This window comes from Sorex araneus, chromosome 5, assembly GCF_027595985.1.
Source record: "Sorex araneus isolate mSorAra2 chromosome 5, mSorAra2.pri, whole genome shotgun sequence".
Classification (NCBI taxonomy): domain Eukaryota; kingdom Metazoa; phylum Chordata; class Mammalia; order Eulipotyphla; family Soricidae; genus Sorex; species Sorex araneus.
In genome coordinates this window covers 214,405,789-214,547,704 of record NC_073306.1, presented here as the reverse complement: position 1 = coordinate 214,547,704, position 141,916 = coordinate 214,405,789, and the positions used below count along the sequence as shown (strand labels likewise).

The following is a 141,916-nucleotide window of genomic DNA, read 5'->3' as shown; positions in this document are numbered from 1 at the left end:
CACTTATTACCCATGCACCTGTTGTCAGCACTTGGTTTGATTCCAGATTCTGTTTATTCTAACTTGTGTTTCAGTGAACAGAGGCAGACTGTACAGAGATAGATCTTTGGGGAGACAGATATCTTTTCAAATTATTAGTCTTACTTTTTGGGGGTACATACCAAGGAGTGGTGTTACTATATCATACTTAGTTCTGTATTCAGTTTTGAGACTTCTCTGTAGTGTTTTCCAAAGAGACCGAATAGTTCGTATTTCCGTTAGCAGTACATAGGGGTTCTTCTCGGTATCCCTGTAGGCGCTGTCCTTATCTGCCTTTTGATATTGGCCATTCCCACGGAGTGAGGAGCATCCACTGTAATTAGTGATTTTTAGAGTCTTCTTGGTCATCTATGTCCGCTTTGAAGATATGTCTATTCTGATCTCCAATTTGGCCTGCGGGGGTGTTGATGTTCGATTTTGTAGGCGCTTTCTCCACACTGGGATGACGTGTTTGGCAGTGCCTGCTGGGGGCTCCAGGGCCACCCTCCCACCAACAGTTTCCAGTCTGGGGGGAGGTGTTTGATGAAGCCCGTGGCCCCGGATCTGAACAGGCCTGACTCCAAACGAATGTTTGTGAAAGGGTGAGGCAGCGGGCAGTGCTCGTAGGAGCCCGGGATCCTTTTTTGCCTTTTTCGTTTGTTTCTGGAAGTGCTTCTGGCTTTCCTCGCTCTGTCCCGGGTGCGGTCAGGTGTGGGTTGGAAGCCGCTTCCGGGGACTGGGGTGGGCAGGTGCCAGCCAGGCCCCGCTGCCGAGCTCAGGCTTTAGCTCGGAAGGACAGAATTCTCCTTAGCTCTGGGCTCTCCCGGTGATCCCCCTCGGCGTGCAGCACGGCCTCAGGCCCGGCCGCCCGCCTCGGTTCCCGTCCGGCTGACCTGGCCAGGGCAGGTCTCGCCTGGGGCGGTTCCTCGGGATGGAATCTGAAGGCTGGGAGGCGGCTGCTCTCCCTGTTTCCAGGGCGGGACTGAGTCCTCGGCCTCGCCTTGCCGCGCCCTCCCGCTGCTGGGCTCCGGCTCTCTTACATTCCTGCCTCTGCCCTTGTTTTTCCCAAGGTCGAGACTGGGTTCTCCAGTGAGCCTTTCCAGTGGGGACACGTGCGGGAAACTGCATCTCCCTCAGGTGGGATGTCGTTCCAGTCGTGGTGCCAGAAGAAGGCTTCAGGGTTTCTCCTTACTCACCCATCTTTGCTCCTCCCCCTCCTCCTGTCCATCAGTTTTAGAGAAGCAGAATTCCTTCTTCTTTTTCTGTCTCAGAATTATTTTGGCTATTTGGAATGATTTGAGCTTCTATACAAATTTCAGTAATGTTGTGGAATAATGATGAATAATGGCTGGAGCGATAGCACAGAGGGGAGGGCGTTTGCCTTACACGCAGCCAACACGGGTTCAATTCCTCTGTCCCTCTCAGAGATCCCGGCAAGCTACCGAGAGTATCCCACCCACACGGCAGAGCTGGCAAACTACCCATGGCATATTTGATATGCCAAAAACAGTAATAAGTCTCAGGGCTGGAGCGATAAGCACAGCGGGTAGGGCATTTGCCTTGCACGCGACCGACCCGGGTTCAATTCCCAGCATCCCATATGGTCCCCTGAGCACCGCCAGGAGTAATTCCTGAGTGCATGAGCCAGGAATAACCCCTGTGCATCGCCAGGTGTGACCCAAAAAGGAAAAAAAAAACAGTAATAAGTCTCACAATGGAGATGTTACTGGTGCCCGCTCAAGCAAATCGATGAACAGCGGGGTGACAGTGACAGTGATACAGTGAATGTTGGATTTGTTCTACTTCTTAAAGAGTGCCATTAGTCAAAAGGATATACAGACACCTGTGTCTGTTGCAGCACTTAGCACAATAGCCAAAACAATCCAACGCCCAAATTCAGACGAAAGGATAAAAAATACATACACACACATACACACTAGAATACTAAGCATGCAAGACTGTGAATTGTCTTGCTCGATTTACTCAAGGAAGAAACACAGACACATAAACCTACATTCTTACACACTATGACATAAAATATATTTTTTCTTCTTTCCCTTTAAAAGAAAAGCAGTCTCAAACACTTTCAACATAAAGATATACCACCATGGATGTTTGTAATTCTGTGAGTCAGGCTGGACTGCCTGTTTTATTTACAACTGTGGTATTTTTGCTAAATGGGAATGGGGTCTCCTTGGAACGCTGATCTGTTAGAAGACTGTTCCCCTCTCATCACAGTATTACCTTCAGTAGCCAACAGTTGCAAACCACAAGTACACATAGATAGACAATTTGGTGAAGAAAATGTAATTAATATATGTATATATCGGTACACACACAAATACACACACATATAGGAATACTATGGAAAAATAAAGATGAAATCCTGCTATTTCTATCAATATGTATGGATCTAGAGGGTCTCATACTTAGTAAAAAAGAGTCAGAAGGAGAAAGAGAAAACCTGTATGATTTCACCCAGACGTGCCACACAAAGAAAAAAAAATGAGCGAATGAATCATCGCTATGCTTTTAGACTACAAGACCAAATTGCCAGTTCCCAGGAGGGAAGGGGGAAAAAGCAGCCTGGATGGATAAAAGTATGAAGAACGAACTGGACTTTGAGTGATGAACTTAACATGATCTGTGCCCATGCTGGTTTGTAATTAAGCACACCCGAAATGTGTATGATTATGAAATGCAATATTGTTTCAAGACAAAAATAATTAAGACCAAAACCTTAGCTTTAGAGTGATTAAAAAAAAAAAAGACTGATCAATGACCGGAGAGATAGTGCAGCAGGTGTGGTGCCCGCCTGGCACCCGGCCACCCCGGGCTCGATCCCCGGCATTGCCAGGGGTGATTCCTGAGTGCAGAGCCCGGAGGAACGCCTGAGCATCGCTGGGTGTGGTCCAGAAGCAAACAAACAAAAATACTGGGTTAAAGCTGTCATGTGCCTAAACATGAAAAGCTGAACAAGAAAGCTGAACAGGCCAAGCGAGTGGTTTGCTGACAGGAAATCTGGGTCTGGTCCAGGTAGCACATGAGCCCCTGAAAGGCTGGTAGTGGCCCCACAAACAAACAAACAAACAACTGTCAATTCTCAGAGTGTCTCTTCTTGAGTGATGAATGAACAAGGCAGTGTAATTATTATTTAGGCCGTATGTTATTATTTAGTTTCTCCAAGACCGAACTACCTTTAGAGACATATAAAATTTATATTTCATTTTTATAATATATTTTTACATATATTTTAAACTGAAGTAGAGTGAGATTTTTCTAATTTATGTAGAAAACATATTAGTATGAATAAAATTCTGTCACTGACTTTACTACTCAAAAAAACAAACCAACCGAAAAGCCCCGAAGCCCCTGAGCTCTGCGTTAGCGCAAACATCACCTCTGACTCAGAGTTACAGCCTTTCACCCTCTCTCTGACCTGCACCTCTGTGAACACTTACTGCCGGCAGATGGCAAAGCACTTTGTGTTCTTAGGAGCTGTCCAGGGAGGGACACTCCATGGTGCCTCTCAGGAATTTGTTCAGTACTCGACAACCCTTGCTGACAGGAAACTATTTTTCATATTTAACCCAAATCCCACAAGCTGAAGTTCAGACCCATTTCCTTTGATTTGGTTCTCAGTGGAGATGGAGAACAGCTGGTCAACATCTGCATAATATTCCTCCATGAGCTCACGGTGGGTCACTCCTCAGCCTCTTCTGAGTCATGCTCCCGCGCCTTAGCCTGTCTTCAGAGCACCCATTTGTAGACCCTCAATCATTTTCATTGATGCCTGTGAATCCTAAGTTTTTCACGTTTCTCATAAATAATGTGCAAGATAGTTTAATACTTGCACCCTGGTTTCTCTGCTACATTTATGTGCATAAGATGCTGGTATCACTTCAAATTGACGTCTAAGCAATGCTCTGCGTTTTTGAACCGTCATTGTTTGTGTTCTCTGTGATTGCTATTATTTTTGATTAAGGCACATATTTAAAAATCTAACCTCTCATCGAAGCATTATTGCTTTATTACATTCCATGGATTCATTTGTAAAGTTTCTAATTATGTACAATACTGGAACAAAATATTTTCTAGTGGCAAATATCTTGCTATTTTCATTTGAAATTACCTGTGATTTAAATTTACATGCTCCATATTCCATTAGTGGGATGATGTAGTAAAATAATTAAAAAAGCAAAGAAACTAAAGTTAGCATATTCTTACTATTAGCCTGGTTAGTGGCTTGTGGAAGGGCACATACCTCAAGCGTAGGCGGGTGAGTTTAATCTCAGGCACCACAAATAAAACCTTGATTGTTGTTTCAATGAGATCTTAACAAGGAGACAGGAGTTGTCCCAGAGAGTTCACTGATGACTTTCAAATGTGTAATATTTAATGGGTCAAACACATCCTGGCTTATAGAGACGGAAGTCTGTTGTTTCCTATTGTTGGTATGTTTCTATGTAACATGTCAGATGCTACCACCACATCCTATAGTTGTATTTTGGCGTGTGAGAGACTTTTTTTTTCTCTAAACAACATAATTTAACTATAATTTTATTGGTGACTTGTTTTAGTGGACAGAGACAGAGGTGAGTTGAACCTTTCCTTCCTTCCTCCTGAACACAACAATCACCAAAAATCTACTTCTGAGCCACTCTGAAACCACAAACGTAGGCTAACCATTGTTCAACCCGAGACACTTTCCCTCAGAGACACAAAAGGTTTATTGCTATTAGTTATACTTAGTCACTGCTACAAAATGAGTTTATTTTTCCTCTAGTATAGCCATGTCCCCAACCCTGAAATAGTTTTTCTTAGATAATCTTAAATATTTTAAGAAAACTCCATTTTGAAAATATTCTGGGCAGAATGTTCTGATAATCTTTGTGGCCTATGTATGACAAGCCCGCATGGCAGAGCCTGGCAAGCTCCCCGTGGCGTATTCGATATGCCAAGTACAGTAACAATAGCAGGTCTCATTCCCTGACCCTGAAACGCCTCCAATCATTGGGAAAAACGATTGAGGAGAGGCTGCTAAAATCTCAGGGCTGGGACGAGTGGAGATGTTACTGGCGCCTGCTCGAGTAAATAGATGAACAATGGGATGACAGTGATACAGTGAAATTTAGCATAAACTCCATGAAATATTTCACTTCTATCTAGGTTCTACACTTGAGCCCTGTGTTTTTTTCCCCTAGGAAGTGACATTAACTGGGGAATCTTTGGGAAATACCTGTGTGCACTCTGTTTGGATGTTGGTGTGAACTGTGGGTTTGCTCCTCAGGCGCCATTTTCTCTGCCTTCTTGAGACAGAGCACGTGGCCCGTCCTTCGTTCCTCTTGGCATCTCCCTCCTGTGCTTCCTGACCGTGGCTACGAGCTGTAGCCAACAAAATTCTTACCATAACCACAAAGTACAGTAAGTGCCAAAAGCTTCCTTTAAGTCTGACTAAAACTGCCTGAAATAAAGCCAGATCATAGTTTTCTGGGGTCATGATTTCCATTTCTACAGTAATTTTATTCACGTCAAGACAAAATTATACCTTCCTTTACCAGTTTTGTCATTCAGGTTTGGGAAAAAAACTGTTGGATTGGTCCCACAGGATATTTTTTTCGTTAAACCATGCTACAGTATATTATTCTCTTCTTCCCAAGGAGCTACCAGTTGGTTTTATAATAATCAAATTTAGCTATTTGTAGAGAAGAGTTATTGGACTATTAAATCTACCATTTCTAAGTGAGCCAGACAATAAATTCTTAACTCTATAGCCTTTGAAGAGCTATTTTTCTTTTTAAGTGACAGGTGTTTAGATCACACTTGACCCCAGTGTTTGGAGAGAAGGACGGAGAGGAAAGAAACAGAGGGGGAAGAAGAGGACAGGAGGTAGTGGGCGGGCAGGCACCCGGGCCTCAGTTATACTGATAAGGGTGAGGGGAGGGCCACGTACCCAGAGCACGGACTCAACAGCACTGAAAGCGTGAGGCCTAAGCTACGACCACTAGAACTTTGTAATATACCTTCCCAATGGACAGGCGAGGGTGGGGAGGGAACTCGGGGAGTCTGGTGGGGGAAGTCGACAAGGGGGAAGCCTGGAGTTGGTGGGGGAAGTCGACGGGGGGGGGCTGGAGTTGATATATTATATGCCTAGAACTCAACTCTCAATGACTTTTAACAAAGCTCTTTAACAAAGATAATACCATTGACTTTCTCAGTGACGCGGTTATGTGTTCTCCCTCTGTTTTCCACTAACGATGAGATCTTGTATGACCCTCCCAAAGAAAACCATGTAACCCGCACCATCCTCGATCCACTCTTTCATTTGTTACTGGACATGTGTGTTGCTTCTATACCCTGACAATTTTTGTCCTGCAATGGACATAGGTGTGCACGTGTCTTCTTTAATTCTTGTTTTTGTGTTTTTGGGGTAGATACCATGAAGAGGAATGACTGGCTCGTACGGGAGCTTTATTTCCACTTTTTCAAGAAATCTCCGTCCTGCTTTCCATGAATATTCGACCAGACAATATTCCCACCCAACAGTGAATAACGGTTCCTGCCACCCCTGCCCGCCCGGTGTCCGTGCCAGCACTGGCTGTTTCCTGTCCTTTTGGTGAGTCCTTACTAATGTGACCCACATTCTCGCTGCTGCTTTGGTTCCCACATCCCTGATAGGAGTGGATAAATACATTGCATACGGCGCTGGCCATCTGCGTGTCCCTTGGGGAAAGAGTCCCCAAGAGATTTATACAATAAGAAGAAGAATAGCACCTGAGTAGCAATAGAACATTTCTCACGGAAAATTAAAATTCATGACATCAGGAGACAGAATTGCTTTTCCAGTTCTTGAGTAGGTAGACGGTGTATGACCAAGTAGAAGAGTCCACTTTCTGCCCTGGCACAGTAGGTGGACGAGCAGAGCTGAGACTGGGTCCTGTGTGGACGCCTTTGGCGAAGGGAGCTGCCACTGCAGGTGCCGCAGCTCTGAGAAGTGACAACGTCCAGGGATAACCTGGAAGCACTTGCTGAGGAAGTGAGTGAATCACTGAAGAGCAGTTACAAAATATGATTTTGCTGATGATTGAATGGCTCTTAGCTTAATTTATTTTGCGTTGCTGAGGGTTTCTTTGCTTTGCTCTTATTGCACACTCATCAGATGAACCCTACTTTTGTTCCCTAAAATAAGGAGAGAGAAAAATATTATAAAACAAAAATAGTCATCACTCTTTCTATTCCCACTATAGATTACTCTAAGCTCTGAACGATCCAACATCTTGGAATTCCAAAGGCCCCGTTCCTGCTCGTGCATGCATGCCCTGTCTGACTTGATCCCTACACTGAGAGTATCCTGAGCACTGCAGGGAACAATCCTCAAGCACTGCGCAAGGGGTAGTCCCTAAGCAACACTGGGTGTGGCTCAGGAATCAAACACAAACAAAGCCCCTGTTTCTAGGACCAGACACGAAAATTAGCAGGACAGGAAAATATATAAAATCCTAGTATGGATTTATGGTTCCTAGCTTAAGCCAGGCTGCACTGACAGCAACACTTTAGCTTTTTCCTTTATTTGGCACTTGCAAAGATTTTTACACCCTGGCACAATGTACATAGTAAAAACTGGAATAGCTGAACGGTTACTTCACTTTAGCAATGAAAAGAGGGACAAAAACTTGGCATTAAATCCTTGAACATACTTCGCAGTGTCAGCAGACCAGTCTTAAGGAAAAGCCTGTATGAGAATTAAGGACCGACGAGCTAACGAGCTAACGACAGGGATTAGAGGCTGGAGACTTGGGTTTGAGTCAGGCGGACCCTGCGCTGCACAGGGCGTCCCCCTGACGAGCTGAGACTCCAGCTGACAAAACCAATGATCCATAAAGCAGGGAGAGCTGGCCCCGCGGCCTCTCCTCTGCAGAAGGAAAGCTAACGGCTCTCACGGGTTAAAGGGGATCCCCAAGGGAGCTGTTTGCTTCAGGGTCAGGGTTTCTGCCCCTCCCAGCTCGGTCACTGCTCTTGACCAGACCAGACCCATGTCCTCTCTGGCTGTGCGGTGGAAGTGGGTCTGAAGTAGCTGGTGGGGTCTGGGGGCCGGAGTGACGGTACAGTGGCTAACATTTGCACATAGCCAACCCAGGTTCGATCCCCGGAGTCCCAGGCAATCCCCTGAACCCAGCCAGGAGTAATTTCTGAGAACAGAACCAGGAGAGACCCTTGAGCATCTCCAGGTTTGCTCCTAAACCAATAAAATAAAATAAATAAAGTAGTTCAGAGGGACAGACGGTGACTGGAGCTCCTGAGTTCAACACTACTTTGGCATTTTGCTACAACTGAGACGTGTTCACACAAACACCTTTACTACACAACTGCCATCCATTTTGCTTACTCTGAATAATGTTAATGTTTAATTTACACTTAAGCTCCTTAGTGTCAAGGTCTCCAGTCATATGGACTAGAAATAAAAAGTCGCTGTTGTAGAGATCAACAAATGGGACTACATTAAACTAAAAAGCTTCTGCACCGCAAGAGATACAGTGACCAGAATACAAAGACTATCCACAGAATGGGAAAGGATATTTACACAATACCCATCAGATAAGGGGTTGATATCAATGGTATATAAAGCACTGGTTGAACTCTACAAGAAGAAAACATCCAACCCCATCAAAAAATGGGGTGAAGAAATGAACAGAAATTTTACCAAGGAAGAAATACGAATGGCCAAAAGGCACATGAAAAAGTGCTCTGCATCACTAATCATCAGAGAGATGCAGATCAAAACAACCATGAGATACCACCTCACACCACAGAGACTGTCACACATCCAAAAGAACAAAAGCAACCGCTGTTGGAGAGGATGTGGGGAGAAAGGGACCCTTCTTCACTGCTGGTGGGAATGCCGACTGGTTCAGCCCTTCTGGAAAACAATTTGGACGATTCTCAAAAAATTAGATATTGAATTCCCATTTGACCCAGCAATACCACTGCTGGGAATATATCCCAGAGAGGCAAAAAAGTATAATCGAAATGGCATCTGCACATGTATGTTCATCGCAGCACTGTTTACAATAGCCAGAATCTGGAAAAAACCCGAATGCCCCAAAACGGATGACTGGTTGAGGAAACTTTGGTACATCTATACAATGGAATACTATGCAGCTGTTAGAAAAAAGGAGGTCAAGAATTTTGTAGTTAAGTGGATGGGCATGAAAAGTTTCATGCTGAGTGAAATGAGTCAGAAAGAGAGAGACAGACATAGAAAGATTGCACTCATCTATGGTATATAGAATATCAGAGTGGGAGACTAATACCCAAGAACTGTAGAAATAAGTACCAGGAGGTTGACCCCATGGCTCCGAGGCTGGCCTCACGTTCCGGGGAAAGGGCAACTCAGAGAAGCGATCAATCACCAACTACATTGTAGTCGAAGGCCATGTGGGGGAAGGGAGTTGCGGGCTGAATGAGAGCTAGAGACTGAGCACAGCGGCCACTCAACACCTTTATTGCAAACCACAACAGCTAATTAGAGAGAGAGAACAGAAGGGAATGCCCTGCCACAGTGGCAGGGTGGGTTGGGGGGGGAGATGGGATTGGGGAGGGTGGGAGGGACGCTGGGTTTACGGGTGGTGGAGAATGGGCACTGGTGAAGGGATGGGTTCCCGAACTTTGTATGAGGGAAGTATAAGCACAAAAGTGTATAAATCTGTAACTGTACCCTCACGGTGATTCTCTAATTAAAAATAAATAAATTATTTAAAAAAAAGTCGCTGTTGTTACAATCCCTTCCTGTCATCTTGTTTCATCTTGCTTCAAGGAAGCTCCCTTCTCACCGGCCAAACCTGAACTCTGTCATCCATATTCATGATTCAGAAACTTGCTTTCAGAAAACCACCTCTGCATATCCAGAAACATGGGAGGGAGCACATGGACCAGAAATGTGAGTCTGGTTTGACATTTCCATTTCATAAAGAGACAACATAGCTCTGATGAAAACATAGTTGTGAGATGTTTATGGGTCAGATTGTTATGGTCGTGAGCTTCAAAGACAGAATAAAGACGATTCTGATACTAAGGGCGTTACAAAAGTCAGAACAAAGATTTGAGGGCCAGGAAACACAAAAACAGGTGTTTCTTTAGTTCAAGCTATTGTCTCATCAAAATATTTTCCTGTAGAAAAAAAGCAATGTCTCTAAAGTACGAGGAGAAAAATGATTAACAGGATGTTCTTGTCTTAAATCAAATCACCACCAGAGAGTTAGAAAACTTTCTTTTGTGCTTTCCAAAGCTTTGGTAAGAATATTGTGATTGGAAAAATTCACTTCCAAATTCTTTTATATGTCTGTTTTGCCACATGCCAGAAACGAGGCTTCAGCTATCCCCATGGATACTGAAGTCTGCTTTCAACAGTGTGCCTCTTCCAAGGGAATCTTGGAATGACACAAGAAAAGCGCAGTAAATAAAACACGCACCGTGAGCTCTTCAAATGGAGACAGCATTAGTATAAATCTTTTTTCTTTCTTTTCTCTCTTTTATTTAGTCTAATGGTAATGGGCTGGACTTTACACGTGGCAAAGTGCACAGCTGAATTAATTTATTCCTCAGACATCCGTACAGTCACACTAAATTTTACAGAATTGCATAGAACATTTCCATCACTCTCTATGTAACTTCCCGCTTGATGATCCTAACACAAAATTTGTGAGTGCTACTAACACATCGTACAGGCTCGGTTTTCTCACCCACACCTACGGCCTTCCCGTGGGGCCAGCGCTAAGGAGGTGAGTTGCTGGCCTGGGACTAAGCCCCTGGTTTGGTCCCTGACACTCTGGGTGCCGCAGGAGTGACCCCTGAGCCAGACGCAGACTGTGCGCCCTGTCGGGTGACTTGGGTCCCTCCTCCTCAGCTGCGAGGGGCTTCGGTTCACGGAGTGACCCCATCGCGGCGCTCCCTGGCCTCCCTCTCACCTGTAACTTTTCCCTTGTGCCCCTCACCCCACCCGTCAACCTCTCTCTTCCCCTCAAGGCCCCGTGACTTGTGAAGTCAGATTCTCCAGAGACCTCTGGGTTTGTGTTTGCCCGTGAAACGTTGCTCTGCTCTGTCCGTCCTTGGCGGCCGGCCCGGGGGCGCTGCCCCTCTGGGTGGGCGCGCGGGGGCGGCCGGGGCGCTGCCCCTCTGGGTGGGCGCACGGGGGCGGCCGGGGCGCTGCCCCTCTGGGTGGGCGCGCGGGGGCGGCCGGGGCGCTGGCCCTCTGGGTGGGCGCGGGGGCGGCCGCCGCTCCCGTTACTGGGGAGCTCGTTGGCCCCAGGTGCCTCCAGAGCCGTTTCACTGTTCGGGGCGACCTGCAAAGACCTGAGCGGCCGCGTCAGCGCGAGGGCTGCGCTCGGGTGGGCCTGAGCTGCCCGGGGTCGCGTGCCCGGGGTCGCGTCTGGCGCAGCGGGAGGGGGAGCGGCACCCCGACGCCGGCGGGCTCAGCTATGCCTGGGGGGGGGGGGGTCAGCAGCTTGGCCCTGCCCTGGGGAGGCCCGGACGCTGGGCACGGCCGGCAGCACGCGGGGCTCCGACGGACCCCACAGCCCCGAGCTCGAACCCGAGGTCGTGCCCGGGTGCCGCCCGCGAGCGCCTGACCGGCCCCCGGGGAACGCGGAGCGCGTCAGCGGCGGGTGTCACAGGCCCGTCCCCGGCGCTGTCTGACGTCCGGGGGCCACTCGAGCAGCTGAGACAGTCCGGCTCGCGCAGTACCTGCGGGGAAGCTCCGTCCCGGGGCCTGGGGCACCTGCAGGGGACAGTGATGGGACCCGAGTGTCAGCCCGCCCCGCCTCAGGACGCAGAGCCCCGCCTCAGGACGCAGAGCCCCCGCCTCAGGACGGAGAGGCTCCACCTCAGGACGGAGAAGAGGCTCCTGCCTCAGGACAGAGGAGATGCTCCCTCCTCAGGACAGAGAGGCTCCCACCTCAGGACAGAGAGGCTCCCACCTCAGGACAGAGAGGCTCCCACCTCAGGACAGAGAGGCTCCCACCTCAGGACAGAGGAGATGCTCCCTCCTCAGGACAGAGAGGCTCCCACCTCAGGACGGAGGAGAGGCTCCCGCCTGAGGAGAGGCTTCGGCGGCGCCTCCGACGTCTCGTGCTGCACGTGACTGCGTGCTGAGCGCTGGTGGAGAGGACACGGGGCGACACACTGGGCGCAGCGGTGGCTACTAACGCAGCTGCACCACAGGTCACGTCTGCGACGTGTCCGACACGTCAGGCACTGCACAGCCCAGCTGGGCCAAGCAGGGTTCACGCCGGGTTCGAGGCTTTGGCCTATGGGAAAGCCCGCGGCCTTTCTCTGCAGGGAGGGCCCTGCTGCACGCTGAGGAGCTCGCTGAGGCCCGGTGTCTCCGTCAGCAGAGGCGGCCGCTGGGGGGCTGAGTAAACGCCCTGAGACTCCGACAGTGCCGTGCGCTTGTCTCTGTGCTCGGCTGGTTCTCTGCCGTCTCCTCCCGCGGGATGGGCCCAAGGTGCAGCGACTGGCCCCACACACTGAAGACCCAACAACGAGGGCAGCAGAGGCCCAAAGGCAGCTGGATGCGAGAACTGACCACACAACTGGGCTGGTTAGAGGAGGGGCTCGGAGAGGCGACTGGCGGGGTGAGGGCAGGGGCAGTGGAAGGAGACCTGGGACAGGGGTGGGGAATTGTCCTCTGGATGGCGCTGGGACATTGTATGACTGAAACCCAATCATGGACAACTTTATCTCACGGAGACTTAGAAAGAAAGAAAGAAAGAAAGAAAGAAAGAAAGAAAGAAAGAAAGAAAGAAAGAAAGAAAGAAAGAAAGAAAGAAAGAAAGAAAGAAAGAAAGAAAGAAAGAAAGAAAGAAAGGAGAAAGAAGGAGAGAAAGAAAGAAAGAAAGAAAGAAAGAAAGAAAGAAAGAAAGAAAGAAAAGAGAAAGGAGAGAAAGAAAGAAAGAAAGAAAGAAAGAAAGAAAGAAAGAAAGAAAGAAAGAAAAGAAGAGAGAGAAAGGGAAGGAAGAGAAAGAAAGAAAGAAAGAAAGAAAGAAAGAATGAAAGAAAGAAAGAAAGAAAGAAAGAAAGAAAGAAAGAAAGAAAGAAAGAAAGAAAGAAAGAAAGAAAGAAAGAAAGAAAGAAAGAAAAAGAGAGAGAGATGGGGAGGAAGGGAGAGAGAGGTTGGGGGGGAGGGAGGGAGGGAGGGGAGGAGGGAGGGGCTCTGGGGTCCTTGGGGCCAGATGTGGGCACACAGGTTGTGGGCGGGTGTTGGAATTCTGCTCATAGGAAGCCAACAACATCAGCATTGTGAGTCACAGAAGCCCAGTCAATGAAATAGAAAAGTCAACAGACGCTGCTGTTCTAACCCACTTCCTTCAGACCGTGTATTGTCTTGCTTTGGGAAACACAATTTGCCTCTAGTCAGTCTTGGAGTATGTTGCCCGTGTCTGTGACTGGAAAACTGTGACTCACAGCAGCTGGTCACAGATGCCGGGAGACCTGCCCAAGTGCAGGGACAGGGACAGTGCGGGGACAGGGCTCCTCACCGCCCTCTGCTGTGACCTGCGGCCTCTCTCCCCAGCACCCTTCCCACCCATGTTTTCACCCTCGCCCACCCTCTCCCGTTCAGTCACGCCCATGGGAAGACGAGGGGGAGGACCAAGCACCAAGGGACGTTCTCTCGCCACACGTCCCGTCCCACGGCTAGGTCGCCCAAAGCCCCCCGCCCTCCCCTGCCAGGGACGTGCTGAAGACGGGCTTCCTTCCCCAGAAGGAAGTGCCCAAGCAGCAGTTTTGAATTTTCCTTTGAAACAGAAATGACCTTACTTCGATCCTTTGTAACAGCACAAAAACGCCGCTCACTCACCAAGAATCAAGCTGCCGGAAGTTCAGGTGGGTCTCTGGCTGGAGTCCAGGCTTCCCCGGAGTCGGGGTGGGCTACCTCTGCCCTCCTCTCTGTACTTCATGCCACACCACAGTCACGCCACACCCCAGAGCCACAGCCCAGGTGAAAATGTAACCCCAGCTGTATCACCCAGTTAAAACTTCTGGGTTTCCTCGAACATGTCCAGGTTCTCCGAACACTGAAACCCAGTAGTAGTAGCACCAGGTTGGATGGGATGTAGTGTAGACGGTGCCCAGACCTGACGGACCAAACGACACAGAGGTCTTAACCCGGAACAACATCCCGGTAATCCCTCGCACGAGGACTGAACGTCTCCATGGTGAGACACAACCATCTACACTAATTTTCCTCAAAGGGAATATTTTTTGAGCATTCTGTTAGCAAATGATTGATAATAAGCAATATAGAATAAATTATTGTGGGTCTGCGATGAGGGCAGGTGTGAGGGGTGGCTGGGAAAGTTGTGGAGGGAGGTGTAATGGGGCTGGGGTTGGAATATTAGACGCTTGTAGCAAATCGTCCTGAACAACCATGTAAACCATAGTGTTTGTATAAAGCGTAGGGCAAAAAAAATTAGATATGTAGGCCTTATCTATTTCACGTAGACTCCAAAATATATTAGCACAAAATTTCTTTAAAAGTTTTATTAATAACAGGTGAAACCTGATAATTACCATAATGAGATCCAAATATTAAATAAAATTTGATGCAATATACTTCAGATTCCCGAATTGAAAACTCACACGCATAAATGATAATAGCCATTGTGTGTTGCACTACGTGGTTTCAATTCCCCTGTTGCACAGTTTGAAATCTCTAGCACTCACAAACTGGCTCTCACTGATTTACTTGCTGATCATTCTATTTGTCACTTCTTAAAGTTTTGTTGAGACAAGTAATCTGAGGTAAGTTTGTTATGTGCCTAGGGGCAGGCTGGGGCGGGGAGGGCAGCTGGGGACACCGAGGAGGGGGGTCCCACTGGTGGGTGGGCACCAAACTCTGGGAACAACTTAGAACGAACAACCCTGGGAGTCATGGTGCTCCCAATAAGCAATAAAGAAAGGCCTGTCTACTCCCAGCTTGCTGAGAGATTTTATACTCTTAATTAGTTTTAATGACTAATTAACTTTTCATTTATATTGAATGTTCCACGTCTAATCAGGTGGGGGGGTTGTTTCTTTTAAACATCTGGACTTTTGTTGCAATCTTTTACGTATTAATACAGATATTCAGTAGTATCTGTAATACTTCTAACATAAAGCAAATATTCTTTCTTAGGATAAGATACACCTTAACATTTTTTAAGCCTATTCCTATTTTCCCTTTAAAATTTTTGTAATTCTCTTTACTCTTACTAAATTTTACTTCTAGAGGATTGATCTATTCCAATCCTATTTAAAATTAAAATACATGAATTTAAAATGTATTAGCACCAAATTATTAAAATATTATTTTAAGTTTATATACCAAAAAAGAAAAGGCATATATAAATAAATTGGAAAATATTTATTTTATAAACTTATCATTGATTTATAATTTTGTGGAAATCAGGACTTTAGCTCTGTTTATCTCTGTGTGTAGTTGTCACCATATAAACACACATACACATACACACACACACACACACACACACGCATACAAATCTCTACCATATTTGGGATTTAAAAAAAAAAAAGAAACATATTAAGGAAACAACAAATGGCCAAAGTCATTGGAACTAAACATGTGTCTATAAACGGAGCCTGCGTGGAAAGGGGTGGCTGGGGTGGCCGTCGGACTCGGCTGAGGGGACTGGAAGGGAGGCTGAGGAAAGGTGCGGCCAGCAGCATCGTGAATCCTGGCGCCGCAGTAAAGACGGCCGCAGGCTGAGCTGTCCTGGGCAGGGCACGCAGCACCTGCGGGGGGAGGGTGTAGATGCCTGGTGGTTACTGTTGATGAATGACCGGTGCATCCTCCTCTGCTTCACGCTTCATTGACCCAGAACTGAATCCTGGACAGACACTTCTCAAGCCAGGTCACTACTGGACGTCAAGTTATGTTTCATTTGTAGTAAAGAAATGGTACGAAGTGTTTTATTGGGATATTCATCCGATGCTGCAGGTGATGAGAGTAAGTGCACGGGGTCCTCGTTTTGTCCCTGCGTCCCTTTCCATCCCCTGCTGGGATCCACAGCCGCCCGCAGAGGACACGGAGCACCGGGCGGCCAGCTCTGGTGTGGCCGGCCTGGTATGGTCAGCCTGGTGTGGTCAGCTCTGGTGTGGCCGGCCTGGTGTGGTCAGCTCTAGTGTGGTCAGCCTGGTGTGGTCAGCTCTGATGTGGCCAGCTCTGGTGTGGTCAGCCTGGTGTGGTCAGCTCTGGTGTGGTCAGCTCTGGTGTGGTCAGCTCTGGTGTGGCCAGCCTGGTGTGGTCAGCTCTGGTGTGGCCAGCTCTGGTGTGGTCGGCCTGGTGTGGTCAGCTCTGGTGTGGTCGGCCTGGTGTGGTCAGCGCTGGTGTGGCCGGCCTGGTGTGGTCAGCCTGGTGTGGCCGGCCTGGAGTGGCCAGCCTGGTGTGGTCAGCCTGGTGTGGTCAGCTCTGATGTGGCCAGCTCTGGTGTGGTAGGCCTGGTGTGGTCAGCTCTGGTGTGGTCAGCTCTGGTGTGGTCAGCTCTGGTGTGGCCGGCCTAGTGTGGTCAGCTCTGGTGTGGCCGGCCTGGTGTGGTCAGCTCTGGTGTGGTCAGCCTGGTGTGGTCAGCCTGTGTGGCCAGCCTTGTGGCCGGCTGCTGTGGCCAGCTAAGAAGCCCTGGTGCTCTGGCGCATGCTGGGTGTTGCAGGGCTGCTCGTGTGACCGATGGCTGTTTCTGCAGGGGGACGGACATCTGGGGTGCCCCCAGAGGCGCTACTCCCAGCTCTGTGCTCAGGAGACCCTCCTGATGCTTCTGAGGGACCACGTGGCGCCATGGATACTGATGGGTTTTATAGTTACTTTGGGACCATTCAAATATAAAATCCAAGAAAAGGTCCATTAATAAGTTTCTGCTCTGAGATAATTATACTTTAAGATGTCAGATAATTCTAGTCATATAATTATATATAACTATGCTATTATATAACTTTATATGGATGAAACATCTTTTATGTGCTTAGTCTTAGAAATTAGGCTTAGCTATGTATCTAAACATACATGTGTACGTGTGTATGTATGTGTATATAGGTGACTTATTGCTCTGAGGAGGCTTGGCCTAGTAGTGTGAACCAGGATGAGTCTGAGGAGGCTAGGCTGAGGGAGAGACACTGCTCACTATGAGTGCTCATGACAGCTCCCTCCTCTGCACGCTCCCCCTCAGCTTGGTGGCAGCTTCCATCCAACCCTAACATGGCTGGCCCACTCCGCTCTGGCGGCCCGGTGCCGGCGAGCCCGTGAGGTGGCCTCCTACCTGTGCTTCTCAAACCACGGCCCCAAACAGCGTAAGACATGAAGTGTGCTCCAGCATAACCAACAAAACAGCTGCTCACGGTTCAGGGCATGAAGCAAGAGAGATAGGGCAGGCGCTACGCAATCCCCCAGGGTGTGACCCCCGCACCTCAGATGGGCCCCTGAGCACCACCAGGACTGAGTAGTCAGGGTAAGCCGTGAGCACCGCCTGGTATGCCCTAAAATCCACCCGCCCCCAAATTATTAGCAGGCCTGGAACACAGGGCAATATAGATAATTAAATATCAACCTCACCGTAAGGTAACGATTGACTCAGCCAAGGCATTATGCTCCAGACTAAGAAACGAAACTTGTATTCAAGATACCAAGCAATTGGCTTTGTTTCTAAAGGAACGGTTCCCATCCGTGAATGAAATATATGATTGCTATTTCTTTGCTGGCAGAAGGGGAAGGATGGGGGCACCTTGCCCTGAGCTACAAGACACACAACAGCACAGGTCCGTGTTGTTTTCTTAGAATCAGGAAGCGGATTGGCTCACACTGCTGAGAAGTGCAGGAATGAAGCTGCCTTTAAAAATGAGCGTTGCTGAAGTAAGGGCGTGTTCTAACACCAGGTAAGTTTCACGCGTGTCCCAGTCAGCTTTCTCTCCCAGAGTCTTGACGTTGTTTGCTCTTGTCACCCCCGTGTTCAGAGACTGGACAAGCGGCGAGGCATTCCCGTCTTGTCTCTGGAACAAATCTGTAGCTGGTGAAAGAGTTAAGAGCCTTAGAGATAACGGGCAAATAGAGCTCTTGAGAGGAAATGTGTCTAGAATTGATTATTTTCAAGATAATGTATAGGAATGGGCGATGCAGCTTTGTGATAAAGCACTCGCCTCGCCTGTGTGCCCCCCCCCGCCCCCCGGAACCAAAGCATCAGTCAGCGAGATCTCGGCTATTCCGGCACATTCTTGGTTAGTCATTCAGGGGCTGAAAGGCTGAAAATGAACAGGAGCAAGCAGGATCAAGGAACTAAATCCAAGGGGCAATTTACTCCCATGAGTCAAACCCAGGCATGTGGACACAGGTGTCCACGAGGGTGATCAATCACAAGCCCCTTCTCTGCTCCGAGCCGTAGGTCCAGGACTTGAAAGCGAAGGGGTGGTGCTACGGGAGGGGGAAGCTTTGGGGAAAAGCCGAGACCCACGGGCAGAAGTGAAGGCGGGGTCCACGGCCACAGCCTGACCCTCCCTGCGGACGCCCTGATGAAGAACACTGCGGCCCTCGTCTGCCCTTGAAGTTTCTGTGCCTCGATGTTCTCGTGAGGCCAGAAATTAAGGCTTTGTCTTTACTTCCTCTGACATGAGAGCAGAAACCACTAATTTTTAGTTCTTCTCACGAGAACCTAGTACGCTGCTCCCGGCACAAGAGTTAAGGAATCGATGACTTTGTTTTCAGTACTGATACTTGATTTTCCCTGTTAAGATATTTTAGGACTCTGGTTTTTGGCAGTTTGGGTGATTAGTTGTTTTTAAGGACTACATTTATTTCATTAAGATTTGCATTTATGTTCTTAACAATTCCTTTGATCCTTCAGTATTCGTGGGATGTACCAATTGTAAAATATTCAGTTTTCATTTCTGATATCTGTCACTTTTCTTCTTTCTCTTTTTTCAGTCTCATTAGATTTACTGACCTTCAAAAATATTTTGGTTTTGGGGCCGGAGCGATAGCACAACGGGTAGGGCGTTTGCCTTGCACTCGGCCGACCCAGGTTCAATCCCCGGCATCTCATATGGTCCCCCAAGCACTGCCAGGAGTAATTCCTGAGTACAAAGCCAGGAGTAACCCCTGAGCATCGCTGGGTGTGACCCAAAAAGCAAAAAAAAAAAAAATTTGGTTTTATTGATTTTTCTCTATTGCTTTTATATTTTCAATTTTGTTGATTTCTATTCTTTAACATTCTATTTCAATTTTCTTCATAAGTGGGGTTTATTATGTCCTTATGGTTCCAGACCATGGAGGTGAAAACACAATTATTTACAATTATTTGAAAATTTTCTTTCTTTTAAAATAAAATTAGCATTTAATACTATGAATTTCTCTCTAAAAGCTTTGTTCAAAGCATTTCAAAATATTTTCTAATTCTTCCTAAGAAACTATCCTTTTCTACCCATGGAATAGGAGTGCATTATTTCATTTTTAAGTATTTGTATTTTTCTGTTATTAATTTGTAGTCTAATTCTGTTATGCATGAGAATATAGTTTGCATAAACAAAATTCTTCCATTCAGTGTTTTTGTTTATAGAGGTCTCCCAGCGGGGCTCAGGGGACACCAGGGCTGTCTTTGCATAACTCGGCCTAAATATCTGAGCCTGGTGTTCAGTGCTCAGACCCAAAAATGCAACACTGTTCAGGCTCGGAGAGTCGGGGTCACAAGGTCATCCTGGAGAGCTTGGGGGGCTGTGAGGTACGGGGGACCCAAGTCAGACCTCACTGTTGGACACTGCTTTGAGTTCTCTTCTGGCCCTAAATTAAGTCTTACAAAATTTTTAAAAAATAGTTCCCAGAAATTCCACTTCCTAGTATTTACTCCCAGGACACAAAAACCTTCTTTCAGAAGGACAGATACACACCATTACTTACTGCAGCGCTTAGAACCGTGGCTAGGATACAGAATCTGCCTCAGTGTCCAACGGCAATGAGCAGGTAATGAAGGGGGCGGTATATATACACAGTGGAGTACTACGCAGCTGAAAGGAAGGATGGAACCATGCAGTCTGAGGTAGCTTGGATATTATGTGAAGCAGAATTAGTCGGAAGAAGGAGGATAGATAACGGATGATCTCGCTTGTCTGTGGTATGTCGAGTAACAGGACAAGGCCTGCAAGGCATGGAAAGGGACACGCCTACGTTGTCCTGGTCACTAGATTGTAGAACTGAGGGCGGGGAAGGAAAGAAACCAGGGCAGGGAATCATGCGAAGTAACAAGGCAGGCCAGGGGCCTCAGCACATTGGCAATACAGAGGTGAGGTAGCACTGTACCCGTGTAGCACTGTCGTCCCGTTGCTCATCGATTTGCTCGAGCGGGCACCAGTAACATCTCCATTGTGAGACTTGTTGTTACTGTGTTTGGCATATCGAATACGCCACGGGTAGCTTGCCAGGCTCTGCTGTGAGGGTGGATACTTTCGGTAGCTTGCCGGGCTCTCTGAGAGGGACAGAGGAATTGAACCCAGGTTGGCCGTGTGCAAGGCCAACGCCCCACTGCTGTGCTCTCGCTCTGGCCCAGAGGTGAGATGTGTCCATTTATCTGAACCACAGAAACAACAAAACTAAGAGTTTCCAGTTGAGCGAACTTTAAAATGTGCCTGTTAGGGGGCTGGAGCGATAGCACAGAGGGTAGGGCGTTTGCCTTGCACGGATCCGACCAGCATCCCATATGGTCCCCTGAGCACCGCCGGGGTAATTCCTGAGTGCAGAGCCAGGAGTAACCCCTGTGCATTGCCGGGTGTGACGAAAAAGAAAATAAATAAATAAATAAATAAATAAATAAATAAATAAATAAATAAATAAATAAACAAACAAACAAACAAACAAAATAAAATGTGCCTGTTGGACTAATCTCGCTGCTTCTAATCGGGCTGGGGTCTCTAGAGCTCCCCGGGACGGGGGCGGGCCAGCCCCTCCTGCTCTCCCCGGGCCCAGAGGCCCAGCCCCCACCCCACCCGGCTGCGCAGCTCACGGCTCATCTCAAAGGGACACACTGCTGACTCCCCCATTCCACAGGCTGAGTGGCACCTTGTTCCCCGTCCCGCCGGCCGGCAGGAACACAGCAAACCCAGCAGCACGGGAGGCTCGGCCGGCCCTGCCGGCTCAGTAAGTCTCAGGTGCCGAGTCTAGGAGCACCACAGCGAGATGCGTGTTGTGACAGGCAATGGAAATTAAATTATATTGTGCCTGCTCAGGGGACAGGTTGGGGGGGGGGGGGTCTGGGAAACTGGGGAAAGCGGGGAGGGACCGTCACATGGTGGTGGAGTTGGTAGGAAGCAGGAATACCCGAAACAACTGTGTTCTGAACGGCTTTGTAAATCAGTGTCTAGAGAAGCCTCAGACATTAAGACCTGTGCCCGTCAGGGAGGCGGGCCGAGGGGTGGGGGGGAGGGCGGTGGGGGAGAGTCGCACTGCTGGCGTTTGTGTCGGAACACTGCAGGCCTTAAGCTCCACTAGGAATAACTTTGTAAACCATGGTGACTCATCAAAAAAGTAATAAATAGGGGCTGGATCGATAGCACAGCGGGGAGGCTGTTTGTCTTGCACGCAGCCAACCCGGGTTTGATTCCCAGCATCCCATATGGTTCCCTGAGCACCGCCAGGAGTGATTCCTGAGTGCAGAGCCAGGAGTCAGCCCTGAGCATTGCCGGGTGTGACCCAAAAAGCAAAATAATAATAATAATGATGATGATAATAATAATAATAATGATAAACAAAGCAAAAACATTTTTAAAATAATAATAATAATAATAAAATAATAAAAATAATAATCATCATCATCACTGACCCAGAATCGAAACACTATTTTTGTAAAAAGCTACTTGAACATAATTGAATAATTTCACCATGCATGTTGATAACGAATATACTTAAATTAATAGAATATCTATGAGCAACTGGAAACATATTGAATTGTTCATAACACGAAACAGAATAAGGACAAAAGGAAACCAACATGTTAGTAATTATACCTAGACTCACTCTAGAAGAGCTTATATCCTTCCATTAAAAAATCTTGGAAAACAACATTCTGAGATGATAAGGGATATAATTCTAGGTCAGTTTTAAATTAAAAAGAGGCTCAGTTGCTCAGCTTAAAAATGATGTCTGAGATATTTGTTAATAACGTGGATCACAGTACCATCAGCTTTATTAGCATTGATCCCAAGAGACCAAACTGAAGATCACTGAGCTACGTGTGTACTTTGGCCCAAAGACGGACGCTACACCATTAGCCAGTTTTCCATGCAAATGTTTTTGTGAGATTTGGACACCAGACAAAATAGTCCAATATGTTTCAATTAAAATAAATCATATGGCATCTCTTGAGGAATGATTGTTTGGCAACTACAAATGGAAGTATTGAACACATATGCTAGGAGACAATAGTGTTTTCTTGGCGCTAAGACTATAACTGTTAATACAAAACTACGCTCAGTCTGGACAATGAATTTAGTTATTTCAGGGCTGGAGCGATAGCACTGCGGGTAGGGCGTTTGCCTTGCACGAGGCCGACCCTGGTTCAATTCCTCCGTCCCTCTCGGAGAGCCTGGCAAGCTACCGAGAGTATCCTGCCTGCACGGCAGAGCCTGGCAAGCTACTCGTGGCATATTCGATATGCCAAAAACAGTAGCAACAAGTCTGACAATGGAGACATTACTGGTGCCCATTTGAGCAAATCTATGAGCAATGAGATGATGAGATGACAAGCGACAAGTGATCAGTAGGGACATGGGCTGTATTTTATATATCACGAACGTTATCCTTCAAAACCAAGCCAAACACAGAGTTTTGGCAGGAAGTAAATAACTACTGATGTGGTGGTAACTCAGGCTCAGAACAAACAACCCGTGTTCTAAGTTCAGGCTCAATTTGGGGTATATGTTCAGGGTTTTTAAATTTCCAGATAAAAAATTATAATCGAGGGGCTTGAGCAATAGCATAGCAGGGTGTGCATTTGCCTTGCACACAGCTGACCCGGGTTCGATCCCCAGCATCCCACATGGTCCCCCGAGCACTGCCAGGAGTTATTCCTGAGTGCAGAGCCAGGAGTAACCCTGGGCATCGCTGGGTGTGACACCCCCCAAAAAATCATAATCGCACTGAGTTTCTTGTGGATTTCTGATACGGCACGAGTTAGAGAGACCCCTCCACTTCTCGCCCTGCTTCTCCCGGCCCTCCGCAGGCCCCTGGGCCAGCGTCTTCCCTCAGGAGAACCCGCCCGCGGTGCCCCCTGCACACACAGCCCTCTTCCTCCTCCCCACCCTCGCACTCTGAAGCTTTGCTTCCCTGACAAGAAGATCCCTGTGCGGTCAGGCGCAGGGGCCCCTCCCCGTTCTCCCCCTCCCCCTCTGGCAGCGGCCGCCCCCTGAGAGTCAGCAGGCTTCCTGCCTTTCCGTACTGTCCTGCCACTTCCCTGTGCGTAGTCCACACGAGGAGAAGCCGTCTCTGCTCGGCTTCTTAGCCTCAGCGTTGGTTGGGGCACACTCAGCTGTGCTCAGGGCTCCCTCCTGCTGTGCTCGAGGGACGCCGGGACCCAACCCGGGCTGGCTGCCTGCAAGGCTAGCGCAACAGTGTAGGTCTGGCCCCAACCTCCGAACTTTTTTTTTTTTTTGCTTTTTGGGTCACATCTGGCGATGCTCAGGGGTTACTCCTGGCTCTGCACACAGGAATTACTCCTGGCGGTGCTCGGGGGACCCTATGGGATGCTGGGAATCGAACCCGGGTCGGCCGCATGCAAGGCAAATGCCCTCCCCGCTGTGCATTGCTCCAGCCCCTCCTAACTTATTTTTACCAGCATAAGCCCCTCAGCTTCTACCCGTGTTGCAAAAGGCGTGGCTTCATCTTCTCCATCGCCGAGAGGATTTGATGGAGTGTCTGGTCGACTCTGTGTGCCCCAACCTCTTTATCCAGCGTTAAGCCACGCCTTTCGGGACCAGATCTGTTCTGTCTGACTCAGTGACCGGGCTCTAGACTCTGCCGCTAGGCCACGGGTGCCCACCGTCCCTGGTGGTCTACGCTAGAGAAAATGCTGTCTGGTTTCCAGTTAAGGAGGCGGCTCCTACCTCCCACGCTTCCAGCTCTGCCTCTGCTGGGTCCGTCGGGAGGTCCGTGGCCCAGGGCTCTGGCATCGTGGACTTGGTAGAGACGCACAGCGGGGGCGGGGGTCTGTGCCATATCTGCCGAGTTTCCTAGGGTGAGTTCTAGCCCCTGGACTGGCCAGCGGCCGAGCAGTGGCTTCCCTCTCGGCAGGCACTCCCTGGGGTGCTGGGAAACTCAGTATCCCCAAGGTCCTGCCCCTGATTTCAGTTTGAGCCGCGTGTGTCTTAGCTCCTCCCCTCCCCCTAGGCAGCAGCTGAAGGTCTGATGACTATCCACAGTCCACTAACGCCACGGGCGTGGGGTCATCCTCCACAAAAGGCAGGGTCTGGGGCTGGTCCGACATCCTCCAGTGACACGCCGGTGAGTGCTCTGAGATATAGAGTTGTTTGTCCTGGACCTTAAGGTCTTTCTCTGACGCAGTCTGCTTCTCCTTTTCTTAATGCGGATATCCGAAGAATCTCTTGTGTGTAGTACGCAATAGCACCCTCGGTTACTTTCACTGTGTGCAGGTAAGTGGCTGAGCACCGCTTAGTTTGCTCTGCTCCCAAACTACCATCCATCTCCAGAAATTTTTTTTATCATCCCCGGGGATGGTTTATTTTAGAGTCACACAGGTTTGCGTTTTCTCCAAACGAATCCCCCAAGCTTTTAAATGCTTCACATTTTCTTACAAGAATGTGTATCTGATTTCACCATCTGAATTCAATTTTTACATATGCATGATTTGCCATTTTTGTTTCCTTAATTCTCTACTTGGGAGAAAATAATCCTCCTGGGAATGTGATGTAAAACAGTCCTGATGAACACAATTCTACCTTGTATTAAATTTTCATCCAATGTAAACAGTATGAGAATTCAACACTAGTCACAATACCCAGACACATGAATCAATAATATTTTTCTTTATGAAATTATCTTTCGGGTTTCCATGAAAGTGGTCTAATTTTGTAAAAGCGCATCTGAAAAAATCAAATCAAATGAGATCACCAGTGTTTTGAAGCCAAGAATGTACTCTCTATCTCTCTGGCGAAAATAGACGACTTTCTCCAGGAGAAGAGGGGAGGCGGCCCCTCCAGAGAGCCCACTGGGTCACCGGAGGTCCTGCCACGTCGGTGAGTCCATCAGAGAACGGAAATGGGCAGTGAGGAAGGAGGTCAGGGGCAGACAGACGGGGGTCCCGGGGAGGCCCTTTCCCTCTCACACACGTGCCCAGCAGGGTGGGAGGAGGGGCCGGTGGGGCAGCAAACCGAGGGGCAGTGCACAGCCCCCCGCCCTGTGGGCACCGCAGACCAGATGACGTCAGCACCGTTGGACAACACAGCCCAGGGCAATGTGACCATGGACGTCACCCTTGGAAGTGATGGAGAGGCCACCAGGGCGCTGTCCTAGGCCCAGAGGTCCCCGCTTCTACGGCCGCGGTGGCCAGAAGAGTGCACAGCTGAAGCGGTCACTGAGAGCCAGTGAGTGGATGTGGCTCTGATCGGTGACGTCTGTGTCTGGGGGTGATCTTACCCAGTTCCACAAGGACCCAACTCTAGCCGGCATCTGCTGGAGCAGAGTTCTCGTTCACTTCCAGATGATGGTTGACTTCCAAGCATCATATATAAAACAGTAGGTAACAGAGTTAATGTGTGACCTTATGAGTTTGGAGGAATCCTCCGTACTTTACGTCATTTATATCAGAATAATATTATAATCTTGTTGCTTTGTTTTGCTTTGGGCTTCTCCCAGCAACTCTCAGGGGTTACTCCCAAGCTCTGCATTCTGGAATAGCTTCTGGCGGACTCGGGGGACCCTGTGGGATGCTGGGGATTAAACCTCCACTGGTCTCGTGCAAGGGAGTGCTCTACCCATTGTACTATCTCTCTGGCCCCCGCAAACATTACAATCTTACTGAAACAGCTGTAGAGCCAGTGAGGTTGTCTTGATTCTGAATCTAATTTAGGGACTGGTATGTAGAGATTAGGAATCCATAGAAAATGCGGATTATAATATGACAGAGTTTCAGAGACTGAGAAATGAGGGCTGGGGAGACGACTCGGGCTGGTGCAAGCTTTGTGAGCAGGAACCCAGCTTGATCCCAGCATCGCGCGGCCCAAACAGCACAGGAATCTGCTGCCAGGCATGGGTACGGGGCGGGTGGAGGGGAGCTCCTGAGCACTATAAGGAGGGTCAGAAGAGAAAGAAAGGTGATGGAATAAAGCGGAGTCGCAGACCAGCGCCCCTCCGCGGGCCTGAGTGAGGCTGACTGAGGCGGCAGGGATGTGGGCGAAGCTGGCAGCGATGCAGAGCAGGGCAGTGGGCTCAGAGGCCACCCTGGCGGCTCCTCAGCCCAGGACCCCCGTGTCCCGGCCCTCGCCCGCTGTCTCAAGGCCCCTTCGCTTGTGGCTTCCCCACTCTGGAGAGGGCCTTGCTTTCTCTCAGACACACGTTCCTCTTTGTCCTCGCTGCGTCTTTTTCAGTTCAACACTACCTTGCCCCGGGACTGGCGTGATAGCACAGTGGGGAGGGCGCTTGCCTGCATGTGGCATCCCGGGGGTCCCCTGAGCACTGCTAGGAGAAATTCCTGAGTGCGGAGCCAGGAGTGACCACTGAGCATTGCTAAGCATGGCGCAAAAACAAAACGAAAGGTAAAACTGTCTACACACACACACACACACACACACACACACACACACACACAGAGTTCTCCCGGCACCAATCTGAAAGTATGAAGGCCTAAACCCCGTGAAGATGCAGAAATGAAAGCATTCAGAGTCAGCTCAGCTCAGGTGGCCTCCTCGGAGCGGGAAAAGACTGAGGAGAATCTGGAAGAAGACTACCAAGGCGTCTGCGACTAACCCTGGCCACAAACCTCTACCTACATGGAAAGATCCACGCAGGGCAGTTCAGGGGGAATCAAATCTAGGAAACCACTTTGCAAAGGCAAGCAGAGTGCAGTCCCCACGCCGATCCACCTGCTCCTCAGCGCTCACCCTCTGGAGAAGCGCTCTCTCTCATTCTTTCTCTCTCTCTCTCTCTTTCTCTCTCTGTCTCTGTCTCTCTGTGTCTCTGTCTCTCTGTGTTTCTCTCTTCCCTCTCCTTTCTCTCTCCTCTCTCTCTTCTTTCTCTCTTCCCTCTCTCTTCCCTCTCACTCTCTCTTCCCTCTCTCTTCTCTCCTCTCTCTCTCTTCTCTCTCTCTTCCCTCTCTCCTCCCTCTCTCTCACTATCTCCCTTTATCTCTCTTCCTTTATCTCCCTCCACCTCACATTCCCCAAATAAAAATAATTTACTTTATTATTTGTCTCTTAATATTCTTTACATACGTGTATATGTATACGTTATTGAATGCATACATACACTGAATCAAGTGCGAGAGACCGTCACAAAGCTGTTCATGAGGGGGTTTCAACCTGGCAGTGTGCCAACACCGGCTCCTCTCAGCAGGCCTTCAGAGCTGACCGGGCTTGGGCTGGTTATTCCGAGTCTCACCTGCCGAGTGGCGGCAGTCAGGTGCCGGGAGACCTTCTCTCCAAAGATTCTCTGGGCTGTCATGAGTTCTTAGAACATCTGCTCCAGTTTCCTGAACTGGCTTTCCTGGAACTTGGGAGTATTCCCTCATTCCTCGCACTATCCGAGTTCTTCTCATTGGCTCACTAAGAAGCTTTCCCTGCATCCTTGATCCCCGTGAGGAGTGAAGCCTGAGTCTTCTCTCGGAATTCGGGGCTCAGCCAGAGCTGCCTCCCTATCCTGGAGACAGGACGAGGGTGTCGTTACAGCGCACCTGGCCTGGGGCCACCCTCGGCTCAAGCTCAGGACCCTCCTCTTCCCTGAGGCGCCCCCGCCCCTGCCCTCGGGCCTTAGCCTGCGAGTCTGTCGATTCCCCGCGTGCGTCTTTGAACTAATCATTTTTCCTAGAAAATAGTTTGATGTTTGTTTGGTTACTCAAATGGCCTGAGAAGAATCCAGAGACGCGCAGGGAAGTTTCTCCCGCCCTTAGGCACAGCACACGGGGTGGGAGCGTGTGTCGGCGGGCTGGGAGGGGGGAGCCGTTGGTCCTGACTCCAGCCCACCCAGGAGACGTCGGCGTCGCCAGCTTCCATAGTCACATGAAGCTATTCCTCTCGTAAACCTCCTCCTACAGACCCACTTCCCGCTGGTCCTGTTTCCCTCAAGAATCCTTATAACACAATAGCAAATACTCCTGGAGAAGTATTGATCTCCCTGCTTCTCCCTCCCGAGAGACTCGTGAGGACCGGATCATCCGCTGGACGCCATCGCCTTTACTCGTGAAACTTCAGCTACTATTTACGGACAAAGCTTGCCAGGAATAGCCCTCTCTTGAAAAGAAAATCAGCATTTTTTTCTGTACACGATTACTTCTATTTTATTTTCTCCTCTACTTGACTGGCTACAAGACTGTGGGATCAAGCGAGCGCTCACGGATGCTCTTGTTGCCATGGCCGGCAGGACCAGTTCTCAGTGAGTCGACAGGAAGCGTTTAAGATCCTCCTGGGCGCGAGCACGGGGCAGTTGGGAGTCCGAGCCTCGGGCTTCCTGGTGCCTGCTGGGCGCAGTAGCCACTAGGGGCATGTACTTCCTATGGCAGATCAGAGAAGCACATGGGAAGTCCACACACTAAGTGAAATAAAGAGAGAAGGAAGAAGAGACTCACGGACGATCTCGCACATGTGTGGAATATGAATAAGGAATCGGTAGAAGAAAAGGGTTGGTAGAAAACAGCTAAACTAACTCCTAGGCTTCACACAGCGTGCATGGGTGGTGTTGCCCGGGAGGGGGGAGTGAGAAGGGGTAGAGGGTCTCTAGGGGGGGAGCAGGTGCTGGAAGTGTGGGGGAGAGGTCAGACCCAGGAGCAGATAGAGGTGTGGGGCTGTATTCCAGAAATTGCATGATTTGATAATCTCATAAAAATCAACGTAGAAAAAAAGAAACACTGGAGCCACGAGTGAAATCCAAACATGGTGACAGCCTGGGGTTCTTCTGTCTCCAAGCACTGGTCAGCGTCCGGGTCAGACTCCATCACAGTGCACCAACATGTCCAATTCATACTACTATGAAGTCAAATGAATAATGCCACAGCTTCCCTTTCTCCTAAAAGCTTTTGGACCTTCTCTGGTCTGGATTCCCGCCGGGCGGAAGGAAGTCTCTGTGGAAGCCAGCTGCGCCCGGAGAAGGAAAGCTACCCTAGAGGCGGGATGGGAGCTGGGCGCACCAGCTCTGCCCCGTCCACCACGTTAGTTGGCCAACCCAAACTTTCAGAATTAGTCTCGTTCTGCCTGTTCTCCACGAAGTTATTGCTTCTTCAGCTATATAAATTGGCTATTTTGTTCATTCACGAATTTCTCTCTTTCATGACTCTCCATGCTCATGAAATTAAACATCTTTTATAATTTACTTTAAAAAAACTTTCTCCCTACTGGGAGCCCAGACCACGGGGTGGCCGGGACGCTTGCAGCACGCCAGCACCAGGAACAGACGCCTGCGCCAGGCTTGCCGCTGGCACATCCGAAGGCACTGAGCGAGTGCCTGGTCCTCTGGTGCTTTCTCTTCACAACCCTTCGCACATCCATTTATTCAGGGGCAGTCAACAGACCCAACGGAGGAGAGGGGTCCTGGGAAAATTCCCTGACATGTTTCAAAGCTGGAGGACAGAGGAAGCCACACGGTCAAGTCCTACGACAAGTGGGGGAGGTACAAGCTGACTAGTAAGAACCCACACGCAGCGGAGAGAGTGAGTCTGGAGCAGAGGCATGACGTGCATGCCATGGAGGAAGAGAGCCTTGTGAGTCAATAAAAAATGAATACTCCGGGGGCTGGAGCAATAGCACAGCAGGTAGGGAGTTTGCCTTGCACACGGCTGACCCGAGTTCGATTCCCAGCATCCCATATGGTTCCCTGAGCACTGCCTGGAGTGATTTCTGAGTGCAGAGCCAGGAGTAACCCCTGTGCATCGCCAGGTGTGACCCAAAAAGCAAAAAAAAAAAAAAATACTCCGATGGAGAAATACTCCATGAGCTCTAGAAGCTTGCAGAATTACCCAATCATGAAAAACTTTGTAAATGTGTATCTCACGGTGATTCAATTTTTTAGAAAGTTTACAAAATTAATATGTGATAAATGATACAGAATTTCGAATGTATCCACAATCAAAAATTTGCTCATTCAGCTGGAGGTTCGTGCCTGGCATGTGGCCAATCCCCTTTTAGTCCTCAGCACCCACGGCTAATCCTGAGTATCACTGGGTGACGCCCGGAGGCCCCCACACTGCTGGGTGCTGAGGGCAGCCCCACTTCTGCAAGGCCCCGGCTCTGAGCAGCCAGCCCTGTCGGCTCTAGAACTGGCAGGAGGGGCTCCTGCTCCCCCTAGGAACGGCTTGAGCCACCCTCCGACTAAAGCAACCCACAGAGATGCAGAGGAGAGTTACGGATCAGCTGGTAGGGCCGAGGCGAAGAACACTACAAGCACGAAGCAATAATACAGAAGCCATGATAATACATACTGCCCGGGTGGCCCCCAAACAAACAGCAGCAACAACGAAACCGCGGATGAAGAGAATGGTATAGAAAACAAGGAAGAGAAAGGCAAGTCGATTAACTCTTTCTGGGTTCCACTGTGGGTCTCTTATTTGTTTGGGCTTTTACGCACTCTTTATGTAGGTTGTGAACTTTGGCCTCTACGACGCTTCCATCAGGAATGTGTTTACTAAATCCCATGAAACTGCAACAGAAAGAAAATTTGAGCAGCGTAGCTGAAGAAGAGCATCGCCAAGCAGTTCTCCTGCAGAGGAGCTGAGGTGGTCAGTTTGGCGCTCACCGAAACGGGTGACCCCCTCGTGGGCACCAGGGCAGCAGCTTCTGATCAGAGCTGGGGGCTCTGCGGGGTGAAACCCAGCGAAGGCCCATCCCCTCCTTCCACCCCCGGGTTCTCTCTGGCTAGACTGTCCCTCCCCGTCTGGACATTGTCCTTCCAAATGTCCCTGTTCCTCTCTGTAGGGCTAAGAACTGGCCTCCCAAGGGTGCCCAGAGGACCTTGCTGATACGGCATCACTTCGGCACGTGGACTATTTTGAGCTGACACCAATCAAGGTTCTGCTGGTTCAGAAAAAAGCTTTGGATGTCCCAAACATGACTGGGAAAATAGAGCTGGAGCTGGGATCCAGAATTAGGATTGTTTCAAGAAATAACACTTGTACGAAGAAACTGCTCTCTATGGCAAACACCTGATTGCAGCATATCTGGCTCTTGTCATCTTACCCCCTAGAGAACCCCTCTCCTCTCTCGGACCCCAGGAAGCCCCACCCTCAGCTCGGGAGGGAGGCCTTCCTTCCACCTTCACTTCCGCGTGCGTTTCCACGTGGAGTATCTGTAATGTATGTGCACTAGGTTTGTTCTTCGTCCTGCCGAGCTCCTGGTGTTGGTAGGATTCCCTGGCAGACCTGAGAAGCCCCTGCTGCCCCTTCCCTCAGCCAACACCCGCCCCCCCCCCACCCAGCTAGAGAAAAGAGACACTTAGGTCCGGGAGTGACTGGGAACTCCTAAGTGGGCACCTCCCCAAGTGCCCTTGTCAATAAGTAATAGAGAAAAGGCCGAGCGGCCTCGGAGGTGGGGAGAAACCTCAAGCAATCTGGCAGCCATCGATAAGAAGGAGAAACGGGGACAAGGAGTCCAGAACATACCAGGCATAGAGAAAAACACTGTCAGAGGAAATGACTAAGGGAATCAAGATAAGATGCTGGGTGAGGTCGGCCCATGCTATTCAGTTCGGCGGTTTGGGGGCTGGGAAGAGATGTGGGGGAGGGGCCCTTCTCATTGCTCAGGCCTGTGGGGGGGTAGTTCCTGGGACTGCTCTGGGGGGATCAACCCCAGACTTCCAAGAGGCTAAGCAGGAACATTCTCCTCGGAGCTGGCTCTCGGTCCCTACTACTTTCAATTTAATTAATCTAACTGTGTCTGCAGCTTTAGAAAATAATATTTGAGGATATTTATAGCAGCCTTTACATTTCAAGTCCATCAGTCTAATAAAACAATAGCGCAGTTAGGGGTTCTAAACTCTGGACGGATGTTACAGGACACATCTTACTTAGCAGCAGACCGGCAAACTTGGGCAAGTCTCCTAATTACCCAAAGCTTTAATTTTCACACCTATGCAGTGGGTCTAATTAATAACATTTGCACAGAGATCTGTGTCCCTTGGACAGCCCCGTGACTGTCACACTTAGAAAATATTTGCGTGTGGAAATTTTCAATTTTCTCTATTTCCATTTTGATGAAAATCATTTTCTAAAACCAAATATTTACAAGAAAATGCTAAAATATTCCCTGCATGGTCTTGGTTTCCCCGAGAATTCTCCCTGTGGAATTCTCTGTAAGATGGAGGCATCCAGGAGATGAGCCCTCCTGCCGCTGCCGAGATGTGATCCCGGGGGCCACACGTGTGTGTGGCCTCTCCGCAGCTGCACGAGTGTGAATCCAGACCCAGCTAAACCACTTTCGACATGAGCAGCTACTTGCAGAATGTCTCCAGCTTGAGAACCAAGCCGCGACCCCATGCCCGCCCAGGAGGGGAAAGGTATTTCTCTCTCTCGCCTGTCCCTTCCCAGGGGTGAAGGGCGTGGGGGACGCCATATTATGACGACCACAGATGGGGTTTACAAGCTTGCAATGATCCAATATCCAGAAGAAATCTCCCTGGACTTAGTTGCTAAAGTACAGAAATCCAAAACCTCATTTCTCTTCACAACAGGTCTGACTCTAGTGGGGTGCTCCTAACAATAATAGTGAGGTTTGTGTTGAAATATTGAATGTAACCAAAGTAAATAGAAAGTAAAGTGAAATTTATCAGTTACAAGGCGGGGGTGAGGGGGTGCAGGGGGGCGGGATGGGAGGTGTATTGTGGTTTTTTTTTTTTTCGGTGGTGGGATATGGGCACTGGTGAAGGGATGGTTGTTTCATCATTGTATGACTGAGACTTAAGCCTGAAAGCATTGTAATTTTCCACATGGTGATTCAATAAAATAAAATTCTTATTAAAAAAAAAAAGATGGAGGCATCCACTTGGGGGAGTGCGTGCTGGCCCAGGGTGGGCAGCAAGGGGCCCGCTGCTCTCTGTGCCCACCTTGAACAAACCCCCTCTTTGTTTCTTCCTTTAATAGCCATCGAATTATATTCTGAGGGGAAGGAAAGCAGTGAAGGCTTATGCTATAATATTACATACACTATGATCTATGGGCTGGAGCAATAGCACAGCGGTTGGGCATTCGCCTTTCACACAGCTGACCCGGGTTCGATTCCTCCGCCCCTCTCAGAGAGCCCAGCAAGCTACTGAGAGTATCGAGCCCACACGGCAGAGCCTGGCAAGCTACCCGTGCGTATAGGATATGCCAAAAACAGTAACAATGAGTCTCTCAATGAGAGACGTTACTGGTGCCCGCTCGAGCAAATCGATGAGCAACAGGATGACAGTGACAGTGACAGTGACAGTGGTGATCTATAGTCTCAAAAAGCCCTTTAGATTTCACTATTTCCACATTTTGCTATTCCCAGTGAGGGTCAGAGAGGTTAATTTACTCAAATGTGCATAATTTGTAAATAATAGTTAAGACCCACTTAGTCAGAATTCCAATCTCATTCATTTCTAACTCTATCATGTCCCTTGATAGTTTCAAGCAGCCTTCAACATTCAAAAACTCATGAGAACATGTTACTGTGCATGGTCATGTCATACATTTCCTACAAAGAGTGTTTTGTTTAGGGGGCTGGAGCGATAGCACAGCGGGTAGGGCGTTTGCCTTGCACGCGGCCGACCCGGGTTCGATATCCCAGCATCCCATATGGTCCCCTGAGCACCGCCAGGGGTAATTCCTGAGTGAAGAGCCAGGAGTAACCCCTGTGCATCGCCGGGTGTGACCCAAAAACAAAACAAAAACAAACAAACAAACAAACAAAAAAAGAGTGTTTTGTTTAGCAGCATGATTTGCAATACCATTAAATTACATTTTAAAAACAGAAAAGAAAGATGATTACAGCAGCCAAGGAAGAGACTGGAATCTCCAAAATGAGTTGGAGGAAGTCTCTAGAAAACTTCAGAAGATGGGAAAAAGTCTAAAATGGGCTGCACACCCGAGAATGATGGAGTGAGATAATATATATATGTATACATATACACATATGTATATGTGAATTATTGGAGGACCTGAATATCAGGAAGGATAATTTAATGAAGAACGAGCAGTGAAAGAAATCACAGTTCAGAATATCCCAGAGTTCTGGAGCTATAGCACAGCGGGGAGGGCGTTTGCCTTGCCCACGGCCTGCCCAGGTTTGATTCCCAGTATCCCATATGGTCCCCTGAGCACCGCCAGGGGTGATTCCTGAGTGCAGAGCCAGGAGTAACCCCTGTGCATTGCCAGGTGTGGCCCAAAAAGCAAGAAAACAGCAGAATTTCCCAGAGTTGTGGCACACAGGTGACCAAACAGGGGCTGCCCCAAGGGTCCCAGCAAAAACAGACTCAACAGGGAAAACTCCAAGACACACTTGCTTGGAATGACCAAAAAACACAAAAGCTGAGCACTGAAAGCTTCGCGGGGAAGAACGGAACTTACATAGCGAAGAAGAGCCCCGGAGATTCTCAGACGAGCCGGGAGCGAGGAGGGCACAGCACAGAAACCCAAGGAAGTGGCGCTGTGGGGTTCCTCGACCCTGCGGGAGCCCGCTCGGGTTCCCAGGGCAGCACCAGCTTCCTGAACAGGGAACAGCTCCGGGGATTCACGGCCTGGACACCAGTTGTTCAGCGTTTCGTCAAATTATAGAAAACTGAGTCATTTTAACAAATCACTGTCTGTATCACTGTATCACTGTCATCCTGTTATTCGACTTATTCGAGCGGGCGCCAGTAACATCTCCATTCGTCCCAGCCCTGAGGTTTTAGCCCAATAAATTTATGTCACATAGTGAAGCAAGCATTGAGATAGAAGAGAGAAGTGGTCACACAAAGGAATCGAGTATTGCTCCTTAACCAAGTCACTCTCGTGGACCCTTAGCCATTGTTCCTATTTTACTCCGTGACCGGCAGGCGTCCTTGTGAAGGGGTTACAAGAAATTACGTATACAGTGATCAAATAACTCTGCTAACTAAAAAGTAAACTTCTAAACTAAATGTCATATTTTACTATAACAAACAAAAACTCATAGCTGAACAATAGCTCAGCATGTCTGAAAAGAGACTTTCTCTGCACCCACTATACAATTCTTGACCACTGGTTCAAATTTTGAAGAACTTAATTTTTGCTTCCACATGCTTGGGCTGAGCCTCAATCATGAGCAGCCGTGCAACAAATCACCATAAAGGGAAACATATATCACTGTATCACTGTCATCCCCTTGATCATCGATTTTCTCGAGTGGGCACCAGTAATGTCTCCATTCGTCCTAGCCCTGAGATATTAGCAGCCTCTCTTTACTCGTTCTTCCCAGTGGTGCCACATTGGAAGCTCTTTCAGGGTCAGGGGAATGAGACCCGTCATTGTTACTGTATTTGGCATATGAATACACCATGGGGAGTTTACCAGGCTCTGCTGAAGACAAGTACAGGAGGAAAAAAGCACCTTTCCATAGAGACCATTAAATACCTCAGAGTGAATGTGTGGTTCATGTCCTTTCACAGGCTCTCGAAGGAAACAATATAACTTAAGTTTTGTTTGTCAAAAGGCAGACATATATCTGCATATAACATTTATAGATATAGATATCACTCACTGTCATCCCATTGCTCATCGATTTGTTCAAGCGGGCACCAGTAATGTCTCTCATTGAGAGACTTATCGTTACTGTTTTTGGCATATCCATATGCATGGGTAGCTTGCCAGGCTCTGGCGTGCGGGCTCCATACTTTCAGTAGCTTGCCAGGCTCTCTGAGAGGGGCGGAGAAATCGAACCCGGGTCGGCCATAGAAAGGCAAAAGCCCAACCACTGTGCTATCGCTCCAGCCCAGATATAGATATAGATATAGATATGCCTCTCAGAGAGCCTGGCAAGCTCCCCATGGTGTATTATGCCAACAGCATAATCAATGAAGAAATAAGTCCTTATGGGAAGGGGAACATTTGTTTCTATTAGTGACAGAAATATGAAATTTACCTTATGATTGTTTTTCTTTCCAAGTGGTTTTTACCAGACAAGGATGTCACAGGAGCAAACCCTTTTAGAAGCCATGTTATTGGTGCCAGAGCTGAATGCACAGTGGAATCCACATGCTCCAGCTGGGCTACAATCTAGTCATGACTCATGCACGTGTATACTTTTCATTGCTTGACTATAAAGAAGTTTCTGATAGAGGCGGGTTGATTTTTTTGAAAGATAAAGAGGGTCGAGAGGAAATTGAGGGGCTGGAGCGATAGCACAGTGGGTAGGGCTTTTGCCTTGCACACGGCCGACCCGGGTTTGATTCCCAGCGTCCCATATGGTCCCCTGAGCACCGCCAGGGGTAATTCCTGAGTGCAGAGCCAGGAGTGACCCCTGTGCATCGCAAGGTGTGACCCAAAAAGAAAAAAAAAAGAGGAAATTGAGTAGATTTTTCTGTTTGGGGACCACACCCAACTCTGTACTCAGGAATTACTCCTGGCAGAGCTAGGGTGAAAACTCTGTTTTGAGTTTTTTGGTGGTGGTGGTGGTGGTTTTTTGGGTCACACCTGACGTTGCACAGGGTCACTCCTGGCTCATGCACTCAGGAATCACTCCTGGCTGTGCTCGGGGGACCACATGGGATGCTGGGAATTGAACATCCCAGGGTTGGTTGCATGCAAGGCAAATGCCCTACCCGATGGGCTGGAGTGATAACACAGTAGGTAGGGTGTTTGCCTTGCATGTGGCCGACTCAGGTTTGATTCCTCCGTCCCTCTCAGAGAGCCCAGCAAACTACTGAGAGTATCCCACCCGCACGGCAGAGCCTGGCAAGCTACCTGTGGCGTATTCAATACGCCAAAAACAGTAACAACAAGTCTCACAATGGAGACGTTACTGGTACCCACTCAAGCAAATGGATGAACAACGGGACGACAGTGCTACAGTGATACAGAGCTAGGGTGATGACATGGGACGCCGGGACAAGCCTGAGTCGGTCACGTGCAAGGCGAAATCCCTACCTGCTGTGTTATCCCCCTGGCCCCGGAAACTGAGGAGATCTTAAAGGAAAACAGGAAGGACCGAGTTGCCAAAACCATGCCAGCATGCCAAGAAAGATTGCAGGGTCGTCATCTCTGACGCTTGTTCCTTGGACTGTTGAACTGGGACACAGTTATAATGCTGATATCCAGGGACCACATTTATTCATCAACTTTTAGTTGGAGTCCGAGATGACAAATCTTATCCATTTATATAAATCCCCCAAGCCCCGGGCCGAGGTGGTAACACTCATCCCTAGCCAGGCCTTGTTCATTCGCCCTAACAGAGCCTCGTAGACAGAGAGCTTCTCACACGCCGTTTAAACGGTTTGCAGCAACACAAGGCACAAACACCAAGAAAACTTATCACTTCCAGACTTCCATGGACTAGGCCCCAGCACTTTGGAAACAGTTAATATTTTGTCTCCAGATGGCTCAGTCTCATGAAGCACCAAATTATGAATATTATAAATATTCATGTATAAAACTTGTATCTTGAAAGCCAGAAAAATATTTGGTTGCCTGACTTTGCGCATTGTTCTCTGCATCCTGGTTATTTTTCTGAAATTGAAAACTGCTTCTCCTCCTCCCCTTTCACAAACTATACTTTTTCTCCTTTTGTGTAACTCTGTGCTCAAAACTTGCAGTCTCATCTCATTGCTGGAGTCTCTCCCTCTCTCTCTCTCTCTCTCCCTCTCCCTCTCTCTCTCTCCCTCTCTCTCTCCCCCTCTCTCTCTCTCCCTCTCTCCCTCTCTCTCTCTCTCCCTCTCTCTCTCTCTCCCTCTCTCCCTCTCTCTCTCCCTCTCTCTCTCTCCCTCTCTCCCTCTCTCCCTCTCTCCCTCTCTCTCACTCCCTCTCTCTCTCTCTCTCTCTCTCTCTCTCTCTCTCTCTCTCTCTCTCTCTCTCTCTCTTGCTGGTTTCCTCGTAGACGCAGAGCTGCAGATGCTGGTAGTGTCAGCAGAACCAAGTTTCCTCATTTACTTTGTTCTAAGCAATTTCCTCTCTCTGCTATAACACAGCCCTGTCTGAAAGGATTCTGCCAGAAATATCACACACTTAGTCCACTGCCATGCAAAATCAATTTCCAGAATAAAATGGTGAGTAACCCAAAATCGAAAACCAAAAGCAGAAAAAGAGTTAAGTCAGAAATTACTTGCTATGCACAGTCAAAGTAAACAAGACGGAATAATCCTAAATAACTGTGTCGATCAAATGATGGGAATCCTGAAAAAGTGAGAAATCTATATATTCTGTTATGTATTATTTATGAAGTGCAAATTACAAGTTATATTTAACTTGTATCTTTCTACAGATAAGTAGGCAAATATTCAACATTTAGGGACATCTTTATGAGTGAATCTAATGCAGTGATAAATGACAAAACATACAAACTGGCTCAAATACTGGATCCACAGTTTGCTGACTGTGAGCCCTTGGCAAACTAAAGCGCAGCACGCAGCTGGTTCCAAGACAAGCAGTGTTGCTGTGAGCCACCCTCTATAGGGTGCTCAAACTTCCTGATACATTTTACTCCCTAAAATAGCATCTTTCTCGACTCACGAGGAAAACATGCTTCGTTAGATTATTATTTTCAATTAAGTTGGAAATCCAAGTAACAGATTATATTAGTAGGTACTTTTTGCTGTCCTGCATCCTGCTAACTTCTAGAAAAGCCCTTTGCTCTCCCCGGCCCCAGACCCCCCCAGCCCCCCGTCTCTCTAAATCACACCATGGCTTATTCTACTTTTGACAAATTGCAAGTCCAGCTGGATTTGCTGGACATACGATTGTCACAATAGCTGGTCTTGGCTGCTGAATGTGGCTCCAGAGGTAACTTGTGTCCCTGTAGCTTTTGGTCCACGCATTTAGCATCTCTTTTCTGATTGTTTATTTTATTTTTGGTTTGGGAGCCTATCCAGCCGTGCTCAGTACTCACTTCTGCCTGTGTGCTCAGGGTCATTCCTGGCAGAACTCAGGGATGCTCTGTGTTATGGGGACTGGACGCAGGGTGGTCACATGAGTGGGCAGCGTCCTGCCCCCGTGTGACTCTCTGACCCCTAACTTTCCCCTTTAACTTAGTTTTCAGGTTTTCATTCAAGTTGCCACATAAGACAGAGAAATGTTTGCAGGAGCAACATTAATCCAGAGGTCAGGAGACAATGCTTTCTTCTCCGAGAGGGGAGTGTCTTAGTGGAGACAGACTTCTGAGGGGCTGGACAGGCATGATTTGGGCCAGAACACGGTGCCTGTGCAGAAATGGACTTTAATGTAGCTGTGAAGAGAATACAGAGATTCTGGGACACTCGGAAAACAAGTGAACTTACTCTAGTTTGGTCCTTAGCTCCCCACCCTTGCCAAGGTAGACAGGAAGTCTCAGTAATAAGACTCAAATTTTAAGAAATTTGAGATCGAGAAACATTTTCAAAACACTCTCTCTGACATGACTACATTCAGAGATAAGAATATTTACGTGGTGTTCCGTGGGCACGGAAGGACACGGGACATGGTATGTTCTCGATGTCTGACACTTAAGCAGGTACCAGTGTGAGCCACATCACTGGGACTCGCATCTGCCTGCATCTGGGAATCCTTCAGCCAAAGCGTGAGGCAGAAAAACGTTCACTCACAACCTCGGAAACACTTTTTATTCTTTAGAGTATCTGGAGTCAGGTAAGAAAAATATTCTCATCAAAAATCCCAGGTTTAAGTATTTTAGTTTGGGGTATTTTTAATTTTTCATGTAACTATGAACAGAAAATCCGTAATAAATGAGAAGGAACAAAGTTCTCTAGAAACTTATAAAGGTGGCTTGGCGGCCTCCTTCTGTCCTCGTCACCAAAGCCTAGGAAGTTTCTTTGTCGCTTCCCCTTTACTGAAATAACTAAAGAGGAACCAAGGAGGAAGCTATTGAAAATCCAAGTTTCAGGAGCTGGAGAGAGTAGGGTGTTTGCCTTGCACTGCGCCAAGCTGGGTTCCAGCCCCACCACCCCCCCTGCTGTCCCCTGAGTGGCGCCAAGGATTCCTGAGCGTGGAGCCAGGAAGACCCTCTGAGCACCGCCACGTACAGCCCCCAGCCCCCAAGCCCCAGAATAACGGTAGAATCCAAGTTCTCGTTACTAAAGGGATAGGTGATGGCCACTAAGGCCAGTGGAGCCGTAACCACCCACCAAGCGTGCGCTGAGTGGACTAAAGGCATCACCTCGTTTCATCCTCTCGGCCTTGAGAAACCCGAATGATCTCCATCGTGACCCGTTTACAGGCGGGGAAACTGACACGAAAGCAGCAGGACTCTGCAGAAGCTCCAGAGCTGTAACGGTCAGGGACCGGGCACCGCAGTGACGGTGCAGAGGGAGGTCCGGGCCTTGCAGGCCTCTGGCCCGAGTTCAGCCCCTGGTGCCACGTGCGGTTCCCGCTGACTCTGCCAGGAGCGAGCCCTGAGCACACTGCCAGGGTGGCAAAGTAAGAACCAACTGATTAGTTAACTAACATCGGGGCTGGGGTGGAGACCCCGGCTCCCGGTGAGCGTGGCGTGGGCCGAGGCCGGGCGTCCGTGCTGGTGTCTCCGACAGCCCCGTCACTCCGTCCCCGCCCCTCCTTACACAGTGCTCCAGTGTAAGGAGAACAAGACGAGAGTGGACCCTGGGTGAGTTCTGGGCACTTGCTGACCGGACGTCCCTGGAGACTGCTCCCACCCAGGACCCACCCGTGGTGAAGGACTCGGCTCCTTGCACTAGCCCTGGCGAGAGAGGGAGGGGCATCCACGCACTTGGGGCACGTGCAGTTGACCCTGCCTGGCTTCATCTCCGGCACCACGTATGATCCCCCAAGCACTTCCGGGGTCACTTCTGAGCACAAAGCTCAGAGTATCGGCCAAGAGTACTTCCAGACATGTCCCCGAGTCCGGCCTCCAAAGATCATCTGGGGTGATGGGCATCGCTGTCGGTGTTCCGTGACTGCTCCTGGCTCAGTGCTCAAGGATCACTGCTGGCAGTGCTTGGGGGACCATCCACAGTGCCAGAGAGCCCAACCTGGGTTGACTGCTGCAAGGCAAGTGGCTGTACTAGCTCTCGGGCCCCTGTGCAGGAAATTAGTATAGAAAATAGGAAAATTCTATTTTTGCCTGTTGCAGAAGCAAAAACACAGTGTGGAGGGGCTGGAGCCATAGCACAGCGGGGAGGGCCTTTGCCTTGCACGCGGCCGACCTGGGTTCAATTCCCAGCATGCCATATGGTCTCCCAGCACCGCCAGGAGTAATTCCTGAGCACAGAGCGAGGAGTAACCCCTGTGCATCTCTGGGTGTGACCCAAAAAGAAAAAAAAAACCACAGTGTAGAAGTTGGGAGGAGATATTTGCATATCGTGTCTGACCAAGGGCTGATGCTTGAAATATGCAAAGAACTCTTACAACAGAAAAGAAAGGAGCAAACAACCCAAACAAAAATAGGCCAAAGACTTAAATAGATATTCCCCCCCCCCAAAAAAAAATATGCGTGTGGCCTTTGAACATGAAAATATTCTCAGCATCATTTCTTATTAGGGAAATGCAAATCAAAACCATAAAAGAAGATACTGGCTGGCTTCGGTAGAAAATGGGCCATTTCCACTGGGGACAGGGGGGAGGCGGCCCTACCTACGGTGAGGGAGACAGTCACCGGCACCGGGAGAGGAGGTGCTGAAAGGCGGCCAAGTGTTTCGGTGGAACGCTGTCAGCAAGGGCAGGCTTGGGAAGAGCCTCGCGGAGGCGCTCTGGGGGTGCAGGGACGTGGGCTGGTGACGAGGCCCCGCACAAACACTGTGTTCCTGAACTCCAGTCAGGAATAACTTCGTAATTTCAGTGACTAAATTTAAAAAAATTTTTTTTTAAATGGTGACCTTATGCTTGCGTAAATGGTCGTATCTGGAAGGCCTGGGGACGGGACCCTTGGCAAGGAGACACAGGCAAGGCGCCTGCAGGTTGGCTGTGTGGGAAGAGGGAGGAGTGACTGCGGAGAAAGCCGAAGTGTCGGGCTGGGGGTATCTCCAATGGGACACAAGCCGTGTGGGCTCCAGGCCCGGGTTCCATCCCTGGCAAAGTAGACACCCCCCAAGTTGGGCAGAACCTTCAGACCTTCCCCTCCCGTACCACACCCTGGGAGTGACCCAGGCCCGGAGCTCCCGCTACAAGCAAAGGAGCGACCAGTACACACACACACACACACACACACACATGAATGAATGGGCAGATAGATGGCAGATAAGGTGGAAATACAACGCGATTCAGGAGCAGAACTCTGAGGTAATTATTTTAAGGACTTGAAAATTCTAATTTAGAAAGATGCAAAAACAAGAAAATGGATTTTAAAATTCAATCTATGTACCTTCATGTTCATAGCAACATTTCTCACCACACACGAAACACGGGTTCCAGACAAATCCCCACCTCTGGGTAACTGGCAGGAGAAGCCGCTGTGCTACAAGTTCTTCGGGAATACGACTGCGCTCTCACAAACGGCCAAGACGGCTCTAGTTGGACAAAACGCATTCACGCAGATGACACGCTGACTGGATAAGCAGGAAGCTAAAGAGTTTACGGGATGGTTCACTCCTATAGAAAGTAAATAACTAAGTCTAGGACCTGGCGAGAAGCAACAAAGTTAACTCCTAAACTAAAAAAAAAAACAAAAAAAAAAAACACTTGTGCTATTGGAAGCAAAGTTAAGAGGAAATCAGATGAATAGGCAAGGGGTCCTTAGGGGTACTTGGAGAGGGAGAGGGAGGGGGATGCGGTGACTCTGATACGCACACACAGGTGTGGAACCACACCCTGAAATTCTGTATTGCAGAGCAATACAGACAGGAGCCCGGAGGGTCAATCTGCACGTCCAGTTTTGCATAGATACATATTTCACTCATTCTTCTCTCTGAGATGTCCTAACCTTGTCATTGAAATTCTTTGGTTTTCCTACTGCCCGAGAGAGTGACCCCTACTTGTCACACAAGGGGGAGAATTATCCCCACTGAGCTGCATCCCTGGTCCTGAAATTATTTCTTTGCGTGAAAGAGTTAAAAAAACAAATTTGGGGGCCACACCCAGCGATGCTCAGGGGTTTCTCCTGGCAGGGCTCAGGGGACCATATGGGATGCTGGGGACCAAACCCAGGTCAGCCACGTGCAAGGCAAGCGCCCAACCCGCTGTACTATCACCCGAGCCCATGAAAAAATGAATTTCTAAAACATTGGGGCATGGCTCCTAGTCTGCTTCAAGACGACCGGCCAGAAGTATCGGAGGCTTAGACGCTGCTTATACGTAGAAGCTCCCACTCTAAGTTTACTTTAAACCGTCGGCTCTTCTGAGAAAGGAGCATAAGTAGAATATGCTCACAACACTGGAAACTTAGACTGTGAATTGCAGGGGGAGAGACAGGGGCACCACTGAATAGGTGTCCTTATCCACAGGTCGCCCCTGCTCCCCGAGGCCCTGCAGGGCCAGCACCGCCCCTCCCCTCCCCTCCCCTCCGGGGCTGCTCGCCTGCTGCTGGGAGTGGGAGCAGGCAGACGGTCCGGGTGCTGGTGGCAGGGGTGAGGCTGCAGGAGGAGAGTCCGGGGCAGAGGCGCCAAGGGTCAGCCAAGCTGTGAATCTGTGTGCAGGGGACGCAGGGTCGTCACTCCCTGGGAACTTGGGTGTAGGATTTTGGGTTTCTTATTGAATCACGGTGAGAGGCAGTTACAGACTTTCATGACTGCACCTCAGCCATATAATGACTGAACACCCACCCCTCCCCCAGTGCCCATTCCCCACCACCAGTGTCCCCGGTATCCCCCCACCCCACCCTCCCCCAGTGCCCATTCCCCACCACCAGTGTCCCCGGTATCCCCCCACCCCATCCTCCCCTGCCTCCATGGCAATTTCCCCCAGACTCTCTCTCTACTTTGGGGCATTATGGCTTACAATACAGACACTGAGAGGCCGTCACGTTTGGTCCTTTATCTGTTTTCAGCACACACCTCCCATCCCGAGTGATCCCTCCAACCATCACTGACTCAGTGACCCCTTCTCCATCCCAGCTGCTTCTCCCCCAGCCCATGAGGCAGCTGCCAACCATGGAGCAATCCTCCTGGCCCTTGTCTCTACTTCCTTGGGTGTGAGTCCCATATTACACGGTGTCACTGTCACACTGTCACTGTCATCCCGCTGCTCATCAATTTGTTCCAGCGGGCACCAGTGACGTCTCCATTGCGAGACTTGCTGTTACTGTTTTGGCCTATCGAATACGCCACGGGTGGGATTTTTAAAGTAGACAAACAGAGAAATCACACCCAAAAGTCTTGGTTCTGCCAACCGTATGCAAATAGGCGATTTGCATCCAGGGATCCCCTAGAGCGCCCGGAGCAGCCCGCAGTGTTCTCTGGTTTGGGGTGCGGGGGAGCAGACGGCTCCTGAGGAGCGAGGGAGAGACCCGGAGGAGGAAGTAAGCTGCCTCCTCTCTCTCTGGCTCGTGACTCACTTCCCCTTCAAATAACACCAAGGTGCAGAAGACTGTACACCAGACGCTGCCCACGGCCCCGGGAAGTGCAAGTAAGTAAGTGGTGTGGGCAGAACCGGGTCTGGGTGCGAGTCTCCCTGTCTCCTCCGTGCCTGGGTCTGTCCTCTCAGGGGTCAGGCCCCTTGCTCCGGGCCGTGAGGGCCAGGCGGCACGTCTCAGAGAGATGCAAGACCAGGAGATTTCAAAGCCCAAAGAGATTTTAAAAGATCCTCCAAGTGCATTTTGACTTAGAAAATCCATCAATACCAGAGGAAAATCCCAGCTCTAATCAGGGTTTGTAACTCCTTCCAGAAAGTTCCCAAGAGATGATTTTCAATCTATGAAACAGCAGAGAATTTTATTTCATGGTTCTTCGCTCTTTTCAAGTTGAGGTATTTGACTATTTGACTTGTGATGTTTTCTGTCATTTTATGGCTTGTCTTTTGAGCGTCTTGTTTTGCCAAGAATTGCATTTCTCATAACTTGGTTTCAAAGAAATTTGAAGGGATTTACCCCAGGGTAGGAATTTGAACTCACAGCTCCCGGGGGACTCTGCTTGTCTGGCTATTTGTGAGCCTGCTATTTGAAAGAATATTTAAGTTGGTCTTTGATAGGAAAAATTGACGTTTTGACTTAACCTACCCAGTCCAAAAAAAATTCCCTAATGTCCTATCTAGCAACACATCTAGCAACTTCTCTAGAACTGAATTAGAGCTATTCAGAGACACTGTGAATAAAAGGAATAATTAGCATTTGTTGCTGGCAACTGTTAAGGAAATGAAGTTTTGTATTTTAATGTCAATATGTGTAAGAAATTCTTATGTAAATGATAGTATCTCCAGTGATTGCTGTCTGAATCCTACTTTTTTTTTTCTTTTTCTTTTTTTTTTTTTCAGAAAAATAGTCTACACAGTGGCCATACACACATGCTCTATGCCACTACATGTCCTTTTCTTTTTGGGTCACACCCGGCAATGCACAGAGGTTACTCCTAGCTCTGCACTCAGGAATCACCCCTGGCAGGACTCAGGAGACCATAAGGGATGCTGGGAATCGAACCTAGGTTGGCCTCGTGCAAAGCAAACACCCTCCCCGCTGTGCTATCGCTCCAACCCCTATGCCACTACATTTTATTACTGGTCAGTTAAGATGAAACAGAAGGAAAACTGTTGCAAATTCACAAGTAGCCTTTGTTTTCTTATCCCATCAGTTACTGTGCAACAGTGTGCAGACACAAAACTGTCTCAGAATTCCCCATCGTGTTTGAATTTCCTCATGTTTAAGAGTAAGAGCTTACACAGACCAAAGCTTTCATGAATAAAATACGATAAATATGATTTAGGTTCTGAATTGAATTATAAAATGATTAATACCTAAATACTTATTTGTGAGTTTTTGCCATTAAAAAATCAACCCTTGCTTTCTAGTTATCTGGTGAAGTCTTCGGAGGATTTAACGCAGCAAATGAATTTTAATTTCATTTGCCAGAGAGTTAAGTTAGAATTGTTTCAGCTTTCTGGCAGGTACACTAGCATTTTGAGATTATTTTTCTGTGTTCTTAAGGTAATATACAATAATGGAGGATTTGAGCTGATCAAAGTAGAACGGGTGTTTTCGCTACTTTGCATTTCATCGATGTCTGTGTCAAAACTGCCTGTAGAGGAAATAACTGACCCTGCAGCTGGCGTGGCTCAGTGCTCCAGAAAGGAAAAACGGGCCACGGGGCAAGGAGGAACAAGGCGGGCTCTGACACAGAACTTTCCAAAAACAATCATTTTCCATGTAAAATATTGATTCTCCTTTCCATGTAAAACACTTAAGCTGTGTGTTATTTTAAGTGTTCTTTTCCTTATTGAACCAGGACGCTTACACGGCCGTCTTTGGAGCAAGTCGTAGTGAAGGAGACACAAAGCAAGCTCATCCTTCTTCCACCTTGCTTCAGTATTATTTCAGGAAATACACGCAGTGCCCCCTGTGTGGGACTAACAGGGTGGCATCAGATGTAGCACAAAGAAAAAAGAAATTGTGATTTGCCGAAGCACATTGCTGTGTGTAGTGTGCTTAACCCGGCACGTCCTAGCTAGGGCCGTAGCTCACCTGGGTACCACTTCTCTGCCTTGGCCAGTCGGGGCCCATGTTCCGGGCACCTTCTCCTGCCAGAGCTGCCCGGCCCGGCTGCCCTCCCTGCACCCTCAGCTCTGCTTACACCTGGGGTTGGTGTCGCAGCCTGGCCCCTCTCCAGGGCCCGAAACACAGGCCACGTTATCCTCATGACCACGTGGTCTCAGTCATCTCAGCACGCGCAGCAGCGGCCCAGGGCCCACTGGGTCCCCGTGAGCCCGGGAAGGTGACCTGGAGGGGCCGACCCAGCTCGGGCGTCTCTGCAGCCAGCAGGGTGCCCGCCCCTCAGCCACCTCCCTGGCCCTTTCACTGATAGGTTCTCTTCACCGTTCAGGAACATTTTATTTTGAAGTAATTTCCTCCCTTTTTGGTTTTGATTTCCTCGACATTGAAAATATCACTAAAGTCAACTTCCTGCAGTATTTTGCATTTTTTCTTCAGTGTATTTTATAGACTCGGTCTAATACCGAATTCTGTATTTTGATGAAGCTTTGGCTCTTAGCATAGAGAGTGGTTTGATTTTAGTCTGTGTCTTTTTATTTTATTATTGTTTTTAATTGTGTCACCCTGAAATACAGTTATAAAGGCCGTCAAGATGGTCGGAGTCACACAGTGTCCCAACACCGTCCTCCACCAGGGCACGTTTCCCAGCACCAGTGCCCAGGTTCCTGCCTGCCACCCCCACCCGCCCCCTGCCCTGCCTCTCTCTCTCCCTCCCTCTCCACATCTCTCGCCCCTCCCTCTCCCTCTCTCTCCTCTCTGTCTCTCTCTCTTCCCTCTCTTCTTTCTCTCTCTCTCTCTCTCTCTCTCTCTCTCTCTCTCTCTCTCTCTCTCTCCCCCTCCCTCCTCTGTCTCTGTCTCTCTCCCCCCCTTGTGCTCAGGAGCGACGGCCCTGCTTGACCAAACATGAGAGGTTGCCCAGGGCAGGAGTGAGACTCAGTTTCCCTCCCAGGAGGGGGAAGCTCTGGGCTTGTGTCCCACAGCTGCCCTGGGAGACTCCTCCTGCCTCTCGGCCCTTCGCGGGGACCCTCCTCCGAGGGGAGTGCTCGCTCTCTGCTCTTCCCGGCCGTGCTCCAGGGCAGCCCGGTCCCGGCTGAGCAGCAGGAGGCCGAGGCCCCCGGGACCCCACCGGGCCCTTGGCAGGTCTCAGGGGGGCCATGACCTGGGTTTGAATGTCCCCCAGTGTCTCCCCTGAGCTCGAGAGCGGGGCCCCTTCATGGGGACGAGGGCGGTCAGGCCCTTAGCGCTGCCTCCGGGTTCTTCCCCCCAGGGCGCGGGATGCCGGGTTACAGGCTCATCTACTTCAACATGCGGGGGAGGGCGGAGATCATCCGCTACATCTTCGCGTACCTGGACGTGCCGTACGAAGACCACAGAGTCGAGCAAGCAGACTGGCCCAAGGTCAAGCCAGGTCAGTGGCCCAAACGGAGGGGAAATGCATTTCCAGAACCTTCTGTCTTCCCTCAGAGAAATGGAAAACTAAAGCTTTATGATATGTTGTAGTTCTATGTCCAGAAGCAGCTTTCAGGCAGCTACCCCCCCCCTTTTTTTTTAAGTAAGATAACTTTATTTAGGGACCCGCGAGAGCATGGCCAGAGAAAGCCATGAGCACTGGCAGGGAGTCCCTGATGCAAGAGAAGCAGCAATACTACGTCACTTAAATACTTTTTCCTATTAAAAGTAAAAATACTTGCTTCAATCTCTTGTGCCCCTCGTGGTCCCCTGAGCCCTGCCAGGAGTGATCCCTGAGCACTGAGTCAGGAGTCAGCCCCCAAACAAGGAAACTGAAACTGCAGCAAAAACGCAAATCTCAGAGAAAAATCACACGAAGATCAAACAGCACATTCCGTTGGGGCTGCAAGGGGAGTAGTGAAGTTCGCATCCTTCCCTCCGGGACGCCCCGTCCCGCCCCGAGTGCTCACCCCCGGCTCTGCGCTCAGGGCTCCCTCCTGGCGGGCTCGCGGGCTCACGGGGTGCCGGGATCAAGACCAGAGGTGGATCATGGCAAGGCGAGCACCCTGCTGGCTGCACTCTCTTCAGCCCCTAACGCTGCTATTCTTGATGATTAAATGAGATGGATATGGTACAGATATTTAGGACGTTTCGACAGTATCGAAAAACCCAACCTGTTGAATATTTGGCACTTAAATATTTTTGAAAAAGAGACTGATAAGTAAATAAACAAACCTGTCGAGTTCCTCACATTCAATTCTGTCTTGACTTGTCATTTTTATTTAAAGCAGAATTGTTGCATTTCTCAATATTTCCCCAGATCTTCCCGGCTGAAGGGAATCCTTAAGTCGGTGGTGGTTAAGACACAGGCCCCAAACCCCTAATAGCATCAGTACCGCGGGGAAGGCGTCCGCCTTGCACACGGCTGACCCTCAGCACCCATATGGCCCCCCGAGCCCCGCCAGGAATGAGCCCTGAGCACAGAGCCAGGAGAGAGCCCTGAGCACAGCCGGGTGTGGCCCCAAACCTGATGCCAGTAAACAAAACCTTAATAGAGACACAGCATCAAAAGATCCCGTGCAAGAGGACCGGGTGAGTTTATCTGGCGTGAATGCCCCAGGTGGTGTCTCAACACCGGAGCAGGTTGCTGTCAGGCCCAGCCCCCAGCCCTGGCAGGGAGCCGTGCCTCAGGGGGACCCCACTGCTTCTGTTCCCGTCCTTGGCACAGTCACGTGCCGCTGTCCCTGCAGGGGAAGCTGGGAAACACTGACTTTCGTGATTAACCACCTACACACCTAAAAATCTAGGACTTCCTGACGTTGGGTGGCGGGTGGGGGAGAAATTAGGCCTCTGGTCTCATCCACCCAGCTCAGGGTTTTCTCAGGTCTTCGCACGCCCCAGTGATGTCCCTCTGGGTATCTTTTAAGATTTCTGGGATCTTACAGGAGAGCAGAATTGCAGAATTGCACTCGTAGGCAAGGGTCAGCGGCCACAGGACGAAAGGCAACAGTCGTGACACTTTCCTCTAAGGAAACCTTCCTGGACTCCTCTAGCGGATTATTCATGACAAGCAATACAAAACTCAGGGTTTCAGTTCTGCTTCGGGGGCAGGCTTTGGAATTCGGGATGGGAACATTCGAGACACGGTGGAGGGAAGGTGCGGTGGTGTGGGATTGGTGTTCGAGTGGTAAATGTAATGAGTGATCGTGAACAACTTTATAAAAATTAAATAAGATACTTACAAAGTTCTTCCCGGTCAAACCCAGCAGAGGGCGCACGTGTACATATTTCTATTTTCTCAGAACTTACAGACTTGAAATACTTAAAAAAGAGAGAGAGACAGAGAGAGAGAGAGACAGAGAGAGAGAGAGAGACAAGCAGCAGCTCATAATAACAAAGAAGTCAAATAGAGAGAATACGCCTCCAGGAGCCCGGAAGCATCAAGGACGGTGGCCCACCCACAGCCCTGGGGTGCCAACCCCCCCGGGTGAGGGCAGCTGCCACTCCTCCAGGCCCGGAGCTGGGGCCAGCGGTCACTGACAGCCCAGCAGCAGGCCCAGGGCAGCTTTCCGTGGCCCAGCACCTAGGATGTTGCCGTGAGCTGCCGTTACCCTGCAGGGCCCCAGGGGGTCTGTCCCGCGTGCTCAGCACGGCCCACGGCCTGGGGAGGTGCTCGGAGCAGGTTTGGCATCTCCTGAGCTGCTGCTCCTCGTGACGGTGCCCGGCACAAGGCTCAGGGGCAGCCGGAACTCTGGCCAGCACCAGACTGACCACCTGCGAGGCCTGTCTCTTGCTGCCCGCCCCCACGAGCCTAGCAGGACCCTCAGCGGTTCTAGTTACATTGGGACTCTGAGGTACAAGAGTCGTTTAGTCCTTGTCCGTCTCCAAAACTAAGGCACTGGTTGAGAAATCGGACATCTAAGTATCATGTGGTTGTTACGATTTAGAGTTCATTGATTCGGACCCATTTTTAAATGATAAAAGTGACGGCAAACACTTTGGCTGTTGTTGTTTTAACATACACGGGAAGCCACTGAAGCAGCAAGATGATGTCGATACTGTTAGGGTTATTTTAATGCTTTCTCAAGTCAAGCTTTTTCCTGTAATCAAATTTGGTGTTAAGAATCCGTCTTTTATTTGTGCAAACATGCTTTCTATGTACTTCACATGTTCACTAGTGAAAATAAGAATTTAGGGGCCGGAGCGATAGCACAGCGGGGAGGGCGTTTGCCTTGCACGCGGCCGACCCGGGTTTGATCCCCGGCATCCCATATGGTCCCCCAAGCACCGCCAGGACTAATTCCTGAATGCAGAGCCAGGAGTGACCCCTGAGCATCGCCGGGTGTGACCCAAAAAGCAAAAAAAGAAAGAAAATAAGGATTTAGCTAGATTCTGTTGTCGTTGTTTGGGGGCCACGCCTGGCTGTGCTCAGGGCTTCCTTCTGGCTCTGACTCAGGGATCATTTTCAGAAGGGCTCAGGGACCCTAAGGGGTTCCGGGGTCAAATCCGGCTCAGCCGTGAGCAAGGCAAATGCCCTACCCACTGTACTATCGCTCCATCCCCTTAGCTAGATTCTTTACCCTAATTCAGTGATAAATACTTGTATCCCTTATAATACAGTTGTAGACAGTACTGTGATACAGGACTGAGGTTACAAAAATTAGTAAAACCTTTAGAGAAATTTTAAGGTTAAGTTATGAGTATATGCAAGTCTATGGGATAATATGCTATTACATGCACGTATGTATCAATGAGATAATATGTAATCACAGACACATTTATACACTGCAAGCACGGCTTTGGGCTCTGACTCTCTCGTCCTAGAGCGTGTCTTCTAGCAATCTGTGTGGTGCATAAATGTAGAGATTTCAACAGAAAGTGGCTCTAGACTAAATGACCAACAACTGCGTGACTTTCTAATGCGGTTCCATTTCAGGCCCACGCTTTGTCTGAGCAGCTACTCCCGAAAGGGGCGGGATCCTGAGTCGCTGCGTTCAGGACGTTGACCCTCTGCTCTAATTGTTCCTTTCAGCGCTCCCGTTCGGCAAAATCCCGGTTTTGGAGGTGGACGGGGTGGCTCTCCACCAGAGCCTCGCCATAGCGAGATACCTGACCAAAAACACAGGTAGGGGATTTCAAGAGCCGCACACACAGCTGCCCCCGGCCCCTGGGACTGGCCGAGTGGCCGGGAGCACTGTGCAGGGATGGGCTTCAGACTGCGTGAGCACTGGCGGGGGAGTCCCACAGAACAGGGCTGGACAAGTCGGGTCCGGTGTGAGGAAAGGCCCCGGGGTTGCGCGGGGCCTGGCGGGTGAGAAGCGCCCCCACCCAGCAGGCCAGAGGGCAGGACGGTGGGGAGGGCTCACCTGGCCCCTGGCCCCTGGGTGTGCCCTGCGTCCCCGAGCCCCACCAGCATGGCCCCTGGGTGCTGCGGGTGTGGCCCCAGAGTGTTGGTTGTCGGGAGGAAGACTAGACAGGGGTCTGCAGCTCGGTCCCTTCCACACGACTTCCCGGACAAGTGACCTCCCTGTCCAGTGCTCACGTCTGCTTCCTGCCACCAGTGTGGCCCCAGCCCTGCCCGGAGAGTCTGGCCCAAGCGCTGGGGCACCGCGAAGGTCCCACAGACACCGGGGGAACCCGGAGGCTCACGGTCCTCCCGCTGCCTCACTTCATCCACTCGCTGCCCTCCTTTCAGCCGCGCCAAGGCAGGAAGAAAAGGTGCAGGGAGGCGGGACAGCAGGCGGCCTCGCACGGCCTCCTCGGGCCATCCCCCACCCCCCTCAGGGGGATCCCTGAGCACAGAGCCAGGAGTCAGCCCTGAGCACTGTCAAGCGTGGCCCAACGCCCCCACCCACCCCGGCAGATACCAAGGGGGCGGGAGCACTGGGCTAGGCTTGGGGCTGAAGCCATGGCTTGAATTACGTGGTTTCAGCTAACCGCAGGTCATTGTCACAGCCACAGATCACACGTCCCTGGAGACAATGACAGGGGCAGGGCAGGTGGCGGCGAGGAGCCCCCGAGTCTGCGGGCAGCGGGACTCCGAGCCTTGGTGGGGCCTCACCGCCCCCAGACTCGCCCATTCCCCGGGCCCGAGCACCGGTGGCTGAGCACCTGTGTCTGCCGAGGGTGCGGGTGTCTGGGAGCTCACGTGCTTCCCACGGGGCGTCTCTGGGGGCTCCGCAGGGACCTCACCTGCCTCTGCGTACGGGGACTCGACTCCCAGGGGAGCCTCGGGCGCTGGAGTCTCTCAGCTCCCCGCAGCGGAGACTCACTCGGCTGTCCCGTGTCCCGTGCCCCGGCCCGCTCTGTGTGGCGGAAGCAGTGCGGCCACTGGTGCTGCAGGAAGGGAGCCTGGGGGAGGGTCCCGGGCCCACCCGCGGGTCTGAGACTGGAGAATCTGCATCCCTTCCTCCCCCCTCCTAAGCCGCTCTCGGGCCCTGCCCTACTCCCGTGGGCCGGGGGATTCGGCTCCAAGCCCCACTGGCCGGGTGCCTCCTGCCCGCGGGCTCCTGGCCCTGCCCTGGGGCTGTCACGTCTCTGCGGAGGCCTCGGGGACCAGCCAGCCGCTGCCCTATGCCCTCACGGCCCCTCTCACCCCAGCCCTCCTGCCGATCCTCTTGCCAGCAGGGGATTTGCTTTTTCTCTTTCAAACATTTTGGACTCCACCCACAGTGCTCGGGGTTCTGCGCCCAGGCACCACTTCTGAGGGGGCTCAGGAAACCATATGGGCTCCAGGCACAAAACCTGGGTGGTCCCTGTGCAAGACGAGCGCCCGACCCGTGGTCCCCTCTCCTGCGCACGTGGAGCTCACACCCCGAACCCTGTGAGTCACAGCAGCAACCATTAGGCACAGCCGCTCCGACTGGAAACAACCCGGGAGTCTGCTCTGGTGACTAAAGCAGGTCGAGGTCTGCGGTCAGGGCACCGAGGGCTGCCTCAGGCTTGGCCCCACCACCGGGCGCCTTCCCCAGCACCTCAGGGCCCCACACGCCGCCGGGAGACACTCCCAGGTGCCACTGCTGTGGCCCAGACCCAAACCCAGAGACACTGCAGTGTGCGCACACGCACAGTTCCACACAGTGCACACACACAGCTCCACACTGTGCACACACACAGCTCCACACGGTGCACACACACAGCTCCACACGGTGCACACACACAGCTCCACACGGTGCACACACACAGCTCCACATGGTGCACACACACAGTTCCACACGGTGCACACGCACAGCTCCACACGGTGCACACACACAGCTCCACATGGTGCACACACACAGTTCCACACGGTGCACACGCACAGCTCCACACGGTGCACACACACAGCTCCACACGGTGCACACACACAGTTCCACATGGTGCACACACACAGCTCCACACGGTGCACACACACAGCTCCACATGGTGCACACACACAGTTCCACACGGTGCACACGCACAGCTCCACACGGTGCACACACACAGCTCCACATGGTGCACACACACAGTTCCACACGGTGCACACGCACAGCTCCACACGGTGCACACACACAGTTCCACACGGTGCACACGCACAGCTCCACACGGTGCACACACACAGCTCCACACGGTGCACACACACAGCTCCACATGGTGCGCTGTTCGTCGGCCTGCAGGGGAATACTCGGCAGATTATTATTATTTTTTTTTGTCAAAAACATGGAGGAAACTGACTGGGCATTTTGCTTAGTGAAACAAACCAGACGAGAAAGAGAAACACGCGTGTGTGATCTTACTCAGACAGAGAAAAGAGACAAATGGACTAAGAACAAAACATGTTCTCACCAGGAAGCACAAACAGGCTGGCCTGGAACCGGCTCTGAGAAAGTCCTGCCTGAAACGGCCCACAGTGAGGAGGGGCAAAGGGCAAAGGGACTCAGACTAGAAGGAGAAGCACTTGGGGAGGTAGACTGGGGCCTGGCTGGAGCACCGGGGTGTGGATGCCGTTCCTCCGCAGTGCAGGGGTCCCAGCTGTGGGTGGCCGGAGTGCAGCGCTTGTTAATCCAGGAGTGTGTGGACAGTGCCGAATCGGGTCACAGCAAGTCTAGCCACACCCCTCAAGTAACATCATTTGAAAAAAACCTTTTGTTTTAGTTTTGGGGCCACTGCCAGCAGCACTCAGGGCTCACCCCTGGCTCTGCACGGGGGTCCGGGGACCCTCTGTGGGGCCTGAGGTAGAACCCGGGCAGCCACTTGCAAGTCCAGTGGCTGCATTTTTCCTCCAGTCCAGAATTTCTCTCTTTGTGATGAAAACGTTCCCCCTTTTCCCGGAGGGCTGGGGGTGGCGGGGAGGGGAGGGCCCACACCCAGCAGCTCGGGCTCTCTCCCGCCTCCGTCTCAGAGGGCACCCAAGGTGCTTGGAGAGACTGTACGGGGTGCCCAGGGTCAAGCCGCGGCCACTGCTTGCGAGCCCGGTGCCTGCTCTGACCCCTGCGCTAGGCAGGGTGCCTCGAGCTGCCCAGCAAAGACGTCTGGGGCCCGAGAGTAGCACAGCAGCTTCTGCTGGGAGTGACCCCTGAGCACAGACGCCGGGAGTGCCCCGAACACAGTCCTGTGTGGCCCCAAACGAAAACAAACACACAAAAGTAAGCCTGGGGGCTGGAGTGATAGCACAGCGGGGAGGGCGTTTGCCTTGCACGCGGCAGACCCGGGTTCAATCCCCAGCATCCCATAGGGTCCCCCAAGCACCGCCAGGAGAAACCTGAGTGCATGAGCCAGGAGTGACCCCTGTGCATTGCCGGGTGTGGCCCCCAAAACAGAAACAAACAAAAAACAAGTAAGTTTGGACAACAATCGCGCCTGCTGAAGGCGTGCGACGAGCTCCCTCTCTCTCCGCACAGAGCTGGCCGGGAGAACGGAGCTGGAGCAGTGCCAGGTGGACGGGATCGTGGGCACGCTGGACGACTTCATGTCGCGGTTTCCCTGGGCAGAGAAGAATCACGAGGTGAAGGTAACGTGACGTTTCTTACTCTTGGTGCTGCCGCTCAGAAAAGGCCCTTTGACGCAAACCTACCAAGTGAGGCACAGAGCAAAACACAAAGAAAAACTCACAAGAAAAATTCTGACAGAAATAGATTTGGCTCTTGGGGCTGGAGCCATAGCACAGTGGGGAGGGCGTTTGCCTGGCACGTGGCCGACCTGGGTTCGATTCCCAGCATCCCATATGGTCCCCCGAGCACTGCCAGGGGTAATTCCTGAGTGCAGAGCCAGGAGTGACCCCTGTGCATTGCTGGGTGTGACCCAAAAATCAAAAACAAAAACAAACAGAAAATAAAGAAATGTATGTGGCTCTTGGAGTCAAATGCCCCAGTTGGATTCTAGCTCCTTTCGTACAAGTTGCCACATAGCTCCCGTCGATGGCTCCAAATCCTGCTGTGGAGTCGGGAGGTCCCAGACTGTACTCTGAGATAGTCAGGGTAGAAAGGTTAGTGCTTATCCCACTAACTCAGCGTTATCCCACTGAAACTGCTCATTGTTTTTCCTTCTGTCAAAAAACAAAGGACACGGCACCTGCTGTCTACATGTCTGCGTAAATTTGGACAAAATGCTCCTTTCTAAGTCTCCAGGACCTGGAAAAGGGTGTTTAACTGCACCTGCCAGAGTCCCGCCCGTAACCGGGGTCATCTGCTGCTCCCTCCTTTGTCTGACTGTGCCCCGCTGCGGCTTCGTGCCTGAGAATGTCTCGCAGAGCCTTCTTGAGGCTCGGCGAGAGCCAGGGGCGGAACTCTCTCTCGCCTTCCTGCTTCCGGCAGTTTGGCTCCCAGCACACACGGGGTCCCCAGAGCATGGCCAGGGGTCCCTGCTGCACTTACAGCCAAGAGTAGGCTCTGAGCACCACTGGGCGGGCGGGGGCTTCAGAATGCAGCAGCCCGAACAGCACGCCCTCTACCTCCACGTCAGGGCAGCAGTGCTCTCTGGCCAGGGGGAGCACGGCGGCAGGAGGCACGACCGTGGATTCTCCAGTGCGACCACGGCGGGGGAGCGGGTCCGGGGTGTCGCAAGACCTGCCCGTGCCCACCCAGCGGGAGCTGGTCTGAGTCCGTTCGCCCCGTCCCCTGCGGTTGGCACTGCTGCCACCTTCTGGCCAGGCAGCAGTCGGGAAAGCTGCGTGAAGAGGCCCAGGAGGAGCAACCGCTGCTTCTGAACATCCCCTAGACACAGGGTCCACTTCCAGCACGTTTCCTTCTGACTGGACACGCACAGTTTCTCTGATGCTGCTCACACAGCCTCAGTGGTGGGTGGGGCTGAGCCACGCCCAGGAGGGCTCAGGGGTTGCTCCTGACCCTGTGCTCAGAGGCTCCGCCTGGCGGGTGTCAGGGGCTGAGCCTGGGCCAGCCCTTAGCCCTGGTGCCGTCTCTGAGACTTCGGCCTCTGACCCACCTGAAGGGCCAGGCGGGCTGGGGTACGGGGAGCAGGGGAAAGGAGCGGTAGTGGTCCACTTTTGTTTTGGTTTCTTTGCCCTTGGGTCACACCTGGCGATGCTCAGGGGTCACTCCTGGCTCTGCACTCAGGAATTACTCCTGGGGGTGCTCGGGGGACCATATGGGATGCTGGGAATCGAACCTGGGTCGGCCGCGTGCAAGGCAAACGCCCTACCCGCTGTGCTATCGCTCCAGCCCCAAGTGTCCAGTCTTTTTTTTTTTTTTTTTGGTTTTTGGGTCACACCTGGCGATGTTCAGGGGTTATTCCTGGCTCTTCACTCAGGAATTACCCCTGGCGGTGCTCAGGGGTCCATATGGGATGCTGGGATTTGAACCCGGGTCGGCCGCATGCAAGGCAAACGCCCTCCCCGCTGTGCTATCGCTCCAGCCCCTCTGGTCTTAATGACAGTGGTAGTTGGGTCGTCAAACAATTTCCTGGTGTCGGCAGGCACTTACCTGGGCTCCAATCCTGGCATCATGGATGGTTCCCAGAACGGCCAGGGGTGATCCTCGGTGGAGAGTCAGAATAAGCCCCGAGCAGAGCCGTATGTGGCCCAAAAGCCAAAACAAAAAAAAAAGGGAAAATGGCAATAAACAATGCCTTGGAGAAACACACAGCCTGTCATTTCACTGCAAGTCAGTTGTTAGGATACTGCAACAAGGACTTCTCAAGGCCAAAACATCTTTCCTTTCATAACTCTGTGGAAGGGAAGGTAGGACATTTGTTACCTCGCAAGGACAGTAGATGGGATCAAGGTCAACATGCGTGTGAAGGGGCCAGAGAGAGCAAGGCCGGTGGAGCACTTTCCCGGCACACGGCCGGCCTCGGTTCATCCCCAGAACCCCGAATGGGTCACTGAGTACCTCCAGGAGGACGCGCTGAGCACAGAGCCGGGAGTAACCCCTCAGCATAGCTGGGTGTGGCCCCCAAACCAAACAAACAAAAAACTTGCGTTTTAGGGCCAGAGAGACAGTAGCGTGAGTGAGGCCTCTGCCTTGATTCCAGCACCTCGTACGGCGGGCCCCTGCCGGAGTGATCCCTGAGCACAGAACGGGAGCCGAGCGCCCAGCTGTGGTCCGAAATCAAAACAGCTTCCTGTGTTACTCGTGTACGGGAACGTCATGGGTTTTGTGGGTTTGTTTTGTGACCTGGTACCGTACTCCCTGGGTTCGCTATTTCTACGAGGTCTTCGGTGCGTCTTTAGTTTCCACGCACAGTATCGTGATGTTCGGAAATGCTGGGAGTCTTCCAGCCTGGACCTTCCTGCTGTCTTCCCCCGTCTGACTGCTGTGTCGGGGCGCTGCTGATGTCCTGCCTCGCGCCTGATCTCAGGGACAGGCTGGCGTGCCACTGAGTCTCACAGGGCTGCGGGTTTGCTGCAGACGACACTTCATCGTCTCCATCCCTTTTTTTTTTTTTTAATTTATCTTGAATTGGTATTGAATCTTGTTAAAAGCCTTCGATGTGCCAATTGATATGATCCTATGATCTTGATCTTCGTTGTTGTTTATCTTTCTTTTTGTGTTGCATTAATTGATTCATGCCCATGAAACCTATCCTTGCATCCCTGAGATGAAATCCTCTTCCACGTGGTGTATCATTTTTCTGGTATATTGCTGTGTTCTTTTTCCCTAGGATTTGGCGTGCTTCTTGGGGGGTGGTTTGGGCCACACCCAGGACAAACTCAGGATTCACTCCTTGAGGTGCCGGGAGACCATCTGGGATGCTGGGATCAAACCCCTCCTGCCCTCTGTTCTGTAGAATCTTGCTATGGTTATTGCATCGATGTTCATCAGGGATATTGGTCTATAATTCTATTTTTTAGTAGTGTCTCATCTGCTTTAGATGTCATTACAATATTAACTCCTTAGAGGCTATTTGGGAAGATTCCTACTTCCTCGGCATTTTGAAAGAACGTGAGGAATATGGACACTAAGTCTTCTCTGAAGTTCAGTATAAGTCACCAGTCAATCCAGCCGCACCTGGGCATTTGCTCCTGAGGAGATTTTTAATTGCTGTTTAAATTTCTTTTCCCAAGATTGGTCTCTATAGGTTTTCTAGTTCCTCTTTGTTCAATCTTGGGAGCTTGTATCACGATCACGATCATGATATCCCGTTAATCACCGATTTCTCGGGTGGGCTCAGTAACATCTCATTTTGTCCTTTCCCTGAGATCTTAGAAGTCTCTCTCGACTCGGCCCTTCTAAGGATGTTGCACTGGGGGCTCTTCAGGGTCAGGGGAATGGGATACAGCTTGCTACTGGCTTTAGCATATGAATACACCATGGGAAGCTTGCAAGGCTGTCCCATGTGGGCAGGAAACTCTCAGAAGCTTGCCAGTTTCTCCCAGAGGGAGAAGTAGGCTACAAGATATCCCTTCTGAGAGCTTGCTTTTAAGTCTCTGGATGTTGGCCGTTGATGGGATTACACACACCTGGGTTCCTCTGCCGGTTCCTTCATGCGTGAGGCCTGTCCGAGGGTGTGGAGAGGGGCCTTGAGCATGACTGTGGTTAGGTTCCAGTGGTCTTTGGCCGCCGGGAGCTCTGCTCGGGGTGGGGAGGGAAGCTGGAGCCCATCCCCTCCGAGGGGCCCGGGGAAGACAGCCAGGCGTGCGGGCAAGAGGCTCTGCATTGCTGTCTTCTGGGAGCTTGCTAATCCTTTTTTAGTCTCTAATAATTCTAAGAACTCTCTTTTAGACTCTAATCACTTATAGAACTACAACCCAACTGGTGGGTTTTATTTTTCATTTATTTTCAGTGGTTCGTCACTATTTTATAATATTGGTTCTCGGTTCTCTGCTGGCTTCCCGCCTCTGTGTGCAACTGCTGCTGCGGCCAGGGCCAAGGCCCCAGCGCTACTGTCACAAGCACCCGCAGGGCGTGGACCGGACACAGAAGCTGAGGTGCTTGTCCAGCCTGCGACCGAGTCCTGCCTGGTCTCCGAGCACCTCCAGGAGTGACCCCTGAACAGAGCTGGGGAGGCCCCAAAACACACACAGAAAGATCTCCCGGTTCCTCTGTTCCCGGTCTCGCACCATGCACAGTTGTCAGAGTCAAGGACTTAGGTCTGGGTGTTTGGGTGAGTGTGTGTGTGTGTGTGTGTGTGTGTGTGGGCGGCCTGTGGTTTGCCGGCCCTTTCGCTGTATAATTTATAACTCGTGAATGAAACCACATTGCTGTCGACGTCATTTCACCTTATAGTTGACTTGGGTCTCACGCATCTTGCCCCAGAGGACTTGATCACGTCTGTTTCTGAAACAGCAGAGTAGCTGCGTTTACTCTTTAATTTCACAAAGTCTCATCCTTTGCGGCTTGCTCTGCGTGTGGCCACCCAGGGTGTGACTAAATGCACGTGAGCAGCGGGCAGAGCCAAGCCATGGATGGTGTTCCGTGCACGCCGCAGGGGCCCGGGGCCCGCCAGGAGGGAGCCCTGAGCACAGAGCAGGGAGTCAGCCCTGAGCACAGAGCCAGGAATCAGCCCTGAGCACAGAGCTGGGAGTCATCCCTGAGCATAGAGCCAGGAATCAGCCCTGAGCACAGAGCAGGGAGTCAGCCCTGAGCACAGAGCCAGGAATCAGCCCTGAGCACAGAGCCTGGAGTCAGCCCTGAGCACAGAGCCTGGAGTCAGCCCTGAGCACAGAGCTGGGAGTCAGCCCTGAGCACAGAGCCGGGAATCAGCCCTGAGCACAGGGCAGGGAGTTAGCCCTGAGCACAGAGCCAGGAATCAGCCCTGAGCACAGAGCCAGAAATCAGCCCTGAGCACAGAGTAGGGAGTCAGCCCTGAGCACAGAGCCAGGAATCAGCCCTGAGCACAGAGAAGGGAGTCAGCCCTGAGCACAGAGCCAGGAATCAGCCCTGAGCACTGAGCTGGGAGTGAGTCCTGAGCACAGAGCCGGGACTGAGCCCTGAGCACAGAGCCAGGAGTCGGCCCTGAGCAGAGCCTGGTGCACTCCAAAACCCAAAAGGAAATTAAGGAAAATATAAAATGCACAGAAACATAATAGAACCATCTGTCCACTAATAAAGACCAAGAGAGAAACCCCCCAGAGGTTTCGGGGAAGAAACATTTATCAACACAAAGCGAGTAAGAGCTGCAGACCCAGCACCCGCCGTTTCAATCCCTGGCTAAGCTCTGGCCCATACAGGGTAACAGGCCCGGGCCAGGCTGGAGTCTACACCGTGCTCAGTCCGGAGAACAGTCGCCTCCGCCTCTTTCTGGGGTCACGGCAGAGCAAAAGCGGGGACACCTCCCCAAGGGTTAGAGGCGCGAGCAGAGAGGGGGTCTGGGGACGCTGTGTGTGTGGGGGGGGTGCCTGCGTGGAGAGCACTGACCCGGGCCCTCCTGCTCCCCCCTCCCCCCCAGGAGCGGGCCTTCGAGCAGCTGCTCACGCAGGACGCGCCCGGCCTCCTGCAGGACCTGGACATGTGCCTGGGGGAGAAGGAGTGGTTTGTAGGCGACTCCGTGAGTATGCGTCCTGTCTGGGCAGTGGGAGAGGGCCGAGCACGCCCCGACAGGGACCCCTCCCCAGCACCCGAGGGGGCCTGTGAGCCCCACCTGAAGGGATCCTTGAGCACAGAGCTGGGAGCAAGACCTGGGCACTGCCTGTGTGGTCCTCAGAGTCCCAAGAAAAAGACCATTTAAGTGTCCACTATCACTATCAGCCCGTTGATCATCAATTTTCTTGAGTGGTCTCAGTACCGTCTCCATTCGTCCCAGCCCTGAGATGTTAGCAGCCTCTCCTTACTCGTCCTTCCCAATGGTGCCCCATTGGAGGCTCTCTCAGGGTCAGGGGAATGAGACCCATCATTGTTACTGGTTTGGGCATATGAATATCCCCGGGGAGCTTGCCAGGCTCTCCCTTGCGGGCAGGAAACTCTTGGTAGCTTGCCAGGTTCTTCGAGAGGGAAAAATAGGCTATAGAGGTCACTCTCTTCCAGGAGCTTGGTTTTAAGTCTCTGGATGATGGCTGTTGGTGGGATTACACAGCGCCGGGGGCAGTTTCTGGGTGTGACTGCCAAGCTACTGGAAAATGGGGGATCTGGGTGGAAGAGGCCCAGTCCCGATCTGAGCAGGCTTGGAGGTCTCAGCCCCGGGTCCCACACACCTGGGTTCCTCTGCCCGTTCCTTCATGCGTGAGGCTTGTCCAAGCGTGTGGAGAGGGGCCTTGCGCATGGCTGTGGCTGGGTCCCAGAGGTCTTTGGCAGCGGGAGCTCTGCTCGGGGCGGGGAGGGAAACTCAGCCCACCCCCTCCGTGGGACCCCCGGGGGAGACAGCCCGGTGTGGCCGTGTCGCTCTCTCCCGGGAGCTTGGTTTCATAGTTAAGCGCCAACCCACCCCAAAGAGAGTCTTGCCTCTTATGCTGAAATGCAATTATTTGTTTCCTTAAAACCAGGTGACGTGGGCGGACTTCTACTGGGAAATCTGCAGCACCACACTCGTGGTCTTCAAGCCCGACCTGCTGGCCGGCTGTCCCCGGCTGGCCGCGCTCCAGACGCGGGTCCGAGCCCTCCCTGCCATCGCTGAGTGGATACGGCGGAGGCCCCCAACCAGGCTCTAGGCGCACACGGCCACCCCCCGAGCTGGCCTCCCGCGACTGGCCTCCCCCGAGCTGGCCGCCCCCCGAGCTGACCGTCCCCCAAGCTGGCCGCCCCCTGAGGTGGCCATCCCCCAAGCTGACCGTCCCCCGAGCTGACCATCCCCCAAGCTGACCGTCCCCTGAGCTGACCGTCCCTCAAGCTGGCTGTCCCCCCAGCTGGCCACCCCCTGAGCTGACCACCCCCCGAGCTGGCCGCCCACGAGCTGCGCCTGGTGGGCTTGGGAACAGCCCGTGTGACGGCGGAGGAGCGAGAGCCCAGCTCCCCTTTCCCGAGTGGCTCCACCTCCGGGTGCGGAAAGCCACGGGGTCTCCTGGCTCTGCCGCGTGCGTCTGGTCCAGGCGTCCAGTTCACCGCCCATTTCTCCGTGATGTGCGAAGGAGAAGTGACCGGAAGGACTCACTTCTCTGTCCTCAGGCCATCCCCATGTCACGGCCACGGCGAGCGGTGACCAGCCTGGCCACCCCGGCACGCCAGTGTCCCCGGCTGCTGTCCACAGCCCAAAGCCTGTCCCGGCCCGACAGGCTCTGCAGAACCCCGGAGTCAGCAGGACGCAGCGAAGGGGCGAGGGGGGCGGGGCGTGGTCTGCGGCAGCCCAGGGGGCAGAGACCCCGGGGCTAGGGCGCCCAGAGGCCCTGGTGCGCCTGTGGGTGGGGCGCACGCACGCCCCTCCCTGAGCCTGCACACGCTCTCCACTCTGGACGCGACCCAGACACACCCCCACTGCGTCCCGAAACATCCCCAGAGTCAGTTGATGTGTGGAAGCTGGTCGGCTCTCCCGGCCGAGCACTGGTGATGCTCAGGGACACACACAAACCCGAGGCCCGTGGGAACAGCTCCCTGCGCACAGAGGGGGACACGGAAACCGGAGGGACCAAAGGACTCCAGGGAACCTGAGGAAACGCAATGGCTACAAGGGCAGGGCGGCTGCCTGGGTCAGCCTCGGGCCCTGTGTACGGTCAGAGAGTCAGTGAGAGGGGGCGAGGGTGTGGGGGAGACGGATGAGAAGCGGCTGGGCAGGGCTCAGCCCAGTGGGGTGGGCGCTTCTCTTCCCTGCGGCCAATCCAGCTTTGATCCCCGGACCCCACAGGGTCCCCCAGGCAATGGCAGGGGTGACTCCTGAGCACAGAGCCAGGAGTGACCCCGAGCATCACTGGATGTTACAGAGAGAGAGAGAGACAGAGAGACAGAGAGACAGAGAGAGGGAGAGACAAAGAGAGAGAGCGGGAGAGACAGAGACAAAAGACAGAGAGGAACAGACAGGGAGAGACGGAGAGAGACAGAGACAGAGAGAGGGAGAGACAGAGACAAGAGACAGAGAGAGCAAGGAGAGAGGGAGAGACGGAGAGAGGAAGAGAGAGGGAGGGAGAGAGGGAGGGAGGGAGGGAGGGAGGGAAAGAGAAAGGGGGAGAGAGGTGAGGGAGGGGGGAGAGGGAGGGAGGGAGGGAAAGAGAAAGGGGGAGAGGTGAGGGAGGGGGAGAGAGGGAGGGAGAAGCGACAGGAAGCAAGGGGCAAGGTACACCAAGGGGTGACAGCCAGATACCCAAGCCACAGAGCCAACCACACTGAAACCCTGAGACCCAAACCGGAAGGTGCCGTCAGGAGGGCAGGCTGGGCTGGGGGCGGGCGGGGGGCAGTAGAGGGAAACTGAGGAGGCCGGTGGCAGGAAGTTGACACTGGTGGGGGGATCGGGGGTGAACTGTATGAGCAACTCTAAATAATGGCGCTTTAATAGACTAGAACTTGGCACTGTCCACTGTCCTCCCATTGTCCATGATTTGCTCGAGGGGCACCAGTAACATCTCCATTCTGAGACTTGTTACTGGTTTTGGCATATCAAATACACCACGGGGAGCTTGCCAGGCTCTGCCGTGCGATTGGGATACTCTCGATAGCTTGCCGGGCTCTCCGAGAGGGGCGGAGGAATCGAACCTGGGTCAGCCACGTACAGGCCTGGAAGCACAGTAACTAAAAATACAATTACCAGGACCAGAGCAAGTAGGGTGCCTGCCCTGCATGCAGCTGCCCTCGGTTCAGTCCCCAGCACCCCGTATGGCTCCTGGGACCTACCAGGAGTAACGACTGGCTGTAGAGCCAGGAGCAAGCCCTCCGCACTGCCGGGCAGGACCCGCAAGGCAAACTAATAGCAGTAACACAAACGTCAAGAGAACGTCCACGTCAGAAAGAATCTCTCAAAACCTGCTGGCCTCTGCATTCAGGTCAACACTAACGACTCCTTTTCCCTTGAGTTTCAACCTTTCACATCTTAAAAAAAAATAATAACAGTTCAGCTCAATCATCACTTTTTTCACTGAAAAGGCAGGAAACAATCAACCTTCCGTACTGAGCCGCCTTCCGCAGGGCAGGTCCGGGAGGTGACGGGGCTTGTTCCCGGGGTCTCGGGGCCAGGCCGGACCTGTGCAGCCCCTGACAGCTCCCGCCAGCAGGGCCCTCTGCTCAGAGCCAACACTCCCTCAGGGCGAGGCAGGACCCTGGGGCCCCTGGGACCCCCCGCGGCTCTCACCCAACACTCCGGCCGAGTCACACAGCGGCGGCAGGCCTCCTGGAAGCGGGAATCTGGCTCCTAGACGCCAGCCTTATGGCCTCGCTGCGCCACACAGAACCCAGCTCCGCTGCGGGTCTCTGCGTGCCTCACCCAAGGGGCGGCCCTGGGTTCAGCCCCAGCATCATGGAGACAAACACAGATCTGGGCACGGGGTCGAATCCGAGCCGCCCCGTGGGCACACGGCCGGGGGCTGATCCCAGCCCAGAGGAAGCCCGTGACACTCGTCCCTGGGTGCAGGGGCCAAGAAGCAGCGCGGCGCCGGGAAGGGTGGACACAGCCAGTCCCCGGAGACACCCCCTGCAGACGCGCACACGGACACCGTGCTCAGAGTCAGGGTGGACACGGGCACGTGGGAGTCCACCACGTCCACATGCAAACGGCACTGACCGGGTGTGTAAGGGGCCCAGACGGAAGATTCGGGGAGGACGTGCAAAGGCCAGACGCCCGCACACTTCACGTGAGGTGTGAGACGAGGGGCCTCCTGGCCCCTGCCCGGGGGCCACACGCAGGCTGTCCTGCACGCAAAGCCGCGCCCGCCCCTGGGTCCTCTCCAGCCCCGCCCACTCCCCATGACCCCGGGAGGGGGAGGGGCCTTAGTCTCCACAGGGACTGACGCCCGAGCCGAGCCCACGGCCTTCCTTGGGGAAGGGCCCCCCAGCCGGGGGAAGCACGCGAGAGGCCCCGGGTCCGAGCCGGCCCATGAATCAAAAGGCCGTTTCTTGAAAGACCAGCTCCACTAGCTCTGTGCTGACACGGGTTCCAATGGGGCCATCAGTGAGACTCCGGGTCACGGAAATCAACACGTGATCACAGCCGATGATCTGTTTGTGCAAAACACCATTTCTCCCAGGGAGATGGGCGGGGGGCTAGCAAAGATTAAAAAGGGTGTGAAAATGCAACTTCTGATCACAAGTACTTTTATTGAGGCCAAGACATAGTTAACTACATTTCAGTAAGAGTAAAATGAGATGGATTTCAAAGGAACAACAGCAGAGGAGACACCTTGGGAACACGGAACAGAGGAGGAGCACTGTGTCGCGAGCGTCAGAGACAACATCCTCACGGTCTCGGCGGCCGGGTCCTGCGGAGGGGAGGAGGTAGTACGTGCAGGCTCCTTTCAGTCCCGTCACGCGAACACTGGCTGTGTCCAGTACCTCCACACAGACGTCCGCGAGCCCGAGGCTCTGAGTCGCCCACAGCCGGCGGCCGCCACCTCGCCTGCCCTCCGGGTCAGGGGCTGCAGCCCCACGCCTCGAGCCAGGCGCCGAGAAAAGTCTGGTTTCCAATGACAACAAAAGCCTGGTTTATAAATAAGTTTATTTATAACGTATTTACACAATGGAAACGAACAGGGAGCTCACGAGTCGCACGAGGGGAACGAAGGGTAACAGAAACAGCAACAGAACCGACAGGCAAAACCCAAGGGAACACCGAGTCACCGAGGAGTCACGCATCAGACAACTTCACTTCTAACCTCACGGCGTCACCACCTGGCCGGGGGCCGCGGGCCCCCTGGGAGGGCTGTCCGCAGCCGGGACGCGGGCCCCACGCGCGGGCGGGGCTGCCTGTGACTGTCTCCGCGCAGCGCCCCCGCGGCCCTCGCAGAAGGCGGCCTCAGCCCGACGGCCGCTCTCCCGAGGGCACAGCTGGAGACGAGTGACCGAAGGGTCTCGGGAGCTGCACAGGAGCAGGCGGGCCGAGAAGCACCGTCGTGACGAGGGGACGGGAAGGGTCGGCAGCTCAGTCACACCCGCTGGAGACCACTCCGTGCCGAGGCAGGACACTGGGGGTGGAGCCTGGTGGTCGCTTTGACTCAGGACGGGGGTGGCCTGGGGGCGAGGGTCTGGCGGCCGCCTTGAGTCCGGGACGAGTCTGGGGCTCTCCCGGCGGACGGTGGTGACCGTCTGCTGCAAACAGCATCGGAGGGACGCTGGGACCTACACGGGGCGACGACCTGCCAACTAGCCCTAGGAAAGAACCTCCGGGAGACGAGCAGAAACAAGACATACGCAGCGTCAAATAAGGCACGGGTAAAAATCTACACACGGTATCCAGTGAAAGACAATATATATATATTTGGAGGTAGAAATAATTACAAAAATACTGACATTTCTAAAGCATCAGCGTATCTGTTACAAACAATCACCAACTAACCCCGCGCAGAAAAACTGTTTGCAAAGTGACTCCTCGACGTCCTCGGCCCCCGAGCCGCGGCCCTCGCTCCCCCCGCCCCCGAGTCCTTACGAAGCATCCGGAGAATTCCGTCAGGGGCGGAAGAGTCACCCAGCTTTGAGAAAGGCCGTGTGGAAACCAGGAGAGCTGTGCGTGCCGTCGGCCTTGTGGGCACCCCGGTGGTGGCGTCCTCCCTCCAGGCTCGGCCTCACAGGCCCATGGACGTCCTGAGCAGTGTGGCGATGTCGGCGGGCACGCTGCCCTCGTCCCCTGCGGGCGAGAGGGCGCGGGAGCTGTGAGGGCTGCGGGGGTCGCACAGGCCTCCGCACACACGGGCCCACGCTCGAGATGAACACGCACAGTCGGGCCACCCGCACACAGTGCTCGCACACGGCTATTCAGGCCTGCTCAAGGAAAGCACTTTGGGGGGGGGGGAATCCGGGCCTCCCGGCTCCACCCCTGGCGTCACCCCTGGCGGTGCTGGGGACCCAGGCTGGGCCAGGCGAGCTGTGCCAGGCAAGCGCCCGGCCCGCTGTCGTCTCTCAGGAAAAGGTGGCCGTAGCGAAGGTCAGCAAGAACAAAGACAGCGAAGGCCTCACGCCACCAGCCGGGAATCTGCTCCCAGACCCAGGGGCCACCACACTCAGCCCCGAGACTTCCGAGGGCCACGGTCAGGGTCACTGTCGAGGACGAAGGCGCCTCGGTGCAAACTACTCTCACCCCGAGTCTCTCCGGATGGGACCACCGTACCTGGACTTATTTTTTGGGAAAAAACCCAAACAAACAAATAAACAAACAAAATACCACCCTGTGCCAAGGGAGAACCTGGCCGCCCTCGGCCAGCTGACCAGCGGCCGGAGCACCTACTGAGTGCGACAACAGAGCAAGGGGCAGCTCCGGAGCAACGGCTCTGTCTGGCCCCACACCTGGCCTTCAACAGGGCTCAGGCCTCAAGGGGGAAACGGACAAGAATCTGGACAGCGGCAACACACACTATTTGGAAACATCTTTCACAGTGACTACGGCATCCAGAGACTGAGGGGAGTAACAACTGCAGAAGCACGACAGTCACAATGTGCTCAGCAAGGGCCACTGGGAAAACGAGGACACAGCCAGTCCCGCCTTGCAGTCACGGTTCCCTCTAAGGCTGCTGTGACATCCAGAGCAGTAACACCATGTGAGCACTTGCCTCGTGAGCACTCGCCCTGGGTCAGGCTCCTGCACACCTCCAGGGTCACTCCTGGGCACAGCCAGGAACAGGCCGGAGCCGCCCCGTGGGATGCAACCCCCTGTCCATCGCCCCCGCCCCAAAGACGTGCTACCAAGCAGGTAGCTGCGCCGCAGGGCTCCCTGGGAGAATGAGGGTGACCACGCCCGGCCAGGGGAGACCCCTGCCCGGGACCCCTGCCCGGTGTCTGCGGGGCGTCCTACCTTCGTCAGCGGTCGTCATGTCCTGCTCCAGCTTCAGCTTCTGCTGGTTGATCTTGAGCATGGACTCCTCAATCGTCCCTTGGCTTATGAGCTTGATGACCAGCACTTCTCTGAAAGCACGAGAAAGGCCCGCTGGTCACTCAGTGTACGCACGACGACTCGGATACCCAGTCACCTTCCGAGTTCAGTCAGAGCAGTCTGAAACCGCTCCTCGAGAGACACGCCCGCAAGGCCAGCCGCCCTCGCCCTGGGTCCCGGGACGGGCACGTCCCATCTGTGACCCATCTGTTTCTCCAGGTCGTAAGTTAGCTGTAGTAGCCCGATTCCAAGCCCACCTGGCTTTCGAAAGGCTACTAAGGAAGTCCTTTCGACTGCTTATCTTTGTCAAAGGGCTGGACATCGACTGAACTTATTTTTCAAACTACACAAGTATCTGATGTGAAGATGAGAAATTAATTACTAACGAATAAACAAAGAGAATAAAGTTCATATTTCACACTGCTGTCATAAAACCACGGCCACAGTCACATTTTCCCAAGAATATTCAAGAAAAAGAAGCCAAGAGCCCAAGGCAGGGGACCCGCCAGACTTGACCCTAGTACCCCGGCATCTCGCTAGAAGCCGCGTGCCGGAGCCCTTACTTGGTCTGGCCGACCCTGTGGCACCGGTCCTCCGCCTGCTTGTCGTTGTACGGGTTGCAGTCGATGTCGTGCAGAATGACGACGTTGGCGGACGTCAGGTTGATTCCCAGGCCCCCAGCTTTTGTTGACAGCAGGAACACAAAGATATCCATGTCGGTGTTAAACTCATCGATCAGATGAATTCTGGAAGGTAAATGCATTCGGTTAAACCTCACGAAAGGCACCTCCGGGTGTGGCCAAAAAGCCAAATATCCATTTGACCGGAAAAAAAAAAAAGAACAATTTCTCAACTGGAATGAATGATTTAAAGTCACCAAAGCAAGGCAGCTGCATCAGGATGTAGGCATTTGGAACGGAACAGATCTCCCTGTGGAGCCAGGGAAGAACACCCACCTCTCTGAGATCTGGGTCTTTCCGTCCAGCCTCAGGTACCTGTGCTGGTGGTGCTTCAGGAGGACCTCCAGGATGTCCAGCATCATGGTGAACTGGCTGAACAGGACGACTCTGTCGCCCTGTGGGGCAGGAGAAACACGACGATCACCTACTGACCAACGTGTCCTCAATGAAAATCAATTACGAAACAGGTAGGCACACTATATGGACTTCAAAACCCAGAGGTAACTTCAGTCTTTATCTCTAAGGTGCTCTGAAGAGTTTCCTTTCCTAACAAAAATGTCAGCCAATGGAAACTGCTACAAAAGTGCTACATGGAGTTTGGGTTTATACATTTAAGCTGTTCATGTTACAGTTGTTTCAAAACACAAAGTTTGAACCAATCAGACTGGCTGTCAAGTATGACACAATGAAAATGAAAATGTTTTTGTTATTTTGCTCTTTGGGTCAAACCCGGTGATGCTCAGGGGTTACTCCTGGCTCTGCACTCAGGAATTACTCCTGGCAGTGCTGGGGGACCATATGGGATGCTGGGAATCGAACCCGGGTTGGCAGTATTCAAGACAAACACCCTCCCCGCTGTGCTATCACTCCAGCCTGAAATGAAAACTTTTAAAGCATAACATAGAGCATCTCTCCATGCAGGTATAAAGACAGACAGACGGAGAGAGAGTCAGGCACAGCAACTCATTATTCCTGAGGTGGTAAAGAAAAGGAATTCAGGAAAGCACATGCTCCAACATATACCCCAAACATGCAAAACACCAGGTTCTGGAGGATTCATTGTAAAGGGTAAAGCTTCAGGATAATCAAACCACCCCAGAATTTTAAAGAGACAGAAACTGGGAAAATGCAAAAGGATTCCGTGTTTTCTTCTGCAGTACCTTCTGTTTCAGTTCAGACAAGATGCATCCTAGAACTCGAAACTTCCCAGAATCTAAGATCAAATCCATGTCTAACTGGAAGTTATTAATGTGTCGATACTGTTTACAAAGTACGTTTAATTCAAAGTCCGTCATAACTTCCATATCTTCAAAAATCAGGTCAGGGTTGGCCTCACGATGCGTCGGTTCCTCAAGACAAGACAAAACACACGTTCAAAGTCAAGGTGGTGCACGTGAGGAGTGAACAGCACGACCAAGCGCCCACGGCAGGAGCCCAATCAGCGACCCCTTACTCAGCAGATGTCACAGATTCATACTCCTTCCTAGAGAGGGGGACTCCCAGTGTTCTAACGCACACACTGGCATGCGTCACGCAGACATGAGATACTGCCGGGACTCGGTTCGCCGTGACCCCAGCAGGCTCTGGGCAGAGTGACCAGCCACTCCAGATCAGAACAGGGAGAGCGACAGAAAGTCTCGTTCCTCGACTGTGTCTGGAATTCTCTCAGGTGTAGGGCACGGTAAGTTCTGTCTGGTTTCACTTTGGAGGCCAGGGACGCTCAGGGACCGCCTCAGGGCTGACCCCGGTGCGCGGGGACGAGCGGGGACAGAGGCAACCCCAAGTAAGCGAAAGGACATTGCGTCTCTCCACGCAGAGAGGAGAGGCTGGTGCTAGCGGGCGGCGGTGCTGAGAGGGGCAGGACTGAGGTGCAGCTGTGCCCGCGACACGCACTGCAGACGCCCCCGCACACCCCCTCGGTCTCAGAGACGCGGGGCGGGGCGCAGGGCCCGGGGAGGCTCACGGCCCGGACCCCGTCCCCAGACACGGGCCCAGGCGTTGCGGCTCTGGGCTTGGGCCTCTCCTCAGCTTCCATGTCCCGCCTCGCCGCCCCCCTCACGCTCACACACGCGACGCGTGTACCTTCAGCATGAGCTGGGCCATGTCCCGGAGCTTCTCGGGCGTGTAGTACTGGCGGTGCAGCAGCGGGTGGTTGGCCATCTTCCGCAGCTGCATCATGACGTTGCACATCTCCGTGTTCCTCTCTGCAGCCCAGAGAGCACGCGTTAGGGGAGGGAGTCAAGCTCGCAGCGCTGCCGAGACGCATCTCAGCCCAAAAAGCTTGAAAACTGCATCTACAAGTCACAACGCTGCTGAGTGGGCCCCCCACGACCACCTCACGGATACACAGGATGCAGGCACACCAGGGGACCGTACTATTTTGCATACCAACGTGGGAATCAAGACCATACCCAGGTTGTTGATAGACTTCTTCATCCTGTTGAAAAGACTCAGGTACAGCTGCTCCTGCTTCTCGGACATGGCACACAGCTCAATGCGATCTTTCTTTGGGGGCAGCTGCTTGAGAACCTGCGGAAAGGCAGCAGGTTACTAGAAAGCTCAAATGAAGATAAGACGGGTTTTAAAAACACAAGGATAATAAAAATTTTTTAAATGCGTATTTTTACCTCTTCCTTTACTCTCCTGAGAATAAATGGCTTTATTATTTGCTTTGCATGCGCTATTCTCTCCTTCTCGTATATACTTTGCTCGTCTGCGGATTTCTAAGTAAAGAAAGAATATGTTCTCTTACAAACTTTATTTTTTCTATTAATCTTTTTTTTTTTAATTCTTTTATTGATTCACCATGTGGAAAGTTACAAAGCTTTCAGGTTTAAGTCTCAGTTATACAATGCTCAAACACCCGTCCCTTCACCAGTTAGAAACTTCATTTAAGTAATCATCACAGGGTTACACACCAGAGACGCCCCAGTACCAGGATCTGAGGTTTCTGCTACATACACTGAATTCACCCAAACGGACTTCAATCTGAACTCGGGGCGGGGACCTTTGTAAAGCCCCATACAAGCTGGAGGCCGAGACATACATGGGACGATGCACCTGGAATAATGCAGTGAACTCTGCAAGGCCGTGTCCGGGGGCGCCCCTGGGCCGGTGAGAGCGGGACAGGGAGACGGGCAGAAGAGCCATGCTCACCTGTAGGAAACTGGCTCTTGGAATACGGGAATTTCAGACAATCTTGGAAATGGGGATTTACTGTGACCTGACAGCGCCAGGCTCAGCGGCCTCTGACCCGAGTCGTTGCACACTGCACCTCACCGCGAGAGCGGAAGTGAGAGACGCTGCTCGCTCCCAGGGGAAGGTGTCACAGACGTCTTGCGGGACAGTGTCATTTGGGTCCGAGTCAGCAATCGCTGAGGCACTGCACACTGAACCCGGGAACTGCTCGCACCCGGCAGATCTCTCCTCGCAGGAGAACACCTGCCTCACTCCCCCCAGAGCTCACTCACGCCAGCTCCCACTGACTGGTGGACTCTGGTTTAGCGGCCGCGCCCGGCAGTGCCCGGGGGAAGCACGGGGAGCGGGGGCTGGGCCGGGGGCCGTGTGCAAGGCAAACGCCCCGCCTGCTCGCCGGGCCCCGGGCCAACTTCCAGAAATCACTTTTCTCTCTCTCGACTCGCACTTCTGAGCACCTGATCCTCTGGGCCGGCGAGCACCTGGGTGTGATCCCCAGCATCCCGCCCGTCCCCGAGACCTGCCAGTGACCCCCGAGCACCGAGCCAGGAGTCGTCCTCAAGCACCACAGGGTGTGGCCCCGAAACTAACATGTATTTCCTCGTCAGAAACCTTTCCTGGGTACTCGGCTCCACCCGGCGCTACGGCGAACTCGGAGGGACACTATCGGCCGAGCAGTCCCCAGAGGGCCTCGGCCAAAGCCCCCACGAGCCAGCACGGAGACCCGCGCCAGTCCGCGTGGCCATTCCCCGGCCGGTCGGGGCCTCAGAGCAGGACTCCCAGGGGAACTCTCCCCGCCGGCCCCTGGCCGCACGCCCACTCCTTGGCCACTCGGTCACCAGCCAGGTGGCCCCGCGAGGCCAGCAGGGCAGGCAGGGGCAGGGCAGGCAGGGGCAGGGCGGGTAGGGGCAGGGCCCAGAGAGGCCAGCAGGACAGGCAGGGCGGGCAGGGGCAGGGCGGGCAGGGGCAGGGGGGCAGGGGCAGGGCGGGCAGGGGCAGGGCGGGCAGGGGCAGGGGGGCAGGGGCAGGGCGGGCAGGGGGGCAGGGGCAGGGCGGGCAGGGGGGCAGGGGCAGGGCGGGCAGGGCGGGCAGGGGCAGGGGGGCAGGGGCAGGGCGGGCAGGGCGGGCAGGGGCAGGGCGGGCAGGGGCAGGGGGGCAGGGGCAGGGGGGCAGGGGCAGGGCGGGCAGGGCGGCAGGGACAGGGGGGCAGGGGCAGGGGGGCAGGGGCAGGGCGGGCGGGGGCCTCACCGTCTTGGAGGAGAACATCCTGCGGATCTCGCCGGTGCTGCTGCTGAACATGTGCGGCATGACGAAGTTCAGCAGCGACATGAGCTCCAGCAGGTTGTTCTGCACCGGGGTCCCCGTGAGCAGCAGACGGTTGCTCGCCTGGGAACGGGAGCGAGAGTCAGCGCCCCGGCTCTGCTCGAACCCGGAGCCACTTCCTCTTCATTGACTTCCCTCCGTGCCGGAGAAACACTCCAGACGGCTGACAGCAAGTCTGTGACAAGAGGAGCGGCTCCGGAGGGCGCGTCCGCCCCACCAGGGGCTCGCCAGGGGGCAGCGCCCGGCACACGCGCACACGGCCGGCCGACGGGTAAGTCACATGTGACAGTTACACGGTCATCGCTAGAGACTGTGTCGGCTCTATATCTGGTTTTATTACTGATTTTCTAATTGAATCACCATTGAGATACAGAGCTACAAAGTTGTTCATGATTGGGAGAGGGAGAGAGGCGGGGAGAGGGGGAGGGAGAGGGATAGAAGGAGAGAGGGGGGAGAGAGGGGGAGAGAGAGAGAGGGAGAGAGAGGGAGGGAGAGGGAGAAAGGGAAAGAGAGGGGGAGAGAGGGAGGGGGGAGAGAGAGAGGGGGAGAGAGGGAGGGAGAGAGGGAGGGAGGGAGGGAGAGAGAGGGGGAGAGAGGGAGGGAGGGAGGGAGAGGGAGGGAGAGAGAGGGGGAGAGAGGGTGGGAGGGAGGGAGGGAGAGAGAGGGGGAGAGAGGGTGGGAGGGAGGGAGGGAGGGAGGGAGGGAGAGAGGGAGAGGGAGAGGGAGAGGGAAGAGTCCGAGGCTGTCCCGACACCCATCCCTTCATCAGTCTACATTTCCCACCAACAATGTCCCCAGTTTCCCTCCGCCACCTCCCCTGTCCCCTGCCCCAATGGCGGCACTTTTTACCCTTACCCCTCCCTCCCGCCCCCCCCCCCCCGCACTATGGCCTGCAATACAGGGGGGGGGTTACCCCGACTCCCCTTCAGAGGAAGGGGAAGGGAATCAGAGGCACGCGGCAGTGCGGGTGCTCGCCAAGCCGTGCAGAAGCAGGGCCGGCCTGCGCCGGGGGAGGGGCCGGCTGACCGGAGTCGGGACTGGGAGAACCACCAAACGCTCTTACGTTAATCGTCATGAGATGCTGGTAACGGATGGAGCCCATGTTTTTCAGCATGTGGCCCTCGTCGAAGATGGCGTAATTGAGCTTCAGCCTTCGGAACAGACTGCGGTCGTCGGAGCTGCTGATGGCACAGTTGTACCTGTCTCCAACACAAGCAGAACCCGCTAAGCCGGGGGCCGCGCTGGTCACTGCGTATCTGCGCATTTCTACGTGTCAGTGCCCAAAGACGCTGCCCTGCAGCCCACGTTCAAACACTGACCGCACCCCGCAGCCTCTCTAGACAAATCACGGAAGTCGCTGTATGAGGCGCAAGTAGCATTTAAATGTCATGATTAAGAGAACTTTCGACAACCGGCAGAAACCAACCTGAGTAACAGTAATCGCAACGGCTGCACTGTGGCCTGTCAGTGCGCTCTGGCTGGGTGCAGGGGGCTCCCGACCGCCTACACCTGGCTCCAGCCCCGACTGATCGTTTCATTGAGTCACCACGAGATACAGTTACAAAACTGTTTCTGTGTGGCTTTCAGCCTCAGGGTGTTCCACACCGGCCCTGCACTGTGCGGTCCCCTGCAACAGTCTGGACGGATTGCTTTAATCACGGCCAACCAGCAGAGTCGATGGGCAGAAGCAAGCACCACGTGCTGAGTAAACGTGAAGCGTGAAATAAAACTACACAGCAAGTGTGGCGCAGCGTAGGAAGAATCCTCTTCTACTGGGAGATGCGGAACAGGCCGGAAAGCTGCCGCCAAGTAACGACTCACTTCAACACCACTGGAGAGGAAGCCCAGCGGGTAGGGAGCTTGCCCTGCGTGCCGCCGACCCGGTTCCATCCCCGGCATCCCATATGGTCCCCCGAGCACCACCAGGAGTGATTCCTGAGTGCAGAGCCAGGAGTGACCCCTGAGCATCGTTGGGTGTGACCCAAGAAGGAAGGAAGGAAGGAAGGAAGGAAGGAAGGAAGGAAGGAAGGAAGGAAGGAAGGAAGGAAGGAAGGAAGGAAGGAAGGAAGGAAGGAAGGAAGGAAGGAAGGAGAAAGAGAGAAAGAGAAAGAAAGTAAGAAAGAAAGAAAGAAAGAAAGAAAGAAAGAAAGAAAGAAAGAAAGAAAGAAAGAAAGAAAGAAGATAAGAAAGAAAGAGAGAAAGAGAGAAAGAAAGAGAAGAGAGAGAAAAAGAAAGAAAAGAAGGAAAGAAAGAAAGAAAGAAAGAGAAAGAGAAGAGAGAGAAAGAAAGAAAGAAAGAGAGAAAGAGAAAGAGAGAGAAAAAGAAAGAAAAGAAAAGAAAAGAAAAGAAAGAAAGAAAGAAAGAAAGAGAGAGAGAGAGAAAGAAAGATTAGAGAGAAAGCTCAACAGAACAATAGACTAAAGTCCCAGCAGGACATTTGCTCTGCCCGTCAGCAGTTTCTCTGCACCGAGGTCACTGCTGTCAAAAACCCTAACGGGGGGGGGGGGGGGGGGGGGGGGGGCGGAGCGACAGCACAGCAGGGAAGGTGTTCGCCTTGCGCGTGACCGACCCCAGCTCAATCCCTGGCATCCCATATGGTCCCCTGAGCACCGCCAGGAGTAAAACTCCTAGTGCAGGGCCAGGAGGAACCCCTGAGCACTGTGGGGGCAGCCCCCAAACCAAACCGATAATAAAGACCAACCCAACATTCCTGTCGTTTCTATGTTTAATTCTACCCAACTTAAATTTGTTCTTGAGAATGAGTTCTCACTCTAATTAATACAGAACCTACAGTTAGAAGCAGTACAGATATGTTAGAGTACATATTATTAGAAATATTAAAAACATAATAAAAAATCTTTCAGCGGGATATTGAAAAGCTTGCTTTGTCGTAAGTGAGAAGTGATCGTACGCGATGAGTCACCTGGTTTTGGGGGAGGACCACCCCGTCGCTCAGGGATCACTGCGGGGGGCTCGGGTCGCAGGCCGGCAGGAGCCCGGCAGCGCCCTGAAGCTGCACTGTCCCGCCCCCAGCGATGGTGGGGGCTGCGTTGGTGGGGGGGGGTGCTGGCAGGGACTGTGGCCCTGGTGCCCTGGATGGTCCTGAGCCCCACCGGGGGTGATTCCCGAGTGCAGAGCCAGGCGTGACCCCAAAGCAAACAACATAAGAACGTTAGTCCTGGAGCTACACGTCAAGCCCCCAAGTGCCGGCCTGCCCCACGGGCTACTCTGTCCTGACATGCCCCCGCTGCCCCCGACTCACGTGGTCACGATCACGTTGTACTCCTCGTATTTACTGTGTATGTTGTACCGGATCTGCTTGCGCTCCTCCTGGGAACCTGGGGTGGGGGGTCACACGCGCGTTGGCGGGGCCAGTCGGCTCTGCGGCACTGCAGCGAGCCCCGAGCCCCCACCCCACTTACCCTAGTCACAGAGCACCCCCCGCCCCGCTCACCGTAGTCACAGAGCACCCCCCGTCCCGCTCACCGTAGTCACAGAGCACCCCCCGTCCCGCTCACCATAGTCACAGAGCACCCCCCGTCCCGCTCACCGTAGTCACAGAGCACCCCTGCCCCGCTCACCTTAGTCACAGAGCACCCCCCGCCCCGCTCACCGTAGTCACAGAGCAGCCCCCGCCCCGCTCACCGTAGTCACAGAGCACCCCCGCCCCGCTCACCGTAGTAACAGAGCACCTTCAGCGCCGGGCACCACAGCTGCACCTCCCGGAGCCAGTTATCTAGGGGCAAACAGAGGACGTCACTCTCCCAAGAGTGGGGGTGCGGCGAGACACCACGGGGGCCGACAGACTCAGAAACAGCAGGAACGGGGGGCTTGAAACCACAGGTTTCACGGTCTGACTCTAGCTGTTTAGAAGGACAATGGAGAGCGGGGACCGACTCCCGTGTGCAGGCGGGAGCACTCCTGGCTGGGAGAGGGGCCCGGGGAGTACAGGGGCCGCAGACAGTGCAGGCAGGAAGCAGCACCAGCTGTGGGGGAGGCGGGGAAACCCACCCACACGGCTCTCGCCCGGGAAGGGGATTCTCAGGTGACGGCCGTGTCAGTACTGTTCCGTTCACAAACAATGAAACGGTATCTTCCACCAAGGATGCACTGCTCCGCCCTCAGTAACAGTTCCATCATTAATGTAAAAGCATTTTATCTTACACTGTTACGGACAACTTTAGTACCATGAAAACAAGTAATCTTGGACCAAAATGGTCCTTGACCGACAATAACTTTAAAGGAGGAAGACTAACAGTTAAAGTATTTTTCTTTTAAAGAACTGACAATAAAATCAAACACAGAGAGACAAGGAGGGAGAAAGCAGGAAGACCACAGAAATGAATATTCACCTCTACAAAATAAGAAATCTCTCTCTCTCACACACACAGGCACACAGACACAGATAGACACACACACACACACACACACACACACACACACACACACACACAGAGCTTTCCTTCTTCCATAAACAGTCAGGCCCAATAGAGCTATGTGAACATTTACACACCTATAGTTGAGGCCGGCACTACGATCAAATGAGGCCCTTTATTACCCTCTTGGTATAGGTATGCCAGGAATGCAATGGCTTGAATAGTTTTTCCTAGGCCCTAGAATCAAACATTTAAAATAAATTATATGAAATCATAAAATCAGAAATTAGAAATAAAGAAAACAAAAAGGATTGTTTTATTCCGAAGTCTCCACAATGCAGGTTATGTGAGTTTTTACTATAGAACCGTAACGTCTGCACAGGCAGGTTAAAATTTACCACAATCGCCAAAGGACTCGACTTCACTGACGGTGGTGGGGGATCTTTCTACTGACTTGGACACACGTGAACATGGAAGGGCTCTCTAGGCGAAGTGGGTTTCCTGTTGTTTTGTTTTTTTTTTTTTCCTTTTTGGATCACACCCGGCAATGCACAGGGGTTACTCCTGGCTCTGCACTCAGGAATTACTCCTGGTGGTGCTCAGGGGACCATATGGGATGCTGGGATTTGAACCCGGGTCGGCCGTGTGCAAGGCAGATGCCCTACCCGCTGTGCTATCGCTCCAGCCCCGGTTTCCTGTGAACTTGACACCAATTTTCACGAGGTGCTGAGTGGGCTGAGCGGCCGGCCCCTCCCCACCTCTACTCCTAGGAACGCCCCGACGGCCCTGTGCATCCGGGCCCACACACGCGGGGAACAGCGGGAACGCCGCAGCTGGGGTGTTCCCCGACAGCCAGAGGCCTCTGTGGGCCAAGGGAATCCCACCAGCAGGAGGCTGGAGAGGAGCGGTCACCGGCACACCTGAAGCCCCCGGACTCCCTACTTCACGCTGAAGGAAGGCCTGGAGGGGGCCGGGCTGGGGGCCGAGGAAGGGGTGAGGACGCAGAAGTCCGCGCCTGGCGCTGCTGGTGGAAGGCCCTCACCTGGGGTCACTTCTGCGAGGAAACGTCACGCCGATGGGGCGTGTCTCAGGACTGGACTGGCCTCGGCGCCCGTTCCCTGCCCTGAGGCTGACTGGCCCTCAGTGTGCCCATCCCCTGCCCTGAGGCTGAACTGGACTTAGCGCCCGTCCCCTGCCCTGAGGCTGAACTGGACTCAGCACCCGTCCCCTGCCCTGAGAGGCTGAACTGGACTCAGCGCGGCCGTCCACTGCCCTGAGAGGCTGAACTGGCCTCAGCGCCCGTCCCCTGCCCAGAGGCTGAACTGGACTCAGCGCCCGTTCCCTGCCCTGAGGCTGACTGGCCCTCAGTGTGCCCGTCTCCTGCCCTGAGGCTGAACTGGACTCAGCGTGCCCGTCCCCTGCCCTGAGGCTGAACTGGCCTCAGCGCGGCCGTCCCCTGCCCTGAGGCTGAACTGGCCTCAGCGCGGCCGTCCCCTGCCCTGAGGCTGAACTGGCCTCAGCGTGCCCCTCCCCTGCCCTGAGGCTGAACTGGCCTCAGCGTGCCCCTCCCCTGCCCTGAGGCTGAACTGGACTCAGTGCCCGTCCCCTGCCCTGAGAGGCTGAACTGGACTCAGTGCCCGTCCCCTGCCCTGAGAGGCTGAACTGGCCTCAGCGCCCGTCCCCTGCCCTGAGGCTGACCGGCAGGCGGGCCAGGCCACGCCCACGGAAGCCAGCGGCACGGGGGTGAGGCCAGCACAGGGGAAGGGGTTGCTCTGGTGTGGCTCAGTCGGGCGTCTGCCAAGCGCGTGGCCGACCCGGGTTCAATCCCCAGCACCCCAGATGTCTCCTGGACTGCAGCACCTGGGCGTGACCAGGCACGGGCCCCTGCAGGAAGAAACAAACAAGGCAACTGGCTACACCTGGTTCTGCCGGGCAAGCTCAGGCCAGGCCAGCCGGGAAAGCGCGACGTCCCCAGCTCAGCTCACGATGGTGGTCTGGATTCTGGGTCTGATTTCAAGTACTGTGAAATCCTGCATTTATTATTCACCTTTTATCAAATAAATATCTTTAACGTAAATAATTACAGGGAAAACCATAAAACAATAAAGCCCATGCGGAGTCCATTATAAAATTAGGGCCCCTATTTTTCCAAGTTCTACTCTGGAACTCTGAAATACAACATAAAACATCCATATTCAGTAACTGTCAACTGAAAATGAAACATTTTAATACGACTTCAAAAGGAATATATCGTGAGAGGAGGGAAGGGAAGGTTAAGATCAAGTTTTTCTGTGACTATACCTGGAGTATTAGGTGATGAATTGCCTACATTTAGCATCAAACAAATGTGCTTTGGGAACAAATATTCAGAGACATTTCATGGAAGTTAAATGATGACGGATGCTGTGATAAATGTGTAAATTTACTAAAATGCTGCTTATCTGCAACGAATGTTAAGGAGTGTTACAGGAAAGGGCTGTTATGAAAAATGTCACTCAGTATTCATAAATATTAAATGTATATCTGTACATATCTTCTATAAAAAATGTGCCAAAACAACAACAAAAAAGATATACCTAAAGCCTAAAAAGATATACACCAAAATAGTAGCTGTTTTAAAATGGTAGCATTTTGGTGATTTTTAAAACTTACTTTAAAATAGATTGTAATGTCTAATTTTTAAAAAACACTGATTTGATAAACACAATGAGAAAGAGTTTAAGAAAAGCAAGAGTAAAATACTAGGAATGAGGAAAACTACGGTACTGAACTGGACACGGTGAACTAGAGGTCTGTGGGAAATCCAGTGTATTTTCACTGTGCTTCTGACTACGAGGGCCAGGCTGCCCTCTCACGGTCCACTCGGCAGCTGTCTTGCCGCCCGACTACTCACCATCTCGTCTGCCAAGATGCCGTTCAGCCCGTGCTTGTGCACCAGGGCCAACCAGTTCAGCCCGACCTTCTGGTAGGGCTTGAGCGACAGGCTGGGGGGAGAGGGAAAGAGCATTAGTCACGCCTCAGTGAGCTGCGCTGGGTGCAGGCTCGCGGCTCCCGACGGCCAGCGGGCCTGCGTCCTCGTGTCCTCCCTTCGAGTGACTACACGTGAGGAGAGCGAGCCCAGAGCAGGTCACTGTTTCCGACCTTCACGTCTGCTTCTGAGGATTCCCCTGGGCAGTAAGACCTAAGGTGAGACGACACGTTTCCGGGTCAACTGCGCTGTGGTACCACCAGCCCTTCTGCTCCTTGGTCACACCTGAGGGCGCCTCTGCGGGCACCGCTGGGGGCCGGGCGGTTTCTCTCGCTGCTGGCGGCCTCCCAACTGACGTTTTTCCTCCCGGCACGCAGGGGCAGGGTCGTCTCCCCCCACCCCCCCCCCCTCCAGTCCCCGAATCTCACCATGGCCACAGGCAAGGCCCCAGGGGCTCTCAACCAACCTCCGGTCCCGAAGGAACCGTGAAAGATCACAGTACGAGCACTACTGAGCTAGAATTTATTCCAGCCAACGACACTATACGCATCGGGTGTTTGCGACCTCGGGACCAAACACAGGCAGGGTCTGTCGCTTTGGCCAGGCTGATTTAGTAAGCACACTCTCAGTAAATGCCCGTCACCGCCAATGGAAGCGGTGCACATGTATGTATTTGTATGTCAGCTAATTAAAAGTGGAAATGTGCCAGACACGAATGACTGGAAGTAGCAGCGAGTGTCAAAGCAATGTCTGATTTGGAAACATTCAAAGAGCACAATGACATCTCACGCAGGTGGGTTATATGAAAGACAATAGTTTCTTCTCTCAGTTCACGTAATGAAAAACTCATTGCAGTCATCATTTACTCAAAACCTGTCACTGTCACTGTCATCCCGTTGCTCATCGATTTGTTCGAGCGGGCACCAGTAACGTCTCTCATTAAGAGACTTATTGTTACTGTTTTTGGCATATCCAATATGCACGGGTAGCTTGCCAGGCTCTGCCGTGCAGGCTCAATATTCTCGGTAGCTTGCCGGGCTCTCCGAGAGGGGCGGAGGAATCGAACTCGGGTCGGCCTCGTGAAAGGCGAAAGCCCAACCGCTGTGCTATCGCTCCAGCCCTGATTTACATAAATGCATGAAGATATGATTTTTGATTGTCACCTCATTTAACACTTTAACATCCTGGAAAGGGACACTATAGCCTGTATAATCTGCCTGCGGTTGTGTGGCCACAAAACACGCAGCTAAGTTTCTCACAGAGACCGTCCGGCTCAATGCTTCCTCTCGTACTCACCCTCGGAGACACCCGCAGTGACACGAAAGCCCGAGCCAGGCCGTTCCCGCCAGCGTCTCTGTGCTCCCTTTCCTATCAGACACATTCTTTCCCTTCCGGCTTTTTGGGTCACACCCGGCGATGCCCAGGGGTCACTCCTGGCTCTGCACTCAGGAATTACTCCTGGTGGTGATCAGGGGACCATATGGGATGCCGGGAATCGAACCCGGGTCAGTGCGTGGAAGGCACCCTCCCCGCTGTGCTATTACTCTGGCCCCGTCCTTTCTCGAGCATTTTGTCTTCAGAGACAGGGAGTTTGGACATAAAGTAGGTACAATAAATGACTCAAGGGCCAAATTTTCACTCAAGATTTGTAGTGAGGGGCTGGAGCGATAGCACAGCGGGGAGGGCGTTTGCCTTGCACATGGCTGACCCGGGTTCGATTCCCAGCATCCCATATGGTTCCCTGAGCACCACCAGGGTTAATTCCTGAGTGCAGAGCCAGGAGTAACACTTGTGCATCGCCAGGTGTGACCCAAAAAGAAAAAAAAAAAAAGATCTGTAGTGAGCAGAGGGGGGAGGCAGAGCAGAAAACAGCTGTTTTGTTGTTGTTTCCTGTGTGGGCACTGGTGTTGGCTGGCTTCAGGTCGCACACCTGGTGTGCTGGGGGCTGCTCCCCGCATGCTCGGGACAAACCAGGCGTCCCGCACGAAGACTGTTCCCAACAGTCTTCCCTGCTGAGTCCAGAGAAGCCTCAGGACAAGGCTCTCTGTGGGCTGTGCGATCCAGAGACTCGGCCACCAAACACTACGTGTACCCCAGAGTCCCCTGGATTCCTTCCGGCTCACGCTCACACAGCGCAGTCCTCGGGGCAACCCAGGGCACTGCCCCACACACCTGGTTCCCGGACCTGCATCAAGTCTTCCCGGTACAGTAGTGGAGCGTCTACCGCACAGACACGAAGCTCCCCGGCCCTCGAGGGAGACTACAGCTACGCGTGCCCCAGCCCGTGTCTGCGGAGGGAAAACCAGCGTCCAGGGCGACTCTGAGCCCGAGAGATGCTCCTAACTGCCCAGCCAAGGGCGGCTACGCGGATTCTACTGGGTTCTGTCTGTTCACTCGTGTGCTTTGGGTCACACCCAGCGTGCTCAGGGTCACTCCTGGCAGTGCTCGGGAGACCCACGGGGACACCGGGGGGTAACCCGGGTTGTCCGTGTGCAAAGCAAACGCCCTCCATAGAGTGTTTGAAGGGGTTCTCAGCCTTGAGTTCTCAACCCACTTAAAACAAATGTATAAAGTGAAAAGTAACTCCCTGCTGCCAAGCTCAAGTCACAATTATAACAGTTATAAAATGTCACAATTATAAAATGCTACTTTGATACAGACTGGCTACTAGATACATTTTAAGTTACAATCTTGCCGTCTGGGGCCAGAGCAGTGGCAGAGCAGGGAGGGCACTTGCCTTGCACGCGGCCAGCATGAGTCTGGGACAGGCCCTGTCCTGGTTCCCCATGTCCTGCCGGCAGGAAGCCCTGAGCACCCTGCATGTGGCTCTAAAATATGCCTCCCACACACAAAAATTATTGTCCACTGTTTTCAATAATTGAGCATTTACTAAAGCTGCAATTTGGGGGAACACACTTCACACAAACATGCTTTTAATGGTCTTTCTTTCTATGTGGATTTTCTTAGGCCTTCATCTTTTGTGCTTTGGGCCACACACATCGGCACACGGGGCCTCTCCTGAGAGCCCCGGGACTGAGTGAGGCCCGGGGGTCAAACCTGGCTCTGCCACAGGGGCCGGCCCCCACGCCTGCCTCTCTCTGCCCCTCCCGCCAGATTCCTCTGTCTCTACCCAGACAATCTTGACGCCGAATCTCTCCCGGCAGAGCCAGCGAGCTACCCGTGGTGTACTGGGTATGCCCAGAACAGTAACAGTAACGGGCCTCGTTCCCCACCCTGACGCGACAGGGACAAACGGAGACGTTCCTGGCGTCCCTCGAGCAAATCGATGAGCAACGGGACGACAGTGATACAGTGATACTGAGACAAACTGTCTGGCTTCTGAAAGCACGTGAGACATTTAACCCCAGACACGGGTATTTTCATTCACTTCATTCTATTTTTTTTTTTTCTTTTTGGGTCACACTCAGTGATGCACAGGGGTTACTCCTGGCTCTGCACTCAGGAATTACTCCTGGCGGTGCTCAGGGGACCATATGGGATGCTGGGATTCGAACCCGGGTTGGCCGCGTGCAAGGCAAATGCCCTCCCCGCTGTGCTATCACTCCAGCCCCCACTTCATTCATTTCTGATTCCAAAGAAATCGGGCTGAGGCAGAGTTTTGGCTCTGAGGCAGTGAAGCAGCCAAATATCTGCAGGGGAAGCGGGGACGCCTCCAGTCAACTTCTCTGGGCCACACCAACGCCCCCGAGCCCGGCGCCGGGCGGCTGAGCACCCCGCGCACGCCGGAGGTGCAGTACCTCTGGTTGAGGATGGACGGCTGCTCGGTGTTCCAGCCGCCCCCGCTCCCGGTCAGCATGGTGACCTGCTTGGTCAGCCGGTTGGAGATGTCCTCGCACTTGTTCATGAGCCGGATGACCACGTCCCGCTCCTGGATCAGCGTCTTGCAGTGCCAGATCAGGTCCTCCGACAGCCCGTTGGTCTTGGACATCTTCGTGAGCTGCGGGGGGAGAGAACCGGGACAGAGGCGACTCAGCAGGCCGGGCCCGGAGAACGGAGGACAGTCCCGCTGAGTGTGACGGGGTGAGGGACCCTCGGACGGCTGGGAGAGCCTGACTCGGACCCGCGCGGGCACCCTCAGGGCCTGCAGACAGCCTGACCCCGGCCGTGCCAACAGCTGGAGGTCACGGCTGCCAGTGTCACCCCCAGCCTGGCCCGAGGGGTCCCGGACCGAGCTTCCAGGAAACGGCAGGTGTGGGGCACCACGCCCGCACGCCAGCCTCTGCCCTTCTGTCACCCCGTGAGCTCCGCTAACGTTCCGGAAGGACCTCTACTCCATCGAAGGACGAGCCCTTGACTTTCTCAAGACTTCAATAAATGTCGTTTGACAGTTACTGAGGCCGTTAGCTGGAAAAGCCGCACACGGGCCGAGCAAGAGCACGGCAGGGAGGGCCTTACTCAACCCAGCACAGACGCCCAGTGCCCACCAGGAGGGACGCCTGTGTGCAGAGCCAGGCCGAGAGGGGGGATAGGGAGGGAGGGAGGGAGGAAGGGAAGGAGAGAGGGAGGGAGGGAGGAGGGAGGGAGGGAAGAAGGAAGGAAGGAAGGAAGGAAGGAAGGAAGGAAGGAAGGAAGGAGGGAAGGAAGGAAGGAAGGAAGGAGGGAAGGAAGGAAGGAAGGAAGGAAGGAAGGAAGGAGGGAAGGAAGGAGGGAGGGAGGGAGGAGGGGGTGCACGCATCTAGCTCCCGGGAGCGCGTGTCCCGGCCTGAGGCCCTGCGAGCACTCAGGGGAGCCGCCCCGTGTGCGGAAGGCCTGGGCCCAACACTCAGGCCGGGAGCAGCACCAGGTGGCCCCAAAACCAAACAGAGGAGGGTCCGTACGGAAACCCAAGGCCTTGGGAAACAGGCTCTAACGCGGGGCGCGTGCACTCGGGCTCCAGGCAGCGAGCACAACTCCCCGAGCAGCGGGTGCCGCCTGGGCGAGAGCAGGTGGCCCAGAGAGGGGCGTGAGACCAGAGGAAGGAAAACAGGCTTTTGTCTGTCTCTAGGGGATGGAGACTGGGGGACTCGGACGTGGTGACGGGGTCAGAGTCTGAGAAGACTCCAGAAGCACGTTCAGTGCCAAGGGCCCGAGGGCCCGAGACGGCCTGCACTGGGCAGCCGCCGGGCTTCCAGACGGGCACAGCTGCGGGCGGAGGGGAGGGCCAGGACGCCCTCGGCCTGAGGCCGCTCACGTTGCTCCTGCCCGGCATGACGAGTCAGCGAGCAGCTGGAGCGGCTGGAGTGGCTGGACCAGTGTCCCCGGCGGGACTGAGCTGGACACAGGACGCCGACTGAGGCGACACGTCTGCAGACACACCCCGCCCTCCCGCTGTCCCGGGAGTCACGGCCCACGGGGCCGAGGGCACGCACCGCACTCCCGGGGCCTTCCCTGCGTGGGCCCTTCCGTCCTGAGCCGCCGGGAGACACGCAGGGCCGGCCCCGGGGACGTGGTGAGGGACGCTGTGACGGCCTTTAGCGCCTGCGGGGTCCCGCTGCTTTAAGGTGGGGGAGCCTCCAGCTGCAGGGGGCGAGGCCCAGCTCAGGCCCCTGGCGGGGGGGCGGGGAGGGGCCGTGCGCCCTCGTGCCGGGGCAGGCTCAGCGCCCAGCACTGCAGGTCCCGTCCCCCGGAGCCACGGAACAACCCCCTAGCCCCGCACGAGCCGCCCACTACGCCGGGCAGTGGCCCCGGGCACTCCCCCCGCCCGCGCCCAGGAGGCCCCAGGACACGGCAGGCCCCGCGCCAGGGCACCTGGGCCACTCCCAGCGGCGAGAGCATCGCGCTACCCTGGCGCCAAGAGCTCAGGCGAGACCCCGTCAGGGCCGCCGAGGGGCCCCAGCCCAGGCCCTCTGCTGTGCCGTGCCCGGACGACCAACCCCCCGCGGGGGGTGACAGAGACCCCCAGTAGGCGGCCTCCACCCTGCCTCTGCCTCCCCAGACTCAGCCGCGGCTCGGGGAAGACACAGCTGCCCGGCGGACGCAGTTCCGCGGTCTCAGCACCCCAGGGGGAAAAACGCGGTGTCCGGGGCCGGCCAGGCGGACCGCCCGGAGCCGGGCTGGGCAGGCGGAGGCGACGTCCCGGGGAGGCGCATCTGGGCCCAGGACTCACGGGGAAGCACAGGCCAGGCCACGAGGGAGGCTCTCCTGGGGAGCCCCGCCGGGGACCTGCTGTCACGGGGCCCGACTCTGCCAGACCCAGGGCGTCACTGCAGGCGTCAGCGTGGGACTCCAGGGGCTCCGGACCCAAACGGGGCCTCGGGCTGCTTGGGACAGGCAGCTCCGGGCAGTCTCGGCTTCCCTGCCCTGAGGGCCGCCCGGGACGGGCAGGGTCCCCGTGAAAGACCCCGGCCCGGCCCTGCCTGGTCCCTGTGGTGTCAGCCCCGTAACGAGATGAAATGTTCGTATTTATTTTTTTCAAACGTTTAGAATTCAGAATTATAATCCTGGGCAATATTACAATCCTGGAGCGATAGCACAGCGGGTAGGGCGTTTGCCTTGCACGCAGCTGACACGGGTTCAATTCCTCCATCCCGCCCGCACGGCAGAGCCTGGCAAGCTACCTGTGGCATATTCGGTATGCCAAAAACAGTAACAATAAGTCTCACAATGGAGACGTCACTGGTGCCCGCTCCAGCAAATCAATAAGCAACAGGATGACAGTGACAGTGATACAATCCTGATTTTTATGCTTAACAGTCTTTGGTAGAATTTTGGAATCACTTTCTGCGTGTTCTTGCATGAATCGTTTGAATTTTAGAGAATTATTTTTCAGAGATGTGATAACAGTTCTTCCCCCAGGGAGAACAGGAGGAAAGAAGCTCGTGGATTCTGGGGGGAGGGGGGAGGGCGCCCGGGGGATCCCAGCTGCAGCACACCGCTCTCTTTTTTCCAAAAAGTCCCAAACTGAAGTACCATTTCCTTGCCACAGTGTGTCACTCTTAGAGCACAAATATCTTCTACCAGGAGGAACTACCCAAGCCTGAATTCCCCTCTAAAGACTGATCTTCTTCACTCTCCATCTCATCTCACCACCAAAACCAGAAAACCCGAGAGCAGGAACAGCCTAGACATGATGCTTCTATGTGCTTCTGGAGCTTCAAAGGTCACCACGACTTTATAAGCAGATCCAGACCTGGAGGTCACCCGAGGGCTCTGAAGCAACACATTCCGACAGACGCTCTGTAATAACCCCCGAGAAAATCAGGCAGAGAGGGACCGTCGCCCTCCGCCCCACTGCCCCCGACCCACCCGCGTCCGGGAGCTGCACCTGGGCCCTCCCCCACCGCCCGCAGCGGGCCACAGGGGTGTGGAGGCGGCAGAGCCTGCCTGACCTGACGCCTGCCAGGGTCTGAGGGAAGGACGGGCAGGGACGAGCCTACCCACAGCCGCCCGGCCAGCTGGGGTCCTGTGCCGTGAGCGTGCTCGGCCGAGTGTCCGTGTACAAGCACTCTCAGCGTGGGCTGGGAACGTCCCTAACCCCAGACGCCATCAAGGCCTCTGCCTCGGCGCCCGTGGGGAGGACGTTCTGCGGCATTTCAGCGTCCGCGTCTCCCCGGGAGGACCCTGACACAATGGTGCATCACTTATGAGGCGTCCGTGCCTGCAGCTCTGACCGCGGGGTCCTGCGGTTTCATAACCCGGCCCGTCTCTGCACAGTGGGGCCCAGAACTCAGCATACGGCTCATAAGCCAACACCCACCATTCAGTGTGATGTCTGGCAGCAGAATTCCAAACTTTTATATAGTCTAATAGCAGCATGTTTTAAAACAACACTTTTACACTTTTGGTTCATTATATTTATTTCCCGAGCCTGCATGATTTAACGTAAGGTGGCTTCTTACAACAAATACCGACTCACTGGTATTAAGCAGAAAAACAAAGTGAAAAAATCATGAAGAAAATGTAACAAACACTTTAAGTTTTGATTCAGAGGAATCAAAGCATATAAAACAACAAGTGGAACCCCCTATCAGATAATGCGTCAATTTTGTTAAATAACCAAAGGTTTTTTTCAGGTAAAACATGGACAGCTAAAATATTGCAGAACATTCTAAAAAAGAGTGTCTGACAAGGAAGTCGTGAGACAGAACTTTCTGAACTCTCAATGTAAAGATGTTACTAACTCACTCTGAGACTGTATTATACGTGGACAAAACCAGTGATGTACAATGTTTCAGAATGTTTTAAAAACACAATACTGTTTTCAAACCCTAATTACCTCTATACAAAACGAGACTTTGAAATACTAGTAATTACGTTTAAGCTACCCAAGTTTTAGAGATACAAGTTTTAACAAAACTCCTATTTAAATATTCAAGTATATTTGATTCATTAACTAGAATATCTTTTAAAATGAAGTGCTAAGGAAATTTTAAAGATGTGATCATCCACAGTGCCTAATGCTAAATAAGCTTCAAAATAGTTTTTAAACGCTTGCCAGACATTTTCATGCGACTGACTCGATGCCTTGCAACTTGCTCAAGTGTGACTGAGGGACAATGAACACGGCACCGGTACTCGAGACTGTCTAAGCAGCTGCTATGAAAACAACGTGCAACAACAGTGTTAGGAAAACAATGAATTTGAACAACAAGACGACAGTGTGACGGTGCTAATGTACTAAGTAATAGTAAATTTTCCTCTGATAACCTTAGCACAGCAAGTTGTTCTAGAGTCGCTCCTAGGGTCTGTGGGGCCGAGAAGGAGGGTGGGTCGGGCCTTGCGTGCGGCTGTACCGGGGTTCAGTCCCCAGAACCGCCAGAGTGATCCCCGAGTGCAGAGCCAGGCAAGAGACCTGAGCACGGCAGGGGCTACTCGCCCCCCTCTGCACCCCCCCAAAAAGAAACCAGAAAGAAGTAAAAGAAGAAACAAAAGTACTTCCAGACTACCCGAAAGTAACTCTGAGCACGGGGGCTGTCGTCTTCTGCGTCAGGGCTAAGTGCAGCCCACAAGTCTGTCCCCGGCCGGCTGCGCCCCGCTCCAGCGCCAAGGCCCCTGCTCCAGGGTAGTGTCTAGCGAAAGATTAAGTCTTTTTTTCAATGCTTGGTTTCGAAAGGGGGCAAAATGCTAGAGGAGATTCAAGTACGGAATGCAAAATTTACAAATTCATGTCAAGACTAATTTAGACTCTGCCAATTAATTAGCAGGGGAAATATGCTTTCTCCTTGTTAAGTTGCTGATATTTGAAGAAAAAAAACAACATCTGGCACATAGAACTCTGGTCTAATTTACTTTTACTAGAATTTATCTGGGCAAGTAGTTACAGTAACTAAACACAGCGGGGAAGATAATTGCATTCTTTATTAAAGAAATTAAAATTCCAACGTGCCTGAGCAGCCGACTCCCCAACAACAGAGCAGACCATTAAAGATCAGAAGAAAGGCGGAAAGGAAGAAACAGGGCCGAGAAAGCCCTTCAGCAAATACCTGGGCAGACCCATCACGCGGGCAAGGCCCGACAGGCTCCGGCGCCTGCCCTGACAGATGCTGCGGGGAGGCTGCGGGCGAGCAGAGCGCGACTCCGACAGCAGCGGGGCCCCAGCGGCCTCACGACCCCCGAACAGTCCTACCCTGTGCAAACGCTTCCCCACACCCCAGCCGGGGCTCTGCCTGCCACCCCCGGCCCCTCACCCGGGAGCCACGCAGTCGGGTCCCGGCACAGAGCTGCCCCCAGCCGGGCACAGGACCCGAGACCCGCACGCCACCGCGAGCCACCGCCTCCGAGGGCTGTAAAACCCTCCGCCCGCCTCAGACGGGGGCCCACGTCCAGCCCCCGCCCTCACCCGGGTCCCCTCGCACAGGCAGGCCTGCTGCCGCGGACACGCACGGGGCTCAGCACACGCGTGCAGCACAGCCACAGCCACTTACCGTCCCCCGACCGCGGCCTCCCGGCTCCCGGCTCCCAGGACAAAGGCCCCAGGGCTCACCCCCAGGAAAACACCCCAGACAAGCTGCCGCCCCGAGGGGAGAGCAGTGGGCTCCTCCCGGGGCAGCCGGACCCAGGCCCCCGCGCGGCCGCTCCCGGTCCGAGCCACATTCCTGCTCCCCGGGGCAGCGCGGACGAGGCGGCAGCTCCTTCCCCAGCCGAGCCCAGTCCTCCTCCTGCGGAGAACTGAACCACTTTCTGGGCGAGAGGGTGACTGACAGGATGCCCAGCCAATCAGCTTGGGGTTTTTCAGGAAAATCACCCCTTAATTCATTCAAAATTAGGTCATATGACACTATTTGAAATACTATTGGCTTATGAGGCAGGTGATGTTGCCTCCACAAGGGGTAAGGCCAGCCGTGTGTGCGTCCCCGGGCTGAGGACACCTTGAGCATAAGAGGCACCGTGAGTGACACAGCCACACAGGACACAGGCAAACACACACACACACGCGCGCACACACACACGCACACGCATGCACACACACACATGCACACATACACATGCACATGCACACATGTGCACCCACACACGTGCACGCACACACACATGCACACGCACGCACGCGCGCACACACGCGCACACACACATATATAAGCACACACGTGCACACATGTGCGCACACACATGTGCACCCACACACGCACATACACACACATGCACACGCACACACACAGATGCACGCACACACTGGAGAAAGCATGCAGCCTTACCAGAGCTTCCCAGCTGTTAAAGGGCCGGAGTTCCGTGATCTTCTGGGCCTTCTTCTGCGAGCACTGGGGGATGAGGGTGAGCTCGCCGACTGAGGCGTCCTGGAGGAAGTGCAGGATCTTGCCCTGGTAGCCGTCGCCCACCACCTCCTCCCCGCTGCTGTAGTCCTGGTCCAGCGAGCTGCCCGCGTCCGAGCCCGAGTCGTACTCGGAGTCCTCCAGGGCCCGCTTCGGGTTGCACACGTGTTTTTTACGTTTCTTGCTGAAGCCGTTCTGGGGCTTCAGGGCACATTTCTGCTTCAGTTTCTTAGTCGCAGTCTTGGGGAAACTCTGACTCCTCGAGGAAACTTCCTTCCCGTTGGGAAAGTCGCCCCGCGAGGAATACTGCGTGTCTGTAGCAAAGGGCAAAGCGACAGGTCAGGGGGGCCGCGGAGAGCGGCAGACACGCGCGTTCCCTCGGCACGGAACCTAGTAAACACTTATTAAAATCCCGGTTCCTTTTACAGAGAATATTGCAGTAGAAGGAGAAGTCGCACAGTAAGATGAGATAATGTGTTTGCCAGAATTCTCCTCCTCGCAAAGGCCCGAGCCACGCGGGAAAGGTGCCCACACGCCCAGAGCAACCACCTCCCCAGCATCAGGTCCAACCCTCACCCCGAACTGACCCCCGGTGTTGCGTTTTACATGCACACCCGCTGCGTGTCTGCACCTCCCTCCATGGCCTTCTGAGCTGGCGGTCAGTGACCGCTGCTGACCAGACTCCCCCACGCCGGCCACCCTGCCCCAGACCGCTCCCGGCACCACGGGAAGCCCACGCCCACGTCCCCACGGTAGGCCTCAGGCACTCCTGCCTGTGCTGGGCGTGCAGACAAAAATACAAGCAGACGAGAACGAGAAACAAAGAGAAAACACACAAGCAAAGTCTGTAAGGCTGTTTCCAAAAGCCTTCACCTCGGCCCCGCCCATCCTGAACCACATCAGCCAGCGCCGCGACACCAGCGGTTTCGTTCCCCAGCAGAGCTGTGGCGGCCGCTCGCAGGGGGCGTCTCTCCGAAGCATCCTCCAAAGTCAAAACAAAGCCCCTCGTCACAGTGCGGTGCTTGGGTCTGGCACAGTGTCGCGGAGGCTGGGCCGGCCCTGCGCTCGCCGGCAGATGCTCCCGACCCGCGAGGCTGCTGCCCACAGCCCCTGCCAGGCCCCGACCTGAACGGAGCCTCCTGCCCCCGCCCAGACCCCGGGTCTCTCAGCGCGTCAGGACCCCGGCCGGGGGGAGAAGGCGTCGCGCCACAGCCATTCCGAGGCCGACGGCCCAGAGCCTCCCTGAGACTCTGGCAAAAACACTTCTTTCACGGGCAGGAAACTCGACTCCCAAGAATAATCTGGACCATCAAACCCTTGGGCGAGCAAACCCAGTGCTCATCTCCTCACTGAACACTGCCGGGAGCAGGCAGAGCGTCAGGGACGGTCCCTTAGGAACGGTTCTGTCACTGTTCCGGCCACCCTGACCGCCAGTGCTGGCTCCCACTGCCCCGCAAGGGGCCGCCCGGCACCCTCCGGTCACCCACGCGGGGCGTTACCTTGGTCTTCTGCGAACACTTTCAGGGACTCCAAGGCTTCGGTGTACATCCACTCATGCTCCCTGAGCACGTCCCTCAGCTCCTAGGAGGAAGGCGTGCGCCTGTTAGAGTCTGGGGCAGCCACGGAAGGAAACTGGCGCATTCTTTTCAGAAGCGAGCGTGTGAACGACAGGATTCGTGTTTCGGGATTTCAGTCTCTGGTCTTGTCTCAGGACATCAGTGTGGGAGGCTCGTGCTGGACCCCCGGGCTCCCCCCGGCCCCGACAGCTCCCGAAGCGTCTGCGCCCACCAAGAGACCCGGGGATGGCGGAGACTGAGGCGGGGGCTGCTCTGGGCTGCCGCACACGCCCCTGGTGAAGGGTCACACCCAGGGGAGCAGGGGGAGGGGCAGCAGCAACCACAGCGCGAGCAGCCCTCCGGAGTCTCAGCCCTCCCAGAGTCTCCCACGTGCTTTCGCCACTGTCGCTCTACGTGTGTTTTCAAAAGTGAAGGGCCCGGCTTCTTGTGTCTACTCTCCCGGTGGAGAATTCTGGGTATGAGAGGATCAAAGACATACCCACTAGATTCAAACAAAATTTCAAGATGCGAGCTGGAGCGATAGCACAGCGGGGAGGGCGTCTGCCTTGCACGCGGCCAACCAGGGTTCGATCCCCACCATTCCATATGGTCCCCTGAGCACCGCCAGGAGTAGTTCCTGAGTGCAGAGCCAGGAGTAACCCCTGTGCATCGCCGGGTGTGACCCCAAAAGAAAAAAGATTTCAAGATGCATCAGGACACAACCAAATGGCCCTTTGAAAGCATGTGCCTTCGATCTGTGTGAAAACAGCTGTGAGAGCAGGAGTCTGCGCGTCAGAGCTGGAAAGGCGTGCCACCTCTGAACGCACATTCCCGACTGTGCTCAGCCAAGTGCACGCGGGTTGGATAAGCAGCTTCTTGTGTGCTCAGCCAAGGGCATGCGGGTTGGATGAGCAGCTGCTTCTGTGTGCAGCTGCGTGATGGAACAGCTCTCGGGGCTTGGGCGCCCGCGCCCCCTCTAAGCCCCCTTAACTCCGGCGAGCAGAGGGAAATCACGACACTGAAATGCAATATGACACTTGAAAATTCTTGCGAGATGTAGAGGCTGAGAATATGGAAAAAGGCCTTCGTAGTCGAGCTGCGGTGCAAGCGCTTTCTAGGTGATTCCCCTTTCTGAGCGCTTTCCACAGGAATGATTGCTCCTATTTGCTCCAACTAGGCTGCAGAGCTGTGAGCGGCGCAAAGTTAAACACGGTGAACCATGCTGTCAACTAACGATGCAGAAACAAGCAGCACGGAACACGGTGGACACTGACCAAGAGGAGTGTTTATCTGCAGGAGCCTGACTCACGCCCGTCTGTATGCGGTAAGCACGGCTGTCACCGGTCACCCCTGCGTGCCCGACCACTCACCTGCTTGTCGAAATTGGGAAATTCCTTCTGCAGTTTCAGTACGATACTTTCCTGCTCCTCCCAGCTGCCGCTCGGCTCCGCAGCCCCGCTGGACTCCTCCTCCTGGCAAGAGGGGACGCGTCACCGACAGAGGCGGTTTGGGAGAAACGGTACTTCAATTCTTACTCGACGGGAACGTTATAGTACTCCACCAAAAGAATCCTAACCACTTTCGGGGGCTGGGGCAATAGCACAGTGGGGAGGGCGTCTGCCTTGCACTCGGCCAACCTGGGTTCGATTCCCAGCATCCCATATGGTCCCCTGAGCACCGTCAGGGGTAATTCCTGAGTGCAGAGCCAGGAGTAACCCCTGTGCATCGCTGGGTGTGACCCAAAAAAAAAAAAAAAAAGAATCCTAACCACTTTCATGGATAAACCTACCTTTAAGAAAACATTTTTTTCTCAAACAAAAAGCTCTGATTTAAGATTAATGAAAGATTTTGATGGATATTAGCAACTCACTTGTTCTCACACAGTGCTCACAACAAAGGAGCCTCCTAAAGTGCTAGAATGTTCCTCAAATGACTTCAATAGAATCTGAGGTGTACTGAAGTCCTTCCAAGCCAGTGACAATCTGTATATATATCTGTATATAAATTTATACGTATGTACATGTACACCCCCCCAATTTGTCATCCATGCTCAGAATTTAAAATACTGTGGATTTCAAGTACTGAGACAGGAGTTCCCTCGTGTCAATTCTGACCAGGAGGATGGCCTGGATATTAACTGGCTTAGCAGGACATAAAGGTGACAGGATGGTAAAGGAAACTATGTAACAGAAACAAAGTAGAAACAAATCTGCGAATAACAACGGCTGCTGGTGTAATCTTCGCTGCCACTTCTGCCACCTGGAAAATTCCACATTTAAGCAAATAATTCTCTGGATGCACAGAGAGGAAAGACCTTGCACTCCAATCCATCAAGAAGCATCTAATTGCTCAAAACTGTGACGTGGGCTGGAGAGTGCTGGAGGGACTCGGGTTTGACCCCAGCACCCACGGGCCCGGGAGCCCGGTGATGGCTGAGCCCAGAGCCGCCCAGAAGCAAAGCCCAAACCCAAACAAAACCGAAACCACTACTAAGCGTTGAACAAACGAGATTTCCTTCTGTTCTACTTCCGTTATCTTACAGCGGCCACACGCTGTTTCACTCTTTCACTCTCCCGCACAGAAAGGACTAGACCGGAGTGGACACCTCTCACGCAGGGGTGGGAGTGCTTGGGACACGGGTAGACACACGGGCGACTGAGTCTGAACTAAGTCGTGCATCACTTTGTAACAGTGAGCACCTCAAGAACTGGAGCGGAGACCACGAACAACTGAAAGACTGAATTAAACCAGGACCAGAGCAATGCACAGCGGGGAGGGCGTCTGCCTTGCACGCGGCCCACCTGGGCTCGATTCCCAGCATCCCACAGGGCCCCCCGAGCACCGCCAGGAGTGATTCCTGAGTGCAGAGCCAGGAGGGACCCCTGAGCATGGTCGGGTGGGACCCAAAAAGCAAAACAACAAGAACAAAACCAAAAGCTCTTCCTGCCGGTCAGGCCTCACACCTGAGGGGACGGTGCTGCCTTTCTCCCGCCCGGGCCAATTCCGGACACTGGACACTCTCCCTGCCCTGAGTGTCCGGCTGTCTGTGCTGGCCCCCAGCGGCGGGGACGGCCCGTCCCATGTCCAGCACTGCCCAGCAGGCTCTCGGTCAGCTCCTTCCAGCCCACACTCAGCCCCTCCCCCTGCTGTGCCGCTCGGTCTCTGGCACTCGGCAGAAAGCGCCAAACAGGCCTAGAGACAGGCCTGCCCGACGACGGCGGAGGGGCCGGATGTCTGGGGGTGGGGCGCAGAGACAGACCGTGGAGGGGGGCGCAGGGACAGACCGTGGGTCCCGGCTCTGGCCCTCAGCTTCCTGGCCCGTCAGGCAGCCCTCACCGGCCCCGCGGGGCAGGGCAGCGACGGCCTGGCTCCCCCCAGACCTAAGAAGGGGCCGGGCTCGGGCGGGGTGGGGCTAGGGCAGGGGGCGCCCAAGGGGGCCCGAGGGGCTACCTGGCGGGCGACACCAGGGCCCGACCCCTGAGCACGGAGCTCGGGTGTGGCCCCCAACAGAGATACACAAAGGCCTGGCCTGGTGCTCGTGACGGGGAGCCCCCAGGCGCCCTGGGCCGGCCCACGGGAGCCACAGACGCTGTTCCTCGCTTTGCTGCCCCCTACCCCCGCCGCCGCGATCACGGCGCAGGAGATGTTTCATCGTCAGGAGAAACGGGCCAATAAGAACCCCCACACTCGGCCTGTCAGAACCAGTCCCGGGCGAGCTCTGGGCGCGCGTCCCCCTGTGGGCAGAGAGCGGCCGAGGGCAGGCCAGGCTGCGGCCAGCGGCCCAGAGGGGAGCAGGACACAGGGGCAGCACGTCACGGGACCTCTCAGGTCTCCTGGGAACGAAACTCGGGGCTCCAGGTCCCTGTGGGTGTGAGGACGCGGGGGGTGGGGGGTGCGGTGACGTCTGCCTGGGGCCACGCTCGGGTGCGGGGCCGAGGGCTGCGGCTGTGCCCCGGGCAGGCCCAGCAGCGGGTCCCGTGGAGCCGACTGGCCCGAGGTGTCCGGGGCCCTGTTCCTCCCGGCCTGTGCGGGCCCCGCGGTCCGGCCCCGGACACGCCTCCTCCACCGGGGGCCAGGAGAGGAGCTCTCGGAGCACCCGAGTCGGAGCAGAGACCGACCTTTCCGCCCACAGGGTCCTGGGCGTCCGGCGTCCACGGCTGGGGGTCCACGTGGTTCTGCTGCGGGTGCCACTCGGCGTGTGGCCCCGGGGAGTCGCCGCCCTAGGAGACAAACACGTCACAGAGACTGGGGGCAGGCGGGCGGCCGGGCGAGCGCCCAGTGCTCCCGGGCACCCTCGGGGCTGCGGCTCTGCCCTTCTCGGTGCGTGTCGTGTCCTGTCAGCCCGTCCAGCCCGTGCCGTGGAGCCGGGGGCGTGCCTGCTCTTATTGGGCCCGTGTGCTCCTTCCCAGGGCACGTGACGGGCGTGTGCCGGGGTGGGGTGGGCGTGAGCCGTGCCCGTGTGCGGGAGTCGGGGCCCGGGGCTGCTGTGCCCTGGGGCGGTGTCGTCTCACGCACACACGGACACACATGCACACCCACACGTGCACACACACGGACACACACCCGCACGTGCACACACACATCCACATGGATGCACAGGCACACCTGCACACACACACACTCGCATACACATGCGCACGCACACACACACACCTGGATGCACACGCGCACACATGCACTCACACATTCACGCAGACACACGCACACACGCACACACCTGCACACACATACACACACACACTCGCATACACATGCGCGCGCACACACATACACACCTGGATGCACACGCACACACATGCACTCACACATTCACGCAGACACACGCACACACGCACACACCTGCACACACGCACGCACACACACAGCGAGGGAGACACAGCCACGGGCAGCACGTCTGCCCAGAGCTTCCCTTCTCGACCCACAGAGCATCGTGGGTAAGTTCAGGGAAGAGACAGTCGGGGCTGGTCTCACGCCAGTGGCCGGGGTGTGACCTGGAACCACACACGGTCCCGAGGACGGCAGGAGTGACCCGAGCACAGAGCCAGGGGCGCCCCCCGCCCCCCTCAGCCCCGGGTAAATACAAAACAGCTGATCTATGGCACAGACGTGATCCCAAGGAAGAACAAACATGGGCTGCAGACGGGCCGGGGCGTGAAGCACCCTCCTGGCACACGGCCGGGCCGAGCTGACCGGCCACCGCATGGCCCTGAGCCCTGAGCCAGGGCCCGGCAGTGCTGGACGAGGCGCCTCGTCCTCCCCACCTCACAGAAAGCCGGGACTGAAACACAAGCAGACGTCTGACCGGGTGTGGCTGGACACACAGACACTCACTCAGGCACTCTCACGTCAGAGACCCTGACTCAGTCTCCCTGGGCCTCAGCAGCCAGTTCTGGTTCTGCCACGAGAGTAACTCACATGGTCCAGCTTCTTCTTCTTCAGGGACTGCTCGTCGCTGAAGTCGTCTTCCACATACCGCTCGGGAGAGGAAGATAACTTCCGCTTCCTGGGCCCGCCGCCCTCTGGAGCAGGAAGGAGGGCAAACGTCAAGGCAAAGGCCGTTCCCCGTCAGGACGTGCTAACTACGTGGTGGTCTGACTCCGCAGAGTGCCCCTGACATCACCCCGCCCACACATCACGCAGGCTCGGTGACCATCCACCCAAGCAAAGGCGAAGACTCTTCTCAGCTCTTCAATCACTACAGTGCTCTGATAAATCGTATCGCTGCTCAGTGCTGCAAGCACACGCCACCAAGCCGGCGGTGGCCCGAAGGGCAGGACCAGGGGAGGCTTCCCGAGACACGACCAGTGCTCTGCGGACTTGCGCCCAGCAGGGTCACCCACGCCCGCGGCGTGTCTACAGGGCACGGACGGGCAGAAGGCTTTGTAAGTCGTTCTTATCTGAACAAGGAATCCCTTTCACTTCACTAACGAGAAACCCCAAAGTAAACACATTCGGGCGAGGAAAGCTCTTAGCCGACAAGCAGAAAAGCAGGAAATCAGAACTTCGCGTCACCAGGCTGAAGAAAAATGCTACAGAAGCTTAAGGAGCGATGCTATCGGGGGCGCCCGCATACAGAGGGTAGGTGCTGGGCGGGCACGCGGCTGCCCCAAGGAGACTCCTCGGCCCCCTCGTGGTCCCCCACACAGGAGTCAGCCCTAAGCATCTCGGGTGGAGGAGGAGGAGGAGGAGGGGGAGGTGGTGGCACGCCAGATTTATTCCCTAAGTGCTTTCACTGTCAAAGAGCAAACTCCTGAGACACTGCTGGGCTAACGCAAAAACACAGAGATCTGGAATTCACACCTCAGTTCTATCAGTGCCCTGACCAGACGCCACCAGAAATAAAACTGTACAAGAGACTCCCCGATGCAACACAGCCCGGGGAGGGAGGGAGCCGGGAGCCTCGTGCGTGTGGCCGCTCCCAGCCAGGGTGTGGCCCCGCTGCAGCCAGGGAGTCAGGAGCCTGGAACCCGGACAAGCCCAGCCCATGACGCTCAGACTCTCAGCACACAGCAGCCATGGGGCCGGCTCTTCCTATGTGCTCCGTGCGCGTGCGCTCCCCACCATGGCCACAGTCAGCCAGGTCAGGCCCCCCGGCCCCGGGCAGAGCCCCCAAAGCACCCTGGGGACCCTCTCTCTGCAGTCTGACGCTGGGCCGGGCGTGCGGAGGGACCCTCTCACACCTCATCACCCCAAATCCGTCCTGCCCGGGCAGACACTGTCAGTCGACTCTGAAAAAAGCTCGGACCCAGGGACTGACGCCAGCCACGTCATCTGGCCATCGAGACTGTTTAAGAACCTTGTTTTGTCAATAAGGGGGAACTTAATCTCACATATCTGCTTCGGCATCTACTTCACTAATATCATTGCACCACCTCCTTACGCGTAAACGGCCACGAGGCAGAACTATGCAAATGGGGAGAAAATGCAAAACTACACCAAAGAGCACATAAAAGCATGCTCGACTGCCTGCAGCCAATCGTTAGTAGTTGTTAGTTAAAAACTTTGGGGATCTGTAAGAAACAAGTTAGCAGGCGGGCACCTGTGCGTTACGTATTTCACAAATGCTTGTGTTTTGCTGGGGGTGCACCCCATTACTTCCAGAAAACAGAAGTTGGACAAGTACAGCATCCCTGACATAAAATAAACAAACAGATGTTCTGTAAATTGTCAGTAAAAATTTTTTTTAAAACCATCAAATTTGAAAACGCACACACGAGCCAGAGATACACAGGCGGCTCACGGGAAAGATACTCAAAACAACTTGTTTCTCCCTCAGGAGACCTCAGCCTCCCTCGCACGCCTGAGGCAAGGCTGGCGGCATCAGCTGCCTCAGGCTTCGGGGCGGCCCCAGGGGTGCGGCCCTCCTGCAGCTGCCGCTCTCACGCCCCTCCCCTCCCCTCCCCTGCCGCATCCCGTCAGTCCTTTACTTTCTCCCCTTTCTCCCGTGTCTCGCATGCGAGGAGAAACAGGTTTCTGGCGGACAGAGGCTCTCTGGGGCACGGGCCGAGCTGTGACCGTGGCCGGAGGCGAGCGCCAAAGGTGCACTGGATTTTCCAGTGCCGACGTTTTCTTGCTTCTCGCTTTGCCTCTCTCCCGAGCCCGGCAGTGCTCAGGGGCCGCTGCACCAGGGACAGGCGGGGATGGAGCCAGCCGGCCCTCTGCACCCTCTCTCCAGACCCAGCCCCAGGTGTGGGGGGGCGGGCACCCCAAGCAGTGCTCCTGGCGGCGCAGACGAGGGCCGGCCTGCGGCTGTCTCTCCGACCCCAAACGCTTCCCTGATCCTGCTGCGGACACGGTGCGAAACCTCCCCAGGTCACAGGCGGTCTCGCACCACAGACGCTAAGGCGCGAGCGGGCGACGGGAACACCCTGGCTCTCAAACCCTGACTTTAATGGCTCTTAATGGCCTTTAGGTCACTTTAGTATCAACACAGGATAAAGCACCAGAGCAACAGCTTGGGAAACACGGTTCTGCTTGTTCTTAGTGTGCGAAGACAGTCGCAAAGCCCCACGCGTGAGAGTCACGGTGCCTACGTGCAGGACACGACCTTCTGGGGAGACTAACCAACTCGGCCTGGAGGGGGGGAGCAACGCCCGAGAGCCCCAAGCCGGGCGGGACGGGCTCCTGTGGCCCAGGGGTCTGGAGGACCCCCGGGCAGGGCTGCGGGGAGACTGGTCTTCCCTCGCCCCCACAGGTCCTTACTCAGTTGCTTCTTCTGGGGTCCTGTCAGCTTGCCCACGGCCGTGCTCTTAACTCCCTACACTCCTCCCTGCGCCCAGCCGGCCTCTCCGGTGCCGGGGTAGCTCAGGGCTGGGTCCATCCAAGTCCCCCGGCGACACCTCCCTGTGGGGTGTTAGGGGTGAGGGCGCCTGAGGCGTAAGTATGACAGACGCCCAGCAGTGACTCCTGTTCGGAGCCAATCAGCTCCCGAGTTACAAAAGCACAGCGCGAACTGCCTTCCTGCACCCACACAGAGGGGACATTGCCCTAAGGTAAACTGCGCACGGGGCATGAGGGAGGGAGAAGAGCAGTATCCACCTCCACACGCAAAGTCCAGAGCCCTCGAAGATCTGCCTTGACAAGTCACGGGGTCTGATTTGGGGACTTGAGTGATGAGCAGACAGGGGAAGCAGAGCACAGAGAGGTCAGAGATAAACACAGACTGGGAGTGCCTGATGGAATTAGGCGTGCCCTGGGAGCACTGTGGGGGGAGTAACTCAACGAACCTAAGCTCCCTGCAGGAGGAGAAAGGACAAACCACTGCTAACCCTGACAGGCTCGGCACTGTGGCCAACGGCGGTCCTGGTGGTCCTGCCAGCTCCTAGGACGCCCTCCCTGTGGGGGAATGCGGTCGGCAGAACCCGTCTGACATGGTCCAAAGGAGGGAACACGAGAAATTCCCACAGGCCTTATGGACCAACCAGCTCCTGTCCGCAGCCGGGACCAGCAATCAGGAGGACCCAGCGCCGGCGGGCAGGGCCAGAGCCCCCGCGGGAAGAAACGCTTCCTGAGACCATCTGCGGTCAAGGAGCAGAATCGCCAAGGAAACTGTTTCTCCCTCCGATGGGGAGAGGAAAGCCCTGACCCTGGCCGCCGGCAGCCCGACCTCGGCTACACGCGTCAGGCGCCTGCTCCCGCGTACCCCGGGAAAGGCCCCGAAGGCAGTGGAAGCTCCGGGCCGGCCTACCTGCGTCCCCGAACATCAGCAAGGCGGCGGCGATGGCTCCGTCCATGGTGCTCGTGGACTCAATCAGCTGGCGGAGTCGGAAGAGAAGGAGATTGTTTGACACGACATCAAAAGCATTTTTCACAAAGCCAACAAAATAATGGACTGTATGAAACACGTGCAGGATGGGAAAACAGGCGTGATGTTTCACTCCTATCCGTCAGCTTATCTTACCATTTCTCAGAAAATCTGACTCACCGGAACAGTCCAAACTCACGTACGCCCCCGCTGACAGGGAGTCTGACCCACCTCTAAAGCGGAATTAAGTCCTGTCTAATACGGATTCACTGCTTATGTTATTTTGGCTACCAGAACGTTCTGTGGACACACCTAGTACGTGTGTGAGAGGACGGGGAGACTCACGTCCATATTGTTCATTTTTATTTATTAAAAAGTAAGCCAGGATTCAACAGTCCTTTTGTTTTCAAACCTGCTGTTCAGAGGGGACAGAGGGCTCTTGATTCTCACTCCACTTCTGGATTACTTGGATTGCACAATTAACACTCACACATCAGTATTCCTCAGCCTTCCGACGGTGGACTCAGGAAAACAGAACTAACACAAAAATAAGACTGGGAGACGGAGCCGCAGTACCGTGGGAGGGCGTCTGCCCAGCACGCAGATGACCCGGGTCCCATCCCCGGCATCCCAGAGGGTCCCCCGAGCACCGCCAGGAGTGATTCCTGAGTGCAGAGCCAGGAGTGAGCCCTGAGCACTGCTGGGTGTGACCCACCCACCCCTTAAAAAATAAAAAAGACGAAAACAAAACCCAGGACAGATAGCATTTTATCAAATGTGGTTATAAAATCATCATTTTTAGCTCGTGGACACCTCCTGCTGCTGTGGCTGGGGGACGCCTTGGGGCCACAGACGGGCCCCTAAGAACAGCCCCAGGGTACTGTTTCTGTTAACACTCGGTGACAGGAAACGGAATATACGGCGTACCTTATTTTATTTATCTTACTTTTATGTGTTTTTTGCTTCTTGGATCACACCCGGTGATGCTCAGGGGTCACTCCTGACTCTGCACTCAGGAATCACTCCAGACGGTGCTCGGGGGACCATATGGGATGCTGGGAATTGAACCCGGGTCGGCGGCGTGCAAGGCAAACGCCCTCCCCGCTGTGCTATGGCTCTAGTCTCCTATACTGTGCACTTGACTGAGTATTTTTCCCCTGGATTTTCCACATTCCCAGTAAGTTACTTGTTTCACACAGATACCTGGGCCAGAGACGTGACTCTCGGACACACCCAGGCCTCTCACCTATGGGGCCTGGGGTTCGACCCCTGCACCACACAGGCGAAGGCACTAATGAACAGATTCTCTGTAAGGGAAAGGCTTCGGGATTACACGGCTTCCTGCATACAAGCGCTTTCTCCGTACCGGGTTCCTCAGCCCAGGGTCCTCAGTCACCCCGAAGCCTCTTCGTTTCCGACTGACGACGGGGCTGTAGCCCAACAGCGGGGAGGGCATCTGCCTGCAGCCAACCCGGCTCAATCCCCGGCTCCCGTGTGGCCCCCGGGCACCACCAGGTGTGGCCCGGAAAATAAAATCACCGAAGTACAGTCTCACCAAGTCTAGTGGTAGCACTGTCGTCCCATTGCTCATCGATTTGCTCGAGTGGGCACCAGTAACGTCTCCACTGTGAGACTTGTTGTTACTGTTTTTGGCATATCGAATACACCACGGGGAGCATGCCAGGCTCTGCTGAGCAGGTGGGATACTCCTGGTAGCCTGCCGGGCTCTCCGAGAGGGATGGAGGAATCGAACCCGGGTCAGCTGCTGCAAGGCAAACGCCCTCCCCGCTGTGCTATCACTCCAGCCCACCAAGTCTAGTACTAAATAATATTCCACATTTGGGAGGACTTGTCCTACATGGCCTGAAAGTCTGTAATTTTTAAATGTCTCCTTTAAATCTCTCAACATGACACAACTTGAAACTCATTTTTCAAGTGCTCTAGACATGCTGAATCACCCAAGGCTGAGGGCTGCTGTTCTGTTTTGGCTTTTGGGCGACACCCGGCAGTGCTCAGCGCCTACCCCGGGTTCTGCACTCGGGGGTCCCTCCTGGAGGGCTGGGCGGCCCCACGTCACCCGCGCGCGGGGCAAACACTCTGCCCCTCCCCCGGCATCACCGGCCCCAACTCCCCGTTCTGTGGGCCGACCTCATTTCCCTGTACTAACACGAGACACTGGCCCCTGAGCCCAACTAACTCAGAGCCGAGATCTGCCCCTCCCGTGGGACCCCCAGGGTCACTCTGCCGCCATGCCGGTGCCCGTGTGCAGTGTAGCCCAAGGGCGTCTGCACACTGGCCCGCGACACGGACGGGTGGAGACGCTACTGGCGCCCGCGCGGGCAAACCGGTGAGCCACGGGATGACAAGTGGCACAAGTGAAGTGCGAGTCACTAGAACAAGCCCCTCGACCCTCTGCTGCCCACGGGGACGCGGGGCGGGCGCCTCACCTTGAGCAGGTCGGCGTCGCTCCTCTGCGGGAAGAGCTCCTTCAGGGTCTGCAGCTTCGCGTCCTTGATGTCGTCCAGCTCTGAGATGTCACCCTCGCTGCCTCCTGCCACGGCCGGGGGCCCCGGGGACCCCTCATCCTCTGACGGTTCCGAGCTAAGAACATCGAGGGGGAAACGGCCCTTTAGTGAGTGGCTGGTGTCCCCGCGGTGCGAGTGTAAGAGCGCCTGGCCTGCTGCTCCTCCCGCCCCGAAGCTGGCGCGTCCGCCCACCGAGGGCACACGTGATAGCGATGAGCGGAACCCAGGAGGACGGCAGGCCCCGGGGGTCTCCGTACGCCGGCTGACGGGGACCAGGCGGGGGCGTGTGCGCCTCTGGAGCTACCCGCTGGTCCCTGCGGGTGCTGGGACGCTGAACCCCGCGGCTAGCCTGCGGGCTACGGGTCCAGGGTGGTGCCGAGCGCGGGCAGCCAGCAGGCGTCTCGGCGGGGCTCGCCCCCTGGGCCGCTACTCTCGGGCGCCCTCCAGAGTCCCTCAGTCCCCGGCCAGTCACACTCCCGCCAGCACTGCTGGGTCTGAAAGGCGGCTTCTGCGGCCGCCGTGCAGAGGGCGGAACACTTGCCCGGCCATCAGACAGCCCGGTTCCAGCCGGCACCCCCGGGGCTCCCCGAGAACCACCGGGAGCGGTCCCTGAGCCCTGAGCACATAGCACAGAGCAGCAGCACAGCCGGGCAGGGTAAGAGCAAACTGAGACGGAGAATCCACCCCGCTGCACACCCACCGAACCCACGGCCAGCCAAGGCACAGCCGAGCGCCGCAGCCCAGGGGGAAGCAAAAGAACAAAACCCAAGAGACGGGAAAAAACAAGATCTTCCGACTAACTCTTCTCCAGCCCCCAGACAGCCAGCGAGACCCCCGGGCTTACACGATGATCACGGTGTCTCTGCCGGGCGCCTTCTCCTGCAGGGCGCTGGAGCAGTTTGGGGACGCGGCCTCCTCCGTGTCAGAGGACAGGTCGATGTACTGGATTCCCTTCTGGCTCCTGAAGTAGGAGACGCTGGCTTTCCGCTCATTCTCGGGAGTTTCCGGAACACTCGAATCTTCTGCAGGAGGACCAAAAAAAAGGGAAATGTTGACTGTGACTGAAAATAATTATTATGAAATTCATAACCTGGAACTAAAAATCTCTTCATTCACTGTATCCTTTCTAAAGCGGAAAAGTCCTAGACGGTTGGGGGAGGAGGGCGGAGGCCCTGGGCCGGGGGCAGGAGGGCAGAGGGCCTGGGGCAGGCGAGGGCCGGAGGGCCTGGCCCCCTCACCGGCCGCACTGGCCCAGAGTCACAGTGCTGGCCAGCTGTGGCCCCGCGCCCACCCTGCCCCCAGCACCCATTAGAGTGACCCCTGAGCAACAGGGTGGGTGCGGCCCAAGCACCCTGGGGGGTAGGGGGGGACAGGAAAGTAAGCAATTAAACAGGCTGTGCTGGGGGGCCACAGTCCCTGACCAGTGACAGCCCGTGGGCGCGACAGTCTGTATTTCACTAACTCCCTCTCCCGTCCTTCCCACGCCCGTCACAGGGCCGAGGCAGCACAGTGGGCAGGGCACCGGTCCCGCAGGCACAACCCTCCCCCACACATGGGCCCCAGACAGTGGAAACCAACCATGTTAGACCCCCAGTTGTCCCGCAGAAACGGAGACTGGGGCCCCCAAGGCTTGATCCCGAGCCCGAGCCCGAGCCCCGGCCAGCTCTGGCGGAAGAGGCTGGTACTTGCGGGCACCAGACCCGAGTCAGACGCTGCGCGTCAATGACCGCGGCCGCCCCAGCACCGTCAGCACGGCCTCGCGCGGGGTGCTGGGGTCACGGCCAGTTTACGTGAGCTGAGACACGCATGCCCTCCCGGAAAAGGCCTCAGCGCAGGGCTCAGACTCGGGCCCCAGGCACAAGAAGAGCCTGTGCGGGTCGAGTACGGCCCCGCACACAGGCCAAGTCCCCAGTCGAGGACCCGGCCCTGGGAGACAGGACGGGAGTCGGGGGGGGGGGGGGGGGCGTTACAGCCGCTCAGGCTCCAGCCCCGGCATCCTGCATGGCCGCGTGGCCCCCAAACACCGCAGGAGTGACTGCTGAGTGCAGAGCCAGGAGTCAGCCCCGAGCATCGCCGGTGTGACCCCTCAAACACACACACGCACGCGCACACACATGTGCGCGCGCGGGCGAGCGCGCGCACACACACACACACACACACGAGCAGTCCCTGAGCCCTGAGCAGAAACTCCCCTTCCAGTGTGACCCCTCAAACACACACACACACAGGCCTCAGACTCAGAATAGTCCCTGAGCGCTCGAGCGCACGCACGCACACACACACACACACACACACACGCACGCACACACACACACACACACACACACACACACACACACACACACACACACGAGCAGTCCCTGAGCCCCGAGCAGAAACTCCCCGTGTCTGAAGCTCACGTTCAGATAAAGACGTTGGCCCCTTGGGGGCCTCAGCCGGGCACAGCGGGGCAGGCACTTGCCTGCACACGGCCGGCCCGGGTTCAAGCCCCAGGTGGTGGTCAGGGCCCGCGCCAGGAGTGGGCCTGAGCACAGAGCCAGGCGCCCGGCTCTGAGGCTGGTGCCAGCCCCGCTCCCTCCGGGCACCCCCGCCAAGGCCCCGTGACGGCCCCGGGCACAGCCCGGCGTCAGCGGCCCAGGGCAGAGCAACCACAAGCCCGAGGCCCGGCGCCAGGGCCCTGTGCAGGGCCAGGCCTCGGGGGGCAGGGCCGAGCACACGGTCCCACAGCAGAGGGGAGGCCCGAGTCCGCCAGACGTGGCCAAAAGGCAGACCGTGAAAGGAAAATGTTGTTACAAAAGGAATCAGGGCGGCGGGGTGGCGGGAGGGAAGGTGAGGGAGGGACACCACGGCTGAGACCACCACGAGCAGCCCTGAGACTGTCTTAGTGCGATCCAATAAGAAATGGTAAAAAAAGAAACTTTGAGAAAATAAGAGAAACCCCAAGAGTTCCACATGATAACTGAGATTTTAAAGACAAAGGGAAAATCTTAGAAAGGAGGGAAGGAAGGGAGGGAAGGAGGGACGGAGGGAGGGAGGGAGGAGGGGAGGACGGGAGGAAGGGAGGGAGGAAGAAAGGAAGGAAGGAAGGAAGGAAGGAAGGAAGGAAGGAAGGAAGGAAGGAAGGAAGGAAGGAAGGGAGGGAGGGAGGGAGGGAGGAAGGGAGAGAGGGAGGGAGGGAGGGAGGAAGGGAGGGAGGGAGGGAGGGAGGGAGGAAGGAAGGAAGGAAGGAAGGAAGGAAGGAAGGAAGGAAGGAAGGAAGGAGGGAGGGAGGAAGGAAGGAAGGAGGGAGGGAAGGGAGAAAGGAAGGGAGGAAGGGAGGGAGGGAGGAAGGAAGGAAGGAAGGAAGGAAGGAAGGAAGGAAGGAAGGAAGGGAGGGAGGAAGAAGGAAGGAAGGAGGGAGGGAAGGGAGAAAGGAAGGGAGGAAGGGAGGGAGGGAGGAAGGAAGGAAGGAAGGAAGGAAGGAAGGAAGGAAGGAAGGAAGGAAGGAAGGAAGGAAGGGAGGAAGAAGGAAGGAAGGAAGGAAGGAAGGAAGGAAGGAAGGAAGGAAGGAAGGAAGGAAGGAGGGGGGAGGGAGGAAGAGAGGAGGGAGGGAAGGAAGGAAGGGAGGGAGGAAGGAAGGGAGGGAGGAAGGGAGGGAGGAAGGGAGGGAGGAAGGAAGGAGGGAGGAAGGAAGGAGGGAAGGAAGGAAGGAGGAGGGAAGGAAGGAAGGAAGGAAGGAAGGAAGGAAGGAAGGAAGGAAGGAAGGAAGGAAGGAGGGAAGGGAGGGAGGAAGGAGGGAAGGGAGGGAGGAACGAAGGAAGGAAGGAAGGAAGGAAGGAAGGAAGGAAGGAAGGAAGGAAGGAAGGAAGGAGAGAAGGAAGGAAGGAAGAGGGAAGGGAGAAAGGGAGGGAGGGAGGGAGGGAGGGAGGGAGGAAGGAAGAAGGAGGGAAGGAAGGAAGGAAGGAAGGAAGGAAGGAAGGAAGGAAGGAAGGAAGGAGGGAGGGAGGGAAGGAGGGAGGGAGGGAAGGAAGGAAGGAAGGAAGGAAGGAAGGAAGGAAGGAAGGAAGGAAGGAAGGAAGGAGGAGGGAAGGAAGGAAGGAAGGAAGGAAGGAAGGAAGGAAGGAAGGAAGGAAGGAAGGAAGGAGGGAAGGGAGGGAGGAAGGAGGAAGGAAGGAAGGAAGGAAGGAAGGAAGGAAGGAAGGAAGGAAGGAAGGAAGGAAGGAAGGAAGGAAGGAAGGAGGGAAGGGAGGGAGGAAGGAAGAGGGAAGGAAGGAAGGAGGAAGGAAGGAAGGAAGGAAGAAGGAAGGAGGGAAAGAGGGAAGGGAGGGAGGAAGGAAGGAGGGAAACCAACTTGTTCTCCAACACCCAGCCCCACCAGCTGCCGAGCGGTGCTTCAGCAGGACCTTCTGCAGGTCACAGGCCAGTGGCACGGAACACGCAGAGGCTGAAACACACCCGCGGCCCCAGCTCCAAAAAGCCTGTGCTGGGGCCGGAGCAACAGCACAGCGGGAGGGCGTGCACGCGGCCGGCCTGGGTTCGATATGGCAGCCATAGGGTCCCCCGAGCACCGCCAGGAGTGACTCCTGCGTGCAGAGCCAGGAGTGACCCTGGGCCCTGCCGGGTGGGAGCCAACCACAAAAACCGAAGGAAACACGAGCCTCTGGGACGGAGACGCTGCAGCCAGCAAGGCAGCTGTCGGAGCTGAGGGAATTTCTGGAAAGCCGAAACCTGCAGGGGTTCAAGTACCCTGGCAGGAACACTCTGCAGACGAGGGGCGGCAAAGGAGGGGCGCGTGGTGGACACGGGCAGAGCCGGGCTGGACGCACGGCCGGCCACCCCCAGGCTCAGCTCAGAGTGCTCCTGAGCACGGGGGGGGGGGCGGGCAGTGCTGGGGGGGCTCGGCTCTAGCCAGAGCAGGGCCAGAGGCCCAGGGAGCACGGAGACCCCCGGCACGAGCGCCCCAGGAGCAGCAGGCCAGGCACCTCCCCCGGGACGCCCGGGCCCTGCCCCGGCCGCTGCCCCCACCGCTGCCCCACTCTCACCCTGGGAGGCGCGCGGGGCGGGGCCACGCTCTCGAGACAGCCTGAGCAGGCCCCGACCTCAGGGCCCTCCCGTCCCGTCCACTCCACTGTGCTCAGGCCACCGTGGGGAAAGCCCAGCCCAGCCCCAGGGGCTCAGCGCGGAGACGCGGGTCTGCCGGGCCCGGCCCCGAGAGCAGCCAGAGGCCGGGGTCGAGCCCACGCTGCCCAGGCCTAGTGGGAGACCCTCCCGCGTCTGCCCACGACTCAGAGACAAGCAGGGGCTCGACGCAGACGGGCAGCGCGGCACGGCCGAGAGTCCTCACCCCCAGCGGGAACAGAACCCCGGACACCGGACACTTCCGTCTCCTCTCACACCACAACCTGCGGTGCTCAGGGCTTACTCCCGGCTCTGTGCTCAGGACTGACCCTTGGCTCTGTGCTCGGGGCTGACTCCCTGCTCTGTGCTTGGGGCTCACTCCTGACTCTGCCTGGGGCTGACTCCCAGGTCAGTGCTCGGGGCTGACTCCCGGCTCTTGTGCTCAGGGCTCACTCCCGACTCTGCTCAGGGCTCACTCCCGACTCTGTGCTCGGGGCTCACTCCCGACTCTGTGCTCAGGGCTCACTCCAGACTCTGTGCTCGGGACTCACTCCCGACTCTGTGCTCAGGGCTCACTCTGGGCTCTGTGCTCAGGGCTGACTCCTGGTGGGCGGGGGTTTAGGGACCATGTGGTACCCTGGTGGAACAGCCTGTGTGTAAGAGACGCACGACAACCCCGGAATTACCTCCCCAACCCAAAACAGTTCACAGAGACTGAGTGACAGATGAAAATACAAGAAAAGAGACATGGGGGGGGGGAACAGCACGCAGCTGACCCAGTCAATCCCGGGACCCCAGAGCGATCCCTAAGCCAAGAGCCAGGAGGAAGCCCCCACCCCGCCAGGTGCCGCCCCCAAACAAAAACAGAACCAGAAAGGCAAATCTCAAATGTGAAACTCAACACCACAGGAAAACAACAACAGAAGTTCAGCCTTAGTACAAAGAGAAAAACAACAAAGAACAGAAACAGAGAATGAACAGCCGACAGGAAAGACCAGGAAGCCAGAGCGGATTCTCTCTGAAAAAGGAATAAAATGGAAACATTCAGCTACACTCCCCCAGAGAGAGGACTCCGAGTTAGGAAGTCACGACCCTTACCAAAGAAACATAAAGATCATAAGAGATGGGTACGAAAGTGCCAACAGAACGGGTGACCTAGGAAAATAAATATTTTACAATTTTATGCTATTACATATACAAATATACAATACAGGTCTAGATGAACAGGAATTCTAAACTCTGGTGAAGCCATAATAAAGAATAAACTGAGCGAAGACTAAAGTCATTTCTCACACATCACCCAAGAGGAAATGCGAAGATTTCGGCTGAAAGGGGGAAAGATTTAAAGTGATGAACGGGAAAATCTGTGTTTCTAACGTTGGGCAAAGTCGAGCATCCGGCCCAAGAAAGGAGATTTTCCTAACAGAATTTCCTTATGACAGAGGACACTTCACACGTCAGCTGCGTGCGAATGAAACGCACACGGCTCTTGGGCGGTGAGCTGTGATCCTCCCCCTGCTGTCCCGGGCAGCCGCCCAGGGCCCCTCCTCACCCCCCCCCACCCGGCCGCAGGGACGGCGCCAGCAGCTCCGGGCTGAGCAGGGACCAGGGCGGGCTTGGTCCAAAGCTCCGGCTGCCCACGCACAGCCCGTGGGACACACACAAAACACATTTTTATACAGGTGTCCAGAATACTGTGTTACTGTCACTGTCCCACCAGCAAGCCTGCCCCAGAGGCGGATGCTACGGACCGTGCCCTGTGCTGCTGGTCACAGAGAGGCCACCGCAGACTCCCGGGAGGAAAGCGTGTGAGCCTGCTGTGCCTCACCACGGAGCCACTAGCCCGACAAGACATCACTAACACGACAAAACTATTTTTTAAAAAGTAAATTTTCGGGGCTGGAGCAATGGCACAGCAAGGAGGGCGTCTGCCTTGCACGTGGCCGACCCGGGTTCGATACCTAGCATCGCATATGGTCCCCTGAGCACCGCCAGGAGTGATTCCTGAGTGCAGAGCCAGGAGTAACCCCTGTGCATCACTGGGTGTGACCCAAAAAGGGAAAAAGAAATAAATTTTCAAGCAAAATATCGAGGTTATGGGGCCAGAGCAATAGGAGTGGGCAGGGCAGCTGCCTCTCAAGGGCCCCACCAGGTTCAACCCCCTCCTCCCATTCGGCCCCCTGAGCACCTCCAGGAGTGACTCCGAGTGCAGTGCTCACAGTGACCCGATCACAAGTCACGTGTGGCCGCAAAACTAAACACAAAAAGAAAACCTGGTTCAAAATTGACTTCACATCAACACAATTTTTTAAAACCACAACATTCCATTGAATTCTAGGGCATTAATTTAGTCTTTTTAAAACTCTATTTTTAAGGCACTGGAGTGACAGAAGAACAGGCCGGCCTGTGCCCTGCACGCGGCAGACCCGGGCTCCACCCCCGGCGACCCAGACGTCGCCCCCGGCCACGGCGGGAGCGATTCCTGAGCACTGAGCCAGGAGGCAGCCCTGAGCACTGCCGGGAGCGGCCCAACGCCCAAAAACAAACAATTCAACTTTCAATCATGACTCTCAAGCTTTACGGCTTGTCCCAGATCCTAACAAATAAGTAAGACACTTCTGAGAAACCAAAGTCCAACGTCCGATCCCAGCATCTCCACGCTGACCACACACGCGTGAGGGCGCATGGCTAACACGTGACTCTCCCACACATGGCATGGCGTGTATGACTGTGGACAGGCAGAAAAGCGCCATTCTAGCACACGTGACACTGCCCACACACCGAAGTACACATGTCTGGCATAGGTGGCTCTGTACATACATGAGCACACGGGCCTGGTGCATGTGGCTTTGTACATACATGAACGCACGGGCCTGGCATACGTGGCTCTGCACAAACATGAACGCATGGGCCTGGTGTACGTGGCTCTGCACATATATGAGCACACGTGCCTGGCATATGTGGCTCTGCACACACATAAGCACACAGGCCTGGCATACGTGTTTCTGTACATACATGAGCGCACGGGCTGGCACGGGAAGGCTGTGGTTTTGATACCGGCATTGCAGGCAAGACATTTCAGTGGCCCCAGGAATCCGGACAGATTTAAAACTCCAAGAATTTGAATATCTGAGTAATCACTAACTCGACCCAAATCATTCGGGCACATCCCACTTTCCCCGACTTCCCACGCAGCCCCACGGGGCTTCTCCAGGGGAGCTGGCGGGGCCTCTGCCAGCGCGGAAAGGCCGACCGCGAGGGCAGCAGCCAGGAGACGGGGAGACACAACCACCGCTGGGTTCCTTTCCCACACCCGGGCCCTGCGAGGGCAGCAGCCCGACCCACTGTACCGTTTCCCTGGCCCCAAGCGGCTACTTTAAAATCCGCTTGTACACGGCTGCTAGGCACCTGCCTCAACGCGGCTGTAACCACCGCATCTGGGCTCGGACACCCAGAGCCACACACGCCGCGGCCACGGATCCCGGGGGCACGAGCCAGAAGCAGCCTGAGCCCCGTGTCGGAGCGGAAGACAAAAACACAAAATCTGCTTGTGAAACTTTTTTTCTTTTCTTTTTGGGTCACACCCAGCGATGCACAGGGGTTACTCCTGGCTCTGCACTCAGGAATCACTCCTGGCAGTGCTCAGAGGACCATATGGGATGCTGGAAATCGAACCCAGGTTGGCCGAGTGCAAGGCAAACGCCTTCCCTGCTGTGCTATCGCTGTTCTATTTGTTTTTGTGTGTGTGTGTGTGTGTGTGTGAAACTTTTGCATTTAAAAATGTTACTAAGGAAAAATAAAGTTTAAAAAAAAAAAAGGGGGGGGCTGGAGAGATAGAACAGCGGGGAGGGCGTTTGCCTTGCACGCGGCCGACCCGGGTTCAAATCCCAGCATCCCATATGGTCCCCTGAGCACGGCCAGGGGTAATTCCTGAGTGCAGAGCCAGGAGTAACCACTGTGCATCGCCAGGTGTGACCCAAAAAGCAAAAAAAAATAAATAAATAAAAATAAAGTTTAAAAAAAAAATGTTACTAAGGAGCTGAAGTGATAGCATAGCGGGTAGGGCGTTTGCCTTGCATGTGGCCGACCCCGGGTTCAATTCCCCCCCACCCCCTCCCACCCCGCATCCCATAAGATCCCCTGAGCACAGCCAGGAGTTAATTCCTTAATGCAGAGCCAGGAGTAACCTCTGTGCATCGCTGGGTGTGACCCAAACAAACAAACAAAAAAAAAAAAAGAAAGAAAAAGAGGAAATCAAGATTCCTGGAAACAAATGAGATGAGGACAGGAGCTACCACAACCCTCAGGGCACATCGAAAGCAGAGTCAAGGGGAAAATTTACAGGTCTGCAAGCATTCATCAGGAAGGAACAAAGGGCCCGCATAAACAACTTGACTTCGAAGCTTAAGATCTTAGAACATGACCAACAAAAGGAGCCCAAACCAGGCAGGAGGAAGGAAATAATAAAACTTAGAGCAGAAATTCATGAGCTGGAATCCCAAAATATAATCCAAAGGATCAATGAAACCAAGAGCTGGTTCTCTGAAAAAAGGGGGGGGCTGGAGAGATAGAACAGCGGGGAGGGCGTTTGCCTTGCACGTGGCCGACCCGGGTTCAAATCCCAGCATCCCATATGGTCCCCTGAGCACGGCCAGGGGTAATTCCTGAGTGCAGAGCCAGGAGTAACCCCTGTGCATCGCCGGGTGTGACCCAAAAAGATAAAGAAAAAAATACAGCAAACAGAATCTAACAACTCATCAAAAAGATTATACACCAAGATCAAATAGGAGTCATCCCAGCATGCAAGGATGGTTGAACATTCGCAAGTCAGCGAACATAATACACCACATCAATAAAAGAAAAAAGAAAAACCATGTGAAAATATCAATAGATGCAGAGAAAGCATTTGACCAGATCCAGCGCCCATTCATGATAAAAACTCTCAACAAAATGGGAGCTGAGGGGCTGCTCCTCAGTGCAGTCAGAGCCATCGACCAAGGCCCACGGCCAGCATCATCCGCAATGGGGAAAAGCTGAGAGCCTCCCCTAAGAGAGGGAACAAGGCAAGGCTGCCCACTTCTGCCACTCCTATTCAGTACAGTGCTGGAAGTACTTGCCGTGGCAGTTAGGCAAGAAAAACGTATCAAGGGCATCCAAATAGGAAAGGAAGAAATCAAGCTCTCATTGTTTGCAGGCGGCATGATGCTACAGTTAAAGAGTATGGTACGAGTAAGTATACTATACTCATAGAGCCGCCACCAATAAACTCCTAGAGACAATCCCTGGCTTTCTTATCTGCAAATAATGAAAGAGAAAAAAGTGAAACAAAAAAAAAACAAAACGAAGTACTTTGGAATCACCTTAACTAATCAGGTAGAGGACTGTACAGAAAAAACTACAAACTACAAAACGCTACTCCAAGAGATAAGAGGAGACAAGGAAATGAAGACACGTCCCGTGGACTGGGAGAATGAACACTGTCAAAACGGCAATACTCCCCAAAGCACAACACAGGTCCAGTGTGGCCCCTATCAGGATACCCATGACATTTTTCAAAGAAAGACAGACCAAACAATCCTGAAATTCATATGGAATAATAAACCCCACCAATAGTCAAAGCAATCCTTGAGAAAAAGAAGATGGGGGCATCACCTTCCCCAACTTGAAACTGTACTACAAAGCAGCAGGAATTAAAACAGCATGGTACTGGGCTAGAGACAGACCTGCAGCCCGATGGAATAAAGTTGAGTATCCTGGCACAAGCCCTCAAATCTATGAGAGTTTGATCTTGATAAAGGAACCAGAAATCTGAAGTGGAACAAGGAAAGCCTCTTCGACAAGCAGTGCTGGGAAAACGGGGCAGCTGCCTGCCAACTAGCGAACTCACACCTCTGTCTAAAGCCAGGCACTGACCTCAGGGCAAAATGAATTAGAGATCTGAACACCAGACCTGAGCCCACACGTGCATGGAAGAAACCTTGGCAAAACCCTCCATGATACTGAAGCTAAAGGCACCTTCAAAGATGAAACACCACTGACCAAACAGGCGGAAGCAGAGATAAACAAATAGGACTACGCGAAACTAAGAAGCTTCCGCACTTCAAAGGAAATGGTGTGGAAGGCACAAAGTCAGCCCACAGAATGGGAAATACTCACCCAAACCCACCTGATAAAGGGTTAATATCAAAGTTATATAAGACACTGGTAGAACTTTACAAGAAAAAATAAATTCAACCTCATCAAGAAATAGGGAGAGGAAATGAATAGAAACTTCCTCAAAGGAGAAATTCTAATGGCCAAAAGGCACATGAGGAAGTGTTTTACTGCACTCACCATGAGGGAGATGCAAATCAAAAACAACAAACGCCATCTGCACTTCTGTGTTCACTGCAGCACTGTTCACAATAGCCAGAATCTGGAACAACCTGAGTGCCGCCCGAGAACAGATGAGTGGATAAAGAAACTGTGGTACATCTACACAATGGAATACTATGCAGCTGTTAGGAGAGATGAAGCCATGAAGTTTGCTTATAAACGGATCGACCTGGAGGGTATCATGAGCGGAATGAGTCAGGAGAGGGCAGATACAGAATGACCGCGCTCACTTGTGGGCTGTAAAAAATACATATTGTATGAAACTCATACCCAAGGCCAGGGAAAACAGGGGCCAGGAACACTCGCCGGTGGCTGGATGCCTGCCACAAGGGTGTCCTGGGCGAAGGGCAGTTAGGACAGAGAAGGGACCAGTGAGACAGTAACAGATTGCAAGGTTGTTGCACAGAACCTGAGAGCTGAGGGCAGGTAAGGGGAGATACATGATAACCTTTTCTGTATCCGTATTGCAAACCGGAACAGCCAAAAGGAAAGACAGGGCGAGGGCGGGAGGAAAAAAGAGCAAAGTTTACATTCAAAATTAGAAGCCCTGGATTTCAGCTCAGGGTCCACCTACTGAAGCACTCGCAGCCGCCTACCCCTCTGGGAGCTCAGCTCCCGGGGCAGGGAGATGCTCACCAAGGAAGGCGCGTGCACCGTGCACGGCATGTGGAGGCTCCGGCTGGTGCCACTTGAGCCCGGTGCCCAGGGCCACGGGGTGTGACCCAGGAGGGCTCAGATACACCCTGTGAACCACTGCAAAGACGCACAGAGACACAGACGGGGTCCGAGGCTCCTGCTGTGCATGCAACCAGCCCCCGAACACCCCGCCCCCCAGGGGCCTGGGCAGGGCAGGGGAGCTCTGAGCACGCCAAGCCTCAGAGACAGGCTCACTCTGGGTCACGACGACCCCCCCCGCCCCCCACCTGCAGTCTGGGCGCCCAGAAGGCGAGGCTGATGCTCGAGGGAACCTCGGCTGCCCCGACGCGTTGGCAGGAGGTGGGCGGCGACGCGGGTGCTCTGCAGCCCCTTCCCCGGGCTGCCCCAGGCACCCGCTCTGCCGGGCGTGCCAGGGTGCAGCGCGCAGCGTGGGGGTCCCCGGCCGTGCGGGAGGGGAGGGACGGGGCAGCCTCTCACTCACCTGTTTTCTCAGTGACGTCGGAGTCGGGGGTCCCGGGCCGGCTCCCCTCCTCGTTCTCCTCCTCGGCACTGAGGGAAATGGGCGACGAGGGGCCCGGCGGGGCGGCCAGGGGGGCGGCCTCGGGGGCACCCTCGAGCTTATTCCGTTTCTCGAAGCGGAAGCGGTCGAGGTTGAAGAGGCTCATGCTGGCAGACGGGGCACCTGTGGGCTGAGGCGGGCGTTAGCAGCTTACCTGCAGGGAGCCGCGGGCACAAGCGGGCACACACCTGCAGGCACACACATGCATACGCACCTGCACGCACACCTGCACGCACACCTGCACACGCACCTGCACGCACACCTGCACACAAGCACATGCACCTGCACGCACACCTGCACACGCACCTGCACGCGCACCTGCACACAGGCACATGCACACACACCTGCACGCACATACATGTAGGCACACACCCGCACACGCACCTGCACGCACACCTGCACAGGCACACGAAGGCACACACACACATCTGCAAGCACACACATTCAGGCACCTGCACGCAAACATACTGGCATGCACACCTGCACAGAGGCACACGCACACACCTATACACATACCTGTACACACACCTGCACGCAGGCACATGCAGCACACCTGCACGCACAAACCTGCGTGCACAGCTGCACACACATACCTGTACGCAGGCACACGCATGCACCCAGGCACACGCACACACGCAAGCACACATGTACACACATACACGTACACACATACATGTACATACACGCACACACATACATGTACACACATCCATACACACACGGACACACACGCGCATGACACACCTGTACACACCCCCACGCGGACACGCACACACACCTGTACACACCCCCACACGCACACGCGGACACGCACACACACCCGTGTGCACCCTCGGACGCGCCTGCACACGCACCCGCGAGCAAGCACCCACGCCCCGCGCGGGCCCGGGCGCGGGACACAAAGGCGCGGCGGGGGGGCGGGCGCGGCGGGGCGGGGGGGCGGCGGGACCCCCGCGCGGCCGAGCCCGACTCACCTCGCGGCCGACGAGGCCCGCGGCAGCCGGGAGCGCGACGGCGGCCGGGCAGGGACGCGCCGAGCCGCGCGCAGCGCCGCGCGCAGTGATGACGCAGGCGGCGCGCGCGCAGAACGGCCCGGCGCGTGCGGTTGCCGGGGAGACCGGCCGCGCGCCCGGCCGAGTCGGGGCGGAAGCTCGGCGCGAGCGCGCGCCGCCATCATGGCGGGTCCCGCGGGCGCGCGCGCCGCCGCCTTTGTTCTCCCGCCGCCTTTGTTCTCCCGCCTCGCGGGCGCTGTCGGACAGTGTGCGCGGGGCGGGCCCGGCAGGGGTCAGGGCCGGGCAGGGGGCGGCGGGCAGGGGTTGGCGGGCAGGGGGCCGGGCAGGGGGCCGGGCAGCGGCCAGGCTCAGTGTCCAGCGGCCGGCGCGGCCGGGGGACGGGCGGGCTTTGTCCGCGCGCGGACGGGGCAGGGCCGGCGGGGACCCCCGGGCCTCACCGCAGGGACCCTCGAACCTCACCGCAGGGACCCCCGGGCCTCACCGCAGTGACCCCCCCTCACCGCAGGGACCCCCAAACCTCACCGGCAGGGACCCCCCAGCCTCACCGGCAGGGCAGGGACCCCCCAGCCTCACCGCAGGGACCCTCGAATCTCACCGCAGGGACCCCCGGGCCTCACCGCAGGGACCCCCCCTCACCGCAGGGACCCCCCCTCACCGCAGGGACCCCCAAACCTCACCAGCAGGGACCCCTGGGCCTTACCGCAGGGACCCCCCCTCACCACAGAGACCCCCAAACCTCACTGGGTGGGACCCTCGAACCTCACTGGCAGGGATCCCCGGGCCTCACCGGCAAGGACCCCAAAACCTCACCGGCAGGGACCCCCAGGCCTCACTGGCAGGACCCTCAAACCTCACCGGCAGGGACCCCTGGGCCTCACCAGCAGGGACCCTGAACCTCACCAGGTGGGACCCCCGGGCCTCACTGGCAGGGACCCCCAGAACCTCACCGGCAGGGACCCCCGGGCCTCGCTAGGTGTGATCCCCAGGCCTCCCCAGGAGAACGCCCTGGGCCTACCCAGGGGACCCCGGGCTCCCAGGAGGGTCCTAAGCCCCCTGCCCACTCTGTGGCCGGGGGGGCGCGGGACAGATGACCCTCTAGCGGTACTATGGCAGGCAGGCGCGATGGAACAGGGAGAGGGGCGCCCGCCTTGCTGCGCTCAGAGGATCCGGAGAGTCCCGGCCCCCAGGAGCCCCCCGCGGTGTGCCGAGAGGCCCTGACCCTCTCAGCAGCTCCAGGTGCGTCCCAGGAGGCGGCACCTGCCACCTGATGCAGGGCAGGTGGAGCTGCTCTTTGCAGGGGAGGGGAATCAGCCCTGATTGCTGCCTTGCTTCTTTGTGGCCCGTTGCTTCGGCTCAGAAAATAGTTTCAAGAGGAGAGGATTAGGGGCTGGAGCGATAGCACAGCGGGTAGCGCGTTTGCCTTGCACGCGGCCCACCCAGGTTCAATCCCCAGCATCCCATACGGTCCCCTGAGCACCGCCAGGGGTAATTCCTGAGTGAAGAGCCAGGAGTAACCCCTGTGCATCGCTGGGTGTGACCCAAAAAGCAAAAAAAAAAAAAAGATAGCATCATGCAATTTGCTGCAACATGGATGGACCTGGAGAGTATGGTGCTGAGTGAAGTCAGTCAGAGGGAGAGAAACGACTCAGAACAGTCTCTGTCATGTGTGGGGCATAAAAAAACTTCATAGGACAATATCAAGTGCCCAGTGGCAAAGGAAATGAAGAGCAAGAGACTGGTGTTCAGTAGGAAGTTTGGCACTGGGCTGGGGGTGGGGGTAGTCAGGGAACAAAGCGCCACGACAGCGGGGGAGGGAAAGCGCCTGCCAGAGGCGGGCTGGGGGCAGGCGGGAAGCTGGGACGCTGGGGAGGCTGGTGACTGCGGTGAAGGGACCCGCGTAGGACACGTACGCCTGAGTATCAATCACAATATCTTTGTGACTTTGTAACTCCCCATGATTCAGTATTTTTATGAAAAAAAGGTTGTTATAGTTATTTTAAGAAGATTTAAAACACAGACATGACTATGTAATCAGTTTACCTTTGAAACTTACTTAGCCCAAGTGGCAAAGATTTTAAAAATTACTGATAAAGTTTAGCTCTCTTAAAAATCAACAACAACAACAAAAGCCAAGAGTAGTTTGCTGAAAGACCTGACGATCTCATCATTCCAGGCCAACTGAAGCACGGCGAGCCCGAGAAAGCTCGGCCCAGACCGAGCGATGCCTTTCTCCTTCCAACAGAGCAGACTCCGCCTCAGGGCCTGGGCGCAGGGCAGGGTCAGGGCTCCCTTGGGGGCAGCCTCCTCCTCGGGCTCCAGTCCTGCTGCTCCCTGCGGGCCCCCGTGCCCACCGGGACCCAGCCCTGAGTGCAGAGCCAGGAGTAAGCCCAGAGTCCTGGGTGGGCCCAGGAACAGCGAAAGAAAGCACTCAAGCCTGACTTTACTCCCGGATACTATTTCTAACGCCTGTAGTTTATTTTAGAGCTGGAGCGACAGCACAGCGGGGAGGGCGTTTGCCTTGCACGCGGCCGACCCGGGTTCGATTCCCAGCATGCCATAGGGTTCCCTGAGCACCACCGCCAGGAGTAATTAATTCCTGAGTGCAGAGCCAGGAGTAACCCCAGGTGTGACCCAAAAAGAAAAAAAAAATGGAGCTTTACGACAGTAAATCAGATTCGGCTCCAATGTAGCGTGACGACACGGCGTTTGCTTCTTAGAGATTTGTTCTGGCGAAGCTTCCGCCCGCGTCCTTCACATTCCCGTCTGCCCTGTCGCTGCAGGACCTCGGGGCGGGATGGGAGGCCGCAGGTGGGACCGGCCTAGGGGCTGGGCAAGGAGGAAAGGTCAGAGATCATGCACTGTAAGCCAGAGAGGAGGCCAGCGGCCGGGCAGCGGGCACTGGGAAACGGGGGCGGAGTAGAAAAAGGAGCTTCGAGGAAAGCGGCTCCCCCTGCTCGCCCACCCAGCTGCAGTGCTCGCGGAGGGCCGGCCCAGACGCCGTCAGGCCCAACCCCAGCAGAGGCCTTCTGCATCTTCGTCTTTCCTCACAGAGAAGAATCTCAGGAGGAGGCAAAATTGTGAAGCTGATGTAGGCAGGTAGCTAGGGAAGCCCCCTCCCCAACACACACACACACACACACACACCAGGCGGCGAAGTTCTGGGAGGTAACAGGGCCGCCAGCCCCGAGGCTGATCTACCTGGGGACGCAGAAATCCAGACCTGGTGAGACCTCCTGCCTGCGGGACCCCTCCCTGCAGGGCCGGCCAAGGGAATTACCCAGAACCCTTCATCCTTGAATCCCTCAGGAGCCCAGGCCAGAGAAGGCTGGACCCGCCCTCGGAGAAGACCCAGCAGGAACAAAGGTCAGAAGACCACGCCCAACTCCACCTGTTAGGAAGAACCCCAGCGACAGACTCTTACCTAGCTAGAAAGCTCCTCAGGGGGCGGGTTGGAAACACCCTGTCAAGGCCACCTTGGACAAAGGAGCACATCTGCTCCCGAGCCCAAGTGCTGGTGTGCCCACGTGGCCCAGCACACGCGTGGCCCCTCTCCCCTCCTGAGACTGTAATTCCCTGTCTACTGCGGGCCCGTGTTGCTCTGGGCCCTGGAGAAGCCCACGTCCTCTCTCGGTGCGTCTCTCTCCCTCACTCCCTCCTTTCCCTCCCCAGAGCCTCCACCTACAATCTGTCTCCTCCGCTGCTCGGCTGCTCCTGGGATTCTTTCCTGCGAGGCGAGACAAGAACCCCCGGGTAAGGCCCGACTGACTTTCCTTTCCTGCAAAGAGCAATTCCTCCTCCACCTGAGCCCGGGGCTGGCAGAGAAACCGGGTGGTGGGATCAACCCCCGTGGGAGAAGCCCAGAGACGGTCAGCTGTGGCTTGGCGGCCACCCAGCGGGCTGGTGGGGCTCAGGGCTCGTGGCCGACTTCGCCAGCCCTGGGCTTCCCAGAGGGCCGGGGTGGCAGAGGCGGATCGGGAGAAAGTATCGTCCCTTTCTCGCCACACAGAAGCCCCCCGTGGGGCCCAACGACATCAGTACCTGAGTGTCGCACAGAGAAGGCCTGCAGCCGACTCCCACGACTCCAGAGCGGTCAGTTGGGCTTGGGACTTCTGCACTGACATAGAAGAACAGGAAACAGATGAACATGCACCTCGTGCACAAACACACACAGACACACACGCTCAGATACACAGACACACAGATACACACAGACACACACACGCACACACACAGACAGACACACAGATACACACAGACGGACACATATACACACAGACACACACATATACACACACAGACACACGCACACACACAGAAACACACAGACACAGACAGACACACAGATACACACAGACGGACACATATACATATGAACAAACACTCATGTACATGCACACAAACACAGACACAGATACACACAGATGGACACATATACACACAGACACACACGAAGACACTCACACACAGACACACAGATACACACAGATGGACACATATACACACACAGACACACAGACACTCACACAGACACACTCACACGCAGACACACACTCACACACACACACTCACACACACACACACACACACACACACACACTGCTCCCTCAGGGGCGGCCCCCTGGGGCTGCCGCAGGGGGCAGCTGGGTGCAGGTCTGGGGCAGAGCAGGGGAAAGGAGCAGGCGTGGCGTCCGGCTCTTCCCTCCGGGTCCCTTGGGGGTCAGGGCCGCGGCCCCTCTGTTCTGGGCCCGTCGCGGCTGGGCTTCGGGGGGGGGATGTCTGCTGGCCCCGGGCCTCCCTCCAGCCGCCAGGAACCACACCGAGCTCTGGGTCAGTCACTGGCCCCGCAGACCTTAGCAGGACAGTTCCGAGGGCGGTGGGCGTGGCCAGCAGCTCCTGGGGGCTGTGCTCTTCCAGCACCGCAGAGGGTGACCCCGCCCGGCCCAGTGCCTGGAGTCAGCCTGACCCTCTAGTCCACAGCTGCACACGGGCACCTGCCCAGGGGGCTCGCTGTCTGGGACCCATGGCTCCCTGGTTCCCGGACCCCAGAGAACAGCGGGGAGGGCGTCTCCCTTGCAGACAACAACCCAGGTTCTACCCCTGGTATCCCATGCGGCCCCCTGAGCACCACCAGCAGACATCCCTGAGCACAGAGCCGGGAGTCAGCCCTGAGCACAGAGCCAGGAGTCAGCCCTGAGCACTGCCAGGAGTCAGCCCTGAGCACAGAGCCAGGAGTCAGCCCTGAGCACTGCCAGGAGTCAGCCCTGAGCACTGCCAGGAGTCAGCCCTGAGCACAGAGCCAGGAGTCAGCCTTGAGCACTGTCAGGTGTGGCCCAAAAAGCAAAAACCAGATGCAAAACAATAAAACTAAACCGAAAAGAAAATGTTTAGGTTTTGAGAAGCAAACTGTGAATAAATTGTGTTAGACTTAAGAGAGTGGATATTCGCCATGATCTTTGATCTTGTTTCTAATGTTTTTTTTGGGGGGGCAGGTCGTATTTTGGCAGGGGCCGGGCACACCCAGCCGTGCTCAGGGCTGACTCCTGATTCTGCAGCCAGAAATGACTCCGGAGGTGCTGGGGAGGCTGGGGCCGCGCCTTTGGTGTCTGTGTTTACTGTAGTTTAGGTAACAATGTAACAGTAGTCAAAGTCTCCGGCTTTGATGCACGGAGTCACAAGCCTCACAAGGCCAGCTAAGCCTGCGCGGTAGGTGTCTCCCCGCTGCTTGGGGGGGACCTGGCAGCTTCCTTCTCCGGGAACCCTAAGGTACCCTGACTGTCTTCGGGACATGGTGTCTTGAGAAGGACGCGACGATAATGCTTGACAGAAACGACAAATTTCTCCAAGACATAAGAGCAATAAACGTATTTTCCTCCTGGGGATTTTAGTTTTACTTAGGACTGGAGTGATAACACAGCGGGTAGGGCATTTGCCTTGCACGTGGCCAACCAGGGTTCGATTCCTCCGCCCCTCTCGGAGAGCCCGGCAAGCTACCGAGAGTATCCCGCCCACACGGCAGAGCCTGGCAAGCTCCCTGTGGTGTATTCGATATGCCAAAAACAGCAGCAACAAATCTCACAATGGAGACGTTACTGGTGCCCGCTCGAGTAAATCGATGAGCAACAGGACGACAGTGCTACAGTGCTACAGTGCAGTTACTGACATACCATCATGAAACACTTTAAGGAAGTCAGTCCTAGGGCTGGAACGACAGTACAGCAGGGAGGGCATTTGCCTTGCATGCAGCCAACCGGGGTTCTATCCCCAGCATCCCACTTGTCCCCCTGAGCACCGCCAGGAGTAATTCCTGAGTGCAGAGTCAGGAGTAAGTCCTGCACATTAATGAGTGTGGTCCAAAAACGAAAAAGAAAGGAAATCAGCCTTTTAACTTTCATTTATTTATTTATTTTGGGTTTTGGGTCCCACCCAGCTGTGCTAGGGTTGCTCCTGTCATGCTCTGGAGACCATATGGGGTGCAGAGATTGAACCCGGGTTGGCGTCACGCAAGGCAAGATCCCTAGAGGCTGAACTATCTTTGGGCTCAAACCAGCCCTTTGAGATTTTGAGATGAGGGAAAGAAAGAAAGAAAGAAAGAAAGAAAGAAAGAAAGAAAGAAAGAAAGAAAGAAAGAAAGAAAGAAAGAAAGAAAGAAAGAAAGAAAGAAAGGAGGAGGGAGGGAGGAGGAAAAAATGAGGATTTGATGAACTAGAACAAACACAAACAGAGATTAAAAATCTGCAAACCTCGGTCCCTCCTAAGCCTGTTATCTCGGAGATGTAAGCCACCTGGGTGGTGATGGAAACTTGTATAAGCTAATGTGACCTCCCACACTTGGTGTAAAATGAAAAAGATAAGGTACCTCAAATCATGAAACCAAACAGACCTCTCCTCCTTTGGAAACAAGAAACTCAGCCAAATATGACCAACTTTAAAGTAGGTGCTTCTTTCCTCAGACCGTAGATTGGAGAGGACGACTTTGGTACCATTCTAAGAACTCGAAACCGGGGCCAGAGAGTTCACCTTGCACGCAGCCGACCTGGGTTTGACCCATGATGTCCCATATTGTCCCCAGAGCACCACCAGGAGTATTTCCTGAGAGCAGCCAGGAGTGACCAGTGAACATTGCCAGGTGAGGCCCTAAAACCAAAGTTAAAAATGATGATATTCCTACAAACGGAATGTTTAGTGTCTGGAGTGCATGGCCGAGAGGGGCAAAGGAGAACAGCAGATGCCCGATGCTGACAGGCACCAACGGGTGCAGAGATGCAGGATCTTTCTGCTGCTCTTTGTTTGATTTGTTTTTACCCAGCCGTGATAGTAAAGGGAAACAGGCAGGTACGATTAGGAATTTGCCTAGAGAAAGGGAATCGTCAGGACGGGGCGGTGGTGCAGCGGGTGGGACATTTGCCTGGCACGCGGCCAGCTAGGGTTTGATCCCCGGCATCCCATATGGTCCCTCAAGCACCGCCAGGAGTGATTCCTGAGTGCAGAGCCAGCAGTAAATCCTGAGCATTGCTGGGTGTGACCAAAAAAAGCAAAGAAAGAAAGAAGAGAGAGAGAGAGAGAGAGAGAGAGAGTGAGAAAGAGAAAGAGAGAAAAAGAGAAAAAAGAAGAGAAAGAGAGGAAGGAAGGAAGGAAGGAAGGAAGGAAGGAAGGAAGGAAGGAAGGAAGGAAGGAAGGAAGGAAGGAAGGAAGGAAGGAAGGAAGGGAGAGAGAGAGAGAGAGAGAGAGAGCAGGACCAGAGTGATATAACACAGCACGTAGGGCATTTGCCTTGCATGCAGCCAAAATGGGTTCGATCCCAAATGGTTCCCTGAGCACCGCCAGGAGTAATTCCTGAGTACAGAGCCAGGAGTAACCCCTGAGCATCACCAAGTGTGACCCAAAAAGCAAGAGAGAGAGAGAGAGAGAGAGAGAGAGAGAGAGAGACAGAGACAGAGACAGAGACAGACAGAGAGAGAGACAGAGAGAGAGAGGACTAAGAGAGAGCCAGTGAGATGGCAAAGAGACTCGGGGCTTGGGAGGGAGCCTTCCTCATGCCTTTCTGGGGTCTGTTCAGTGGGACCGAGATGGGTCGGTTGCTGAGACAGGTTGGCCAGAGGAGGAAACCCTCTTTCCTTAAATCCCCCGCCCCCAGCTCCCCACTTTGCTGAGCCACGGGCCACACGGGAGATCGGGAAAACAACTAAATTGATGGATTTGGGAAACTGTTGAGGCACATACAAAAGAAAGAATTGGGTCACTGCCTCTTACCATGCACAAAAGCTAACTGAGACTGGATTAAATACTTAGGTGTTAGAGGTGAGCGCTCACGGTACATCAAAGGGAGCAGATACCCCCCGTGAGGTGTGCTCCAGTGACTCAGCTCCATGGAGGGAGCAGCAGGAGCAGAACTCAGCCGGCAGAATCCCGTCAACCCAACACATCACGGAAACAAGAAGTGACCCCCGAAGGGGAGAGAAAACACACGCTCTCGTCCGACTACAGGGCTCAGGGCCGCACACGTGAGCATCCACACAACTCAGGACGGAAAAACAAGCACCCTCCTGAGAGCACGGGGAGAGCAGCTGAGCAGACCCCGGCCGGCAGAGCCTGGCCCCGCGCAGTGGACAGCCAAGTCACTCCCTGCCCGGCGAGGAAAGCTCCCGAGGGCAGAGGGTCTCCCCTGATGCTCGCGGAGGCAAACACGCTCTTCTCAGGGCAACTCCAAGTAGCAGACGTTTACATTCCTGCTCTAAAATAATTGTTTTGTCTCCATTGTTGGTCCACGCTTGTCCGTGGCAAACAGCAGGCATGTGGTGGGGATAAAACTCAGGCGGCGTGAGCCCAGTTCCGGCCCTTTAGTCGAGCCCGCTGAGGACAGGGCGGTCGCCGGGCCAACCCTCCTTCACTGGCCCCTTCCTCTCGGCCACCGCTGACCGGCACCTCAGAACAGCCCCTCAGGGCCTGGAGGGCGGGGCCCTTGCCTTGCACACAGCTGAAGAAGGTCCAGTCCCAGCAGCCCAGGCGTCCCCGGCGGGTCCTGAGTGACAGCCAGGAGCAAGACCCAAACACGGCCGGGTGTCCCCAGACAGAGCAAGCAAAAGCAGCAGCCCAGCAGGTGATTCTTAAACACGTGTGAAAAGCCTTCCCGGACAACCTTCTCCTTCACTCACGCTTCTTCCCTTGTCCCTGTGATTATAAAACGCATCATGTGAGAGGTCGGGAGTGTGCCGTGGGCAGCCTTTGCTCTGCCTGCAGGGGTCCCGGGCTGGGGCCTGGCACCTCGGGGTCTCTAGCACCACCAGGAGTGACGCAGGGGGAAGTACCCAAGAACCAAAAGCAAATGATAAAGCAAGTATTTTTTTAAAATAATTTTGTATTAGAGGATCACTGTGATGTACAGTTACAAACTTATGAACTTTCGTGTTTGCATTTCAGTCATACAGTGATAGTTTTCCCATCCCTCCACCAGTGCCCATTCTCCTCCATCAATGATCCCAGTATCCCTCTCACCACCTCTCACCCCATCCCCACCACCCCACCCTGCCTCTGTGGCAGGGCATTCCCTTTTGTTCTCTCTCTTTTTGGGTGTTGTAGTTTGTAATAGAGGTACTGAGTGGCCTTCATGTTCGGTCTATAGTCTACTTTCAGCTCACATCTTCCAACCCGAATGGGTCCTCCCCACATCCTCTACTGGGTGTTCCCTTCTCTATCTCAGCTGCCTTTCCCCCAGCATGTGAGGCCAGTTTCCACGCTGTGGGGCAGTATATTTTTTAAAATGATTTTTTGGTTTTTGGGCCACCCCCAGCGGTGCTCAGGGCTCACTCCTGGCTTTGCCATTCCTAGCGTTGCCCTGAGGGCCATACGGGATGCTGGGGATTGAACCTGGGTCTGCATTGCACAGGCAAGGGCTACCTTCTGTGCTATCGCTCTGGTCCCCACGGGACAGCTCTGGGGTATCGTTCACAAGCAGAAAACGTCACTGCTAAATTGTACATGAGCTTGAGGAACGTACGTGGTCACACACCCAGCACAACTGAGCTATGGAACATACTTTCCCAGCCCCAGCAAGGCCCTGTGGTCTCCTGATCTAACGGCTGCATCGGAGGTTTGTGGGGTCAGACACCCACTGCGCCATTCGTGCCATTCAGGGATCTCACGCGGAGTCGGGATTAAGCCAGGCCTGCAGTGTGCACGCTCGCGCCCAGCCCCCCGGGCTGCCCTCTGGGGAAAGGCTCCACAGGTGAGAAGGAAAATCATTACCCCAGCAGCGACTTGTCCTTGCAGGCCTGCCTGGCCGCCAGAGGCGGACGGCCACCGGAGCAGCTGGCGCGAGGCACGAGGAGGCTCTCCCCCGCCCGCAGGCCGGGGATCACGGCAGCTTTTGTTGCCAGGTGCCAGGGATGGAACCCCGGGCCTCACACACACCTCTGAGCCACGCAGCCACACGTCGAGGGAGGAGAAACTGTCAGCAGCAAAGGTTGTTTCTTCCCCCCACAGGTTTTGCAGCCACGGGTGAGGAACGGCAGAATAGCAACAAGCAGATCCAAACAGCAACGCAGCTCGTGGTCCGCAGGCGCTCGCAGTCCCCCTTCTAAGGCATCGAGCATTTTGTTGTTTGTTTTTGTTTTCATTTTATTACAAAGTTTAGTTGTGTTTGTATTTGAATTGTTTACCAGTGATCTTTAAGAGGACTTGGAGTGATAGCACAGCGGGTGCACGTGGCTGACCCAGGTTCAATTCCTCCGGCCCTCTCAGAGAGCCCGGCAAGCTACTGAGAGTATCCTGCCCACACGGCAGAGCCTGGCAAGCTCCCCGTGTCGTATTCGATATGCCAAAAACAGTAACAACAATCCGCCCCTGAATGGCCATGATCCCAGAGGCACACAAACCAACCTCGGAAACGCAGCAGCTGCTGGCAGAAATTCGCCTGTGCTGTGAACTGAGCTATGGCCCCGTGCCACCCTGGGAGGGGAAGGGTTTTTGTCCCTCGGCCTTTGCCCCTTTGCGGCAGTGTGGCGACCCCCACCTTTCAGAGCCAACTGGACAGAGAGGTAGGAGCTTGCAGTGATGGGGCACACAGGAAATCTCTAGATGCGGGGGGAGGGCGGAACCGGCCCTGCTCCCCACCCACACGAGACCCCGAGCAGCCGCCCATGAACAGCTCCTCTGCTCCTGAATGTCCATGATCCCAGAGGCACACAAACCAATCTCAGAACCCAGCGGCTGCTGGCAGAAATACCTCTGGCCGTGCGACATCATATGCTCTTCATTATCAGCAATAGAAAACAAATGATCTAATGACGCCTTTTCGGCAGGTCTGATTGTTGGGGGGAAATTCCAAATAATAATGGTTTTCTGTTGAAATATTGAATGTAATCAAAGTAAAGAGAGAGTAAAATGAAAATCATCAGCCACACAGGCGGGAGTGGGGTGGGATGGGGGGTTATACTGGTATACTTAGTGGTGCAACATGTGCACTGGTGAAGGGATGGGTGTTGGATCATTGTGTGACTGAGACTTAAACCTGAAAGCTTTGTAACTATTCTCATGGAGATTTAATAAATAATAATGATAATGATAATGATAATAATAATAATAAACAGTAACAATAAGTCTCACAGTGGAGACGTTAATGGTGCCCGCTCAAGCAAATTGATGAACAACGGGGCAACAGTGCTACAGTGCTACCGTGATCTTTAGGAGAAAATGAAGAACAGAAGGATCAGCTGCCATGCAGTATTTCAGAGTCCGTACAAAGCCGATGGTATGGGGGTGATTGTACCTGGCCAGGGGCTAGGAGGAATGTAGAGCAGAGTGTGGCCGTACCAACGAGATGTAGGAGACGGAGGAGGCGGTGCTTAAACGGAATCTCTTACCATGTACATAATCGATCATTAGAGTCACATAATGAGATCTTTTAAAATAACTACTTAAATAAATCTACGGGGAAAATACCAATTTCACAGTCACTGTCATCCCGTTGCTCATCAATTTGCTCGAGCAGTCACCGGTAATGTCTCCATTGTGAGACTTATTACTGTTTTGGCATATCAAATATGCCATGGGGAGCTTGCCAGGCTCTGCCATGCAGGCAGGATACTCTCTGTAGCTTGCTGGGCTCTCTGAGAGGGGCAGAGGAATAGAACCTGGGTTGGCCACATGCAAGGCAAACACCCTACCCACTGTGCTATTGCTCCAGCTCCATTTCACAGTAAAATAAATAAATAAAAAGGAAAGAAAACTTGTTTTGTTTTTTTTTTTTTTGCTTTTTGGGTCACACCCGGCGATACACAGGGATTGCTCCTGGCTCTGCACTCAGAAATTACTCCTGGCGGTGCTTGGGGGACCATATGGGATGCTGGGAATTGAACTTGGGTCAGCCACGTGCAAGGCAAATGCCCTACCTGCTGTGCTATTGCTCCGGCCCTTAATTGGATTTAAAATTACTTCATTGGGACTATTTTCCTAATCCTCTCCTATTCCCCTGTGCGCTGGCATCTTAGAAGCTTTTCCATTTTCATTTTTGGGGTGCCAAACCCTCCACATGAAAGGTAGGGTCTGGTGAAGCGTGATTCCCGCCCTGGGCTGCAGCCGGGCCCCGGGGTCCTGCTACTTCAGGGCAGGCACGAGGGTGGTCTCCCACCTCTTTCTGTTTGCTTTGCTTTGTTGGGGGCCACACCTGACGATGCCGGCTTTCGGGCCCGGGTTGGCCACATGCAAGGCCGAGGTCCTACCAGCTGTGCTATCGCTCTGGCCCTCCTTTTGCTTTAGTTTGGGGGCCCTCACCTGGAATGCTCGGGGTTGCTTCTGGCGGTGCTTGGGGGACCATGTGTCACCCAGGGGCTGAGCCTGGTCACCTGCAGGCCAGGCCGCTTCTGTCTGCTGATCTACCGCGGGATTATCCTGGGCCTCGCCCCGGGGCGGAAGGGCTGATGTGTGAGGTGGCCGGCTGCTCCCTGGGGAGGAGGAAGTGTGACCGTCTCCGAGACACACAGGGAGGTGTTGAGTGTGGAAGTTCAGGAAGTGTGGGCGTCTCCGAGACACACAGGGAGGTGTTGAGTGTGTAGTTCAGGAAGTGTGACTGTCTCCGAGACACACAGGGAGGTGTCGAGTGTGTAGTTCAGGAAGTGTGGGCGTCTCCGAGACACACAGGGAGTTGTTGAGTGTGTAAGTTCAGGAAGTGTGACCGTCTCTGAGACACACAGGGAGGTGTTGAGTGTGTAGTTCAGGAAGTGTGACCGTCTCCGAGACACACAGGGAGGTGTTGAGTGTGTAGTTCAGGAAGTGTGGGTGTCTCTGAGACACACAGTGAGGTGTCGAGTGTGTAGTTCAGGAAGTGTGACTGTCTCCGAGACACACAGGGAGGTGTCGAGTGTGTAGTTCAGGAAGTGTGGGCGTCTCCGAGACACACAGGGAGGTGTCGAGTGTGTAGTTCAGGAAGTGTGGGCGTCTCCGAGACACACAGGGAGGTGTTGAGTGTGTAGTTCAGGAAGTGTGGTACAGGGTGTCTCCGAGACACACAGGGAGGTGTGGAGTGTGTAGTTCAGGAATTCTCCCAGCAGAGAATTTGGCGTCTCTCTTATGCACGTTTTCCCCTTCCCTCTGGGAGGGTGGCGGGCTTGACCCCGGCCAGCGGTGCTCGGAGGCCACTCCTGGCCGCACACATCCAGGGCAGCTGCTCGGCAGTCAAGTGCCCCGACGTCCGGCCCAGCCTCCCCCGCGGTTAGCTCTGAGGGAGGCTGGGTTCCAGCCGTCATGCCGTGTGCTCTCTTCCCAGGACTCCCAGTTAAACCGTCACCAACATGCTTCAAGCCTGTCCAGGGATGCGGGTTGATCCTTCTTCAATAAAACTGGGGAGGGGGCTGGGAAGGTCGCCCAGGGGAGAGGGAACTTGCCTGACTTGATCCCCAGCCTCCCTCCAGCCCCCAAGGGCTGCCAGGAGAGGCAGGGGTGAGCGCAAAGCACAGTAGAGACCCCCCCACCCGCCCACAATGGGTTAAAAGAGGGCAGTAAATGTGGCCTTACGGGGGGCCGGAGCAATAGCACAGCAGGGAGGGCGTTTGCCTTACACACGGCTGACCCGGGTTCGATTCCCAGCATCCCATCTAGTCCCCCGAGCACCGCCAGGGGTAATTCCTGAGCACCACGGGGTGTGACCCCTTCCCCCCCATGGAACTACATATTGTTCAAATTCTCGGCCACTTTATAATACGCCGTCAGTAATTATCAACACAGCATTTTTTCTGACGTTTCTCACGATTCTGCAAAGTGAGCTCAGGGCCGGTGATACCCACGGCGGGGCCAGGACCCACGGGTGCTTGCTGGGCACACAGTTCCCCAGGCACAAACCCACCTGCTCCAGCGACGTGGGGACTGTCTAGACAGCGTTAAGGACCCGAGGGCCTGAGGGGCTGCTGCTGGCGCAGTGCTCAGGGCTGGGGGACAGCGAAGGGCCCAGGGCTGAGCCGGGTCCAGCACACGAACCCTGGCCCAGGCGCTGCCGCCCTGAGCCAAGCAAATGGAGTTTTAAAAACACACCCATTTGTTTGGAACAGCAAAAATTCTCAGAATTAGAATTTTCGTGTTTCGGAAAAAGCAACAGCAAGAGACGATGGGCTGCACCTGGGCCGGACTCCCTCCGCCTCTCCGCTCAGTCACTGATTTACGATTGGTTCGAGGTGCTGGCACACAGCCCCGTCCAGGCACATTCCTGCCGGAGACACACCAGCTGCCGCTCCTGAACACATGTGTCAGGACCTGTCCCCGGGACATCACTCAGCGCGGCCCGCTGCGGTCGTAAACGAGAACCCAGACAGTCACTACAGGGTGAGTTCCCACGTGAATATTAATTACGTAAGGGAAGGAGAAACCCAGAGCAGCCTCCAAGTGCTTGAACCACGCAGCACCCACACAGCGGAGCACACGTGAGCACGTGTTGTTTCTAGAGAGATTTTACACTTTGCCTGCGCAAGTGTCCAGATTCCAACAGTTGTTGGATATCGATAAGCCTAAATATCCGAATAAAACTGGAGCGATAGCACAGCGGGTAGGGCGTTCGCCTTGCACGCGGCCGACGCGGGTTCAATTCCTCCGTCCCTCTCAGAGAGCCTGGCAAGGTACCGAGAGTATCCCGCCCACACGGCAGAGCCTGGCAAGCACCTGTGGTGTATTTGATAAGCCAAAAACAGTCACAACAAGTCTCACAATGGAGACGTGACTGGCGCCCGCTTGAGCAAATCAGTGAGCAGCGGGACGACAGTGACAGTGACTCCGAGGCCTCACATGGGCCATGACAGGCTGCTCTTCAGCAAAACAAGCACCAGGCCTAGGTTTCTGTTTCCCCCAAAGAATTCCCTGTCCTTGGCCGGAGCTGGAAGTCCCCGAGACGCCTCTGGCCAGTCCTGTGATAAGTAGGATATCTCTGGGCACGGCAGGTGGGCACGGCCAGTCAGCTCACAGACTCGTGACTGCCTCTTGCGACAGCTCCGTCACGATTCTTGGGAAAACTGCCAGCGTTGCTTATGTAGCTGTTAGGGTCTGGGGTCGACAACTTCCCCCTCTGAACCGCGCGGAGTAATTTCCCCCTCCGAACCCAGCCAGTAACGCAACACGCAAGCGGAGTTGACTCAAGCCAGCTAGCTGGGGTCAAGCGCTCAGGCCACAGGCCAAAGCAAGACCCCGGACAAGGGTAGCGCCTCAGATCTTACAGTCAGCGTGTGCGTCCTAGCCCTCGCTTACAGGCTCAAAGAGAGACATAAGTAAAAGTGCATGTTCCCGCCTGATTTCATCCAGCGCAGGGAACAGTTACAGAGCTCGTCTTACCCGTGTCCCAGGCCGTTGTGCTGGTTGTTCCCCCCACCCCCCCCCCCAGCTCTGTCCGGGTGGTTCCCAGCAGAAGGTGGGTGGGGGTGGGGAGAAGCAGAATTCTGAGAGCCAAGGCCGAGTTATCAGCCCAGATGGCCAAGGGGGGGAGGAGCAGGGTTTAAAGGAAAACAAGATGATTGAAACAGAAAAGCAAGACGTGGGGCAGGAGCGGGCGAGATGGAGCTGCTCCTGCCCCCTCGTGTCCAAGGGAGCCATGCGCCACACACTGTTCCCCGGACTTGGGTCGGGGTCCTCGTCGAGGCTCCGCTGCGTTGGATGAGACTCAGACCCTGGCCCGAGCCAGCAGCAAAGATGCCTCGCATTTGCCTCCTCGCGTCTGGCCTGGTCCCTGTGCAAGCGAAACTCCCATCCCAGGACAGGACACTGCAAGGTCCAAAGCTCGGGAGCCGGGAGCGAGCGTCCGTCTCTAGCAGACGCGGGGCAGAGCAGTCGGGCTTGGACGGAGGCTTCCGTGGACTTAAGCCCGGGCCCTCGAACCTTGGCCCATCATCTTCCCTTCCCACCGTTTGACCCCTAGTCGTGTGTTGTGCATTCCCATTTTTTGTGATTTTTCTCTTCTTTCTTTGTTTCTTTTTTGGTAGGGCCCGGGGGTGCATTGGAGCAGGCCTGACAGTGCTCGAGATTTACTCCTGCCTCTGTGCTCGGGGACCACTCCTGATGGGGCGGGGGGTGGGATCAGATGCAGTGCGGGATTAAGCCAAGTGCCTTCTCCCCGTCCTACCTCTCTGCCCCACTCATGTCGCCCTCCCTCCGCCTCCCCTCGAAGGACCCGTCCGGCCCCACTGAGAAGCTGGTCTCGAGGCCCCTGGAGGGCAGGGCCCAACCCCAGGCCCCCGCAGGCCACATCGCAGGCTCCCGGCACCACTGAGAGGACGGCGGAAGGTCCATGACTTTCCAGCCCCAGCAGCTGACCCCGAGGGCTGGACGTGGCCTCCGGAGCCTCTTGTCCTCACAGAACTCAGTGGCCACCACGCTCACAGCCTCTCCGCAAGGCTCGGGCAAGCCTCCCCTCGAGGGAACACGCCGTCTCATCGTGCTCTGAATGTCAGGGTCCCGGAGCGACTCCACACACGCTACATGGACATGCGAGAGCAGCACCAGCGTTCGAGCAAACAGGGTCGGCATCTCTCAAACAGGGGCTTGGAGGCGCCAGGGTGAGACAGCACCCTTCACACTTCCTCCCGGGAAACCTTAGGGCCGTCTCTAGCGGATTATCAAGCAGTACAAAGCTAAGTGTTTCGGTGTTGGGGGCCGCGGTGTGGGATTTGGGGCGGGGACATTCGAAATACAGTGGTGCAATGGTGGTGAGAATGGTGCTGAGTAGTGAATTATTGGGAACAACCTGATAAAAACTGGGAGTTCTGTGGCCCTACGGGGTCCTGGGGACGAAGCCTGGGCCAGCCGTGAGCAGGGCAAGCACCTACCCGCTGGGCCATCCCGTACGCATGATGTCGGTGGGCCCCCCGGGCGACTTGCGTGAAGCGGGGAGGAGAAAGACGGTCACTTTCTCCCCAGCCGCCTCTACCACCCGGGACCCAGAGTTACTGGGTTCTTGTCTCACTCACGGAAAAGAATTTCAGGAGTAGACAAGCAGTGAAGTAAACAGATTTTATTCAGAGGTTTCCGAGGGAAGGAGGAAGGGATAGGTGGGAGAGAGAATAGTAAGAGTAACGCGCTCAAGAGAGAACGCAGGCGTCTCCAAGGGTGGAGGAAGCCCCTACACATTACCGAGCTTTAGACACAAAGGTATGAAAGCATGAAAGTACACATCTCCAGAGGGAGATGCGGGCGACACATGTGCTCGGCCACATGGGCACAAGCAGCACATGGGCTCAGGCAGCATATGCGCCCTTCCTTTGTTCAAGGTGTCTGTTATAGGGTTTCTCCAACCTGCCCCCATGTGGGGCCTCTTTCCTTTCAAGGAAGGTAAAAGTTCGTTGCTAAGGAGGTTACCGGGGAGGTTGAAGAAGGTGATGACCTTCTTTGGGCTGCATAAATCAGATTAAGGGAGAGTTTGAGGAACTTCCTGGGGAGGGTCCATTATCCTCTGGGTTTGCCAATGGATAGTCTTACCAGGTCTTTTGTTTTCTGAATCGGCAAGGTGGATCAGTCTAAGATTCTCCTTCCCGGGACTTCCATAATCTAAGTTTCACTGCCCAGGGCCTTTCCCTCTCTGCCTGCCTCCATCAGGCGCAGGTGCCGCCCTCACCATGTGACATGGCGTCTCATTGTCATCTTGATTTGGCTTTCCCTGGCCATAGGAATGGGGAGCACTCTCACGGGCACCCGCCCGTCTTCCTCTGAGCAGTGTCTGTTCACTTCCCCTACCTTTGTTTGGATAGAGTACCAGGAAATTTGGGGCCAATCTTTAGGAGAACCTGCATTTCCCGGGTATCAGGGCTTCACTCTGTCCGGCGTGAATGGGTCTCCCCGTTCAGCTCGGTCCACGTGTCCTTCGCCCTGAAGAAACCTTCTTACTTGTCGCAGTCCCATTTGTTTCTTTTGATTTTGTTGCCTTTGCCAGGGGTTCAATCACTGAAGACATCTTTGAGCTCCCAGTCTGGGAATGTTCTTCCTGTATTATTCTTAATCTAAATTTTTTATTTTTATTTTTTATTTTTTGCTTTTTGGGTCACACCCAACGATGCTCAGGGGTCACTCCTGGCTCTGCACTCAGGAATTACCCCTGGCCATGCTCAGGGGACCATATGGGATGCTGGGAATTGAACCCGGGTCGGCCACGTGCAAGGCAAATGCCCTACCCGCTGTGCTATCACTCCAGCCCCCAATCTAAATTTTTTAGATCTACAAGCCAAGTGGTCTTTGATCCACTTTGAGTTGATTTTTGTCTAGGGTGCGAGACAGGAATCCAGCTTTATTTGCTTACATGTATTATCCAGTTTACCCAGCACCCTTTGTTGAAAAGGTTGCCTTTACTCCATTTCATGTTCTCAGAACCTTTATAAAAATTTAACTGTCAATATAAATGTGATTTTTTTCTCCCCTTGAGCATTCAATTCTGACCCATTGATCAGAGAGAAGATAAGGCATTTAAGTCAAAAGAATTCGCTGGTGCGAGGAGGTTCACAGAAAGTTCAGAGCAAATTCAAAGATGTGGAGCGCAGAACTGCAATTTAAACTTCGCATGTCACACTTTGATATAAGGTTGATCCTATGGGTTTGATGTAAAGATTATAAAAAGCTGAACTAGGGACAGTTTCGTAGACCCTCAGAGTCACAGCTCTTCTTAACCAGAATGCAGTTCATCAGCTCACAAAATATTAATTCATCTTTATGTATTTTTACCAAACACTTTTTGGGTTTTGATCTATTAGGTAGGGCATCCTAATTATTCCTAAAAAAAAAACCCTTAGCATCCCAAATATCGCATATTTACTCTGGCATTTTGTAAAGAGAAAGCGAACACAAGAACTTGTTAATTGCTGGGCCCTAGAGACAGTGGGTAGCACACTTGCTCAATCCCAGCACCCAGACGGACCCCTGAGCACAGAGCCAGGAGTGAGCCTGGAGCACTGCAGGGTGGGGCACAAAAACCAAAAAAAAAGACGAGAGACTGATTGAAAGCAAGTGGTCTTCTTGTTTGGGTACAAAGACGTCGTCAGCCGACTGACTCTGAGCCGAATGCTTCTGTTCTAGATTACACTGATCCTGCAAGATGAAAGGTGAATGGCCCCACCAGAGTCCCTGGCAGCGGCTGAGCAGAAAGTAAGAAGCAGACACCCTCCTAGGGTGTAGGGTGGGAGAGGGGCAAGAGGGCTGAGCCTTGCCCTGTGGGTCGGGGCAGTCCCCGTGTGCCAGAGCCATCAGATGTCCCGGGAGCACCACATACAGCCCGCACACAAGGCAGGGTGTGGCCCTCCAACACGGCTGGGCGTGGCCCCCAAACAGACTACGAGGTTAAAAAAAAAGATACCAAGAACAGTGATAGGGGCTGAGTGATGGTACAGCGGGGAGGGCACTTGCTTGCAGGTGGCCGGCCTGGGTTCGATCCCGGCATCCCATGTGGTCCCCTGAGCACCGCCAGGAGTGACTCCTGAGTGCAGAGCCAGGAGAAGCCCTGAGCACCGCCGGGTGTGACCCCCTCAAAGTTTTCTTTTTCAAAGTAACAATGATAGCTGAAAAATAGCAAGAAGCACGAAGTGGAGAGAGCCTGCAGGAATCTGGGGGGGGGGTCTTAAACACTGGACTTGGGAAGCCCCGAATGTGCGTTAGGAGCTATTGGCTTCTCACCATGCCTCCACCCCACCCCGGCGCCATCTTCCCGCACACGGCACCACGACACCGGAGACGTCTCCGGGCCCCAGACCGAGCTGGTACCACCAGGACGCCCCAGATGGAAGCCCGGCGACCATGAGCTTCTCCAGGCTCCGGTATGTGGGGACAGGACTGTTTCTCTGAAGCCGCGGCCTCTCCTGTATGCACAGTGAGCAATGGAAACTAAAGGATCCAGCGTCTGCCCCGGGAGGCCGGCTTGAAAGGCGGTGGGACGATCCGAGCAAAACATAATGCCCCAGACTCTGAGTGTCTGAGAGTCTGCCGCAGAGGCAGGGTGAGGGCTGGGAGGGAAGCGGGGGGGATAATGGGGGTATTGGTGGGGGGAGGCTTGCACTGGTGGAGGGGTGGGTGATCGGTCACCGTATGGCTGAATATCAAACACGAAAGCTTTGTAACTGAATCTCACGGTGGCACAATAAAAATTTAAAAACCCAAAAGAGTGATTGACTTCTCAAAGGGGAGCAAGTGACCAGAGGCTGTGGGCAGGACCAGCGAGAAGGCGCAGCTCAGCTCAAGGGGCCACAGGGCGTCCCGGGATCTGTGTGAGAACAGGTTCATTTGGGATATCTGAAGGGCAAGCAGCGGGCTGGCGTGATGGTGCAGCGGAGCGTGGGGGTGGTGCTTGCCTTGCACGCAGCCAAGCAGGGTTTGGTCCCGGCCTCCCAGGAGTGACCCCGAGCACCACCAACACCGCAGTGTATGCCCCAAATAAAAACAATCAAATTTAATTAAGTAAACATTTTAAAAATCGGGGCTGGAGCAAGAGTATCGTGGGGCGGGCACTTCCCCTGCACACAGCCAACCCCGGTGGGGTCTGAGCACACGGCCAGGAGCCATCCCTGAGCACTGCCAGGGAACAGCCCCAAACCAAAAGACAAATCAATAGAAAGGGAAGCAAGCAAGCTGAATATACCGTTCTTGAACCGGGCTGGGGTCAGAGTTCACGACACCCACGGTCGAGGACACAGAGCCCGCGGTATCTTCTGCTGCCTTAGCAGAAGGCAGGGCAGGACAGGGACAGGAGAGGAGCCAGGTGAGGGGGGAGGGGAGGGGCGGGGCGTAGGCCACGCAGGAGGGAGGGGTGGCGAGGAGGCTGGGCACGCTGAGGAGGGTGCAGCAGTGTCCTTCAGCGTCCTTTCTTTTCCGGCCATCCTTTTTCCTCACGCGTGATAATGGAACTACATTTTCTACATTTTGTGTTTGTCGTCTGTGTCTTTGGGGCACTCTGACCCGGTGCAGGGATGGCAAATGGACCGAGTGCTGGCCCTCAGGGGCAGTGTCCACTAGGTGGACATGGGGAAGCAGAGGGCAGGCACAGGAGGTGGTTTTTAAGACCCAAACTGGGAGGGGCTGGAGAGATGGTCCTGTGAGCAGGGCACTGCCCTGCCCGAGGCAGCCCTGCTCCCTCCCCAGCCCCCCACAGGGCTCCTGCACCCCCGGGAGCGACCCCTGGGTGCAGACCCAGGACCCACAGCAACAAGGTGGCGCTATAGCAGTGAGCTACAGAGTGAAGATGGGAACAGAGGTGGCACCCGGACAGGGGGGCTGCCCCGCCCCTTTGTGGTATGTTGGGGGGGGCAGTTTGCACCTGAAAACATAAACATATTGTGGTCACACTACTGAAATATAATCCAAAACATTTACAACTACAAACTCTGGGGCTGGAGCGATAGCACAGCGGGGAGGGCGTTTGCCTTGCACACGGTCGACCTGGGTTCGATTCCCAGCATCCCATATGGTTTCCTGAGCACCGCCAGGAATAATTCCTGAGTGCAGAGCCAGGAGTAACTCCTGTGCATTGCCAGGTGTGACCCAAAAAGCAAAAAAAAAAAAAAAAAAAAAAAAACCAACCAACCAAACAAAAAAACTACAAACTCTGAAGAGTTTGAAAAATCGACACTGATGATTAAAAAAAAAAAACAACACAACACTTTAATTATATTTCCCTTAAAGCTCTAGACTAGTAGGATACTTTTTATGAGATTTTCTTAAATCACTTGAATTTCAAACATTTCTGTTCATATCTGTTAAACATAATGTTATAATCCCCGAGGAAGGCATTTAAAAATTGCATTTAATAGTGAAAAAAATTCTGGACTTAATTTTCATGGATTAGAAATGTAAAAAATTTTGCTCTTTAGATTTCTCTCAACTTCTAAAGACCGGCTTAAGCGACAGTAATTGGGACCATTTAGAGTATCTGTGAAGGATATTTCTGGATCGGGAAAGGATTAAATTAAACAGCCCTTAGAGTGCCTGGGAGGGGGACCCGCCCCCTCCTCCCTGCCTCTAC

The 141,916-nt window shown here is 54.6% G+C and overlaps 2 protein-coding genes across 3 annotated transcripts; one reads left to right on the top strand and one right to left on the bottom strand.

The window, feature by feature from the left end:
• The first annotated feature begins 44,833 nt into the window (after positions 1 to 44,833).
• HPGDS (hematopoietic prostaglandin D synthase) lies at positions 44,834 to 64,264 on the top strand. The gene is made up of 6 exons (XM_055139766.1): positions 44,834 to 44,885; positions 48,224 to 48,364; positions 51,938 to 52,030; positions 55,761 to 55,870; positions 61,705 to 61,803; positions 62,735 to 64,264. Exons 2-6 carry the CDS (start codon positions 48,232 to 48,234, stop codon positions 62,897 to 62,899), a joined length of 600 nt encoding a protein of 199 aa, XP_054995741.1. The 5' UTR covers positions 44,834 to 44,885; positions 48,224 to 48,231; the 3' UTR covers positions 62,900 to 64,264.
• A 3,288-nt stretch (positions 64,265 to 67,552) lies between these two features.
• SMARCAD1 (SWI/SNF-related, matrix-associated actin-dependent regulator of chromatin, subfamily a, containing DEAD/H box 1) lies at positions 67,553 to 119,501 on the bottom strand. Of its 2 annotated transcripts, none has more exons than XM_055139595.1 (25): positions 119,422 to 119,501; positions 118,370 to 118,577; positions 106,604 to 106,781; positions 105,682 to 105,835; positions 103,178 to 103,244; positions 99,406 to 99,509; positions 98,109 to 98,210; positions 95,361 to 95,462; positions 93,934 to 94,015; positions 92,360 to 92,748; positions 85,484 to 85,683; positions 81,651 to 81,741; positions 78,895 to 78,994; positions 78,058 to 78,117; positions 77,644 to 77,719; positions 75,445 to 75,580; positions 74,307 to 74,444; positions 72,491 to 72,586; positions 72,275 to 72,392; positions 71,946 to 72,067; positions 71,024 to 71,212; positions 70,140 to 70,258; positions 69,747 to 69,929; positions 69,106 to 69,215; positions 67,553 to 67,944 (listed from the first exon to the last, which is right to left on the bottom strand). In XM_055139595.1, exons 2-25 carry the CDS (start codon positions 118,551 to 118,553, stop codon positions 67,883 to 67,885), a joined length of 3,162 nt encoding a protein of 1,053 aa, XP_054995570.1. In that variant the 5' UTR covers positions 118,554 to 118,577; positions 119,422 to 119,501; the 3' UTR covers positions 67,553 to 67,882. The 2 variants fall into 2 exon arrangements, with proteins under 2 accessions (XP_054995570.1, XP_054995571.1); XM_055139596.1 differs by having other exon boundaries at positions 118,370 to 118,570; positions 119,422 to 119,494.
• Positions 119,502 to 141,916: the final 22,415 nt, after the last annotated feature.

Coding starts and splice junctions, on each gene's coding strand:
- HPGDS (XM_055139766.1), top strand. CDS start 48,232: ATGCCGGGTTACAGGCTCATCTACTTCAACATGCGGGGGAGGGCGGAG. Junction 55,871..61,704: donor AGAAGAATCACGAGGTGAAG/GTAACGTGACGT, acceptor CCTCCCCCCCAG/GAGCGGGCCTTCGAGCAGCT. Junction 61,804..62,734: donor AGTGGTTTGTAGGCGACTCC/GTGAGTATGCGT, acceptor CCTTAAAACCAG/GTGACGTGGGCGGACTTCTA.
- SMARCAD1 (XM_055139595.1), bottom strand. CDS start 118,553: ATGAGCCTCTTCAACCTCGACCGCTTCCGCTTCGAGAAACGGAATAAG. Junction 81,742..85,483: donor CCGTCCATCCTCAACCAGAG/GTACTGCACCTC, acceptor CTCTCCCCCCAG/CCTGTCGCTCAAGCCCTACC. Junction 71,213..71,945: donor TGGCCCAGCTCATGCTGAAG/GTACACGCGTCG, acceptor TCTTGTCTTGAG/GAACCGACGCATCGTGAGGC.